The sequence below is a fragment of the Hyalella azteca genome, unplaced genomic scaffold (genome assembly GCF_000764305.2).
Source record: "Hyalella azteca isolate HAZT.00-mixed unplaced genomic scaffold, Hazt_2.0.2 contig6845, whole genome shotgun sequence".
Taxonomy (NCBI): domain Eukaryota; kingdom Metazoa; phylum Arthropoda; class Malacostraca; order Amphipoda; family Hyalellidae; genus Hyalella; species Hyalella azteca.
The window spans coordinates 1-117,643 of record NW_025936987.1 but is presented as its reverse complement, the minus strand read 5'-3'; the positions used below and the strand labels follow the sequence as shown (position 1 = coordinate 117,643).

The 117,643-nt window shown below is 38.0% G+C and overlaps 7 protein-coding genes and 2 long non-coding RNA genes across 17 annotated transcripts; 5 read left to right on the top strand and 4 right to left on the bottom strand.

The window, feature by feature from the left end:
• The first annotated feature begins 6,225 nt into the window (after positions 1–6,225).
• Positions 6,226–11,810, top strand: LOC108677768 (40S ribosomal protein S14). The gene is made up of 4 exons (XM_018166045.2): positions 6,226–6,306; positions 8,992–9,238; positions 10,447–10,599; positions 11,708–11,810. Exons 2-4 carry the CDS (start codon positions 9,002–9,004, stop codon positions 11,771–11,773), a joined length of 456 nt encoding a protein of 151 aa, XP_018021534.1. The 5' UTR covers positions 6,226–6,306; positions 8,992–9,001; the 3' UTR covers positions 11,774–11,810.
• On the top strand, positions 11,805–17,395 carry LOC108677766. Of its 2 annotated transcripts, XM_018166036.2 has the most exons (5): positions 11,809–13,936; positions 14,603–14,839; positions 15,339–15,491; positions 15,969–16,140; positions 16,475–17,391. In XM_018166036.2, the coding sequence occupies exons 1-5, from the start codon at positions 13,046–13,048 to the stop codon at positions 16,558–16,560; spliced, it is 1,539 nt and encodes a 512-aa protein (XP_018021525.1). In that variant the 5' UTR covers positions 11,809–13,045; the 3' UTR covers positions 16,561–17,391. The 2 variants fall into 2 exon arrangements, with proteins under 2 accessions (XP_018021526.1, XP_018021525.1); XM_018166037.2 differs by lacking the exon at positions 15,339–15,491 and having other exon boundaries at positions 11,805–13,936; positions 16,475–17,395.
• Positions 16,650–28,456, bottom strand: LOC108677767 (keratin, type I cytoskeletal 9). Of its 6 annotated transcripts, none has more exons than XM_018166041.2 (10): positions 28,334–28,456; positions 23,292–23,449; positions 22,655–22,709; positions 22,013–22,302; positions 21,542–21,659; positions 20,253–20,321; positions 19,580–19,698; positions 19,055–19,306; positions 18,549–18,732; positions 16,650–17,888 (listed from the first exon to the last, which is right to left on the bottom strand). In XM_018166041.2, coding segments are annotated over exons 2-10 (1,209 nt in total). In that variant the 5' UTR covers positions 23,294–23,449; positions 28,334–28,456; the 3' UTR covers positions 16,650–17,768. The 6 variants fall into 6 exon arrangements, with proteins under 6 accessions (XP_018021530.1, XP_018021531.1, XP_018021532.1 ...); XM_018166042.2 differs by having other exon boundaries at positions 16,650–17,891; positions 18,555–18,732; XM_018166043.2 differs by having other exon boundaries at positions 18,555–18,732.
• Positions 28,457–33,338: 4,882 nt separating this feature from the next.
• On the bottom strand, positions 33,339–48,950 carry LOC108677773 (probable hydroxyacid-oxoacid transhydrogenase, mitochondrial). Of its 2 annotated transcripts, none has more exons than XM_018166052.2 (10): positions 48,894–48,950; positions 43,064–43,151; positions 39,530–39,738; positions 38,750–38,946; positions 37,900–38,068; positions 37,349–37,516; positions 36,716–36,874; positions 35,701–35,796; positions 35,320–35,372; positions 33,339–34,008 (listed from the first exon to the last, which is right to left on the bottom strand). In XM_018166052.2, the coding sequence occupies exons 2-10, from the start codon at positions 43,121–43,123 to the stop codon at positions 33,803–33,805; spliced, it is 1,317 nt and encodes a 438-aa protein (XP_018021541.1). In that variant the 5' UTR covers positions 43,124–43,151; positions 48,894–48,950; the 3' UTR covers positions 33,339–33,802. The 2 variants fall into 2 exon arrangements, with proteins under 2 accessions (XP_018021541.1, XP_018021540.1); XM_018166051.2 differs by lacking the exon at positions 48,894–48,950 and adding an exon at positions 43,285–43,679.
• Positions 48,951–56,150: 7,200 nt separating this feature from the next.
• LOC108677769 lies at positions 56,151–60,502 on the top strand. The gene is made up of 2 exons (XR_001931281.1): positions 56,151–56,271; positions 56,669–60,502. It is a non-coding gene; the product is annotated as an uncharacterized LOC108677769 (long non-coding RNA).
• Positions 60,503–61,585: 1,083 nt separating this feature from the next.
• Positions 61,586–62,426, top strand: LOC108677763. Its single transcript, XR_001931280.1, has 2 exons — positions 61,586–62,095; positions 62,236–62,426. It is a non-coding gene; the product is annotated as an uncharacterized LOC108677763 (long non-coding RNA).
• Positions 62,427–65,129: 2,703 nt separating this feature from the next.
• On the top strand, positions 65,130–79,703 carry LOC108677764 (eukaryotic translation initiation factor 5). 2 transcript variants are annotated; one of them, XM_018166034.2, is made up of 14 exons: positions 65,130–65,246; positions 71,754–71,859; positions 72,395–72,504; positions 72,920–73,056; positions 73,756–73,867; positions 74,287–74,440; positions 75,449–75,552; positions 75,817–75,997; positions 76,208–76,309; positions 76,538–76,698; positions 76,902–77,051; positions 77,341–77,460; positions 77,690–77,902; positions 78,176–79,703. In XM_018166034.2, exons 6-14 carry the CDS (start codon positions 74,287–74,289, stop codon positions 78,329–78,331), a joined length of 1,341 nt encoding a protein of 446 aa, XP_018021523.1. In that variant the 5' UTR covers positions 65,130–65,246; positions 71,754–71,859; positions 72,395–72,504; positions 72,920–73,056; positions 73,756–73,867; the 3' UTR covers positions 78,332–79,703. The 2 variants fall into 2 exon arrangements, with proteins under 2 accessions (XP_018021523.1, XP_018021524.1); XM_018166035.2 differs by lacking the exon at positions 65,130–65,246 and adding an exon at positions 70,246–70,322.
• Positions 79,704–80,603: 900 nt separating this feature from the next.
• Positions 80,604–97,651, bottom strand: LOC108677760 (A disintegrin and metalloproteinase with thrombospondin motifs 14). Its single transcript, XM_018166031.2, has 18 exons — positions 97,018–97,651; positions 89,571–90,903; positions 89,352–89,453; positions 88,257–88,423; positions 87,821–87,913; positions 87,390–87,525; positions 86,463–86,568; positions 85,636–85,788; positions 85,006–85,119; positions 84,698–84,830; positions 84,203–84,435; positions 83,782–83,960; positions 83,270–83,394; positions 82,730–82,765; positions 82,451–82,572; positions 82,066–82,185; positions 81,772–81,862; positions 80,604–81,431 (listed from the first exon to the last, which is right to left on the bottom strand). Exons 1-18 carry the CDS (start codon positions 97,066–97,068, stop codon positions 80,823–80,825), a joined length of 3,903 nt encoding a protein of 1,300 aa, XP_018021520.2. The 5' UTR covers positions 97,069–97,651; the 3' UTR covers positions 80,604–80,822.
• A 7,621-nt stretch (positions 97,652–105,272) lies between these two features.
• On the bottom strand, positions 105,273–117,636 carry LOC108677759 (sodium/myo-inositol cotransporter-like; the record flags this gene model as incomplete). Its single annotated transcript, XM_018166030.2, has 14 exons — positions 105,273–108,478; positions 109,388–109,503; positions 109,974–110,313; positions 110,588–110,683; positions 111,036–111,178; positions 111,519–111,625; positions 112,068–112,243; positions 112,973–113,082; positions 113,479–113,587; positions 114,038–114,045; positions 114,113–114,302; positions 115,839–115,943; positions 116,400–116,459; positions 117,571–117,636. Coding segments are annotated over 14 exons (1,878 nt in total), but the record flags the coding sequence as incomplete, so codon positions are not given.
• Between the last annotated feature and the right edge of the window lie 7 nt (positions 117,637–117,643).

The window sequence follows — 117,643 nt, the reverse complement described above, 5'->3', positions numbered from 1 at the left end:
GCATCTTAGTTGAAAAGTGAGTCGAGCGAATTGATGGGAATTATATTATTATTATTATGCAACATAACTAGGCACGTTCAGGTGAGGAACTCAAGGATGCGAGATCAAGAATTGACGAAAATCTTTAACTGCTTAATGCACATCGTAAACCTGGCAGATGAGGAAATTCCGAATCATACAAACGCTGCCTTACGGCATACCATTTATTAGGTAGGTAGGTTGAGGGATTAGGCTCCTAAAGAAAATCTGTAGCTAGAGTCTTTTGTGCAATCTGACCTGAAACATCAACACTGGCTACTCATGCGGCACTGCGAAAGTCGAGCTGTATTAATAGCGGAATTTAGGCGTTAGCGTTGATTAGGAAATTAGACCTGTAGTTGATTCTGAACATCGCAGAATTTTCACAGCTAGTTGCACCCGTGAAAATGCAACTCAGTCCTCCAATTTTGCTGTGCTTAACCGCTCAGCTACCCTGCCCATTTTTACTACTGTGCTTAACCGCTCAGCTACCTTGCCCATTTTACCCGAACTATTGAAGATAGCTGAGATTGAACCCTTCTCGCTGCTCATTTCTTGGTACTTGAACTGTAACCACTGTGCCGCGATATGATTTTTTCAACCCCTTGAAGAGAAGGGGTCTGCTGCATAGGCAACAGCCAACCCTCCATCACATGTTGGCTCACCTGGCTGCCTGCAGGGCACAGTCATTATCGGTTGTGCAGATGGAGTTCAGGAGCCGAGGGTGCATGCCGCGGGAGCGCAGCCGTGGGTAACAAAATTGACTCGTAAACAGGCCCTGGGCCCAACGCCAACCATCAGCATGCAATATCTACACATAGCCTCAGACCAATGAGCTGTGGGTAACTCCGGCTAACAGTAAATCCACTTTGCACAACACAGCCACTGCTTCACAGCGCCGGGGCCAAACCGGCCGGAGCGCAACAGGCCCTACTGCAACAGGCGGCGCAGGTTAGGTTAGGTTAGGTAACGTTACGTTAGGAGTAGCTGTTGCGGTAGAGCCTGTTGCGCTCCGGCCAGTTGTGCTCCGGCCTGTGACTGAACTGCGCTGTTGTGGTGGGCAATTTGTGTCAAAAGCCGTGAAGATACCCGGCTGCGTTACGCTCGGGAAGGTATATGAATCGCACTGTGGACTTGGGCTATGCTGACCTCTAGCTATCCACCCCATGCCGGAAGCCAGCTTTACCAAATCGAACTTAGTTGATACTTCTTTCCGTAGGTCAGAACGATCATCAAAAATCTTTGATGATCGATCAATCTAAATCTTTTATTTAGAATACTAATATTTTTTGTCGCCTTGAGAGGAATGAAATTTTGAGAGATTTCAATTCAATTTTGTTACAGATATTTTATTACTGAGGCTTCGCATCTAGGAGACCATTTCTGTGTTTTGGCTCCAACTGGTGATGGTAATGGGGCTTGACTGATGAAATTGATGTAGCTGATCAAATTTTGCTGCCTAATAGCGTGACTGGAACCGATCATTTCGTGTTTGTGTTAGTTTTATTCATACGGCTTTGTGCAAAGGTTGGAAGTGTTCACTTTCCGATCAAAACATAAAGAGTGATAAGATTTTATAATTTTATAAAACAATTATTACGTATTTTTATTTTACGTGGACTCATTCTTCTTTGTGGTACACGAACTTAACCCTTTCGTGACTGACGGGACTGTGGGGTCCCGCTCTATGTTTTACCATATAACTTGCAAATAGCACAACATTAAAGGCGCAGCTAACCACAGGGACATATTAGAAACACTCATGCACCAAATATAGCGACATCTGGCATCTGGAGAGGTTAGCACCGCAACAAACATCATTGAGCATCGAGTGATTGCTGGATACGCTGAGTATGTTTTTTGCCCATTGTATTTTTCAGCCAATACGAAGAACTGGGGAGCGCAGCCGTGCACCACCAATTTTGTGCACCAATAAGCCCTGAATCGAACACCTTGGATCTCTCCGGACCTACACCAATAAGCCGTGCATCACTCTGCTTTGTCCTCTTCCGGCCTTGACCACCACCTGCCGAGCACCACCAGGCCGCGGATCGAATATGACTTCCAGGCATCGTTAAATTACGTAATTTTACGTTCACCGTATCTGAGGTTAGGTTTCAGATAGCATAGTTCTGTTCCAAAATTTATCGTCCTTCGACAAGTGGCCGTTCGACCGAGGGCTGGTTCGACCCACGGCCTAGATACGGACGGCTTGAAGTGTTGAAGGCTACGTTCCGGAAGGCAGGAATCATGATGGTCCATTACATCCAGGGCAGTGGTGGTCTTCGGCAGGCGACCCGAAGAACTGTGTGATGAACTGCTGCTATTTTTGGTAAGTTTACTACTAAAGTATTGGAAAGTGGATAGATGTGTGTTTTATCAAGTGTAATACGCCAATAATGATTATATATACATAAATGTGAGTGGGACTAATTTATCCCTCTGGTTGAGGCGGGACTGAAATGTCCCGGTGGTATGAGGTTGCAATGTTACGTGATGCTATAAAATCATTCATAATTATTCAATTTTGCTGTGTATTATATTGCTTTATCGACTGAGAATACTCGGTATATGTTTTTTAGTCATATATATTCCAAAAATTTTCCATGTTATTACATTTCATAATATTTATTGACCGATATATGGCAGTTTACGTATATCAATAACAAACTCATACAGAAAAATCTAATTTTCATGAATTTTATTTTATGATACAGCCCGACGCAAAAGGTTAGCCCGACCCCTTTAAAACATCATAACACATCGAGTTTTGCCAGTTTTAACGTGCAAATGGTGGCAAACGGTTTGTCTTGCGCTCTGTAATCTATAGCAGGTGAAATTTGGTGAAGAAGTTAATTACTGGCGGAAAAATCAAGCGGTCCGTGTTTTTGCACTGACGCAAAAGGTTAGCCCCACTTTGCAAGTTTGGCGCTCTTTCGGACAGGACGCAGCGTAGACTCGCTGCAAAGGGTGCGTTCATAGCGTAGTAGTTGTGCACGAATCTTATGCTCACCTAGGCAAGAAATAGGCGCGGGAAAGCCTCTAACTGAGTTTCAGAAAGGTGCCATTCAAGCCCTGATGGCGCTGCCTGAGGGCGAGGGTCCTAGCCTGCGTCAAATGGAGGCACAAGTGGGGTGTAGCCGCAAAGCCATCTCCAACTATCTCAAGGATCCGCGAACTACGGAAAGCGGCACTCCAAAGGCCGCCCCAAGAAGATGTCGGCCCGTGACACGCGTCGCCTCTTCCGAGTTGCGGTGCCCGGCGACTTGAGCGCCCCCAAACAAGTCCAAAAGTTGGAGCTCAATGTCTCCAAGTCCACAGTCTCTCGCACCCTCGCGTCCTCCGGCATCTTCCAATACGTGAAGATGAACAAGGCCCCCCAATTGACCGAGGCTCACAAGCATGCCAGGGTCGCCTGGGGCACTAAGCATGCAAGTACTAGTGATGACACCTGGGCCAAAACCATCTTCTCTGATTAGAAGAAATGGAATTTGGATGGCCCAGATGGTCTGAAGTACTACTGCGCATTGCCGCAGGAATGATCCAAAGGCAGCTTTTTGCCGCCAAAATGGCGGGGGCAGTGTAATGGTGTGGGGGGCCTTTCATGCAAACGGGACGTGCGAGCTCGTCTTCCTCGAAGGCAACCAGTGCGCGAACGACTATGTCCAAACGCTCGAGGACCATCTACTTCCCGTCATCCGCCACCAAATTCGCCGCGGCGCCATCTTCCAACAAGATAATGCCTCAATCCATACGGCGCGCACGACCAAGGTCTTCTTCAAGCGTGCCAAAATCCGGGTTATGGACTGGCCAGCCAAGTCCTCCGATCTGAATCCCATTGAGAACGTCTTGTGGTACATGGCTGGGATCGTCTAAGCCTGCACGAAGCAGCATGACGCGAAGAAAGAACTCGAGTTGGCCATTCAAGCCGCCTGGTCCAATCTGGACCCCAGCTACCTCCGTAGATTGTCTCAGGGCATGGAAAAGCGGTGCTTGGATGTCTACAAAGCCAACGGGGAGCATATCAGTAAATAACTTTTAGTTTTGCAGCTGTTTTGCCTAAAATGTCAAAGTGTACAAAGTGGGGCTAACCTTTTGCGTCGGTGCAAAAACATGTGTTTTTAATTTTCTCCGTTACTAATTACATTTTCACTACAGTCAATTGTATTTTAATTACTGAGACCAAGACGATTCGTTTGCCACCATTTGCACAATAAAACTCGCAAAACTCGATGTGTTATGATGTTTTAAAGGGGTGGGGCTAACCTTTTGCGTCGGGCTGTAACACTCAGTATATGTGCTTCAGTTATTAATTTTATACGGATGATTTTCATTTGGTTTAGTTTTATACCATGTCATAGTTTGAGAGCGATCTGTTTATTTGTTGTACTGATAAGTATTTTCGGTTTCAGGTAAATATGACGAGGAGGTACCTATAATGGACGAGGAGATTGCTGATTGCTCCAATCTTGGAGGAAATTGAAAGTAATTTTAGCTCTAATGCTGATGTTGAGAGTGACCATGAACCTGCAGAGAACATTACAGTGCTTTCTCACAATATAGCACCCTCGTCCGACGATGATGAACAATTTGTGATACAGATCACTTCTGAAGAAAATGCCACGGATCTCTTTTGATTGCTCGACATGGCCATAATCAATTCATTTATACTGTATAAAGATGCTGGACACCGAACGATTAGTCTCCTGGATTACTCGAAAGAACTGGGCACTGGACTCCTGACATTTTCAACAAAGCCAACAGCAAGCTGCAAAGGACCTAGAAAGAGTGACTTCTCTATTCCAGTTTCAGTGAGATTGTCTAATGTAGGAGAACTTTGGCCTCAGTTCAATGTGTCCAGGCCTCAGGAGCAGATGTCAAGTGTGCTCGAAGAAGGGAGAAGAAGCAAGACTTGCCATAGAATGTGAACACTCCAAACTGCATCTCTGCTGTAACTCTGCAAAAACTGCTTCATAGAGTTTCTTCAGTGAAAGACTTTCTGCATTGATAATAATCACTGATTGCATTTTTGCTTGCCTGTCGTACATCAATAAACGACCATAAATTGTAGTAGAGTGTAGCTACTTCTGTAGCTTCAGGTGTAGCTACTTCTGTAGCTTCACCTATGTTAACTCCAAAAGGAACATATTTTTACCTGGTTATTGTGATAAGTTAATTATTTTTAGCTGTTTAGTGTGATATGTCATTATAAGCTAGTGCACACGTCAGCCAAAGGAACCTTGTGACATGTCATTATAAGCTAGTGCACACGTCAGCCAAAGGAACTTTGTGACATGTCATTATAAGCTAGTACACACGTCAGCCAAAGGAACTTTGTGACATGTCATTATAAGCTAGTGCACACGTCAGCCAAAGGAACTTTGTGACATGTCATTATAAGCTAGTACACACGTCAGCCAAAGGAACTTTGTGACGTGTCACTATAAGCTAGTGTACACGTCAGCCAAAGGAACTTTGTGACATGTCATTATAAGCTAGTGCACACGTCAGCCACCGGAACTTTGTGATATGTCATTCAACAACTAAAGTATGTATAGTAGATTAATATTTTTTCGCAAAATTATTATTTATAACAATAAATATGTTGCCGATAATGCTGAATTTCTATTATCCGAACTTCAAATTTGCCTGTAGAGCCAAGCATTGCATGTAAAAGATACATTTCAGCAAATAACAACAGAAGTGCAGCTACACTGTTGCAGGCTAATGTCGCAAAATCTGTCACTTCAGTTGCAACCATTTACTACCGGGACTCTCAAGTCCCGCTTATAGAATTTTTACCATCAACATATATTTAATTATTTTTCCAACAGAAATGCATTATTTAGTCCTAATTTACTGCGATTCTGTAAAAAAAAATACAATAAAAGTTTGTAAAACGCATAGCCGTTACGAAAGGACCATTTCACACAAATTATTTAAATTAATTATTTGCATTTTATTACACTCAATAAAAGTTATTGCTTGTTGTGTAATCAAAGAACTGCCGCTAGATTCTTTGGTTGATTAGCGTATTTTTTTAATCTCTAATGAAATGTGTAGAAGCAATTAGACACTTTTTGCCAATTTAATTACAGTTTTGATGACATTCCAGCGAAAAAGGCGCAATTTGGCAAAAAATATCATTATATTGATATGTTATTCCTTTATCGAAAATTTGTTTTGAATTCATAAGGAACGATTTTGTGGCAACATTTCTTGTTTTCTTTCTTCAGTGTTTTTACAGGACGAGTGCGAGTGGGATTTATAAGTGTAAAGTAATTTCAGGTATGTGTGCAAGTGATTTTTGTAAATTTTATTATTCTCCTTGCATAGCTTCAATTCATTGCAAAATACCCTTGGTTCCTTCGACTATTTATCCTGGTGCTTGTAAAATTGGAACATTGTTATTTCGTCATGAGTCTAGTTGGGACCGTTCCTGGGAAATATATTTCTATAAAACCGGCCCGCTTCAATAATTCATTTGTAATCTCATAAAAATTTCAGCCTATGATATACGAAAATTTTTATCTGCTGTTAGCAATGATTGATAATGAACGGAAATCTCTAAAATGAAGAAATTTATTCTCCTGGAAAAAGTAATATTCAAACGGCAGTGGTAATTTTTATTAATGACAAATACTGAAATAGACAGCATTTAACCTAGCCACTCAGCTAATTCTGTAGCTTGGTAGAATTAATATCGGTAATAAAATGAGTACCTAGGTCAAGGCTAGGTGTATAATATTGGATGAAGACAAGACAAAAATTTTAACTACTTGGAAGTTGGATGATAGGCTAGATCATAGAAATAGCTAGGTAATCATTGAAGCAGCTTCAAGTTACCAAAAATTCAATTTGAATGGAATAAAAATGTGGAATAGGTAGGTAGTGGGCACTGGAAAGAATTTCCCAGAAATTCTAAATTAAAATCATTCCAGTGATGGTTACTTTCAAATTTCAATAGGGCTAGCTAGTTTCAAAAGCCATAGGCCTAGGTTAAAATGTGACTACTATTTCTTCTAACTTTTTAGATAGGGTAAACGTGGTATATTCCGACATTGTGGGGAATTTTGTCACCTCTCTAGTTTTTCCTTTATATTAAGCTTTGTTTTAGTTCCAAGCGTTCGTTGATGGTTGAAATGGTGACGTCATACATTTGCGCGTCAAACTACTGCCAAAACACTAGGTCTTGGCCATCTAGCGGGAAAATATTGAGATCCAAAGAGAGACAATGCACGCTACCCAGTGAGATCATCAAAAAATGTGTCAAATTTGACAGTTGACCTTGCTCTACCAAATAGGTAGTGAATAACTGTTTGTATAAGAAGAATATTATGGTTTGAGACTTTTAAATAGCCTATGTCTGTGATTTGTGAATATATTAGGAATCCTTTAAGTATACTTGTATTCACTGATTTCAAGTGGTAAATAAATTAATAGTAAATAGATGACTAAGTTGAGAAATGGATTTAGACACATGAAAACTAATTCCGTCACAACTTGAATTGGACACACACAGATTGTTCCAAGCTGTGTACTGTGTACAAAATTAAAATTTGCCTAATTAAAAGCTTAATAGTTGTTAATTAAAAGCGTAATTAAGTAGTGTTCAATATTCATTAGTGTTCTAATTCAAAGCTGTGTTGTATTCCAATACAGCTCACACAGCTTCGCTCAGCAAAAAAATTTCACTTATCGAAAAATTAGTGCATCATCAGTCATCACAAAATTGTGCATAGAATGTCATATATAGAATTGTGCACCAGGCATCATAGAATGAAAAGTAATTGACCTGAACTATGATTTATTTCTCCAAAACATATGATGGTTGTCACTAAACATTCCTTTCTGTAATTCTTTTTCAGGTATGTTTTTCACAATCTCTTTTTTTTATAGTAAATTCACTTAACCCAATTAAAATGGTGTGAAATTACAAGTCATCCTGTAAGCTTACAGAGTCAGAAAAAATGCTATAAGGCTGCTGATATGAAGCTTGCAGTGGACAAGGTTGTTGTAAATGCTCAATGGCATGTTCATGGATACGGTAATATCGCATCAATAATACGGTAATTAATGTATATGGTAATATATCGATAAAAGAAAAAGAAGTAAAAATCACAGAAAATGTCATTTATTCTACCTTTACATCATCTACAATGAAAGAGGACTTCAGAGTACTGTTAGTAATGGACAAGTACACTCTGCATGCTTCAAATGTTTTAAAGTGAAGTTTTATTCCAAGTGTCCCGAGTAGCCCCGTTTGACAGGGCTACTCGGTACACTCTTTTTTTGCTTCTGGCACCTTACAAATAGCATATGGAATTTTTTGGAGAAGCCATGTGATAGCCCTTGCAAAGAGCTTTAAAATGAGGCTAAACTTGTTTATGAAATGTTTCATGGTAAGAAGTTATGAATGGAAAACGTTTGAAATCTTCCCAAGTAGCCCTGGTTGACAGTAGATGTTTTTGGAATTTTGGCATTATTATAATTTACAAGCAGGAAGCTTATGGAATTCTTGATTAAAATCCCATATAGGTAAACTGTATTTAAAATTCATGATTGATAGATATATAATATTGATAATTTTTAAAATATGATGCAAAAATTATTAATCAGTTATGAATATCAGAAACATTATTTTAAAATGTTTCACAATTTATAAGAACAACTCAGCCTCCTATAGAGTAAACATGTCATTAGGTATTTGTAATTGTAATGCCCTTGTAGACTTTTTGATCATTTTTCAAAAATTGCAAATGGAATAAATTTTATGATGTTGTCAAGGAACTATTTCTTGATACCCCTGAATAATTTCAAAATAGACCAATGTTTTGTGATAGGGCAGTGACATGATAATATAGTCACACATACAAACAGAGCTTTGGGGCCTTATTGGGCTGAGCTTTTTAATTACCTTGTTGAATATTTCTACTTAAATGTTGAATAACTTGAGTTTTACTATTTTTGCAGATAGCACACGATGGCTCCTCGTAAGGGAAAAGTAGTTAAAGAAGAAGTCCAAGTTTCCCTCGGACCTCAAGTTCGTGAGGGCGAGAACGTTTTTGCCATCTGCCACATTTATGCCTCCTACAACGACACATTTGTGCACGTCACAGACTTGTCAGGGCGTGAGACCATTGTAAGAGTCACTGGTGGTATGAAAGTCAAGGCTGATCGTGATGAGTCCTCGCCTTATGCTGCTCTTCTTGCTGCTCAGGTGCGTTTTTATTAAATTACTTCCACCTTTTCTTGAAGCATCCATACCTGTTATGTAACAAATATAGTTTGATTGCTGGGTAATATTTTTGGTCTCTTATAACTTTGATTTTTATTGCATTTAATTGTTGAAGTTTTTTTAGATATTTTGACGATCTGGTTACTAACTGAACAGGAAGTTTTTATCTCACTGCCATAGTTTGTACACTGTACTTTGATGTAAAATTGCCTAGATGCTTTCAAATAAACTTTTCACCAGATTTGTTGACTAATTTGTTCATTGAATAGCATGTAATTTTTACCTAGAAAGATCTCCTTGTATCAAAGGGTGAAAGGTTTCAATTATTTTTTACAACACTTCTCTTTAACTTCACTTCTTGTTGTTTGTTTGTTTGTCTGCCCCCTCAGGGGGGACTTCTGACGCGTGTTTGTGCGCGTCAGAAGTCCTATGGGATTTCGCGCTCCTAGGTGGATTGTTCCTGAGCGCCCCACCGCTGAGCTCGCGGTGTCTGACTGCAGTAGCCAGCTTCAGCGGGCTGGACATCTGAGACCTTCCGCCCCTTGTGGGTGATGAATAATTGAGACCTTCCACCTCTATGGTGATGTTCATCTTGACTTTCGGTGCGAGATTGCTTAATAGCTGAAGCGCTAGTAAACATTTGGCCACTAAACTAACTAACTTGTTTGTCTGCCACAAATCTTATAATCGATATTTAACACACTTTTACCTGTCCAATCGATCTGAAATTTTGCACACTTGCGTAAAGTTGGAGACAGTGCATGAATCAGTTGACAGAATAAATAATTTTGAAAATTAAAATTTCTTTTTTTTTTTCAATATTAAAAAAATTGACAAAATAATTTTGTCAGCTACAAATGTTATACATGATATTTGACACACTTCCACCAGTCCAATTGATCTGAAATTTTGCGTACTTGTGTGAAGTCGGAGGCAATGCGTAAATCAATTGACAGAATGAATAATTTTGAAAAAATGTATATGTTAAAAAATTTTGAAAAATTATTTTTTTTTTAATTTTCGAAAATGAAATGAGAAATTCATTGTACATCTTTAACAGTGGAGACACTGGATTCTTTAGAAATGTTGTCTTTAAAAAGTAATTTTTTAAACGTAAATTTTTTTAAACTACCAATAATATTGAATTATTTTTTAAATGTTTTAGTTTCTAATTACTTTGGCCATTGCAGGACGTAGCTGACAAGTGCAAGACCCTAGGAATTAATGCCCTGCACATCCGTATCCGTGCTACTGGCGGCAACAAGACCAAGACCCCAGGACCTGGTGGCCAGTCAGCGTTGCGTTCCCTTGCACGTGCTGGTATGAAGATTGGCAGGATCGAGGTGGGTTCTGAGATATACTCGTAGAGTAGATATACTCGTGTTCTGAATTGTGTTTGGAAGCACAAGTTGCTTCCGACTCTGATATTCAACTGTAATTTTCAAATCCTTTATCCTAGCTGTGTGATCATGTATGATGTTTGATACTCAAGTTAACACGCTCTGGCACATGTTAAATTGTATCTTCAAGTGATATGTTGTACTTTGAAACTAATTAATTAATAAATTAATTTCAATTCTTCTATTACCATTATATTGAATCAGTTTATTAAGCATTTGATGACACTGGAGAATTTAGCCTCATGATATGTTGTAATCTGCTAGAAAATTAAAATTGTAAATAATTGAGTTGTAAATTGTGGGAGGAATACAATCAAATGAAAATTTTTGAATAGATTTTTTGTATTTTTCTCTATATTCAAGTCCCCTTTATCCCTTTATTTCAACGATTATATGCAACAGGAAGGAATCCTTAGAGCTTAGATAGAAATAGAATTGTTGAAATCGTTTTGTAGTCTTGCTGCCAACAAACCACAATAGTTGAAGATTGAGTATGATCATTTTGAGTAGGTCCTGCCTTGTGAGCCAGGATTGTCGGGGAACCTAGAAAGCAATTTTTTAGTGACCAGTTTTGAATTTAAGCAGCAGGTTTCCCCTAAGAGCATTGCATGAAAGGAGATATCACTTTGTAAGAAACAGTATTTTTGTTTTAGATTCAGTTGAGTCAACTATTTAGCAGACTTACAGTATTGTTGGAATAAAGTTATTAAAGTTGTTCGTATTCTGGTTGATTGCAATTGAAGAACTGGACCTCTGGCACCAAATAGATCAAGATTTTCCTAATCGCTAGAAAACTTGCTATTACTTGCACTTAGATTATTGTAACATAATTTAAATAAGCCGCCTAGCCTCTTTTCTTGTTGATAGTGATTTCTTAAAAATATAACTCTGTACTCACTGCAGCGAGTGACAGAGAGCGCATTTTCTCGTCGACGAAAACGTGGTCACGGACGGACATGACGAGCACAATAGCGCCTTTTTCCATAAAAGAGAAAATGCGCTAAAAATATCTTTCATGGATACCTTAGCTAATGATTACATTTATGTGCAGGATGTGACGCCAGTGCCCTCCGACTGCACCAGGAGGAAGGGTGGTCGTCGCGGTCGTCGTCTGTAGTGCATCTGTTGTCTGCAGTAAACCCTCGATCCAACAATGCCCTTATTTATCCCTCTAATACTAGTCCGTTGGTTCCTTGCTAGGTTCAGGAGAACTCTAAATTGTGGAATGCTCGTGTGGGACTAAACGATGTGAATGTGAGAAATATCAAGTATTTATATTCAAATTTTTACTTTAATCAGTATCGTGGTTGAATCTGAATGGCATTAGTTATCTACAGAGTATTGACAAGTACAATCAGAATCACTTGAAGTATATCAATGAGTAATATACATTTAGAACTGTATCATGATACGACCCCTCAAGGTAGTCTTCTGGCGCGCGTCTGTGCTCGTCAGAAGTCCAATGGGATTTCGCATTCCTAGGGGTGTTATTCCTGAGCGCACAACCGCTGAGCTCGCGGTGTTTGGCAGCGGGTCTCAGTTGTGGGGTCATGTTTGTTGAGTATCCAGGGGCCTCATGGCAGTTGTGGGGTTGAGTCATGTAGGTAGGATTCTTCAAATTTCACTTTCTGCCTCTCATTGGGGTGGACGACGTCTCGTGTAAGCGACCTATTGCAAGAGTGTCTTTGTTTCCGTTGTTTTTTACCGATTCGTCTTCGCCTCTGTGAGATGCAAACAATGCTTCTGTCTTGCTGGTTTCAGAAGACTGTTCACTTGATACTTTCCACGACTTGCGGGTAATGAATGAACCCAGTGTTATGTATTATTTTTTTTAATGCTACTAATGAATCTAGTATTATTGTATTTTAAATTCTGCGTTATTGACAGCGGCTAGGTGAAAACTGCTGACAAGTTTTGACCTCATTTACTGTATCCTCTAGTTCTTTGTAACATTCACGGGTTTTTAGTTGGGATTAAGGCGGCTAAGAGAAGTCATAAGGCGGCTATCGTAACCATTAATATTCTACTCAAGCCTAAGCATTGTCATGTAAGTACTGGAATGCACTGATGAAAGTTAAAGCAGTGGTTCGTGGGGTACGAATGTCGCCAGTGTTACGCTAGCCTCCACGAGTTATTGTGGGCGCCTCACTGTTGATATGCGAATATTTTTGGGTCTTGCACGATTTTTGTTATCCTATTGGCGGCTTGTAGCCATTCATTTGGTGCGCAGTGGCCGTAGCAAATAGTACTAGAGTAATGAAAGGTTAACAGCCACTCAGTTGAAGTATATAAACCTGAGCCTCGCTCTGGTGCATCGAAAACTCCTGCAGTATAAAAATTGCCTCAAATACAGGGCCGCGCCACCAACGGTCCCAGAGCTCATTCAAGTATGAGAATGTTAACAGAATCTATTCAATACCTGCTGAAACTTCGTGCCTTCAATTGGAAAATTCAAGAACGACTGAAAAAATCTAGCCCCGAAAAATTTTTTGAATGCAAAGAACAGCTGTGCTATCTCTACCCATGTGCATTCCAAATAATCATTCATGATACCTGTGTCTCATCAATTGTTCTCATCATAGTTCAGCGTTTGCGCTTTCAGCACTCGACAGTTAAACTTTTCTGCCAGAAGTTTACACTCCCAACCACTCAACACCACATGTTTGGTGAACGTGTCCGACAACAGGAAATCTTGAATATTCAAGACAACATGGATATAGAGGAGAATACTGACAAGAACCAAATTCCGGCGGCAGTCGAGATATCTGAAGTTGTGGCGACAATTGAAGGATCTGAAGTTCCGGCGACAGTTGAAGGATCTGAAGTTGCAACAACAGTTAGAGGATCTGAAGTTGCTGCGACAGTTGAAGGATCTGAAGTTGCTGCGACAGTTGAAGGATCTGCAGCTGCTGCGACAGTTGAAGGATATGAAGTTGCTGTGACTGTTGAAGGATCAGAAGATTCGGCGACAGTTGAAGGATCTGAAGTTGCTGCGACAGTTGAAGGGTCTGAGGTTGCTGCGACAGCTGAAGGATCTGAAGTTGCAGAGACAGTTTGTGCAGGACTAAGTAAGATTGCTGCCGCCAGCAGTGATGATTCTGCACACTCTGAGGACAGATTAGTATTGCCGTCCCTGATAGATGGGATACACAAAAGTGAAGGTGGAGCCATGACTGCTTTGTCAAAGTCTGAGGGTAAATACAAGCGTAAGCATGGCAAAAGTGGCTCGAGCTTCACCGAACCGAACTATTTTGTTGGTATCCCTGTCTCAAACCCGAAGGTGAGTTTTTCTTGGCAAAACAACTAATCAATCACTGAAGGTCCATGTTCCTCTAACGATTCTAAAAAATTGCTACTTGTTTAAAGCTACAGGTACTAAGAAACCCTGTTTTCGTGTTCACTAATCTTTCCCTGCTCCTAACCCGTGAGTTGAATTGTGTCAATGACGCGGTGGTTCATCTAACAAAACCCGATGTCTGATGATTGGTTTTTCCAAGGGTATCATTGCTCTGAACGACTATCACAAAAACTCATGCACCAGGCTGCAAGTCTTTTGTGGGGCCAAATTATGTAGGTAAGATTTCTTGCACTTCCTTTCTGCCCCCTTGCGTGAACGTACAAAATGCCGTATGATCGTCGCCTTGGACAAGTGCATTTGTTCGAGCTGCTGCTCACCTAACCTTTTAACGTCTTCCTGAAATGCAATGTAATGAGTTTCGATTTTCGGCAGAGAAAAACCTGCCATTTGTTGATTTTAATTTTTTTTATGAAATGAAAACATTTTATAGCCTATCTAATAACATATGTTCGAATACGACAGAGAAGTAAAGTTCTTTGTGCTGCAGGTAGGACCTCAGTAAACTTGACGAAGAAGCGACATGAAACATTTTGCGGCAGAACGAAGTCTCGGAGTTCAACGCAATCGTAATTATTTCTGTTCCTGCAGATACACGAAAGAGTTTTGGCATTGCAGCAGAAGATGTTGTCAACAGAACCGCTGCTCCAGTCATATCTGACTGACGTGGCAACCATGCACTTGACTTTATTCGTCTTCAATCTCGAGGATGAGCAATTGGACAGCGCGAGAATGTGCTTGACGCAGTTGGGAGATAAATTGAAGACCGACGAGGGCTGTCCCCACATTGTTCTAAACTTCAAGCATCTCGGAAATTTTCGCAACAGGGTTTGTCCACACTACTTTGAAAAAAATAAGTGTTACTGCAAATTGAACTAATAGGTCAATAGATTTTTAAACGTCAATGAATGATCCTTTTTAAATTTAACCACATGAGATTCAATCAATTAATCAACAGCAATTAATATTTCATAAGATTGAATTAATCTCACACTGATAGTATCTTTCTATGCTCAGGTGGCATGACTATTCTTTCATAACATAACATAGTGATCTCGGCGCTGAAATGTAGGCCTGATGTGGCCTGTGGCCGATTCTTTTCCTTTTCGTGCCTTGTTCACAGTAGATCTATAATCGTGTCATTTGACCGGATCTTTTCATGACTGGTGATAGTTTGAAGAAGCTACTAGACTTCCACCTGTATTAGACTGACTATTTCTATTGCATGTAGAGGGTTGGCATTGGCTTTTGGGCTGATTTAAGAGTCAAATTTTTGGGCTACGGCAGCGCTCCCTTTTTCTCTACTGATCTAGAAATTTGCCAATAGGTGGTGTTCGTTTCTGTAGCTGAAGACGCCGGCTTCAAGCAGCTGGAAGATTTACGTGATGTTGCAAGAAGATTGTTCACGGAAGCAGGCATTGAAGTGGAGGATAAGAAAAATAAATGGCACCCTCATCTAACAGCGGCTAAAATAGCCTACGTACGTTAAATACTTGAAGGTGCCTAGACTAACATGCGAAGAGGTGTTATCAACAATAACTTATTTATGCGGGTACGTCTCCTGGCTATTAGCCAAACACACTCGATGCTGGCGTTTCTGGCGGAGTCGAATGCACTTGAGTTGAATCACTCAGTTGATACCACATGCCATAATTGATTCGTACTTTAGGTATTCCACTCAGATGGACGCAAGGAAACTTTCCATTTAACGTCCATGATTTGTACGAAAATGACTCCGCTCGATTGAAATCCATGAAATATTTCTTGAACAGCAAAAACGAATAAAACACATGCCAGCATCGGAAGCCTGTCATATCATTTTCGTGTTCTCTGATGATTGAATTGGCACATGATAATCTCCGCCCAGTATTCTAATTTTTCTTTGCAGTTTCTAGTTTCCATATGATAACTTTACGTTCAGCATACCCATTGAGCTACATACAGCCTCAATTTCCAGAAACCCGGGAAGAAACACCTCCACAAAATACCAAGAGAATCGTATGCTGATTACATTGACGCGGAGTTTGGCGTCCAAACTGTGATGAAAGTACAGCTGCTTTCAATGAGGGCACCGAAGGATGCAAATCGATACTACAAGTGCGAGCAAACTCTGCATCTACTTCCCGACGGTCAGTCTATTAACATGATTATTATGACAATGGAAGTGTCGAGTACATATACTTAATTTTGCTTTCAGTCTGAGTAATTTTATGGACTATTATTTTTATCCTCAAAAATTTGTTACAGCTCAGTTCTGGAATACTAAATTTTTTACTGTTCTGTTGCAAAGGTAAATTTGGCATCGAGAAGGCATGCTTAAATTTGTGAATTTTATCTTATGTTCAGCAATTGATTTACAGTCAGGCAGCATACTATTTATTATGAAAAGCACTGCGTGCCACGGGCAGAGGCCTTACTTTAATTTCTAAAATATATACTCCTAAGCCCATACTTTCATCACAGAACAGGAAAACCATTCTGGGTGCTGCTTCCGACAAGATACAAACTTTTTGCCGGCTGAGTCAACTTCAACTGGACTAAGCACCTAATAATAAGTGAAGTCGATAGGAAAAGGAGGAGCATGTTTGATCTACACTATTTTAAATTAGTATTTCTGAACGGAGTATTGAATGAGGCAAAATTTGTAGGTTTTCTGTACTTTCGTTTACAATTATAGTTAAAAGCTTAATGATAGCAAAAATTAACGTGTACTATTAATGTTCACATAAATAAAAATTACCAGAAAAATTTGTCTTTCGAACGACCATATTACAATGATCGGTCATTACATCGTGACGTTTCGTTGTCGAGTTACCAGTCACTAATAATACTATCATCCAAAGCAGAGAGCAATGTAAAGAATGTTATACGTTTGAATCGATTCATAAAGATCCCCCAATAATTCCATACGCCGAATAAAGTTTTGTTAAGGATGAAAAGAAATGGACATTTCAATACTTCAAATTACTGCATAGGCAAATAATTGCAATTTTATAATGCATATTAATTCCTAATTAATTTTCTCATAGCCGATGGAATTTTAAAACACAAAATGTATGAATAAATAACACGCGAATAAGGTATTGAAACCTCCGGTAAAGTGAGATTGCCTCCACGATTACGTGGAGTCAACGGGTGTCGCTTATCATATGCAATTACTCTCTATACGACTGAATGTTCATTTACAAGATATTCCCCGGAGATGATCTTCAATACGAATGAGTTTAACGCACTATCTAATTCTAGTAAAATAAAAACATTCCAGACAACCGTTCACAATGTCAGGCAGCACACGCGCTAGGATGAGGACATCAGGACATACGACTATGTTACATTGCAGAATCAGATTCCACACCCTAACATTTATATTGATGACTCGTATGGTGCACAGATGATACGACAAGTTGGTAACACTGCTCAACAGTCACCAGGTCTGTACCTTGAATTGTCATTTCAATCAAGTTCTGGTTATCTAACGTCATATGCAGCACGCATGAATAGGTAAAACTACCGTAACATGCGTTTACCATAGAGACCAATGTCATTTATAGTAACATAAGAACAACACGAATCTTCTTGCATGCTCAGTTATTGATGATTGAAAGGTAGAACTTGGGTGCACGATATTTCAAACGATAGAGCCGTTCGCGCCTCATACCTGAAGATATATGATTGAGAGAGTTTGCAGGCAAAAATAAAGGATCTTCGGAAGGGAACACGCATTATTTTCGTAAAAAGAAGCAATTAAGTTTAGTAACTACTCTTCGGCGGCTTCTTCTTCCTCCGCTTCGTCACCACCATTTTCTTCTTCTTCCTCCTCTGCATCATGATGGACTTGGTCGTCTTCTCCGTTCTCGTTCTCTCCCGCCTCCACGTCCTTCTGTGGGAGTTGTATACATATTTTTCAATCGAACAACAAAGTTTCTAAACCGATTAACAGATGTAAGGAACTAATATAATATTTACTGTTAGTGAAAGTAATTATAATTTATTTTGTTGCATTATTTAAATACTGTAAGTGATTATGAACACAGTAAGGCTTAATTTCATTGATGTGCCAGCTCATCACCCACATCATCGTTTTTTCCTTGATATATATTAACTAACAATCACAATCTCACAATCCTTACTTCCTAGGCGAGGCCAATTCATATCAACAAATGGAACTACCATGATAGTTATGCTATAATCCCAACAAGCGTTATTGAAGAAACGCAACAAAGAAATGAGAATTTAATCCTTCCAAATGAATACATAGTGACTGGAAAAATTTGAATGTTAATTAAAAACATAAATTTCAAACAAAATATACATTAATTATGTTTCAATCTTGGTTGGCGAAAAAAAATCACAATAAATTTCGACTCTTTCGACATAGACCACCAAAAAAAAAAGAATAGTCTACTTAGCAATTTAGCATAGTATTTCTCATCTTGAAACCATAACGGCTAAAATTGCAATCCTGAACCATGGGGTAAACAAGCGAAATTAGTGGATTGAAAATCATGAGACAAGCACAAGGCCGCACTGTTCCCACCTTAACCTTCTTTGCAGCTGGCTGCTGTGTTGTGTCGTCCTCGCGCGGACGTTTTGTGAGATCAGCTTGGTTCTCCCTATGGAACATCACGTACGGCAACACGCCGTTTATTTCTTTTTGTTGGCCGCTTAAAATTGCCTCGCACGCTTCCTCTTCGTTCGCAAATAATAGCTCAATGAAGTTACTGCACACAAGATGTAATCACGTTAGCAGAAAACGATGCAAGCAAGCAGTAGCGTTAACATGAACTGCTACCAAGAGAAAATGACGATTTCAATTACTGTAAACAAAAACAAGTAACATTACTTACACATAAGTATCAAAATTATTGAGGCGTGATATCAATGCAGGAGTGAAACAATATTGATAATAATCAAGTGCTGCATCACTCCTAGAACGCTTTTTTTAAAAAATCATCGTGTATGCAAGGGATCAAATGAACCAATTGTTCAAGCAAAATTAAAATAACCAACTCAAAAATCATCCTTCATCTAGGATTGACTTACAATTTTTGGTTTTTCCATACAACCAAGGCGCTTGGGAAGGCTTCCTTGACCATATCAATGGTGGTTTTCTCTGGCAAATTCCTGACGTCAACTCTCCTCAAGTCACGAACACCTTCCTTGCCGTGATTTTTACTACGCCTGCCTGTCAAGTCTGCGTAGCACGGAATGCCGTTCTGAGTTATTTCTTCAGCTTCTTGGAACACTTGCAGCATTCTGTCCTCGTCTTCTTCCGGGTAGTCCGCCACCATGTGACTGTGCATGGTTGATTATTTATTAGTGTTAATTGGAGACTCATCCTACTCCAATTAGCCCAGTTGCCAACATATAAATGCGACAACATGAGTATTTTGCGCAACACTCCCGATCATTTATGATGGCTTTAAAGATAAGTATTTTGTTGCAATGTTTGAGGCTCATAAGCGATCTTAGGATTTTAAGTGGTCAAACTTTATGGAAGGCAGTTTTGATCACTCGAAGATTTCATAACAAAACCAAAAATCATTCAAACAAGATTTCATAACAAACCCATTCATGTGGAGATCAATGACTCCTTCCATCTGCATGAGCTCCTCAAAATCTTTTCTGGTTAATTTATTATCAAGGGTGAGCTTAACCATCCTTTTTCTTTGGTCCAAATCCAATGCCTGTAGAAAATTGATTATTGAGCAACACAATAGAAATAAAATTGAAATAAATATACAAATAAATAAAATACAATGATCTTGGTAGCTGCCGATAGCTTTAAAGATAGGAAGCTGGTAGCAGATGAAGAAATGAATCTCAAATGTTCAGACAACGAAGGATTGTTTAATACTAATTTACTAGAACTTTCAAAATAGGATTGCTACACAGCTTGTGCAGCATATGGAATTCGATTTAATTGAAGAACTAACTGACTTAACAAAGTTTGTTAGTAATATTGAGGGAATTAGCTAAGAGAACGAGGTAATTGCGGAATATTTCATTATTTGCTCAAAACAAATCTGGACAATTACTTTCTTAAATTCAAGATTTTTACATTCTACGACTAATTATAGGCCAAGAACAAAACTTATATATATATATATAAAAAAAAATTACAGAATAATTATAGAAAAATCATTTCACTCGAAAAAAATGTATGAATTCTGTATTAATTTTAAATCATCAATGCTCTTATTGCAAACACCCTAGCATTAAGAAATTTGCATTAACTGACCTCTTCAAATAATGTGATCTCCGATTTCCTATATGGTGCGCCAGAGCCTTGGCGATTTTGTGGGTGAAACTGAAAAAAGAAAATTGTGGAAATAAGAAAACTGAAATAAATTCTCCCTATCAGAAGAAATGAGAAGTACAAGCATGGAACAATGTACCTAATACAAAATAATAACATTAGAAATGGAACTAACACACAGGCTGAACTCGTCATAACGCAAATCTCATAAAAATCTCTGAAATAGAAATTTTAGTCACATAAACAAATGACTAAGCTTATCATTCCAATTTGATAATAGTAATCAAGTTTTAATAAATAGTATACAATTGTGCTGTGCAAGAGGTCAACACATAGGCTGAATCCGTCATATCACAATTCTTGTAAAAATCTCTGAAATAAAAATTTTACTTGTCACATAAACAATAGACTAAACTAATCATTTCAATTTGAAGATACCTAAGTTTTAATGATTAGTACATAATTGTGCTGTGCAAGAGGTATACTACTGAGCAGCCCACTCTCGACGGCAGTCAGTCCTGACCTCTTATATTAATCTACCCCCTTTGTATTGAGCTCAAATTACCTCAGTAGATGAGCTCTCGAGGTCATTTGAGACAAGCTTAGAAAGGGGGAGGGAAGTTTATTTATAAAATATCTTCAAAGTTTACCAACATTAATACCTACACGATTTAATGACACAACTGATAAAAATAGTAATTAGAATATTATTCTGAAATTTCAAGACTTGCAAGTCAGTGATATTAATGAATGGAGAAAAGGGCTACAACATCAAGGTTGCTTGCCGGTATAATACATGCAGATGCAAATCTAAAAAATATAACTCAGTACTCATTGCAGTGAGTGACAGAGAGCGCATTTTCTTGCCGACAAAAACATGAGGTCACGGACGTATGGACAGACAGACGGACATGGCGAGCACAATAGTGCATTTTTTCCATAAAAAAGAAAATGCGCTAAAAATTAGATCGGTACTCACTGCAGTGAGTCACAGAGAGAGAGTATTTTCTCGTCCGTCCGTGACGTGAAGTCACGGACGAACGGACATGACTAGCACAATAGCACCTTTTTAGCGCATTTTTGGAAAAAAGGCGTTATTGTGCTCGTCATGTCCGTCCGTCCGCCCGTCCGTGACCACATTTTCGTCGACGAGAATATGCGCTCTCTGTCACTCACTGCAGTGAGTACTGAGTTATGTTTTTTCCATAAATGAGAAAATGCACTAAAAATGCTTCTCCAAGGCCTGAGTAACAAACAGTCAACAAACTTACCTTATTCATCATGCCTCCTCGGCTGTGATCCATGCCTCCCCTGTAAGGCTGTCCTCTGTATCCACCACCCATTGAACCTCGCATGCCTCCACGCTGGTATCCTCCGCCACCATAATATCTGGAAATTATTACTCGTGTACATTGTCTTTGTTAAATAAATGCTAATTTATTGAAATAAACTCTTCAGAAAAGAAAGCTAGCCGGGATCATGGGGAGAAAAAAAAATTAGATCAGTATGCACTGCAGTGAGTGACAGAATGCATTTTCTTGTGTCTGTGATATGAAGTCACAGACGGACGGATGAGCACCATAGCGCCTTCTTTTCCATAAATGAGAAAATGAGCTAAAAATTGATTGTTTGTTGAATGAATAGTCAGCTTCACTCAAGGTTGATTATAGTTACAAATTAAGGAGCCAAAATCTAATTACACAAGTACGAGTACAAACTAGTATACAAGTAACAGGACTCACCCGCCTGCACCGCCACGAGGACTGTAACTGCTCTGCTGCATGCTGCCTCGGAAGCCACCTCTGTATCCACCAGTGGAGCCACCACGATATCCACCAGTGTCACTGGTACGGTAGCCGCTACTCATGCCACCCATACCTCCTCGGCTACCACGGTAGCCACCTCCACGACCTCCTCTGAAGGAGTCGATCTGGCCACCACTACCACTACCACTGTAGTAGCTACCGCCAGAGCCGCCCCAGCCACCACGGCCCCCACGAGCACCACCTCCACTACTGCCGCGAGGTGACCCCTGAAAACATGATTCATGTGCAAATTACTATCAGACAAACACAAGTTGATTTTGAGGAATTGCAGAGAATATAATTATTAATCATTATTATTATTATGTTATCCAAGACTATGTATGTTTCAACATAATGAGTTTTCTCAAGTGTCTCAAGTCTAAAACATCTCTAGAAGGAAAATTGTTAATTTTATAATATGCAGGCACTACCAATTTGGAAATAAAATATAAATAATCATTTTTGGATTGTTAAATTAAATGAATTGATGTCAGTACTCCATGTATGGATATGAACTCTTCATGGTATATAAATTCAGTGAAAAATGAAAATCTAAGCACAAATTGCTTGAGCACTCACTCTGTAGCCTCCTCGTGGCTTGTACCCTTGGTCATACATGGTGTTGTTGTAGTACCTGCAGAGATAAGCTGGTACTATAAAACAAGAAAATATTTCCTCATGAGACATGGAGCAATTTGAAAACAAAAATTCCTGGGAAAATCTTTCATAAAAGTTGAGCTAACAAGATGCTCAAACCACATCCAAACATTTCCAAGCACAACCACTCATTAATGCCATCACACCATAGTCATTATACTCTTTTTTACTATTACATGGAAGTTTCATTTCATGTTATGACAATAAAAAAAGTTCTCCAAGTTTATGGCGGATTGTAAAAATTACACATATTTGAATTTATATCCATCAGCCTTATCTATTTTAAACCTAGTTCACATTTGAAGTTTGCTTCAAACAACATTTCAGGAACAAGTCAACATTCCTGAGTGTATTATGGAACATCTAAATTAGGGTTTAAATAATTAAAATTTCCCAACAGTTACGAGCATACCACAATTCAGCAGCAATTCATTCACAATTCCAGCAGCAATGCAAACAACACTTATCATTCATTCATCCACAGTAGTAACACAATAATAAGGGTACTTTATTTTGTGATGAAGCAGTGGTAGTGGAATATGACTGCTATTTTACTTACATGATTGCAGTACTGTGATTAGTATCTGCTTTCTAACTAGTCCACTCTAGCAGGATAAATTGTTGAGGCTGCTTTGCCAATGACTTTTCTATGACCCTGCTTCGTATGAAGTTCAGGCACCTGCCACTTCTTATAGTCTCCTTAGATAAGAAAAATCTCTGAAATTCAGCAATTCATTGGTTTAATGCACATAATCATCTCTAACAGCCAAATGGCTGTTGCAGTAGTCTAAAATATGCTCAATTGGAGTTCAGAGCAGCTTGCTGCTGCAAAAATATGCATGGATCAAACAGGGTACCAGTATAAACATCAAAAATTCTTATCTAATAGGTGTGATTGATAGTAAATAAGATCCTTCAACAGTATCACTTCATAATGTTTCCTAATCATCTTAAATAAATCTTATTTGTAAACAGGTTTATAAGCCTCGGTACATTCTGTACTAGGTTAATCACCTAAAAATCAGGATGTAGCCATAGAACTTAAAATGCAAAGTGTCCCAAAATATGAAGAATAGATTGGGAACACATTAAAATTCAAAAATTAATTACAGGAATCATAAAATTCAGGAAAGAAGTGTTACCGTTGATATATTGTTTCGGCTCATTCACACATCACACTTATCCACCAAACTTGCACACCAGCAAGACAGTAAAGAATTTCAAACAATCAAGAAGATTCATTGTAAACAATAAATAATAATGTGGAAATAAGAATCAAGTGTGAAATACAACAGCATCACCAAACAAGCACAGAGGAAAGCAATGATGGCCTAAAATGACAATTCTTCATAGCACTAACAAGGTTACACTGAGGCAAATGAAAAAATATAAAAAATATTTTATAAATAAGTATAATTTATGCGAATGTAGGCAATAAGAATATTAGATGACTCAATGACACCTAATACTATTTTGAAACTGATATTTTCTCAAGATGAGCCAACAGAGAAAATTAAAATGATATAAATTATAATCATATTAAATACTGCTATAAAACCCACTGAATAAAGCTCATAATACAGAGACTTTTATCAAATCATGTGTTCAACATCAAGTCATGTGCTCTATTTTAAAAATAAAATATTAAAGGGACAGGATTACTGTAAGAAAATCAACATGGATGACAAATTTTCTACTTCATTGGCCTGTAGACAGAATGGTTGTAACCTTATACAAAACTAATCAATTCTATTAAATATATCCCAGATATTAGCCACTGGTATCATCTCCACCATTAGGTGGCAAATGAAAATAAAAAACAATGCAGTTTTTAATGCAGCACCAGCAGTAATATGTACAAGTTCCATCACATGATAGGCAAAACAATATAACTATCATGATTATCATGTCTAAACTTAGTAAGTTTGAAATGATCCCCAAAACTGCTCATTTACAGTCCACTAAGCCATCACATCTACGAAAGCACAAAGTTACCTAATACAAAATTTAATTTTTACAGCCTTCTCAGTGATATCCAACTGTTAACATTTAACAATACCCAAAATGAAAAGGGATAATTATTAAAATAGAGGAAAAGTTACTTTTAATAAAATTCAAAAGCTACTTGTACATAAAGTCAGCTTTAAAAATGTACAATGGAAAAAATTTCAGCATATACGGCCTTGAAAGATTTATGAAATGGCATGGATTCAAGACAAGCAGATTGGCAGAATTATTATTTATTATATATTATTATACAATTATTCCAAAACAGAAAAATTAAAACAATCATTTTGTGGTTTAGGAAAATTATGTATGGAAATATGTCATCATACTTATTTCTCAGTCCTTGCAGGTAAAATATGTGTATGTATATTAGTGCCAACATCACCAACAGGTTAGAGCCATTAGACTCTTCAAAGGCATAATTTGCATAATAATTTATGCCTGGTTTGATAATGAGGGAAAGCAGTTCATCAACAAACAACTCCCAGAACTAAATAAGTCAGGTTTGCACGACTCAAACATCAACGCTATAACCCAAAACAAAAGGTATTAAAAAATTTGTCTCCAGCACTACTAAATTACATAGTATATTTTATAGATTATAAGAATCTCATGGCACTGAGCTGTTATGAGAGAAAGAAATGAAAAGGGGACTAAGGAGAGAGATGAGTAGGGGAGGGGCTGAACTGTAAAAGCCCTTGGCCAAGTGAATAGGGGAGAGATGAGTAAGGGTTAAAGCCCTTAGCCAAGTGGAGCCACCAACATCTAATTAAAACCTCAAAGCACATTTTAAGTAAATGGTTGAGAAAAGTTGCTCATTTTTAAAAATGTTAACAAGTTTATTCCAAACTTTCACATAAAGATACTAAGATATTTAGGATACCATGATATGTGGTGGTTATAAGCCACTGAAATAGCTTAAATTTGGGTCTAATTAGTCTTAAAAATTTGATGGAGATGAAGTATTAGTGTCTTCATTTTTTTTATTCCATTACCGTAAAATGGGGTAACTTAGACCGGCGGGGTAACTTAGACCACTTTTCGTTTTTTAACAAAAACCCCCACAACTCAAAAACTATTTGACATAGAAAAATTTTGTCAATGGACATTAAAGGCCTAATACTGAGGCTACATAACACAATAGAAAGATTTGAAAAGTTTGCATATCTAATAGGTTATTAATTTCCAAGCCAGTCAATATTACCCCATCAGGGCTGCCATTAGGTAGTCACATTTCCCTCATTATGGGGCAGTGCTCCCCATTTGCAAACTATGACACTTTCCTCAAGTTTGTCATTTGCATATGTAACTAGAAGAGTTCTACTACAATGCACCAAAACCTGGAGTTATTTGGAGTTATTTTACCAAAAAATATAATTGATTTTACCACCCAGTCTAAGTTACCCCAAGAGCTGGGGTAACAAAGACCATCACTTTTTTTGAGATTACATAAAGACTATGAGAGGCAGGAGCCAGCAATTTATGGTGAGTGAAGCTAGAGTATAGACCTGTATTTTGCATGTTTCAATTCAAGTTTAATTTAGCTAGTAAAATAATGGCATCAATTATAAAAAAAAGTGGTCTAAGTTACCCCATTTTATGGTACAGCAATCCCTTGATTAGCACGGTTTTGAATACCGCGGTTTTGATTAACGCGGAAAAAAAATTTGCGACCTACCCTTAATCTACGCGGTGCCAGTTTTGATTAGCGCGCCTTTTTTTCACAATGCATCATTTTCTTGCCTCTAGCCAGAGGTGTTACGTTCGTAACAAAAGTGTTACTTTTTGCTTATTAGATCTTATGTTGTTACTTTTGTTACGACTTTTGGAAAAATTTGCCAAATGTTTTTACTTTATGAATTTCAGCCAATAATTCTTTAAATAAGGTCCCGTTCCGTAGGCACTTGTGCTGACTACAGAGTCGGTTTAACCGTGCCTTGTCTCATTCATAACTCGAATGATCGAGTTCAGCAACGTTCGCCGGTAAGTGCGCCATGCCGGTGCTCTAGCCCTTTAAGCCCTGGTGTGACGAATTCGTCACACAGAAAATAAAAGCTTCTACCGAGAGTAATTACATGTTTGGAGTCTAGCCGCGAGTGTGACGGTAGCGTCACATGTTGTGAACTCGTTCGAACGACGTTCGATGGAGTAGGCGCACCGCTACTGCCAGTACAACACAAAGACTGCGCGTGATCTGAGAAGTAATTCAGATTGTTTCTTCACTTTTGAAACATAATTCAGTGCGTAAAGGGCTAGTTACTCGTTAGCCTTCAACTGGTCAAGATCGCTGCCATATCTACTGCTCACTTTTATCAAACTACATAATTTTCCTTTCCTTTGCTATTTTTGAGGATTCATTATAATTATTCCCATATATTCTTAAGTTTGATTAGCGTGGTTTTGCTTAACACGGTAAAACTCGGGGATTTATTAACCACGTTAATCAAGGGATTGCTGTACATGTGATATCTAATTAATATTTTTATAATCTCATTATTCTTAGAAAAAAATTCATTTGTACAATCCAAATTGCCGCTTTTGCTTAGCATCAAGAAAATAAGAACCTAATTTATTAGCAATCATTTCACAAAAATAAATATATAAAAGTCAAAACTGTCAAATTTTCAAAATGAATAGAAGATTCCAAATTCAAATAAAACTTCCTACTGAAGTTAATAACAGCAGCATAAAAATAAAATTTTTCTAATTTTTAGGCAGCATAGCAATGAAGTTTTATTTGCTACCATTAGGTTTTATGGAACAGATTAAATTTAAAAATTCATAAAGCATTCAAGTGATTCATAGTAATTTGATTCCTCAAACAATGAAACAGTCAAGGAGAATAAAAATTCAACTCTTCAATCTACCTAGCCCTACTCTTGAATAGCTAGCCTAGCTAAGCTAACCTGTTACCTGAAACTGCATAGGCCTAGCCTACCTAGTGACAAAGCAGAGTTTTTTTGGACTCTTCCTGGTCTTCCGCATGTTCATTTACAAGTCCTATAAGTAGAAATGTAGAATAGTTAAGTATCATGGATACCAGCATTATAATACATACGAAATTGGTTAAAATCTTGACTAGATGAAGAAAATAGTTGAACAGATTCTAAAGAGTCTGTGTTTTGCTTCTGTCAGACTGTCACTATCTCCGAAAGTTATCACTCATAGCAGCTAAACAAACGCAGAAAAATAAAACAGAATTTCGGATAAGCAAGTTCAAATGGCAGCAGAACAGATACTATTCTCCTATTATCGTGTGATTTCTAGACTAGCTCGGCCGATCGGTCTTTCGCTATCTCTCAGTCTCGCGTTCGGAGATGAGAAATCAGCTCAATAAACCACCAAAGAAGAACATTTATCCTGCAAAATATTACAACTTTAATCAATATAAAATAATGGACAAATTTCAGGTATTATTTTTTCGATTCGAGCTTTTCAGTCCCCAGGGTGTTCGAATTACTTTAAATTTAATGGAAGTACGGTAAGATGAAAAAAGCCGCCATTAATATCCACTAGGCGCATCATCGGTCCGTTTTCATTTACGCAAATAAGACAGTCAGATAAATTCGTATAATTCACTTGAAACATACTTACCTATATGGCAAGTCGGCAAGCTTATGACTCCACCATAATTTCACCGAACTTTATTTTTCACCGACACACGCAAACTCTCACACAACCCCCCGGCCATTTTTGTTATACTACTGGACTTATGGGAGCGTCAGAGTGTTGCCACATTTGAGATAGAAATTCAAACATCTCATCGGTTTTAGGGACAAAAATATTTACTGGAGCCCGTATCTTAGGTATAACTGTCTCAACCATGAACTTTAATTAATTGTTGAACTTGAATTTGGCTTCATGGCTTTTCTAAACAATTTATAGGAGCACATTGCGCAAATCAATTTGCAACGATATGTGATGCTAACTTACAAAGTTTCATCGAGCTACGTTCATTATTTTGAGAGATTTACCTTGTCCACTGCATTGTGAGACCAGCTGCATATCCGGCCGTAAATTTGTCCGAGACGTCGAAAGAATGACTAAAAATATGACAAAATAATATTGAGATTCAGTAAGGCTTCGTAATTATGTGCCGCATAACCTATCACCAGTCACTTGTTTTCGAATTATATGTGTTTTCTTGCTCATACTTACTGGATCTCGGTTTCTTTTTTAAACGGTGGGAAAATTATTCGAGAGGTGAGACCAGTCACTTTCTCGCGCAGAAAGACAGCATAGAGCATGGTTGAACCAGTAGAATAGTTCAACCATGGCATAGAGAGACAGCGTCTTGAGCGTACACAGCCAATAAATGATGTATTGGTATAATGTTAGTCAGAAGTTTACTTCACATAAGGTAAAATCGACCTTATATGTCGATTTGACCTTAAGGTCAAATCGACAGCTAATTTTGAGGCACGGAATAGTGTCTATGATATACTACACAGGAAATGGGTAAAGGGAGCGCAGCCGTGCACCACCAATTTTGTGCACCAATAAGCCCTGAATCGAACGCCTTGGATCTCTCCGGATATCCACCAATCAGCCGTGCACCACTCGGCTTTGTCCTCCTCCGGCCTTGACCACCACCTGCCGTGCACCACCAGGCCGCGGATCTAATCTGACTTCCGGGCATCGTTAAATTACGTAATTTTACGTTCACCACATCTGAGGTCAGGTTTCACATAGGTTAGGTTCTGTTCCAAAATTTATCGTCCTTCGATAAGTGGCCGTTCGACCAAGGGCTGGTTCGACCCACGGCCTAGATACGGACGGCTTGAAGTGTTGAAGGCTACGTTTCGGAAGGCAGAAATCATGATGGTCCATTACATCCACGGCAGTTGTGGTCTTCGGCAGGCGACCCGTGGGTAAAACATCAGAGTGAAGTACGGAGAAATCACTGAAAGTACCCGCCAGTAAAAATCACTGAAATCACCGACAGTAAAATGCTGTTTTCGTTAGTGGTTTTAAGCGATAGTTTGCAATTTAAAAGCTAGAAATTTGTTCCAGTCCCACAAAACATGCCTATTCTATAGATATTGTGGATACGTACTTGAAGAGCTCTTATAGATTTGAGCCTAGCGTCCAACATGCAAACCAAAGTGTAATTTATTCATTAGATTGGAGATTACCATCCAAAAAAAATTTGTTCACGTCCGGCTTAAAGTTTTATCCTCTTTGGGGTATAAAGATCAGCCTGGAATATATTTTTCATAATGCTCGTACGATGCAATCAATTTCATATAGTAAGAAATTCAGCAGTACCTACGACTAATCTTTTACAGCTCATTGAATTGGTCTAACAGGTGAAGGCAGGAGCTACGATTTAAATATTAAATAACGTTTAATTCAGCTGCAAGCAAAAAACACCCATAAATAGAGCCAAATATTTCAAACAGTCGCATCATACAATATATCGCTGAAGGCTTTCGGTTTAAGTAGAAAATATTATCATCAAATTGTAGGTCTCGAATAGTCAGCTTCCAGAAGCTGGTGAATAATATAACTGGGAGATGGAGAAGAGGACCGCAGATTTTGGCTGGGATTATATATACCGCTGACATTCACGACACGATAAAATAGATGGCGTGCCCAAAAATGTTTATTGACAATTTGCCTTGAAGTCTGTGATAACACCTGGGACGGATGTTGTCTCGCTGCAGAAAAAGCGACAGTTCCCAATCGATCTAAAATACTCATTTTAATGTAATGAACTGAAGGAATTATTTAGTATGAATCAACGCTGACATCAAAATAATATTCACAAGGGATCAGTAATAAATTTCAGTCGATTACTTAAAATTACATGTCTGAAATTTCTGAAGTGTAAGCAATTTTTGGTGCTACCTTAGTCACAGAAGTACATTTAAGGTGAGCAAATCATTTCTGTGAGTCTTGATACACAAGAAGCTAAAATTAAAGCACATACACTTTTTTTCAGCCGCGTTCCTTCACGACCTGTGATCAATGTTCTTGGTCCTTACACGAGCTGATATTTTTTTTTTTTTGCCTTTTCTCCACTAAAGATTGTAGTAAGTAACAACATTAATAAAACACTTTAAAAAACTTTAAAAAAACACGTTTTTCTTGTGGACTAAAAAGTAGAAAATAAATTATTGTTCGCCCCAAAAAAACGTGTGTCGGGCAGTTTTATGAATAAAGCGAAAAGAACACAACACTTAAATTTTGGAAATTTGATGGTGAACGTACAGCCCGACCCACGTTTTTTTGGGGCGAACAACAATTTATTTTCTACTTTTTAGTCCACAAGAAAAACGTGTTTTTTAAAAGTTTTTTAAAGTATTTTATTTTCTACTTTTTAGTCCACAAGAAAAACGATTAAGACTTGATTAAGTATGACTTGACGTACGTATCGATGATACGCAGCGTCAGCGCCTGCTCGTCTATAACGTGAGCGCCCGCACGTCATACCATATATATACTATATATATATACTTTACTCAATTAAGCTAATTTAGGTCTCTAATTGCTAGTTTTTATGATTGTATCTGAAATTGTTAGGCGAAAATAGCCTGCATGCCGAATTTCAGAGCGCTAGAGCAATCAGAAGTGGGTTAATTTTCGTTGTCAATGTTAACAACAAACAAACAAACAAACAAACAAACGCGAAGCTAAACTAAGAAAAACGTTTTAAAAACTACTAAAGTAACTTCCTTTGTAAATGATACGAGTGTTAAAACTTCGTGTAGATCCAGAAATTATCATGGAACGATAATTTTAGCATTGAAATACTCTGAACATTACAGCTTAGACAATGTAAGATTTAATTAATTTAATGACATCAACGTGCTGAAATCTAAAATGACCGATGGGTCGATATATCATGTATTTCTGAACAAGCATTCATTTTTACATTGCATCGCATGCATTCCACAATAATAATTTATTTATCATGAGTTGGTCGTCTACAAAGACTCCAATTCCACGATTTTATAACGAATATCGCACGCGGTCGTTAACAATGCAACTAAATCTCATTTGCGACTGAAAGGCGACTTGTGCATACGACACCACCCATGCTGTCAGTAGTATCCAGAGGTTGGCAGTAGCGCGCTACATGTAGCGGCCGCTACATTTTCAGTAGCGGTAACGGTAGCGGCGCTACATTTAAGCAATTGTAGCGGTAGCGCCCGCTACACATTTAAGTAGCGATACGGGGGTTTGCCGCTACAGCTACATTTATAGATAAAGCTTTTAGATTTTACATAATAGTATTAAATATTATTTAAAAACCAGCATGATACATACATAATATAAATCACAGAATAAAACTGTACGAAAGATTTTGGTGTAATGTTGTCAACCTCAGCCTGTTACTAAGTGTTAACATGTTAGTTCTTACCAGAGGTGAGCAGTAGCGCGCTACATGTAGCGGCCACTACATTTTCAGTAGCGGTAGCGGCGCTACATTTAAGCGATTGTAGCGGTAGCGGCCGCTAAATTTAGAGCATGTAGCGGTAGCGGCCGCTACATTTCAAAGTAGCGCTGCCCAGCTCTGCCTATATCTAGATTTTTTCATTTAATTCTATTTTTTCGGAGGCATAATCTAGGTTTTTCTATAAATAGTCGCTGACAGCTCTGCATCAGTCAGTCATGAACATGAAACAGGAGTCTTGGCTGAAGTCATACGCAACTGAACAAAGACGCGTCCAATACGTCTAGACTCCGGCACACGCTACCAACTCGCCAGTGTCGTTAACCACTAGTAGTCAGTTATGGAAAGATAGGGTTCCAAAGGCCGGATCCCTTGTGAATCAAGTCATGAAAAATTCAAGAATCGGCAACAGGCCCTGGGCCTATTTCTTCAATGCCGACACTTCTATTCTATTCTATAAAACATTCTTAGCGCCTTATCCTGTAATCCTACCTAGTGTTTAATAATTATCACTAAGCAAGTACACGTCTCATCATTAACCCACGTGAAAAGGTTATTAGGACAACTACAGAGACCCAGACCATCAAGAAAGAACTGTATTAATTAGATGATCTGAACTGATTAATCTATCAAACCTTATAATCAGGTCGTCACTGAACCGACAACCTGATATGACTGAGCTCTAAACTAAGCGTTTTTTCCAACCATAGAAGAGGCAGAGCTTTGGTAAGATATTAACAAGTAGATAATCATCCCACGAAGGAAACAAGTCGTTTATGTAAGAAACCTGCAATAAACTTTGAAGCAACTGTACATCAAGAGGAAATTAGGAAAAACGAGTTACAATTGCTCGAGTAATTTTTCGCATATATTCCAGAAATAACATTTTCCAACATTTAAAAACAGCTATAGGTAATAAAAATAACACTTTAATTCTACAAAAGACTATTGAACATAAAAATAAAAAAAATAAAATTATATTCCTTTCTGAGAGAAGAGCATTCGTCAAAGTAGCTTCCGAGGAAACAATAGTTAATAGATTTGAGGAGAATGGCATACAGCTTGCTCTGAAAAAGCTGTCGAGTTGAGAACTGCTCGCTAAATTCGAACGTTTCAAGGCAACTAAACGAAATGACAAAAAAAGTAACTCAGTACTCACTGCAGCGAGCGACAGAGAGCGCATTTTCTCAAAATCGACGCAAACGTGAAGTCACAGACAAACGGACGGACGGACATGATGAGCACAATAGCGACAAATGAGAACATTCGCTAAAAACACAGTCAGGGAAGCCGTCTGAGTAAACACCGCTGTAGTTCCACGTGTTTAGTTGGAATATTTGATTTCCCAGAACAATCACAAATTTTGACGATAGTCATGCAGTAAATACAATTGTTTTCAGTCGACAGTCATGCAGTAAATACAAATGTTTTCAGTCGACAGTCATGCAGTAAATACAATTATTTTCAGTCGACAGTGACGAACATTCAACAATTGGTTTCGGTCGTCATGAAGCAGCATCTCAGTAGACAGTCATGGTGTGTAGACCATCCATCTCAGTAGAGGTAGACAGTCATGGTATGTAGACCATCCAGCTCAGTAGACGAGCTAGCAACTAAGGCCACTAACATTTCAGTAAACAGTAAGTATGTGTAGTCAATTAATTTCAGTAAACAGTCATGGAGTTATGCAGTATATCGCCGAGTTGTTCATGAGTTTGTTGGCGGGGTGCCAGCTTGGTGACTCTGTGTTGAGGCAACGTGCCCTCCACGAGACGCGGAACATCACTTGAGCCGAAGCCCAGCGCAGTGAGACCATCCTCGATGCCCAGGGCTTGCATGTAAGTCCTCAGCACATCAGCCAGCGCCAGCCCTGATAAATATACCATCATACAGAGTGTCCGTAAAGTCTGGACACATATAGTAACCCTAACAAAATTCGGGGACAGCCTAGAGTTCGGCCGAATAGTTGTTACACTCGGCGTAGAGTCATTCAGGGTCTGCTTGGCCATCCGATCGAAATCAGTTTCTAATCAGAATCTCCTTTCCGACTTTATAGTCGCCTAAGAGTATGAAAAGAGTCGGCCGAGCCGAGGCATACCGAGCTAGCAAGCTGCCCAGAGGCTGCCCTTCGAACCCTGAGCCGAGGCGGACATAGAGAAGCTAATTTACGTGCGGTCCGAGTTCTAGGCGGCTCCTAATTCAGGGTCACCACCAACTCAAAATTTTGATAGGGAAAGTAATCATGCAATCGAGTGATTAATCGAGTTAATGTAAATTTTGTGAAACGCATTGCGATTGGCAGGCCAAATGATGGCGCTCATATTGAATATGTTATTTGAATAAAATAAGTAGTGAAAATAAAACTTAATTTTAATTATATAGGTACCAAAAATATTCAAATTCAACTATCCTGTGTGTCCAGGCTTTATGGACATCCTGTAAAATGATGATAGAATACTATATACAAGTACCGTAATGATAATACTCGAGCATGGTAAAAATGATTTAGAACACCTAGCATTCAATGGTGAATATGCTGGAGTGTAGGCGCGTAGAATGTGTTTTACAAAGCATTATAATATAATTATAATATAATGATTCAGGGGTGCAGTGCTTGTGATGTCCATCACAATTAAGTTGTAAAAACATGCAAAGATACTGTGTTGAGATAATTGGTATCAGAATTAGAGTAAAAAAATGTTCAGAGTCCCAGAATTAAATGGTAAATACGCAGGTGTGAGGTGTCGAGATAAGGCATCAGGATAAAATATTAGATGAGCAGAGGAGTGGTGCAGACGTGCTGTAATGGACATCATAACACGACTGTGATTTCGGGAGAGTGTGGTTGAATGTTGATCTGCTGCTCAGTATTTTAAACCCCCTTTAACTAGTATGGAGGTTACATCACATTCATCAACCCTTAGAACGTGTCAATATATTAAATCTAATGTAAAACACCGACGTTGGTTAAACACATTAATTAGCCTGTCAATTCAAGTAAATTAAAGTAAAATTTTTATTTGATGCTTCTTACACACATATTTAGTTATCATCCTTCCTTTCCTGAAGTTAGAGTTAATGTTTCATACTGGATGAAAATTTTAGAATAGGACGGATTTTCTACAGATGAAAAGGATATACTGCATCCTTTTCCCGTAATAATAACAATAATAACTTTTACCTGCATCTTCGTCTTTGACGTCAGCCTTTCCTCCGAGTAGAACAGCAGCTTCTCTGTAAATGAAAATACTATTCAATTTCTATGTAAAAAACATATAAGATTATACAAAGCTTAAATGCGCTCAATGTATTTTTAGAATAAAATCTTATGATTTAAAGCTCGATCATGTAAAGGTACTCAATTGATAATTTTGATTTAGTCAAAAATGCTTCAGTTAATAGAGTAATGAGAAATAAATTGATGATTATGATGATACTTATTTTGCATAGACCCAAATTCCCCACCACTTGACCCACATTCCCCACCACTTGACCCACATTCCCCACCACTTGACCCACATTCCCCACCACTTGACCCACATTTCCCCACCACTTGACCCACTTGTGTCGGGCAGGACAGGCTGGGGCGGTGAACTGGAAGACAGCGGGTGCGGTGATGACCACTGACAGTCCGTGGGGGATCAGCGGGTGAGATGAACTTTAACATCAAAATATAATAGCGTGTAAATAAAAAATAAGCGCAAAAATAGAAATAAAATGCATAAAAAAACAATAAATGCGCATAAAAAATTAAAAACGTGCAAAAAATTTAAGAAGCACAAAAAATATCAAACACGGGAAAAAATAAAAAACTTGACAAAATGTAATGTCCTGAATAAATTTAAAGACGTGAAAAACATGTAAATACACAAGAAATTATACACACTATCTAAAGCATGATTATATGAAAGACCGTATACGTATTTTAATACATATGATATGATATGATGTATATGATATTATGTATATGATATTACATATGAATTGAAAAGAACAGATAATATTTACCAGGAGATAAAAGTAGTGGGGGCCGCTATCCTAATGTATGCACGCATGAAATGAATGAATTTATGAATGTATATAAGTATACAAAAAACAATCATGGGTAATACAAGGCAAGGGATTGCGATCCGCTGCAAACAGAGGATGAATCAACATTTAATTTAGAACTGCAAATTTAGCTCAAATAAAGTGAAGTGATTATGTCCAAGTATTCAAAACTACTTAAATTAAATTTCTCAATTAAATAAAATTCAACAAATGTTTCGAATAACATAATTATCACGACGAGGAAAGCTTATAGGGCTTTTAAACTGAAAATTACGTAGTTTATGTAGGAAATCTTTTAAAAATATTCTGTCGTCAAAAGCACAATTGTACCTACACTCCGTGCGATTATGACTTCATAAAATTATGCAGTCAGATTATACTCTGATAAGGATTAAAAAAAGTGCCTAAGGCTGTCACAGTTAAGGTTTACTTGTTTTAACGATCCGCCTAAACTTTTCAGTAAAGGAAATCTTATATACGTATGTTTGAAGGTGACCAAAGATGTAAATTCTTAAAGGAAGTCTCACTTGTACAGCTCAGGCTTATATGTTTTAACATTGCCAGCGATGGCATAGGAGAGGCCGTGGCATAGGTGCACGCCAGCGTTGCCGAAGCCGATGCCCGCCACAGCGCTTGCCAGGTGCATGTGAGAGCGCGCCTCTACGTCTTCTGGGTCCTCCACTGACCTGCAAAAGCTCTCATTAATGTCTAATAAATTACACATGCACAGTTCCTTGTCCTCCACTGACCTGTAAATATCTAATTAATGTCTAATAAATTACACATGCACAGTTCTTTGTCCTCCACTGACCTGTAAATATCTAATTAATGTCTAATAAATTATACATGCACAGTTCTTTGTCCTCCACTGACCTGTAGATATCTAATTAATGTCTAATTAATTATACATTTCTTTGTCCTCCACTGACCTGTAAATATCCCTTTAATGTTTAAGAAATTATGCATATACTGTTCTTGGTTCTCTAATGACCTGCAAAATATTCCATTAATCTCGAACAAATTGAGTATATTTATTTCGGGATCCTGTATTGACCTGCAAAAGCTCTCATCGCGTACTCAGCAGCACCTGATGAAGTATTTACTGATAATGTACATGCTACAGCTTCAAGAGTATTGAACATTTGGCAAGTTGACAGCACCTGATGAAGTATTTACTGATGGTTTTGAGAGCATCTCTGGCCCAGACATCAGATATAGGGTTGGAGCCCTGGTAGGCGGGCCGTAGCTGCGGATGAGGCGGACGAGGCTGACGTTCCGTATATGGCAGGGCAGTGTATGACTCCAGTGCATGGCACAACACGTCAAATCTGTTCAAAAATGTATGTTTTTAGGACCAACATATAAGTGATGACAAGATAACGTCATAACAACCAAAATATAAGTGATGACAAGATAACGCCATTACGACCAAAATATAAGAAATGACAAGATAATGTCATTACGACCAAAATATAAGAAATGACAAGATATGTCATTACGACCAAAATATAAGAAATGACAAGATAATGTCAATACGACCAACATATAAGTGATGACAAGATAAAAAGGTGTGTAAAGGGTATGTGGGGTGAGTCTGGTCCATGCCATGCATTAAGCGGTGTCATACCCACTGTACACTGCGACAGTGCGGGGCATGTAAAGGGTATGTGGAGTGAGTCTGGTCCATGCCATGCATTAAGCGGTGTCATACCCACTGTACGTTGCGACAGTGCGGGGCATGGACAACGTATGCAAGGGGTCCACGAGACCAAGCAGAGGTCGCAGGGCACGGTGGGCTATGCCAGTCTTGGCACTCAGCGGTATGTGGTCAAATATGGCAACGCCTGTCGTCTCACTGCCTGTGCCGGCTGTTGTAGGAACTGCAAAACTATTGAACATAAACATCTTTGTTTCAGCCTTAGTTGGCAGTGACAAGGAATAATTGCTATGCATTACCAACCAATATTATTGCTTCATCAAAAATCTACATGCAAAGAAAATAGCCAGAAAATTCACCATTTATTGAAAAGGAAAATGCAATTATGCTTCAATGTGAATTTATTGCTAATTTTTGTACCTGTGTTTTAGGTTTTGAGTTGATAATGGAGCTGGTATCCAAAAGTTTTCCTTTTTGATAAATGGTGAATTTCTGGCTATTTTTTTACATATAAATTTTGATAAACTTGCGATTTAAGCAGTCAAGAGATTTTAATACTTATTTTATTAGTTCATTAAACATGGGTGAAACTTCTGGACAGAAAATCAGCTTCATTTATGGTAATGTATCTCCTAATTTCTATGGTAATAACTTGAATTAATTATAAACTAGTTAATGTACAGAATAACAAATCGAATTAAACATCGAACACTTAACAGAATTTATGAGGAACATTTTAGTTGTCACTGGTAAAAAAAAGTTCCAATGCAAAACCACATTAAAAGTTTGCTGTTTAATGACAATAAAAATATATTATAAATCCACGAAACTAACTGAAAAGTGCAAGCACTTGCAGTGCACAAAAACTAAATGAATTTGATATAAATCAAAACTATTTGCTCACCAGCAATAAGAGGGGCCAATTTGACTGTGACTGGCTTGCCTTTGCCAATGGGTGCATTGACATAGTCAAGGAATTCTGCATCTCTGTCAGCAGCGTACAAGTTTGCTGCCTTGCAAGTGTCCATCACTGAGCCCCCACCAACAGCCACAAACGCGTCATAATTGCCAGCACGAGCAAATGAAATTGCGGCCTCAAAACTATGGAGAAAAATTTTGATGATTGACTTTTATATTTGGCATCAGAAGGTTAAGTTAGTATTTTAACAATTGAAATTATAATTCTAATAAAATTCTGATCCAAACAACCATGAATAAAATTGCGGCCTCAAAACTACGGAGAAAAAAAAAACTTTGTAACTGACTATTATATTCACCATCAAAAAGGTTAAGTTAGTATTTAGCAATTGTAATTAATCTTAATCAAATTCTGATCCAAACAACCATAAATTAAATTGCGATTTTAAAACTACGACAAAAAACTTGGTGATTGACTTTTATATTCGCCATCAAAGGGTTAAGTTGGTATTTTAGCAATTGAAATTAATCTTAATCAAATTCTGATACAAACAACCATAACTATTCAGTAGACAACAATAAATGGTTGAGAGGATGAGAATATGAAACAGAGGCCATACTTTCAAAACATGCTAAGTGAGCTTAACTACTTATGCTCTATTTTCTTGTCTATGATTGGTGGATTCTGCTTGAAAGGCCGTCAATGATTGGCTGATGAACTTACGATCTCTTAACTTTTTTGTAAGTATGGGCCCAGATCTCTCACCTTTCATTGGTCGGCTCTACTCTGACATCATCAAACACGCTGAAGTTGATCTTGCGGCTGGTGAGGCTGTCAACAACTTTGGTCATGGGGGGCAGATTTGCTATGTTTTTATCAGTCATGACCAAGACATTTTTTGCACCAAGAGACTCCACATCCATGCCCAATTCTGCAGTGACTCCAGGACCATATCGAATGTTAGAGCAAGCCATCTGCAGTCAAATTAAAATGTTTAGTGAAATTCAAGCCAGATCATTCAATTCAAACCAGATTCCATCCATCACAGGCCATGGGCCTATTTCTTCAATGCTGACACTTCTATTCTATTCTATCATCATGACACTTAAAGCAAATATGAAAAATTGAATCTTTCAACATAGTTTCCAGCATTGTAATGAGTGATCCACAGAGGTAGGATGCAAATATTTTTGACATTTTGCTTTAAATTTGCATAAATTGCACATAAAATGAGAGCAGTTGCAAGAGCAGTAAACATTGAGGATCAAAGTTCTTGCAAAGAGAAGGAGGTACAGATCAAGATTGACATGGGGCTTTTGTTTCCTTAACCCTTTGTGACCTGACAGAATTTAATAAAATCTCAATTATTATCCTGAACTGAGAAAATATGATCAATTCTGCAATATATAAACTTGCATATATTCTTTAAAATTTGGCCTATTGGGAATCAAAATTTTTGTCAATTGATTTGTCCAAGGTATTCTGTATAATTTAATAATAATTAAATATAGTAACTAACTTTCATTTTATGAACTACTGGCATCAATCAAAGGATATAGCTGTTTGTCTGCCTTATAAGAACAGAATGCATGTTAATTGTTCCTATACTTTCCTATATACTATAACAATATACTTTCACATGAATCTTGTGTCATTTATGACATGTGGGACAGAGTGATTTCAGGTCCAAAAAGTTCAAGTGATGATTGTTAGTCTGTTAGACATGGCAACTTTATCACAGACACAATCCAGGGGATGCAGGCTTCTTGTTCAAAGCATAAATTTTAAGAAGCATAAATGGTAAAGTGATGGTAAAGGGTTAAAGATATAGGTAAGTACGGTACTAACTAAAATAAACCTTGCAGCCCAGGAAAAAATTTGTAAAAGTTCTGATTATTTTGCATCACTTGCAAGAAAAGATTTTCTATGCTTATAGATCAATTAGAAAACAGCAACTCGATCATAGACTCCTGCGTTTGGTATTTTTTTATCCGAGACGAGACGAGACAACAGGCTCTGTCCCGGTTCGCAATAAAAACCGGGACAATTTTCAGCCCTACGTAGGAATTCCGGTACGATACCGAGACGAGACGAGACATCCCGGTTAAAATAGGTACCTTAAAATTTCCTGGAATTTATAGCCATTTTAACGAGACATAGCGAAACGAATCAATTATTGATGTGGTGTAAGCTTTGGCTTACCATCATACATTTATACAGAGCTGGGCAGCGCTACTTTGAAATGTAGCGGCCGCTACCGCTACATGCTCCAAATGTAGCGGGCGCTACCGCTACAATTGCTTAAATGTAGCGCCGCTACCGCTACTGAAAATGTAGCGTGCTACTGCCCACCTCTGGTAACAACTAACATGTTGACACTGGTAACAGGCTGAGGTTGACAACATTACACGAAAATCTTTCGTACAGTTTTGTTCTCTAATTTATGTTATGTATGTATCATGCTGGTTTTAAAAAAATATTCAATACTATTAAGTAAAATCTAAAAGCTTTATCTATAAATGTAGCGGTAGCGGTAAAACCTCGTATCGCTACTTAAATATGTAGCGGGTGCTACCGCTAGAATTGCTTACATGTAGCGCGCTACTGCCTACCTTTGCATTTATATAATAACTTGAGACGTATCCTTTTACTATTCTGATTGGAGCTCGGCAATTGAAATGATTCTTGCTACGAATACATGCTGTGGTTTAATATGGTACTTAATCTTGACAGGCAAATAAAAATGGAATAACACGTTTTTTCAAAAATTGTGTTCTATGATGGTTTGGAGAAGACCATACTAGCTGTAGCTGGTGACATCGGCTGACTGGACAGACTTTGATTTGCTTCCAGCTCAATCACAGAAATCGATTTTGCCTTAAGCAATCTCCTTCAACAAAAAGTTTGGAAAGAAATATCAAAAACATTTTAAAATACAACAAAATTTACGTTGGAAAAAATATAATAGTTTGATCTTTGAAAAAGAACTTGAAAAATCCATGTGTATCCCTTCTGAGTAACGTTCAACAAGCCCAAGTGTTTGATAACAATTCAGGAAACTGCGCAATTGTGAAGATTTCCTGGAGGCGTAGCACAAAATTTTACCAAAGGCAGAGATAATCTAATACTAGCTTTAGTATTATTAGGAATATCTTACCAGGACTCCACTCCACTGTCTACAAATTGGCCGACTAATCTAGACACTGCGTCCCTACTCCCTATGCGCTCCACGGCGCCTGAACTCGTTCCGAACGCGTAATAAACTCGACTCATATTCGTACGGTTCCCATAAGTGCCTTCGAAGCCTTAGTTAAGACTTAAGAGTAACATTTTTGACTCAATACTCAGCCATGCATACATTGATAGGTTTGCGGTGTTTGGTCGGACCACTAATTAACTGCCATGTCAGTTAGTCAGACAAATTTGGCTAAATCTGCAATTAACTTAATTTAACTGGTAACTAACTATGGCCATTTTAGCAATAAAGGGCAAACTTGTCATTCTTCAACCCATGTTTTTGAAATGATTCGTATCGTAATCGAAAAACTTGTTTTGTCTTAAATAATTAAGACAAATCTCGTCTTGTCTTGTTACAGTGGGGGGAAATAAATATTTGTACACTTGAAAAATCGTATTTTAATGTATGTAAGTACACAAACTTAACAGGAAAAGTGATTTAAATTATGTATAGAGACGCATAGTATTTCACCCGAAAAGTGAACATGTTGCATTGTTTTTTGTTGCATTGAGATTTTATTTCTTTTGATAGTATTTTTGAATACTATGCGTCTCTATACATAATTTAAATCACTTTTCCTGTTAAGTTTGTGTACTTACATACATTAAAATACGATTTTTCAAGAGTATGAATATTTATTTCCCCCCAACTGTATGTCTTGTTTCAAATCTGTCTGTCTCGTCCTGGTTCATAATTTACCAAGACACAAGTTTTAAAGTCCGGGACAGAAGTCTTGTCTCGGTTCATACGTTTATTCCGGGACAAGTTTTACCCTCTGTCCCATTATTTTTTTCCCGGAATTTTCTCATCTCGTTACGTCTGTCCCGGTTTATTTCGAGAAAATCATTTCGAGACGCAGGAGTCTACTTGATCGATTCACCTTTAGTCAGTGAAAATAATTCTTATAAAACTTTAATTATTCAAAATAGATTCAAACCCCTTCCAGAAGGAAGTGGTCAAGTCCTATTGTTACAAATTTTCATTAAATGTTCCTATTATCAAAAACGATGGGTCCATAAAAAATATATAACATTTAAATAGAAAAAATTCAGAATTTATACCTCAAATGCATATTCTTTATCTTCCTTGGAGGTGGTCGAGTGCGGATGCCCAACCAGCATCCCACTTGAATGAGCAGGACATTGACATCTGAAAAAGTAAGTCATGAATAAAAACAGCATTCAATATTAAGCCTGGCACATTCAAATTACAATTCAGACCAAAATGTAAGCACATAGAACAACAAAAAAGACAAACATCAAACACTGGTCTTAGAACTTACGAAGAAGCAGATAACGTGCGCAGCAGTGTAAGAACTTTCAAACGTCCAGCCATTTTGTACAACACTAATGTCTCTAAAAAAATCTTAGTACAAAATATATTGCTGTTTCACAAACTTTACATTAAATAGTTCAATTGGTGATTCTCCTTAGATTTGAGAAAACTGAAAGGAAACAAATGCATTTATTACAAATAAGTTCTTAACAGCTTGAAAATGTAAGGAGAATAAAGCTTAGTTCGAGGCAAATGTAAATACTTGAAATTTTAAATGCAATTGAAATTTAGAATGCTTTTTTGAGAGGTTGAGTGTGTGTGATGTAGGCTAAAGGACATTCAGCATGACTGAAATCTTACAGCTACAAATTTGGTATTTTTTGTTTAACTTTAAAATCTGAGGAATCTAGAACATTTTAGCCCACTACAATGAAAAATTTCATAGTTTGGTCATGTATTAATAAATTGACTGCTTGAAAAAAAGGGAATCACTCATTTCATTGACATCAATGTGCTGGCAAGATGCAGGAGACCTTATCATCTGCTCCACAATATTTTATTCCAATTCTCCACTGTTAGGTCTTAGGGGCACTCCTAACCTCCAAGCTACAAAGGCCCAGTACGGCCAATATAATATTGGCTCTTGTCACTCACAAAAATAACACCAGAAGAAATGGAACACAATATCAATCCAAGTGAATGATCTAAAAAAAATGATGAAATATGGTATTTACATTGAAATGGAATACATGTATGATGGTGAGGGGTTTGTTAGGTTAATGGATGGGACATAAACAGAAATGAAAATGGATGAAAAATTAATAATTACATTGTAAGAACCCTGAAGCTATAAAGTAACTTTGTGATCAGTAAAGCATGGTGATGATGTGTTCTGTTATAATATGTTGTGGTAAAATGTGTTGAGTAATAATAATAATAGTGGTTTCAGCGTTTATTAGGCCATAGGCCTGTCGCCGATTCTTAACATTGCAGAACATCCACAGCTTGTTGCGGTCTCGAACTCGCAACTCACTGATTCAAATTCTGCTGTGCCTAACTGCCTTCCCTCCTTGCCGATTCTGACCAGAAACTGGTGCACAGAGATGGGATTAAACCTGCACCTCTCTGCGTCAATCTTGGTACTCTGAACTTTAACCACTGGGCCACCCTGTGTTATAGTAAATAGGAATCATTTTCATTGCGACGTGTTGTGTTATAATGTGATATCAGGTTATGTTGTGTTATAATGTGTCATGTTATTATGTGTTATGGTGTTATGTTGTGTGTTATGCCACATTGATTGTAAAGGGTATGGGTCAGTGTTCATCATCAGGCATCAGTCACATTGATCGTGAAGCGCATGCATCAGTGTTGATCATTGGGCATTGACCACATAGATTATAAAGTGAGTGTGTTTGTGTCAGTCATCAGTCATCGGCCACATCAGTCATAAAGAGCATGCATCAGCATTGATTAACGGGAATGGGCCAAATCAATCGTCAAGCACGTGCATCTGTGTCGGTCATCGGGAATTGGCCAAATCGATTGTAAAGCGCGTGTTCCTGTGTCGGTCATCAAACATCGGCCACATTGATGATTTGATCATAAAGCGCATGCATCTGTGTCAATCATTGGGCATCGGTCAGAGTTGCACTTTCATTTTTTTAGCAAGAATACTGGCAACTTACTTCCCTGGTGTACTGGCATACATTCCAAAATAAACCTCTGGTGCACAAGTGCACATGCTGCACCTTCCAGACCATGGACAGTCAATTTTGACAACCTTGCCCTCAAGTTGCTGCAAACCTTGTGTCCACCATCCATTTAGACAATGCATTAATGTCTTTTAGGCAGAATAATGGCATCCTTGACCCATGTTGTGCCTATGTGCCATACTTTACAGACAGGCAATTACTAATTATGTGAGAATGTACATGGATGATGATTGATGAATGCTTCATATATTATTTCAGCCTAAATTAGACACAATTATTGCGTTGTAATTCTAAATTAGCAATAAAAATTTATATACAAGTCCAGGCTGTCCAGCCACTTAAAGCCAATATTCAACACAAACTTTGCCACTTCTCCCAAAATCTTATGAACGTAATTTGACACTTGACAAGTAGATAGGTATATAATAGATTATTAACCATATTCAAATACGATTAAGATCAGGAGGACAAGCAAATCAACCAATACTCAAACTCTGCAACTGTAAAGTCTGTACCTAGGATAGTAATTACTAAGCATGTATTATATAGTCTAAACTCTAAGTCCATGACTGGTGACTGCATGCTCCATCATCCGTCGGTTTGGTATGCCACACACCGTACGGCCATATTAGGCCGTAGCAACGTACTTAGGGTAGGGTAGAGTGTAGTTATCCTACTCCTACTCCACTGTGCAGAGAGTGGATGAATATTGCAAGATCACCGACAACGCTTCAGTAGCAAAATTTACGCCTTTGGAAGATCTTGCCAACACATTTAGATTGAAATTTTTGCATTTAATATATTTGTCAGTCTTTGGCCAACTAGGGTAAATGCGGTATATTCCAACATTGTGGGTTATTCCGACACTTCTCGATTTTTTTCCTTTATATTATGCTTTTCCTTAGTTCCCCACTTTCATTGTTGGTTGAAATAGTGATGTGACTGATGTCATACTCTTGCGCGCCATACTATTGCCAAAACACTAGATCCGGGCCGTCTGGCAGGAAAATGTTGAGATCCAAAGAGAGACAGTGCGCATCACCCAGCAAGAACATCGAAAAATGTCAAAGTTGATAGTTGACCTTGCTCTACCAAATAGTGATAAACTGTTTGTGTAGAAAAAATAATATGGTCTGAGACTTTTAAATAAGTCTGTGAATATATTAGGAATCCTTCAAGTATACTTGTATTTGCTGATTTCAAGTCGTAAATAAATTAATAGATGATTAAGTTAAGAGACGGTTATAGACATATAAAAACTAATTCCAATACAGCTTGGAATTAGACACACACAGCTCATTCCAAGCTGTGTGCAAAAATTAAAATTTTCTTAAAAGCTTAATAGCTTTTAATTAAAAGCCTAAACGAGTAGTGTTAAATATTCAATAGTGTTTTAATTCCAAGCTGTGTCGTATTCCAATACAGCTCACACAACAATCGGAATTTAAACACAAGAGTGTTGGAATTACGAATTAGTAGAGTTTGTCTCACAAAATGCCGAATTTAGTCACACACAGTGCCGCACTGTGTTGGAATATATGGATTTGGTAGGTTTGCATTCTAAAGGCTTTCAAGTAAATATGGCAACATTTTGTGAGGTTTCATTGTTGCTGGCGCGTAGTGCAGTGTTAGGAGAGTGACGTAAAGCAAACAGAACTTGAGTTGCGCGTACGATGATATTTTTATAGCCATTCATTTTTTGCTACGTCCTCAAAGTGTCGGAATATACCGCATTTACCCTATTTAGAAAAAAGTAAGGTTTCCGGTACGTTGGATGGATCAGGATGCAGTGAAGCTTGTCCAGAAATCAGTTCCGAAGAGTTCCCGTCAAAATATCCTATGCAAATGTAAACAACAAGTTAACAATCATAGTGGCAGAGCAGAGAGTTTTTTAGACTCTTCCTCAAGTTCATTTCTGAGTCCTATAAGTATACCAGTAGAGAGTAGAGTATCTTGGATACCAGAATTATCATACATAAGAAATCTGTTAAAATCTTGAGTAAATGAGGAAATTAAAAATGAACTGATTCTAAAAAATCACTGGTTTGCCACTATAACAATTGCGTAGTTGCGGTCACATTAGAGCCGTCAGACTGCATTTTTACATGTTCAGTTGACACTTGCTGTACAATTGGACTGTTTTTAGGGTAAAATTAGTTATTTGGGGTAACACATGCAAGTGACCTTGTAAATAAGTTTGTGGCTTTTAAATAGTTTTTTATTACTCAGCGTAAATGGCTTTTCATTAAAAATTACCAAGCAGCGCATCTTGAAAATGGTTGGCGATGCTTTGGGCTTAAAAACCCATATATTGGCTACGCTGCTTGCTGCTTCCACCCTCTCCCTCTGCACCCTGACTGAGGCTGGCTCCTAGTGGACAATATAATTGAATTTGATGTCAAATAGCTATGTTCTAACCCACTGTGCAGAGAGTGGATGAATATTGCAAGATCTTTGGCGACGCTTCAGTAGCCAAATTTTTGCCTTCAGAAGATCTTGCCGACACATTTAGATTGAAATTCTTGCATTTAATATATTTCTCAGTCTTCGGCCAACTATTTAGAAAAAAAGTAAGGTTTCTGGTACGTTGGATGGATTACGATGCAGCAAAGCTTGTCCGGAAATCAGTTACGATGAGTTCCCGCAAAAAATGTAAACAACGTTTTTTCGATTGCGTAGTTTCGGTCACATTAGAGCGGTCAGACTGCTTTATTACATGTTCAGTTGACACTTGCTGTACAATCGGACTGTTTTTAGGGTAAAATTAGTTATTTGGGGTAACATGTGCATGCAACCTTGTAAATAAGTTTGTGGCTTTTAAATAGTTTTTTATTACTCAGCGTAAATGGCTTTTCATTAAAAATTACCGGGCGACGCATCTTTAAAATGGCCAGCGACGCTTTGGGCCATAGTGGCAAAGCAGAGTTTTTTAGACTCTGCCTCAAGTTCATTTTTGAGTCCCATAAGTAGACCAGTAAAGTATCCTGGATACCAGCCTTATCATACATAAGAGATTGGTTTAAATCTTAGGTAAATGAGGAAGTTAAAAATGAACTGATTCTAAAAAATCTCTGGTTTGTCACTATGCTTTGGGCTTAAAAATCCATATATTGGCGACGCTGCATCCACCCTCGGCATAGTGGGTTCTAACTATAAACTAGTACCTACTACATAGGCTAGGCTATGGCCTAAGCGGAGGCTAAGCGCCAAAGCCTAAGCCATAGTGACAAAGCAGAGAATTTTTTAGACTCTCCCTCAAGTTCATTTTTGAGTTCTATAAGTAGACCAGTAAAGTATCATGGATACCAGCATTATCATACTTAAGAAATTGGTTTAAATCTTGAGTAAATGGAGAAATTAAAAATGAACTGATTCTAAAAAATCTCTGGTTTGCCACTATGGCCTAAGCGCTAAGCAGCCTAAGCCCTAAGGCACATGCCCATGGCTTTAATGATGGCTATGGGGTCATTGGGGTGCTAATGCCAGCTATGGTTTGAACCTACATCCTACAAATTACAATACATTTAACATTCTCATCAAATCAATGCTAAAATACAGCCAAACACATGACATTACAATTAAATCAAGATGAAAGATGGCGGATGCTGGCCGCTGGAGCAGGTGCAAATACTGCAAAGTATTTCTCCAGATTCCAGAAGTAAAACTGGGCTACAGGCCATGGGCATGGGCCTATTTCTTCAACGCCGACACTTCTATTGAAGAAAGCACCTCGTTAGCAATGGTGGTAAAATTGTATTTTGTTTTGAATTAGTTAGGCAGTGTTTTTACTAAACATGTTAAATTTTTTGCATAATACCAGAATCCTTAAAAAAATTATAACTACTCTAAATTTAACCTAAAACGAAATTAAACACGTAGAAATTGAGCGTGATGAGCTTACATTCTTGATCGAACCTCTCCACACTCACAGAGTCACAGTCAGCTGTCTCGCTCTCGCACATAAGTGCCGGACTGCCGGAGTGTTGCCAGGTTTTTTCTTAGTGAGAATACCAGATTGCCTAGCTCAAAATACCAGAAATTCTATCGTTCATAAACAGACTAATACCTCCAAATTTATTAAAACTATTCGTCAGAAACGTTGGTTAGAAAAAAATTATCTTATGTACTGTGCAGTTATCTGGCTTGACGATAATTAGCCAAATTGAACACGTTATATTTTTTCCCCTCTGTTTGGTACAATTTGACACTTTTCTTTCCCTGTGTTTGATTAAATTGACACTTTTTCCTTTTTTATCAGTGTCATTGTGGCACTTTTTGCTCTTCGCTCAACATGAGCAAGCCACGGTAACAGGTCATTTTCATTTTGCTTATTTTCGTACATGCTTGCATATTGCATTAATCTAACATTTCGTGTGTGATCACTTATTGCGGTTGAGCAGATAGCTTTTGGTCCGAATAACGGACTCCAGTACCTTAGTTAAAATATTATTTCGTTGCTTGTTTTTCACATAGGTGACTTGTGAAAACACTTGCATCACGAATGCTTTGGAGACAGGTCAAAGTAGACAAGTGATGCAGTAGGCAGCCTGTTCCCTGAATGGATCATAATTGTCAAGATCAGTGAAATATTGAATGGCACCCCAGAATTCAAGTGGCACTCCAATAAGTGGCACTCTAGAATTTAAAACCACCAAACAAAAATGGTGGAGCAGTGGAGCTTGCGTCGCAGAGATCGGTTCGACAACCTCACTCGTCCTATGCCATATTATCAGTTCATCACTGAACAGTAATCAATCGAGGATCATCACTCTCATGCTCATATTGCACTAAGCACTTTTGTTAAATGTTAACAATTAAATTGGGGTCATTTTATCAAGTGGTAAACTTGCGGTTCCAAAAATGGCGGGAAACCTCTAGTCGTGCCACTCTGATGGTAATCTTAGTCTCGGACAAAAACGCGGCCTCTCTCACGGCCGGTCTCGCGGCCGTGATTCCAAATTCAGTGAGCGTGGAATATCTCGCAAAATACTGAACGTAGCTCGATGAAACTTGGTACACATAATCACTAGAGCCTAACGGTGATGTTTAGCTCGTGACAATTTTTCAAAATTCGCCTTCATTCCTGAGTTATATGAATATACGTGGTGAAAATTGCAGTGAGCGTGACATTTCTTCTAAAGTACTGTACAGATTTGAATTAAATTTTGAATATAAATTTCTCAATACCCGACGGTGATGTTTAGCTCATGATATTTTTTTCACTTTTGCCTTCGTTCGCGAGTATTTTTCACTTTTGTCTCATTCGTGATTTTAACAGCGATATGTGTTGAAATTCACAGTGAGCGTACGATTTCTTCTAAAATACTAAACAAATTCGAACGAAACTTCGTATATTGATACCTTACCTCTCAACGGTGATGTTTAGCTCGGGACAATTTTTTCGAATTGGCCTTCGTTCGTGAGTTATATGGCAATACAGAGAAAACTGCTTACATTTAAACAGCTAAACGTGCATAAATTCGCAGTGAGCGCGAAATTTCTTCGAAAATACTGAACAGATTTAATTCAAATCTGTACAGTACTTTAGAAGAAATGTCACGCTCACTGCAATTTTCACCACGTATATTCATATAACTCAGGAATGAAGGCGAATTTTGAAAAATTGTCACGAGCTAAACATCACCGTTAGGCTCTAGTGATTATGTGTACCAAGTTTCATCGAGCTACGTTCAGTATTTCGCGAGATATTCCACGCTCACTGAATTTGGAATCACGGCCGCGAGACCGGCCGTGAGAGAGGCCGCGTTTTTGTCCGAGACGTACTTTTTGACCACCGAATGTTTTGAGGCCCATACCACCATACCAGCTGTTGTATTATTTTTTTCACTATCAAATATCTCTTCTCAGCGATACAAAATGATAACCCCAAAAAAATACTGAAAAAATTTTCAACGCGGTCGTTTGATAATATATTCCAAGAAATAGTATCAAAATACTAATAGAAGTTAAAAATTTGACATATTATTAGGACATTCGTCAACATATATTCGGCGATATATATTATTATTCGTCGAGTTTATTATTATATATTGCCTGCGGTGAAATTATTTGACCTTAAGTTACTTAAAACATTGCCCAATGTTTCGTAATGCTCACAGTAAGCAAACACAGCGTTCAATTAAATTTTTGGAAATACCGCATATGATGTTTTAGACGATAATGCCGTATTGCGTTTTCGGAGGGTGGCCAGCTAATGACATGAGAGAAAAAGGCCAATTTGGCTCACAAAAAAAGGCAAAAAAGGCCACATTTGAAATTAATAAGTGAATTTTTAGAATTATGGTAGTTCTATTAATTTGCAGTGCATGCATTTACTCTCAAGGCCAGACAGCAAAAAGTACACCAATTTTACCAAGTGTACGCGCTGAATTACCGCCAATCCTACATAAGCCGCCAGGCGCAAGCCTGCAGCGAATTGCGCGTTACTCGCACTGAATCGACACTTTTGCGGACCCGCCTGCGAACTCGCCTGCGGACTCAGCTCAACCGAAGGACTCATAACTCCTACAATACTGAACGGATTTGCTTGAATTTTGGATTATAAGTAGTTATTATCGATATGCTGCGGCAGGAATTATTGCAGATTTTTACATAAATTAGTTTTTAATTAAAAGTAATAAACGTATTTTTTAATCAACCGAAGGACACATATAACATCTACAATACTGAACTGATTTACTTGAATTTTGAAATATAACTAGTTATAATTGATACGCTGCGGCAGGAATTATTTCAGATTTTTAGATTAATTAGTTTTCAATTAAAACTAATAAACATATTTTTTAATCAACCGAAGGACTCATAACTCCTACAATACTGAACGGATTTGCTTGAATTTTGGAATATAAGTAGTTATTATCGATACGCTGCGGCAGGAATTATTACAGATTTTTACATAAATCAGTTTTCAATTAAAATTAATAAACGTGTTATTTAATCAAACGAAGGACTCATAACTCCTACAATACTGAACTGATTTCATTGAATTTTGAAATATAACTAGTTATAATCGATACGCTGCGGCAGGAATTATTTCAGATTTTACATAAATTAATTTTTATTAAAACTAATAAACATATTTTTTGATCGACCGAAACACTCATAACTCCTTCAATACGTAACGGATCTGCTTGCAATTTGGAACATAAGTATTTGCTGTAAATTCGCTAGTTTATGAATATTCAAAATTAATAAATATCCAAAATTTTGGATTAAGATGCGAAAACTTGAACATTGACGAAATAGTTTCGAAGAAGCGCACGGTGTTCACTCATTGGGAAACCGACGTTATATAATGTTAGTCATGTGTGTTTGCCTAGTCTCGAGTTGCGATAGCTCCTCAAAAGTTGTTTATATTGTTAAATGGGCCTTGCATGACCGATAATTTCCAAACAAACCAAATACCATCTAATTCTCCGGATGCCGTTAGAAGAATTGTAGGATTATCTCATAGAAATTAGTTTCCTACTGTCTGATCAACCAACTGGGCATTGTTCCATATATTTTTACATATCCAAGTCTTGAATTTAAAATACTCAATGCTGTTTATTGCCATTAATGCCATCTTGCCATTTCAATGACATGAAAATAAAGGCCGCGAATACACAATATTACAGTAAAAAATGTAATATACATTATTTCACACGCGATATCTCATTTTTACCAAACCAAAGCCTAACACTCATTTTTTTAGGTTTAATACACTATTAATTAAAAGTTTGAATCCCTTTCTTCACTCATCAAGTTTGTTCGCCGTAAAATAATAGCATTTCATTCATATTTCTACTACCTACTTATTATCTCATCTACACGATCTGTATAAACACTCACATAATCGTCCATATTTAAGCGGACTTTTACAAAAAGATTTGTATCGCTATTTTTACAGTAAACTGTAAAATGGGTCGGGCTGTACGTTCATCATCAAATTTCCAAAATTTAAGTCTTGTGTGCTTTTCGCTTTAATCATGAATCTGCCCGACACACGTTTTTTTGGGGTGAACCATAATTTATTTTCTACTTTTAAGTCCACAAGAAAAACGTGTTTTTTTAAAGTTTTTTTAAGTATTTTATTTTATAGCCATTCATTTTTTGCTATGTCCTTAATGTGTCAGAATATACCGCGTTTACCCTAACTTACATAAAGGTATTCTTTTGAAAACAAAAAATTAAAAATTGAAGATTGAAATTGCAAAAAAAAATAATAATAATTTTTTCTGAAAATTTTTACTCATGAGTATTGTTATGTAAATTTGGAATAATGTTACCTAGCTTTTGTATATTATTCTTTATTTTTGTCACAAAAGAGAGAAGAGATTATTCTTTTCTTGGTTCATTTTGTAGCTGAAAAAGCACATCTAAACTCTAAAGCAGCTAGCCCTAACTGCATGTCTGTGTGTGCTCTAGTAAGTTTTTGTGTAAAGCAATTTCACAAATATATAAAATGAATATTTTTTAACAATATGTAGGTACAGGGTGCGGCGCGGGAACTTACTTATTTGAATTGCGCGCCACGTGGCGGCCATTAGTCCTAGGAAGGTGGCGCCATGCGCAATATGGTGCGCGNTGGGGTAACTTAGACCGGGTGGTAAAATCAATTATTTTTTTTGGTAAAATAACTCCAAATAACTCCAGGTTTTGGTGCATTGTAGTAGAACTCTTCTAGTTACATATGCAAATGACAAACTTGAGGAAAGTGTCATAGTTTGCAAATGGGGGCACCGCCCCATAATGTGGAAATGTGACTACCAAATGGCAGCCCTGACAGGGTAATATTGACTGGCTTGGAAATTAAGCTAAAATTACCATATATAAGACTCTGATGAGTCTGAAACATAAAGAAAAAACATAGATAGGTTGTCAAACATGAAATATGTTATATATGGTAATTTTATATTAACTTCCAAGCCAGTCTATGTTACCCCGTTAGGGCTGACATTAGGTGACATTTAGGACATTCCTAAAATTTGTCATTTGCACATGTAACTAGAAGAGTTCTACTACAATGCATCAAAACATGGAGTTATTTAACCAAAAAATACAAAAATTGGAGGGGGTACTCTGACAGGCTTTAAATAATAGCTTTTTTTCGTGGGTCACATTTTTAATTTTTTAACCTATTAGATATGCATACTTTTTAAATCTTTCTATTGTGTTATGTAGCCTAAGTATTAGGCCTTTAATGCCCATTGACAAAATTTTTCTATGTCAAATAGTTTTTGAGTTTTGGGGGTTTTTGTTAAAAAAACGAAATGTGGTCTAAGTTACCCCGCCGGTCTAAGTTACCCCATTTTACGGTACCTCGTTTACCCTACAAACAAGACGCGTTTAACAAGGCTACTACCATGGATGTACATGCAATAGTTTTAGAGTAATGCAGTTTTAAACTTCTATAAAATGAATATTTTATATATACCATCAAACAGAGTAATGAGGGACAGTTTTGAGTATTTTTTAAAATAACTTTTTACGATGAAACATTTCATATACAAAATTGAGCTCATTTTGAAATTCTTTGCAAGGGCTATGGAATGGCATTTCCAAAAAAAATCCATATACTATTGGTTAGGTGCACAAAATTGGTGGACACAAAATAAGTGTCCCAAATTACTCATGGGAGTGGGGTAATTCAGGACACTTGAAATAAAATTCAATTTTAAAACGTTTGAAGCATGCAAAGTGTACTCATCCAATACTAACAGTACTCTGAAGTCATCCTCTTCCCTTTTAGATGATGTAGATGTAGAATAAATGACATTCTGTGATTTTTACTTGTTTTTGCTTTATTTATATATTACCATATCCACACATTATCATATTATTGATAATTGATGTGACATTAACATAGCCATGGACATGCCATTGAGCATTTACAACAACCTTGCCCACTGCATGCTTTATATCAGCAGCCATGTAGCATTTCTTCTGTATTTGTAAGCTTACAGCATGGCTTGTAATTTCACACCATTTTAATTGGGTCAAGTGAATTTACTATAACAAAAAATATAACTCAGTACTCACTGCATTTTCCTGTCGACAAAAACGTGTAGTCACGGACGGATGGACCGACATGACAAGCACAATAGTGCCTTTTTTTCCATAAATTAGAAAATTTGCTGAAAATATCATGAAAACATACATGAAAGAGAAATAAATTTTTTTGTGACAACCATCAAATTTTTTGGAGAAGTAAATTGTAGTTTAGGTTAATTATTTTTCATTTTATGCTGCCCGGTGCACAATTCTATCTATGACATTCTATGCATTTATTTGTGATGACTGAAATGCATTAATTTTTTGTTGAGTGAAATTTTTTTTCCTGAGGAAGGTAAATGTAATCAAAACAGTAAAAATCATGTCAGCTTACTAATAAAACTTTGAAGTTTTTTTTATAGTGCTTGGACAACAAGATGAAAGCTTACCTCAGCCTATTCTATTCTAAATGAAATTCACTGAAAAAAAGTACTTTACTATAATGTATGTTAATTATAGAGACTGGATTTTATTTTAAAGAATATGTAAAACTTGGTTTGAATTATGTTTTATTTGGCTGCATCATTGTGTGCTTCAGTATTAGGCCTTTAATGCCCATTGACAAAATTTTTCTATGTCAAATAGTTTTTGAGTTGTGGGGGTTTTTGCTAAAAAAACGAAAAGTGGTCCAAGTTACCCCGCCGGTCTAAGTTACCCCATTTTACGGTACTTTTATTATCTGATTATTCGAATTATTAACAAAGGGCAGGAATTACCTATGTGTGGATCTTATGTTGGAAGTTAGTTAATTAGGAGTATTTGCATCAACTTTGCATTTGCTCAATATTATGTGGGAGTTTGTAACTTGAATGATTGAATAATTTTGGCTGTTATTTTTATTCCTCTTCTATTGATTTAGTCATGGACCATCTATATTGCTGTATAATGGTGGCCTTACTTAATGGTCTAAGCAACATTTATGAGCCACCCAAAAAATCTTGATCTTATCAATTATTATTAATTACTTATTATTAATTGATTATTTGATGTAATTTCATTATGAGTAAAATTAGGGTGTTGCTGGGACTGACACTTAACCTTAGACTTCCTTAGTAATGCTTAATATTTGAAAATTGATTTTTTCTGCTCTTTATTTTCAGACTAACTTTGAAAACCGCATGTACTCTTTGAGAATAGAATGTGGCGAGATGTATCCAGACGAGCCTCCCTCCATCTTCTTCGTCAACAGGATCAATTTGCAGGGTGTCAACCAACAGACTGGAGCTGTGAGTTTGCTTTTGGACTCTTATTTAATCCATCTGTATGATCATTAGGTACATCTGACCTCTATTACTTTTGTTGTCAGGTTGCTATCCATGTTCACCTCACATAACAGTAAATAACAAATATCCCAATGCTTCCAGCCCAATATCTACTACCTGTATTTAAATATTTGTAGAATTATTTCCTTTTAATTTCCTAATTGAGCCATGTCACATTTTTCAGTGTATCTTCTGAATATATTAGTATCATTGCAATTATATTTGTGGTTAGTCAAATTTTCTTTATAGCTGAGATGTATTTCACATACAAAATAATTGCATTTTTTTTTGTTTTGAAAGACAATGTCATCAACATTTTTGTTATTTAGTGCCAAAGAATAATTTCAAGCATATTTTGTAGGTCGACCCTCGTCACATAGGCGCTCTGAGCCAGTGGCAGCGTGTGTACACCATCAAGACAGTTCTCCAGGAGCTAAGACGGCAAATGACGCAGAAGGAGAACATGAGACTTGCTCAGCCCCCTGAGGGTACCTCCTACTAGCGTTCCCAAAACAGACAGTCTCCCTCCACGTCCCATTTGCGATTCAATGACCCCTCAAATGTTCCTTTAAGTGCTTCTGCTCTTCGACAAAACCGTAGACACTTGCAGCGCTGCCCTAACGTCTCAGACTCGCAGGAGTCTCAGCTGGAGTCTATTGGCAGTTCTGGTGGCAGTCCTGCGCACGGCAACCGCTTGGGTGCCCAGCAAGGGTCGCGAGAGAGCGCGGTGCTCAGCCGCGACGAGGATGGCAATTTACTAGACGTCGCACCCTCTCGCTCTTCTCGGTGCTTCAACTTGCCTGGCATGTGCTGCTTTGCGGGATCATCCGTGCATCCCATTGACTAGCTGCTTAGTCCTCTTACCTAACCAAATTAGATCGTTGTCGAGGATTGAAACATCTCAATGTTAAGTGACCAGCATTATTTAGACTGTGGGTTAGATGATTCTGAAATTTAAGGTATAATTCTCAGGGCAATGAATGACAGCATCGGGTATCATGTACCATTTTCTAGAAAATAATGCATAAATATAGGCTATTATAGGTAGAAAAATGCTTCATATTACTTAGGATGATAGTAATGACCCTGTCCAAGACTGTCTGTTGAAGTTTTCCCGTTCTCTCCAGTAACTGGTGTATGGTTGAAGCTGTGGCCGGGAGCTATACGTCATTAACTATTCTCTCGTTCATGTATGTTATGCATTTTGCAAGTCAAGGGCGCCACGCTACTGTTTTCTTACAGCAGCAACACTAAAGTTACTTGTAAATGAAACAACTCGTTCAATTTTTATTCTATGATTTAACTCATTCGGTGGATAGATTTCATTTTGCATGCGTAATTCTTCATATGAATCGGAGGGCATATATGATGTTTGAGTTCATATTAACATTTTGATCATCACGATTTGAGGCTGTGGTCAACATAATATTGTGACAAATTCTACCTTTTGTGCGTTCAGAACATGATAATAGATTAAAACATTTAATTTCAAGTTGATTTTAACCCATTTTCTAATCTGTAGACCATAGTTACATAGTCATGTGTAAAATGAAAATCAGCTAACTTTGCTCCACTTAATCTTAATCCCCACAAATGCCTGTACTAGTGAAATTTTCCTAAGAGCTCCTATCTCCTCCAGTTTTTCAACTTGTTAAGTGTTCTTCAAACTGGTGGTTGTTACCTAACACTTGATATAAGTTTTCTCGTGAGTCAATCTTATACGTTTGCTTCCCGCATTCCCCCTAAACACTGCACCTTATTTGTGATCATCATCTCACACTCTTCTATATAACTGAATGTAGTCGCGGATTATCTTATATGATGTCATTAGTGTTGTTTTCATCATATGATTCACTCGGTGTGCCGAGCGGCATATAGGGTATGCCTACTTGTGCTTTAATTGTCATTCTTTACAATGGTTTATTAATTTTGGTTCAATTTCTTGAGTGTGATATTTCTGTAGTCACGTAAATATTTCTCTTCACAATCTATCCGTCGCCGTGATGAATTTTTGTTTTTACCATCTATTAATGACCAAATTCATGGATGGTTTTCTCAAAAATATTCCCTCCGTCATTCTCCTTCCTAGATTGATATCAAGTGAATTTCTGCTTCTGCTCTGTGATTGGATACCAACCAAACAAAACATGAACATTTTCAACACTTTGCACGACATTAAATTCTTTTAATACCAGAAAATTGTGAGGCTCAAATCAATGTCATTCGTCACGCAATTCTTTATTTACAAATTATATAAAGTTTTTTTTTTTACTGACATCTCCAAAAATTTCACTGACAAAAATTTTTGGCTGAGAAGAATGAATTAATGCAACCCGGTGTATGTATTATTATTTGTTTGATGTCTCAATGCGCGCGGTTTTTTTTCCTCTTGATGTGTTATTTTTTTTCTTCTTCATCTTGTATCTAAAAGCAAACTTTTATATTTTCTGCAGTTCGGCTTGAAGGATTTGGAGGCATCCCCTGCATGTTGCTCTCAACTTTTTCCTCTTAAGCGTCCGGCTAGCTGCCCTTGACGTCTATAGTAGCGTCTTACAATCGTCAGCTGCTGGGTGAAAATTTCCTTGGCTTCTGGTTACTTCAAATGCTAAGGCATGATTTCATTGCATTGAAGACATTTTGTCTTCGAGCTTGAGTTCAACTATGCGCCGCTTGCGGGGGTCTCCTGAAAAAGGGAGACCGGGGAACCCCAACAACATCAAAACTTTGCCGCTTGTAGAAAAGTTGCTCTAAAGCACATCGAAAGCTCTTGTCGGAAACACGTGTTTCTGTATTGGGTCTGCTACAATATGTTTAGCTTGTATTTTGAACTTTGAAGATAACTGGGGTTTGTTTATACGATCTTTCACTCGCTGATCGTTTCTAAATCCAGCCATTACTTATTATTCATCCGTATTTCTATCGTGCATTTGTAGATCACAATCTGGGAATATTCAGTCGATTTTTCGGAATGTTTGAGTGTCTTGCGTTGTCTTTTTTTCTTTTTGGTTTAATAAAGCGTCAACGGAACGTTAGACCTAAATCCTTTGCATGAATTTTAATTTCAACATCTGCATTATGCTCAGTCCGAGTTTAATTTGTAATTCTCATATTAAACTGAGTTACAAATTATACAAATTTCTTGGCTTCTATAATATCCTGCTCACCACAATTATTTTTCAGTTACTCATAAGAACAGTGAGTCAAGCCAATATATATTAGTGATCAGATTTTATTTGAATTCTTATTTTGTGGGGCAGTTAAAATTTCCGCTGGTGTTTGCGCGTTGCGGGCTTCGAAACAAGACTCGTTCTTCAGTGCACTTGTACTGTTCTCTCAAATAGTTCACAAAATAACCCTCGTCTTGTCATTACTCACCTTCATGACTTTTTCTGGTGTCCTTCCAGAGCCTGATTTTCCTCTCAACAGGTATACTTCGTAATGGTCATCTGATCATTAAACTTTCTCAGTAAGACTTCCCTCTGTGTTCCGGATTTTTGTGTCGCTTTATTGCCTCGTATACTTGCTATTAAATTATGCCGTGAATCGATCGGCTATCAATATTTAAAGCTAAATTTACCAAAACTTGATTCGGTCTCAAGGCATATTGTCGTCTGATTTATTTTGATAGCAGCATCAACAATCAAGTTAACCCTTGTTGATTGCATTGGTACAATTTTACCTCAACTCAATACGATACGAACGTAAACTTGTGCAGTATGAAATGCTTGAATTACGAGCCCGTACAAAAGTTGCAGCATCGATGATTAGATGATAGCTTCTTGTCACCAAAAAGCATCTCGTGGTTAGTATTGCTTGTTTTTTTTTCCTTCAACGTTGATTTAGTGCATGGCTCAAGACACGTATGAGTTAGCTACAGATCGTTAACCGAGTCAACGTCTGTCATGGAGGTGATTAACTATACGTTGCAGAGCCTTTTTACATGGCAGACCATGGAAACTCTATGCTGTCCTGCCCTGTTTAGTTCGGTCGGTCATGATACCCTTCATATTCGTCGTCATCGACTGTGTGGACGAGCGGATGTGTTCACGATTGAAGTTCAAGGGTTAGTAGCCTTTGACTTGTCAGTTCCCGGCTTAGTTTTAGAGCATTGTTAACGTGGAACCTCGCACTAACTTTGTCAGCTCTCATAACTTCTAGGCAATATTTCAAATGAATATATGAAGACGAGCAGAAATGTCGTTTTAATTCCCTATTCTGTGATGGTACTTGCCATTACAGAGAAATACGTTCCATTCAAGTTAGCACAGTTTCCATTCAAGCTCTGCTTACCAAACCCCGGGGTGGTGAGATCAGTCTGGTCTATGACCTGATTTTATTCACCTAAGAGATATTCTGCCATCTCTGGGTCCCCTGCAGCTTCTCTTTCTAATTTTTTTCGGTCTTGTGAAAATTTATCCCAACGGTATTAACGAGACGTTGATCGACTAAGACTTCCCTCTTCTAATACATTTATTTATCTAACACGACTACTTTTTTCGTAAGAACTTTGCCTTGCTCTTACTTGACATTCAGCTCATCGTTGAGCCTTGCATATTTTATATTTACATCGGTAGAGTTCATCGTCACCGCATAGACTTCACGGACCAACATCGAATTTTTCCAGTGTGCCAGTTATTCATCTGATGATTTATCGCACGGGAAATGTGCTGGAAGATGGTACCGTATGCTGACGCTTTTCCATTGTCACCAGTTTATGCTAGCCGCACTAAAAGTAACACTTAAAAATTTCTGTAACTTGACATCGGCACACTCTTCATCCAGATTGCCTGAGAATTATCGGTTTTTCTACGAGTCTTCGTTTCCCGTGATCCTAAGGGCATAGATTTTTATATGGCATGCACGCGCGTACTTCATTTCTTCATCGTATTCATCGATGCACTGAGACTTGGCGAAGAGAATGATATGCCTAACCTTGGCTGAGGGCGACAGATTACAAAGGCGGTGCCCCAACGTGGCCTGGGACTGCTACGTAAAAAATATGTAACAAGGACAGACGATCTCGAGCATGCCTGTCTTAGGGTACGCACACAGTGAAAGCAGGTTGCCAGCGTGCTGGTTACATGCTCAAGCTGGCGCCTGAAACCATTGAATACAGAATTCTATTCGTACAGGTTTTCACTGTGAACACTTACATTATTATCCTATGTTCATTCTTGTGGCAGGTTGCCCGCGCGGGCAAACCTGCTTTCACTGTGTGCGTACCCTTAGGGTGTATTTCTGTCTACTACCTTCTTCCAGTTTTCAGCGCTCGGTAAAATTGTTTTCACATCACTTGTGACTGATGTATGAGAGTTCAGATTTTCAGTCCGAAACAATACAATACAAACACAGTAACACTTGATTAAACTTTTTGCCTTTCTATTAAACTTAAGAATCGACGTTAAAATTATCCAATTTCTGTGACTACATCAGCCTTGTTAACCATTTGTGCAACAGCTATCACTCGTGAAACCTAGTTGTGAATTAGGTCTAATTAAAATTCAATGAGAATCTGTCGCTGATTTCTTTTCAGGGCTAAATATCGCTAAAAACAAACATCGTGTTGATAACACTCCTCATAACCTTCAGATTTAGTGTAAGCTCTTTGCGCTCGGCCACTCCTCCAATCTGGCCGAAGAAGTGGGCAGCAACGACGGCGTCCCTCCCGACTGCCTGGGATGCCGGCTAGTCGGTGGTGGCGGTTGCCTCGCTGCTGCAGCTTACCTCGCGTACATCACACGACCGCAGCGCAGGGCTACCAGAGTCGTCTCGCTGGTAGCTTCCACAGGTCTGTGTTATCAACACTCTTTCTTATGGCCATGTTAGTTTATACATAAATTAGTGTCATATTGCCTCATTATTGACCATTTAATATTTCCGGTTAACTTATTTGGATAAATGAATCGATAACCTATTTTCTCTCCGAAGGTATGGCCACCATTGGAATTGCAAGACTTCTCGGCTACAAATCAAATTCCCGACACAAGAGATAGCTGAACTGGATGGATATATACCCTGTAGTGATATTCTCAATTCTGTTGCTCCTGTATGTATTAGGACTTATTAGTTGGATCAATTTCGATGTGCCTATGAAATTTTAATAATATATTCTACATGCTTGTCGCGTTTTATTTAACTCTAAACTTTTTCATTGAAGCTCAAGCTCCTCTTTCTTGTGTGCAAATGCTAATCTGTACCACTGCAAAGTGCAAGTCCGTAGACAATTCTACCTTCTTGGCCTTGTGCNGTGCTTGTTGATTTAGTGGGGGCTACTATGAGTCTGTTGTGTGCTAGCAGCCCTCTAGTAGTGTGATGTAGGATAGTTGTACTTGTGTGAAGCACGTGTTTGCATTGGCATATGTTGATGTAATTGTGATTTTGTCTGTATAAGATGAAATATGAATGTTATCTTTTGGGGCTGTTGGTGATAGGACTGATCCTTGGGGTACTCTGTTTGGTGTGTTCTTGGTAGGGATGACTTGCCATTGTAGTGAATGAATGACTGTCTTCCTGTTAAATGGTTGGCAAGCCAACGTTTGGTGTTGTTATGTAGTGTTGTATAGATTTTGTCTGTGAGTAGGAGGTGTGGGATGACATCAAAGGCTTTGCTAATGTTGATTGTAATCAGGAGTGTATAATATGCCTGTCTCTTATACACATTTAGATGTGTATAAGAGACAGCTTTATATCAGCAGCCATGTAGCATTTCTTCTGTATTTGTAAGCTTACAGCATGGCTTGTAATTTCACACCATTTTAATTGGGTCAAGTGAATTTACTATAACAAAAAATATAACTCAGTACTCACTGCATTTTCCTGTCGACAAAAACGTGTAGTCACGGACGGATGGAGCGACATGACAAGCACATTAGTGCCTTTTTTTCCATAAATTAGAAAATTTGCTGAAAATATCATGAAAACATACATGAAAGAGAAATAAATTTTTTTGTGACAACCATCAAATTTTTTGGAGAAGTAAATTGTAGTTTAGGTTAATTACTTTTCATTTTATGCTGCCCGGTGCACAATTCTATCTAGGACATTCTATGCATTTATTTGTGATGACTGACGATGCATTAATTTTTTGTTAAGTGGAATTTTTTTTCCTGAGGGAGGTAAATGTAATCAAAATTTTTTGTTGGTAATTGAATTTTTTTGTTAACTGGACCCTCTGCTGACCGAGGTTCTGCTGCAAATGCATTTTTAGGGGTGTCCCTTATTACCCTGGGGGGTGTCCCTTATCACCCATCATGCAGAAATGGCCACCATTTTTTTAATGAGATGTGCAAATTCAGTCAGTCACGCATTCACGCTTTAAGCCAACACCTGTGTGCAACTTTTATGTAAGTATAAATTTTTTAAATGGCAGATATTTTTTTTGCTACAGACCTCAACAGAGGTACTTTTCCAAAATCTCACTTTTCATACTTTTTGGGTGATTTGTTAGAGGTTTTAAATGTATGATTTCTTAATTTGCTTTATGCTACATTGATAGTAAAAGTGTTGAACTGTACCTACACCACTATTTTTAGTTTTGCAATATTTTGATTAGTTTAGCTGCTACAACATTTCCACGAAATGTGGGATGACTGTTCCAATTTACCCTGCCCATCCCTTATTACCCTGTTTGACAGTACACAAAATATTGACAGATAATTTGTTTGTTTCAGTAAAAATCATGTCAGCTTACTTATAAAACTTTGAAGTTTTTTTATAGTGCTTGGACAACAAGATGAAAGCTTTCCTCAGCCTATTCTATTCTAAATGAAATTCACTGAAAAAAAGTACTTTACTCTAATGTATGTTAATTATAGAGACTGGATTTTCTTTTAAAGAATATGTAAAACTTGGTTTGATTTATGTTTTATTTGGCTGCATCATTGTGTGCGTTTATTTGCATTCAATTGTCCATTTCAGCTGTTGTGCCAAGGAATTTTCGGTTGTTGGAGGAACTGGAAGCTGGACAGAAAGGTGTGGGTGATGGAACCATCAGCTGGGGTCTAGAGAATGACTCAGACATGATGCTGTCCCACTGGACTGGCATGATCATTGGGCCTCCAAGGGTGAGATGAACAAACAATTTTAATTTTGCACTAATTGCTGTCTTCACACACATCATGATTATTAATTTTCTTCAACTGTGACAAAAGTTCGATACGTGAAATTCATCTGATGAATAGTTCTTTTTTTCGTGGAAATCAATCCAATGATTTTTGGCATTATTTGCATAAAGCAAATAATGTCCGGAGACTCGCTCTCCATCACATATGATATAATCAGCGTTTATTGGGCTGTATCGCCGTAGGTTGTATTATTATTATTTATTAGGCTGTATCGCCTGTATATCAGGCCGTAGGCCTGTCGCCGATTCCTAACATCGAAGAACATTCACAGCATTTTGCGGTCTCAAACTCGCAACTCACTGCTACAATTCTGCTTTGCTTAATTAACCGCCCGGCCTATTTGCCGATTCTGACCAGAAACTTCTCGTTTTTCATATTCTAGGTAGTTAGCAGGTATTATTAGAGTGCCAGTCAATCGAAATAAAGTATATCACATCTGGTTAGATAACTTAATTTTTAAATTATGTTTTTTAAATTGCATTTCGTGACTTAGATTGGTTTTTTAAAATATTTAATTATTGCTTTTTACCGAATGTTTCTAGTAGTTTCGGTGTCCTCATACACTTAAAAATAAAAATTCGATTTGACCTTTTATAACAGGTTACAAGTTTTTGATCATAAATTGTGAAAATAATTGATCATATAAATTAATATTCATCTTTGTATGATAAACATGATGCAGCTAAACTGTGTTGGAGCCATGTGAACTAATCTGTTAATTCCGCCATTGCTGCGTATTTTGACGGTGTAGTGCCGTGAGTCTCCGCTTAATTTGTGAATTTACCAAGTTTTTCATGATTTTAAACAACTTACAAAGTAAGTATATGAATTTGTACTTACTACTTTTTCTATTGCATTTCATTTGAAGCGTTTTTTTGGGTTTATAAGCTTAATGATGACTTGATTTACTCCATGCTGCTTGCACGGATTAGCTCGGCGATTGCTGTAAGCTCGAGGTCGAGATTGAAGTCTAGTTTCCCTGTTGTGGGACACATTTTTGAAGCTATGAACTTGCTAACAATACCACGGATATGATTACTGTATAACATAGTTTGCAATTTTGTTTTGAAAATGTTAAATTTGTAAAAAATTTTATTAGTTCATGAAATTATATACATAATGATCTGCTAATTTTTAAGCTATCAGTCCTAAGATGAGATTTGAAAAGACAATAATATTTAAGAAATGGACATGGTCCTATGCAAATATTTCTTCCGTTATTTATTCTTTCATTTTTCTCTCATTGACTCTCTAAAATTCTTGTCATCCTCATCCTCCTCTCTTCTTGACTTAGCTTCAATTAACTCTAAATATACAGAGATATTTTTTCATCTCTCAATCACAACAACAGTTCATGTTTCTGACAAACCTGCAATCTGATCTTTGTCCTCTGGTACCTCATGCCTTTACTGTCATGTCATCCTCTTAACTCATGATCATCTCCATCATAACTCTTCTTGCTGTCTCATTCATAACATTTTATTATCAGATGCTACAGTTTCCTTTGCACTCATCATCACATAAGTAGCACTCCTCATCACATTCCACATGACATTACTACACAGCACCTCTGTCCTCTAGGTCTCCATCTCTGCCATCATCATTCATACTTAAGCATTGTCTTGTCTAGCAGGATACTGCAATATGGCACTGGCAGTATTCCTGATTATTGAGGGTGGATGCAAAAGCAAGTTTAAATCTAAAACGCAATTATACTGCATTCATGCAGCACTATTTTATCTTGTACAATGGCCAAGAGAAGAAGAATTGCAGTTGAGATGCATATGGGCTAAATGGTAAATTGTGTGTAGATTAATTCCCATTTTAATTGTCTTCAATATACTATCTATAATGTCAATTTTGAACAAAAATGAAACTTCAATGAGATGTTATAAAATTTTGCTGGAAAATCATGTCTCAAATAAAAAATTTATCTGATTAAAAGCAAAATTTTCGGTAGGTGAATAGTGCACAAATGAATGAAATTATGAATCTAAAAAAACGACGGAAACAGAATCGAGCATTGAACTGCAAAAATTGCTTTACACTAGAAAGTCTTAAGTGTGAATATTACAAGTAGTGTAGGAAAAATATGACATGGTTAATATTCTTCATATTGTATTATTGTATTGTATGGCAGATATAATAAATAAAATGTATGTAAATATTACCTAAAGCAAGATTATGAGATCACCTAAGTCAATCATAATGAACAACAATATTATTGCCACTATAAAAATGTAAGCCTCCGGAGTCCTGCACATAACGTAATAGAATCAACTGGAAAAATGTGTCCTTGGTGCTGAATGTGATGCATAGCTATGACTTGACTATGTTGTGCATGTTAAAAACTTTTTCTCAAGGCTGCTCCATTATGAAATCATATAAGCAGATAACCGCATCAGGATTTGGAGAACAAAGAAGTTCAGTTCAGAACAAAAGCAAAAGCTTATGAATGAATTAGGGACTTGAACCTTGGTCTGTTAAGGTGTTAGTTATTTATTAATAAGAATGCCCAGAATGCATGCTAGAATATGTTGTAAATTCTTTTGGTCCTTCAAAACAAGGGGGAACTCTTTGAAAAAAAAAAATTAAAATGTACATAAAATTTCAAATAGGTGATGAAAAAAATTTTTATATGCTCATGGTAATGTTTTTGTTGCTTCAACAAACAGGGCATCATTTAAACATACCTACATTTCCATCTTTTGGTGTTGCGAATATTAACTTGTACCGGATTGGTTCCTTTATTGTCATTCTTTGAAATGACATTAAAGTGCAACAAAATGGGGCAGTGGTAGAGTCTGAGGACATGAAATTTCTTGAAATACTTTTATAATGCTTACCATAAAAGAATGATACTTAGATGGATGATACTAAAAGCTGGAAGTTTGCACATTTTTTTAACTATTTTAGGTCACATGCTGCTTCCTTATCACAAAGAGATGTTGTTCTGTCAAGTACGTATTTATTATGATGATTATGACCTGGAGTGCACCAACCTCTATAATTACATGAAAATTTTTGGCTCTATTACTGCAGCTGGCTATAATGTATCTCTTGGCTGCATTGTTGTGTCTTTTGGCTGCATAGTTGTCTCTTGGCTGCACAGTTGAGTCTCTTGGCTGCACAGTCGAGTCTCTTGGCTGCACAGTCGAGTCTCTTGGCTGCATTGGCGTTTCTCTTGGCTGTATTGACGTGTATCTTGGCTGCGTTTATGTGTCTCTTGGCTGCATTGACTTGTCCCTTGGCTGCATTGACGTGTCTCTTGGCTGCTTTGGCGTGTCTCTTCGCTGCTTTGGCGTGTTTCTTGGCTGTATTGGCGTGTCTCTTGGCTGTATTGACGCGTCTCTTGGCTGAGTTGACGTATTTCTTGGCTGCATTGGCGTGTCTCTAGGCTGCAGTGACGTTTGTCTAGGCTGCAGTGACGTTTGTCAAGACTGCAGTGACGTTTGTCTAGGCTGCGGTGACGTTTGTTAAGACTGCAGTGACGTTTGTCAAGACTGCAGTGACGTTTGTCAAGACTGCAGTGACGTTTGTCTAGGCTGCGGTGACGTTTGTCTAGGCTGCGGTGACGTTTGTCAAGGCTGCAGTGACGTTTGTCTAGGCTGCGGTGACGTTTGTCAAGCCTTGTTATGTGGGAGGCAGAGGCGCGGTTCTCCCCTGATCAATACTGTGCCTTGCCTCCTCCCACGAGCGTCGCAATACCCGTCTGCCATGCCTCCTTACCCAAGATAATTTTCTTGTTGTCACCCCCGTAGCATATTTCTGGCCCTAATTCTTCTTTTGGATGGATGCCGAAGTTTGCGAATGATTCGAGTTACGCAAGGTTTTCAAATCTGGGGGCAGCTCGAAGCGATGGTGCGTTAGACAGATTGTGGTGGTGTACGTCATACATGACGTGACGTCGTGTAGTGCATGAGTGATGTTGCGCCATACCGGACTGCCGGTTGCCTATAATCTATCTTGTTCCTAATCTATCCTTGTTTCTTGAACCAAGTGAATGTGTGTCAGCAGATAACTGATTTTCTGCCTGCCTGCTGTAAAAGATTCGCTGCGTTGCTAATGCTTATTTATCAAGAAAAGAGAAGCTATGACATTTCCGATTTTGTCATTTTTTTTTTTTTTTGTAGTTTTTATTCCAAATTCACGTCGGTTATTTTTGAGTGCGACAAAAGCCAGCAGTTCTCGGAACTTGAAACTCGTATAATACAATTTTTTATGGAAAAGAAGTTACGGATAATGAAAAAGTGTTACGTTTACCTGCATGGAGTAAATGTGTAATGGAGGTAAACGCGTGACTCGTGATCTCATGCTGTGGTAGTGACGCGTGACCACCTGGCCTAGGGAGTGGTGTCTGCGTGAGCTTTCAAAGGTCATCTTTTAAAGAGGCTGTAGCCTTAGCCTCCTCGCCTGCCGGCGTCGCGCTGCTCTTGTGCAACTGACACCTACAGAAATTTGTTTTGCATACCTCGCTTTGATAATAATAATAATCGCTTTCACATGCATTAGTCTGAACAATTATAAAGAATTTTTCGTTCGGTGTGTGGAATGAAATATTTCTTACGTTCGACAAATGTTCGTTAGGATGTTCTTTCAGTATTTACTGACATGCATACCTTTCACCTCCCGTCTAATCCTTCTTTGTTAAGAAGATACGAGATATGTGCGGTAAATGAGCACGTGAATTGCGTCAGCTAATGAGGGTCGATCTTTTTGCAGAAACTTGATTACTGAATATCATCCTAGCGATAGGCATATTGCAAGCCCTCATAGTAAATTTGTGTCATCAGTTCTAAACTTTATTTTTTGCCCAGTCATTGAGTTGCTTAATTTTCATAAATTGTTTATTCTTCAATGTCGCATAGATACGGTATTTTGATATTTTGTTCGCCCTTTGAAGATGAAAAAAATGTATTGTAAAGCCTTCCTTGTAGTCCGTCGTTTCCTTCGCAGTTTTATGAAGCAGTTACTACTACTATTATCACAATCCAGCTGTATAGTCTTCATTTTTTTGTGCTGGACAAATGAAGCTGCTAAAAAGGAACGAGTTCATGAAGTGTAATTATGTACTAGGAAACTTTTTTCAATATATAGAGGAATATTTTTACGTTTTAAGAGGAATATTTTTACGTTTTAAAAATGCTCTTCATTTCCGAAGCACCCCGTAAACTTCCACGGTATCTTGACAATGCGATATGTTTATTGGTTGATTGTATCCATAAATATTCTGCACTGTTTTAAAAGTCTTTTTAATAACTCAACGCTCTTTCGGTATCTGTAATACTGTATTCCTGACATTTACATAACAAAGATGCATTTTTAAAGCTTCATCTTATTCTGAATTTGAAGTCGCTCATCTCAAATTTTAGAGCTCTCTGCCTCGGCATTAAAATCTTAGCAGAAGCCAACCGTAAGACGTCCTTGAGTAGCGTGGGAGTTTCCTGTGATAGAGCCGCGCTCTCTGGATAGCCGAGTGCATGGGTGCATGAGGTGGGCAGAGATTCCTTTCATGCCGCCCGCCGACATGTAGACTGAGAGGTCTTGACTCCTATATTGCTGGTCTTACGTTGGTCTGCTGCGTGGCGTGGCATTATTTTCTACATCTGGTGGATTGCGCACATTACAAACGCGGGGTATGAAGTATCAGACATACGTAAATCGGGCGGCGAAGAGAGCCGTCATATGTTTGCATTCTGGAAAAGAGCTGGCTGTAGGAGCAGCGCATGCGCCACAGCTCGGAAGAGAGGGAATAAAAGAGGGCTGCCTGAATAGGACGGCCAGTGATCGGGATGTTAGTTGCTGTGGTCGTGAGAGTTGGTTTGTTCGTGGACTGTTGAGGTGCGTTCAGCTTTGCTGCGTTAGCCTGTCACCTGCTCTCCATGATACCAGGTAGATGGAACATTCACTTCTGCATTCTAGTCAATTTAGGTAACTATCACTGCATGAATTGTGATATCATGTGCATTTTTTCGTGTATTGTCGACTTGACGCAGCGGATCAATCGCGAAATGCGTTAAGCAATTGGATTGCGGCCTTAAGTAATACCTATGTTGGTCGCCATCCTGATCGCTCTCTAGGTTGAACTGCTGAAATTAATGCAGAAACGCAAAATATAGGGACTTGTTTTGCCGCGTTACTATATTTAACCACTTATCTGAGTGATCGAGGCTTTTTTCCCGTGTTTAAATTGTATATAACTCATTGGAGCTAATTTCATTTGTCTGTCGAAAATATGGACTTGAATCATGTTTTAAACTAAGCTTTTATGTACTTGGTTATTGATAATTTAACCCAAGCGACTAGGTCGTTATAGCCTGGATGTTCTTAGCGAGGCCGACGTTTGTATAACCTTATAAATCCTAAATGGCATTCAACCCTTCCATATGCATGGAACCCGCTGCAATCACTTTTTAACATTCCCGTAACCTTGCACATTCTCAACTGTTCTCGTGCGTATGGTTGCTGCCAATAATTGCGGCACACAACATGCTTCGCAATTATTTAAATACTGTTTTCCGTGTGCCTGAGATGTACAACACCTCAAGTACTTCACGTGCCTCACGTACAACACCATGAACAGAACGAGCCTACAGTTATATGAGCGTGTAGCTAAATGAACTGCAGTGATGATTTAATCGATTGGATGGACGCGGTCATGCGAAAAATGCCGCTGGTTCATGTTGCCCTGCATTGACACTCGGCTAACAGGTTTAGCAAGAGGGCTCTGTCACTAGTTGGTCGTAGCACGCATCGTTTTTAAACTAGCGTGCCCGCCACCCTTTCCTGGGCTTGTTGTCTCAAAATACACGTGTCATTATTTCTTGGTTACACATTTCGAAACTTCTTATCTTCTTGAAAATGATTATTTGTTGTTAACAGCTGTATTGTTATCGATCGCTCTTATCCATACGTTATTGGAATTTTCGATCTTTTCTCTTGCATTTACTCCTAGTTCAATAACACAATCCTCTTAATGTGGACTTTTGAATTCCGTACTCCGATCTTTTTTATGTTATTCTGTCCAGCCAGATGTTGAAACGATTACCTTCAGTAAAGACACTTATCTTCTTGGTGCTATTTATGGTTTGCCTCAAAGTAAAGATATCGAGCATATATCATTAAGATAAGACAATCTACACATTCTCCGTCGTTTTTAAGACTGCGTACTTACTTTGTTTATAAGGAGTCGGCTGGCTGATGTAATTGATTGAATTATTGCAGTATTGAAGGAGGACAAAGCAATAAGAGAGCGTTGAGTTCAAATTTTTTATTAATGTTTATTATTAATTAATTATTAACGATTATTATGTTTGTGTGCAGAGGGACAGTTCTCCCGTGTTGTGTACGATTATCCACGCGCCTGCGTCTCACCTACGCCGCTGCACCGCATGTGTGCCCACAACAACGACTCCCCCATAAACATTAGGTTCGTAATTATGTGAAGTTTATTTAAGTTTATTATATTAAATTATTATTTGTGAGGTAAGTTTATTCTCTTATTCAAGTTGTCGCTTCTTATTGAGCTTATTTTCCCAGCATTTGAACGATTTACTGCAGCTAGAGTTCTAGAGAAGGGAAACGATAATTTGTGATGCAGTTAGTTTTCTAGGTTCGAGATGATACAAAGGACTTTTCCAGTGTCTATAGGATAAGTGATGCACGCATCGCTTAGTTAACTAGGCTTGATAATCAAACTTATAATATTACGGATGACTGTAATAATTTTATATTTGTGTGTTACACATTGTTTGTACCTGGAAGTACTGCAGCATTACATTTCTCTCGTCTGTATTATAATTCGTCTGATGAGCAGTTTGCTGATCATATAACCAATTTCTCCTAATTTACCTTCTCGTCCATTCAGTATTTCTGTCTAAGCCTCGCGTTTATAATTTTTACAACTCGATTAACAGGGTTATTTCTCCAGTACGCGTTTTTAATTTAATTTAATCTTTTTACAGAAATAGGCAGTTTTCGAGCAATCGACACCGTAAACTACAACCATTTAGGACCTCGTGACTCTCGTGCTGCTGCTCTAGTTTGTCCCGCCGCCCTCTCACCGACATCTGCCGTGAGTAGAACGCTTTTTTTTTCAACGTAACGTTGAAAACGTTACGTTAAGTAACGTTCATCTTCCGTTCCAAATTGTTTCGTCTATATGTTCTGTTTTAGTATCAACTTCAATGGTAATTTTATTAATGCTTCAAATATAGGCCTTTCACTTTAAATCGTTTTCAGCTGACTTTAATTTTTTTTAATGCTTCATTAAATCATTGCACCTCTGCAAATCTACAAAAAAAAAAACAGGATTACTTCCCTTATTCTTGCATCAAGAATTCTATTGATTAAAAAATCTTTATTACTGCATCAGGTGCAAGCCCAGTTCTCTGAAAATTAAATGCTTCCTAAACAATTTCCAACCTTGGAGATTTATTCAGTATTGTGCAATTTTTGTATTTTCTGAATATTTCTGTGTTTTGTTACAGCCCCGACGAGCCTCTATGCTCATTCAGTCAAAGTCACTCCAGCTGCTGCTCAGCTGTCACCTTCCTCGACGCCTCTCTCCAGCCTCATGCTAGGACCGTCTCATCTCTGCCTCACTCTATCAACTTAACATCACGGGGTAACTAGACCTTCTACTTATAATTTGAAGCTAGGGAAAAATTGAGTACGGTATATTCTTGATATATTCATTACAAAAAATCCTGATTTCTTTCCTATACAAAAAATTTAGAGCACTCTAGTACTGTAGATAAAGATTTCCTCTACAAAAGAAGCTAGAGAATACGAGTACTGTCTATAAAGAAGAACTTGTACCTCTTCTTGTGGTCCATAAAAGTTAAAAAGGTTTTATCGATGGTAAATTTTTTTCCAGTCATGCTCCTTGGTTAAGCAATCCCAGTTAGTCGTTATTAAATTTTTAGTATACACAATATCATCACGCATTGTTCAATTCAGTCAACGTCAGTGGTATTCAATTTATTAATGAAGCTTTTATCTCCGGGATCATAGCGAAACCTACAGCTTTCCCTTCTTGTTGTGAGAATTTTCTGTGTTGGGTATAACATTGATGTAAATCACAGAAAAATTGAGCGACTGGTATTTGGCACGTGGCCTATTTTGGTTGTTTGTATTTTTGCACTTGCGAATAAAGCTAAACTCGATACTACTTATAGCCAAAGAACATTAAGTCTTGTTACATAAATAATAATAAAAAGTTATGAAATTACCACACACGGCATCGTCTTCTCGCTTCAAGACGACGGCTGTATGTGGACTGAAGGAATCCATTACTCACTAATTATTATTTTATTCGTTGCAGATCACTTCACTTGATGATCTCGTAGTCGCGCTTTTTTTTCCCTCCGCCCTCCTGTATGTGCGCCTAGAATATCTTCAACTTGTGGACGACCTGATCATTTCCAAAAGCCAAGGTAAATGAAGGCGGTTTTGAAGAACAATCTCTACCAAACTTCTTTGGTAGGAGTGTCACGTGACTCGACCTTTCACTTCTATTTAAGTTTTAGATAGAAATCATTATGGGCAAGCGCAAGTGTAATTTGCATATTTTCTCATGAAAATACTAGTTTTTTCTTGGTCCAAAGCTTTCAAATATCTTATTGAATATAATAATTAGCGATCATGTTGAAATAATCGAAATTTGTTTTGAAATGTTTAAATCTCAAAAATTTGTATTAAGTTGAACTTATTACTTACGTTGCATCGAAGAAACGTTAATCTTGAATATTTTACCTTGCCATCATCATATAATTTTAAAAGTAAAATGAAAATGTCTTAACACTGCTGAGGTAATTCTTAATTTAACCCCTGTAATTATTGACGTCTCCCTCAGATGAGTTACAACGTGAACCGCAGCGTCACGGACGCGTTCTACCGTTACAAGATGCCTAAGCTGATGGCTAAGGTGGAAGGCAAGGGTAACGGCATCAAGACGGTCATCGTCAACATGGTGGACGTTGCCAAGGCGGTCGGCTGCCCGCCTACCTGTGAGTCTAATTTCTAGTTGTCCTCCTTGTGAGCGCTAAGAGTAGACAAGTTAAGTAGTATGACTACCAGCGTTATGATACATAAGAGAATTTAATTTTGAGGTTTATCAGAATAAAATAAATGAACGGGCTACAAATAAGTCCAATATGCCACTATATTTACTGTGAGACCTGGAGATATCTTCAAACAGATGGTCAATTTGCACTGATACAATGCTGGCGTGTGATATTGAACTGCAGGTCAACCTGTAAATTGTATCTTTGTGTGCCTCCCATTTACGTATATGGCTGTTTAGCCAGCTCACTCGTTCAGTAGGGTTCGATGTATCAGTATGACCCTCAGGGGATCTTCTGACGCGTGTCTGTGCTCGTGAGAAGTCCTATGGCATTTCGCGCTTCTAGGGGGGATCGTTCCTGAGCGCCCCACCGCTGAGCTCGCGGTGTCTGACCGTTGGTCTCGGTTGTGGGGTTAAGTTATTATGTAGGTAGGATTCCTTAAATTTCCATTCTCTGTCTCTCTTGAGTGGGCGGCCGACGTCCCGTGTAAGCGACCGCTTGTTAAAGTGTCTTAGTTTCTGTTGCTTTTCACCTGTCCCTCCTCGTTACTTCGTCTCTTCTCACCACGCTGCTTCTTTCGAGTCAGCTTCAGCGGGCTGGACAATTGAGATCTTCCGCTCCCTTGTGGGGGATAAATGATTTTTTGATTTAAGAAACTTTCGATAACTGAGACCTTCCACCTCTTTGATGATGTTCATCTTGACTTCTGGTGCAAGATAGCTAAATAGCTAAAGTGCTTGTAAACACTTGGCCACTGAACTACCCAAATAACTTTCGGTATGGATCACCTATTCCATAATAGTTATGACCTACACCTATCCCATAATCGTTATAAGAATAAATATCTAGTACGTATTCTTCTTACCCGCATGTAGAGCAGTATAAACTGCTCTAAACGTGAATAATCATTTCTTTTATCCTAAATTCCATCTTGTATTCATTGCGGCACAGACCCGTGCAAGTTCTTTGGGTGCGAGTTGGGCGCCCAGACATTCTTCGACTTCAAGAACGACCGCTACATCGTGAACGGCTCGCACGACGCTACCAAGTTGCAGGTAACGTTGCTCATTTGTTGGCTTAGCATTGGGTATATCCTTCCAATGTTCCTGAATTTCAACTTGCCTTGCATCCAGAGTCTTGATATTATAACGCAAGATGTAAGCTGCTCGCTCGTTCTTTATTTATCTACTTATGTTCATAATATCAAAAATATGATTTGAATCATGACAGTTACATGAGCGATGCTCACAGCTACCTCATTGGCTTCAATTGGCTGCCGGGGCCCTGACATTCATTGTTCCTTCTCTCACCACCTACAGCAACTGCTGGACGTTTTCATCAAGAAGTTTGTGTTGTGCCCATCGTGCGATAACCCTGAGACGACGCTCTTCCCCAACGAAAAGAAGGGAATAATAAAGCAGACGTGCAAAGCCTGCGGCCATCAGTGCCAGCTCGACATGCGCCACAAGCTCACTACTTTCATCCTCAAGAATCCACCGGGTAACGTAATCTTGTGTTTCTTACGATTGCTCTCTAACAGTATTCCCGGAATACTAATAAAGAAAAGCTAAGCCCTATTAGTAGAATCTTGAATGAAATTTCTACATCAGAATTTTTTTAACAATTCGTATTCTCCCTTAATGATGGTAATTGATTTTTGACTTTTCGTTAATGAACTTGAAAACTCTATAAATAAATAATTTATTTCAGATGTCAAGCCTGACCAGCTGGGAAATTCCAAGACCCAAAAGAAAACTAGGACCAAAAACTTGCAGCCAGACTCTCCTAACGGCGGCACCAACAGCGCTTCGGGTGAGACTATCTTAAATAGTTTCTAATGTGTTTACGGTCATCGCGTCAATTGGTGCCCATTGCACCAACTTTGGAGGTTTTGTCTCATTTCCATTGCTGCAAAGAACATTATAATAATTGGATAACTCGGATTGAGCTTTTAACTTTATGATTGTGATTTGATTTATATTTTTGATTCGTTGTTCCCAATGGTTATCATGTATAATTTACTTGTTCTTCACCTGTCAGATGACCAGAAGAGCGATGACGACGACTGGGCCATGCAGAGTGACGTGGCAGCGTCAGAGCGCATGCGCGACCTCAGCGCAAACGTGAAGCGCCTCACTGTGTCCACGCACGCTGACCGTTCGCAGTCGGAGAGGCTTGAGCTCTTCTATGATTATTGCAAGGTCAGGCTTTCGGGAACTTGTATATGAAAGAGTAAAAGTTCTCATTATTTCAGCTAGATCATGTCAAGTAGAATAATAATAGTAATCTAGACAATTGAAGTGAATGATCTAATGAAGCGGGAAAGATAAATGATGGGTCAATGGAATTGTTTTAAAAAGTTATGTATCGAGTCGTCGTGTGGAATAACAAATTGATGGCACAGGGCAAGAAGAACAAGGGTATTCTTGTGCCCGGAGCGGACGTGGCCGTCTACAAAGACATCGCTGCTGAGGCTGACACGCTCGAAGTCAGGGAGAACAAGGGCGTGATGGTTCTTATAGAGCTGCTCTTCGATGAGAACTGCGTCAAGCAAGTGTGTTTCATTTTTTTAAGTCGTTTCTATGCTGCATATCAAATGAGTCCTAAATGAAATTATTCAATACTCTTACGTGTAAAGTAGAGCAATGAAATAACCTGTTAGAAATCGGTAATTCCATTCAAGTTGCTAACGCAAGGGTTACTGTGATGTGCTCTAAAGTTAACACTTTCAGGTTGTAGATTCCTGTCGTGTTTATTTTCATCACCTGATAACAATCAATGAATAAGTTTTTCATCGCCTAGAGCCCTAAATGTTATTACTAAGTGAACGATTGTTTCAATAGCTGACGCAGTACCGCATCTTGCTGTTGCTCTTCACTCACGGCAACGACAAGAGCCAGAAATATCTGCTGGGTGCTCTCGAGAAACTCGTTGAGATGAAGAAAGAAGCTCTGCTGCCCAAGGTATTAACAAGGATGAAACTATTTTGTAAATTTGATTTCCCTATAATCCCATAGTGTTCATCATTTGTGATAGTAGGTAGATAAAGACCAATATATTGTACATTTTCTTTGAACTAAAATTCTTGGATGTTTTTAAGTTATCTCGATGTTCGAAAAGCCAAGATTGTTAAGTAATAAATCGCTTTTGCTCCTTCTGCCATGAATTTAAATAGTCATGTGGTATTTTCAGGTGCCTCACATTCTGAAGACGCTGTACGATCACGACATCGTGGATGAAGAAGTGATTGTTGAGTGGAGCAAGAAGGCGTCGAAGAAATACGTCAGCAAGGAAATGGCTCAGGAAATCCACAAGAAAGCGGCGCCTTTCCTCAAGTGGCTTCAGGAGGCAGAGGAAGAGGACAGTTCGGAGGAGGAAGACGAATCGGATGAGGATGATCTACGTGTTAGTCTTTGTTAATTTACAATTGTTTCATTGGTAAATTTACAAATATAGAGGTTGGATAAGGACAGTTTCAGCATAGGAAGACGTTGTCATCCAGCCGCCACTTGATCGGAATTAATGATATTAAGAGTTATAAATCTCCTGATCGTAGTCGAAGATGAACGAACTTTCAATCGTTGATTGAACCGAGCTCTAGAACTTTTACTGGAGTTCACAGTAGGGAGGAGTGACGGAGCAATATCTTGTTATATTCAATTCTTGTTATTTGTGCAGATTGAGTACGACGACAAGGCGCTGAGCATGACTCTGAAGGAACAGGAAGCTAAGGCTGCGGGCCCCAAGAAACCTGCCGTGGCTGAGATAGCTCCTACGCAGGCAGCCAAGGACGCGGAGGATGATGGCAGTGACATCGACATTGACGATCTCTAGAGTCTTCTCTTCTGGCTTGACGACCGGCTGCTCATGCGCGTGTGTTTTAACTTCGTGGGAAACAGAGACGTGTGTTCTTGTCGGTCTTATCAATCAATACGACTGTTCTCTCTTCTAATGAAGTTTTAGCTATCCGATTGATCGTGGATAAAGTATGTGAATTTAGACTTCTCAATGAGGTTTTTTTTTTCGAAATAGCTGTTCATGATCATCGGCACGTTGATGCTGCAGTTCCGGACAGGTTGTTGCTCCACTGGCGCTCGGCAGCGCTGCCTCCAACCCGTGTCTTCGAGACGTACTGTACCGTTCGTTATTCGAAGAAAAGATCACCGTTTACGGCCACATGTTTATGTGAATCCACCGTCGCCGATTTACGTCTTTGAAATATCTTGCTTTGGTCACAGTTCGGTTTTGAAATTATGCCTAAATTCACATTATACTCTCCATCATGTTTTTTGTAGTTCACTGTTCAATTTCTGCGCGATTTTCTGTTACATCTCTCATGCAGTGGGTGGAGGGAACATACGACAGTGCGAGAGGGGAGGATTTTTTTCGATTGTTTGCGAATCTGCTGCCTGAAAGTTACCGATGCTAGCGATTGTTGTCGTAATCAAATGAGGTTTTTGGAAACGAAGTTGACCTGCATGACTGAGGATAGATCATTAAAGATGTAAAATGTATTACAAATACTTATTGGTCATTGAATTCTTCAGGACGTTTCAATGTTCAATCGCCTCTTCGCAGTGCGTGGATAAACAATAGCATGCTGTATGGTATTTCATATCAAATCAATATGCTCTCAGTGATCCGGCTATATTATCGCTAGTGTCGTGTCTCTTTCTTAAATAAATTAACTCTTATTTCTGATCTGAATGTCCCCGGTTTATTATTTTCTATTAGTCTTGCCATGAGTGATTTCCATTGATTTCTCAAGCATATTTTTGCACATACTTTAATTTCTATCGTGAGGCGGTTGGACAAAGTAGAGTAGTATTTCTTTTGTATACTCAGCTTCCTTTTAGCGTTACTGTAGGCTTTTTGGCGTTTCGGTGTTCTTCCTAATACGCGTGCGATGGATGGTCGTGAACCTTGTAAATAAAATTATGGTGCGGCACATCGGTTCTGTGAAAGGACCGGGCCTTATTCGACGTAGATTGCAAGAACAATTGGTTAGTTCTTAGCGTGTGACTAGCTTGTTGGGGTGTTGTTTTATTCTGCAGCTGACTATCGCTCCGTACTTTGTGGTAAATTTTCTCACAAAGCTTATCAAGAACTCAAAATCTGCATTGCTTAGTCTTGTAGCCTCGTATGCTAACGAGCTTCTCTTTCGTGTAACTGTTCTTTTGCTTATCAATTAAAAGCTGTTGCAAAAATTCCCGAGTTTGTATATCATGAATTTGATCCAGTCTCCCTCAGCCTCGTAATCACTTGGATTACCAGGGTTGCCGTCCACCACTTTCGTTCATTCGCGGCAATTTACTCGTATTATTAACCGACGGCTCCAATCGCAAAGGTTAGGGATATGTGACTTTTTTCATGCTAGTCCTGCTGTTTATTTTCAATCTGGACACGTTGGAACAAAATGTTGTAAATTGATGAACTAATAATTGTCTCGACGGAAGTTGATTCAAGATGATTTTAAAGAAATTAATACTTATTTTTGCACATTCCTGGTGACGTATCGTGTGCATTTCGTGCACTTTTCGACGTCGCCTTTTTATTGAAAAAAATTCTCAGTTGATCGTTATTCCTGCTTGACCATATCGTCCTCAATGGCACAAATATCTCCGATTAATTAACAATAACCGAATCATCCTAGTGGGGAGTGCTAACTCCATATGACTCGCGATGGCTAATGTCTGATGTGAAGTCGCTCATGAATCAAGCTCGAGGTGACAGAAGTGTTGCTCGCGCGGTTCTGAAACTAGCGCGGTCGACCGGCGCCAGTAGTATATTGGATCTTCCCAAAAGCTGGTCATTCATCTGTCACCTGAAAGCTACTTGTTGATAAGAGTGGTAAAAACGCGTAGAGGTAGATACCGAGAGGTGGCGATATCGGGAGTAGACGATGAAGCCGAGACGTTCGTTTGATCCAACGGCTTTGTGCCGCTCGGGGCCTCTCACGGTCCACTGAGGAAACTCTTAAGTCATGGCAGTCTAGAGGAGCAGTGAATCTCTTGGTGAAATTTCTAGTTCCATGAAGACTACGGCTTAATTTCAATTGGAGCTCCCCTCGCTGATGCAATTTTTGGGAGAAAAATACTGGGTGTTCTTGTTTACTTCGTTATGAATATTTTAAACATAATTTAAGTCTTCTATCTAATTGTTGGTTCAGAGCCAACAAGATACACAACAATTAAGACAATGATAATTATACAATTTAAGCACCTGGTGAAACATTTAAGGGCGAAATGATGTTTTCCCCACAAGAGTTGGATGACATTTCTTAGTTGCGCTAAAATTCCTAAAAACTTTAACCGTCTATTTCAAATCAATTTACCTCGGCACAGGTCGCACAACACAATTTTTTATACCCTCTTAGCATACAGTATTTTCTTAATGAAGGTAAATCGCATAAAGGGGACACATCTTTTTTACATGTAAGTGACGGGAAATCATTAACTGCAGGATGCGAGTACCTCGTAGAATTTTTCGAATCAAACGGAAATTGTTTGCGACGAACCAAAAATGAATTGCGCGACCACGGATCTTTTGCTGTAGATTCAAAACCATTTTCTGCGTTAGGCTTACCAGCTTCCAAATCACCGTCAAACTTTTCGGTATTGCAACGGGAAAATTTGAGGCGCCCACTCTCTCTGTGATCCAAAGTATTACTTGACAAACTGAGAAGCAGAGTTTCGTCGCCTTCTTGCACGTCCATAATTTCACTATCCTCGCATTCTGAAGTGGAGTTCTCACATTGCACTATGCATGCCGAAGTTTCTTTGGGTGGGTAAGGCCCGCAATTTATGCGGTCGTCGATGCTTAAGGACTTCGGTTGAGTCTCGGCTACGTCGATTTCATTCTCTGACTCGTGCGTATCCCGCGAGCATCGCCACAGCGCCTCTTGTATACCTTCTGATCCACAGATACCTTCACACTGGAAATGCAAGAAAAATCATACTTCAGTGAGTCCAACAGGCAATTATCCGAACAGTAAATCTGGTCAATTTATTTTTATATGCCATGAAATACTTCAGAGCCATAAATAAATAAAATACTCACTGTATTTTTATACTCACACCCAGTACTCACTGCAGTGGGTGACAGAGAGCGCATTTTCTCAAAATCGACGAAAACGTGAAGTCACGGACAGACGGATGGACATGACGAGCACAATAGGCATTTTTCCATAAATTACAAAATGCGCTAAAAAGAGACTTATTACGGTAATTGTGCCGTTGACCAAATCCTTGTCAAGCATTTGCTGTAGCGCGTACCTTGGACCACCCGTCGAAGTTCCAGTTCGCGGAGTAGCGCTGATGCCAAAAATGAAATAAAATAGTTGCAATAATTCCATTCCAATACATGCTACTTATTACAATGAAATCATATATACTGTACGTCTTACAGTATGTATATTATTTGGTTTTTATGAGAATCGGATTCAGGATTATAGTTCATAACAAATATTGAAATCCGGAGAATAACATTATTCCTCCGTAATTTAACCTTTCAACCCGAGTTTGAATAATCTGTCATAGATGCTACTTATATTTTAAGGAAGCGTTCACCTGAATATGTTGCAAGGTAAGGCCTGCACGAGAGGAGCAGGCAGATGCTCACAGCGGTCATGTGACGCCAGGGCTCCCGTGGCAGCATTCACACACTCCAACGTCGGCCGTTGCACACCTCTGCTCATCACAGGCGGAAATTAGTTTTGTTTCTTGGCTATACAAATACATATAATACCTCTTTTTATAACAGAGACAGGGAAAAACTTGAAACCTTCATCTGAATTGTTTACAAAGTTAAATATTTTGTTAGTTAATTTCTAGTACGTGTTTCGTTTCAGACACAGCTCCATATTCTAGCAATTTTTAGATCCAATTGAAGGAATAAAATTAAGATTGATGCAGAACTTTGGTTCAGCCCTTCTCTGAAGAGGGAATAATTTACCCTCCACAGGTGGTTGAACAAGCGCTTAAAGGTCCCGCCACCCAGCGGTAGTTGTTTGGGGGGTCAGGGCTGTAGTACGATGACGTCACGTGGACCGGCATTTGCACGTCTCCTCCGTGGATCTGGAAAACAAAGGGCCAATAAATCATTAACATCAACTTTTGAACAGTAACGGTCCTTCTAAAAAAAGGCAGGAATTGATTTGTTCGATCAGAAATAATATCAGAACCGATGAGTGCATTTATACAGTGATTTTAACGTTAACATCGTTCTATGCACGTTNTGCAAGTCGCAGCCCAATTCCACACATTTACCCTGGAACAACACGTTCATATTCAAAATTTTCCTTACTGTCAAATAATGTAGCAGTTAATATTAGTTAATATTAATATGTAGCAGTTTCAGCGATAATTAGGCCGTAGGCCTGTCGCCGATTCTTAACATTGCAGATCATCCAGTTAGTTTAACATTTCATATTTAGCACATAAAATGCTTTTAACTACTCAAGTTTTTACAAACCTACGCAGCAAAAACAAGTTTAGATTCACGGTTTGATTTCTATTATTAACTGACAGACTATAATTGTTTATTTTAGGCACTAGAATTCAATAACGACTAAAATTCTCACAGTCCTGCAGTATTTGGACAACTTTGAACTGATGCATGAGGAATATTTGACTCACCTCAAATTTAAAGCAATAACTCTGCGTTTAATGCACTGAATAGGGGTTGAATATTAAACAGGACAATAATAAGACTATAATCATAATAAGAACAAACTAAAAATAATGATATTAGTTACTCAACTTGAGGGCTAACCTGAACACAAATATGATGGCGAGGAGAGTCATAGGAACAAGGCGCACCGTCCCTGAGGCTCTCGTGGCCGAGGTACATTTCGTTGGTTGCGCGACTGTAGCACGACACGCGGCACTTCAGACGCTCTGAACGCATCGAGGTGATGCGTAAATTACATAGTATTTTAATCGTACGCAACTATTATTATTTTATAGTAGCTACATGGGCTTACGTATTTTGCAAACAACCCGGTTGGTACTAAGGAATCGTTCTTTCTTTTTAATAATCAACTAATCTTCTTTTACTTACTTTTAAATTTATTTGTCAAATATAATATTGTTCATTGATACAAAAATAAAACTTAGATGGTTACGGCCATTACCAACTCGATTATTTAGTTCTCTCATAGCCTGGAAATAATTGAGTCAGAACAACATGACAAATTCGAATAATCGTAAATTTCAACCCACAAATTTGTACCGCGGTACGACACGCTGAATGTTCTGACGTGTGTGTTTGGCAACAGGACTCACTGCTTTTAGGCTCGTATGGCAGCCAGTGCAGCAGAGACATCCGCTGATCAAGTTCTACCAAGTTTGAGAGCTGAGAGCAGTGGTCGGCTCTGACGTCGCTGAGGTCGGAGCAGGCACGTGAACCGCACACTTTCCATTCCTCCTTCTTACCACGACAGCTCCTACCACCCCACTGAGGGCTATAAAGTTTGCAAAATCAAATTTCGTATTAAAAATTTCGTACAAGACCTAAATATAAACATTACATTATTAAATAATTTGATAATTTTCAACCACACGCAATGAAATCAACAGGTAAAGAGAGAACAGCTTTGATCACTCTAGTAATCGCGGGTACAGCCACTTGACTGACGTATATTGAGTACTAGAATACTCATCACAGTTTCGTATCGATACTTCTCGTGTCCAGGACAATACTAACGTTGGTCTATCACAAGTGCGGCTTCTAAAGGACACCCCGGGTCCACAAGTAACAGAACACGGGCCCCAGTCACTCCAGGGGCTCCACCCCCCATGCTGGGGGTTGTGCCGGACGGGTGTGGACGCTGAACTGTCGGGGACCTCGCCGCCTGTTATGGAGCTAGAAACTCCTAAAGCAGAATCTCGAGCATCAATGTTCGTGCTACGAGATGAGCACACGCCGAAACGACACCACTGAAACCAGGAAATTATCGCCAGGAGTCAACTTCATCCGAAATATTTTTTGTGGTTAACATTCATAAATTTCTCTTTCGTGTATTTTCATACAATAATGATGAGAATTTTTTTGTCCAGTTCTTGTTAACGGGAATTCTGAGTTTTGCACAGTTTCATGTTACTATCGAATGAGCTAGAAAAATAGAAATAAAATAATGTATGTGAATTTCAAGCATCAAGGTTTCGACGTTTACGAAATTCAAATGCCGAGTTCCCTCACTTTGCCTTCACCGCATACAGTGCCCTCCAGCGGCGGTCCCTTCTTAGTCTTACAGAAGTGAGGCGTTGAAGAGTTGGCACACCAAAGATGAGTGCACGAATCTGACAGGCCATAGCTGCGACAGAGTTCGTACCTGGAAGACCCATGCGTCACATGAAAACTAGATAGTCTGGACCTGAATCCTGACCAAAGAAAATGCCAATATTTGGATTTATCAAGGAGAAATTGGAGGAAATGTCAAATGATCACTGGAGTAGACCTTCATAAAAACTCATCGAAGATATATCTGATTTATCTTAGAGACTCACCCTTCGCCGAACTCCATACGGCATTGGTCATCCAGGGAATAGTGATAGGAGATCACGGAGCTCACCGTCGTCGCGTTCACCCACGACGGGGGCGTCTTCAGACATTCCCAAGAACTGGGCGATATTGATAACGAATAAAAATTTACCAATGTTACACAAATTTACTGATGATATTTTAAGGGATTCTTTAGTAGTAAAAAAGATTCATTAAATAAGATTCCAATACGGCTAAAAATCCAGAAGCTGTAAATGGTGTATCGTAGTTAAAAGGACAACGGCTTTGCAGTACCAGGTCAACTTTGAGGCTTATGAACTCGAGTAAAGTGCAAATAATTGCAATAAATTTAAGTTCAAACTCCGACTTAAACTCACAAAAGCGCCACTAGACGTCTAAACTATAATCGCGACATATAACTTCTGATAAAGTGGGGTAAGTAGTGAAGTTTTCTTCAAGTTCAAAGTTATCCCTGTAATGCACGATAACTTTTTAAGAAGAGTCGGGCAAGAACGAGGTATTATTTAAACAAACATCTATAGCTGCTTAGAAATCGAAGTGATTGCAATAAAAATACACCGAAACAAATACATTATTCGCATACATGGTAAATTTAAATATATAAAATGGCTGACTTGACGAGGTCGAGGTACTCAGTCCTGGAGCAGCGGGACCAGTGGAAGTTGGTGAAGGTGGCAGCCACGAGGGGCGCCATCACGGAGCCCATGACGCCCTCAGACACGCACGCGTTGCTGCTGCTCGAGTCGCCGTCGTGACTCAGACCGAGGCTTGAGTAAACGAACACAAATCAACATATTTTTCCATAACTTAGAACTTTATGGTGGATTTACAAGAATTCCACCATTGTGGTGGATTTACAAAAATTCCACCATTATGGTAGATTTGTAAAAAAATTCACCATTAGGGTCTAGGGAGAATTTTCAAAAATTCAAATTTACAAAATTTCCACCATTATGGTGGATTTACTAAAATTCCACTATTACGGTGGTTTTACTAAAATTCCTTCATAGTAAGTGGTCTATAGATGAACTAAGTTGAAGTAATAGCAGCATGCAATGGGCAAGATTTGTAGGAGCAAAAAAAGTGTATTCTTGGGTAATATCCTGAAACGATAAGTATTGTGTACACGCCCGCAAACAATTCCTCTATATTTTTTATTTCCAAGCTTCAAGCACACCTACACACACTCACAAGCAAACAAACAACACACTATTTTCTACAAATATAATAAAACAAGCTGAAGTCTTTCGCATGCCTACCAGTATTTTGAGTTCTAGCACAATCGAGCCAAAAGTTCTAATAATATTTTACGGGAAGACACGTGTCAACTTTCCATTATTATCAATCATACTTAAAACATTTTAAGGTATTGAGACACATGAAAAATTTCAGCTTTGGATACTCAGTCACGTGTCCACGATACTCAGTCACGTCAGCTCACACGTGTCCCATCTCATGGGCAATGATGAAGGCTGACGTGAGTCCTTCATCCCTGTTGAGGGTGCAGCTCCTGGAAGGATGACACACGCCTCCTACAGGAGCGTATCCTGTAACGATTAAAAAATGGATTCTTAATCTCTTATCAAGAGTTAAAGACATACAGAAATACATCTAAGTTATTTATATTTATTTTATCAACTTCTGCAAAGATCTGTAGTGGATAGCCTTCGCAGTTTTCAGCTGGCATCATGAAGATAAATTATTCCGCGAGTTCTGTTCAAGCAGCAAATTACTTCAAGTAAACAAACATAAATTGTAGATTTTTAGTAAAGTAATTGATTATAAATAACAAAAACGCCCCCAAAGAGCTGAAGACGGCTGAGCTTTCAATATTCGTTATTAATCAATAGAATTTAAACCTATAAAATCTAAATAGTGGGTTCCCAGGTGAACAATTGATTTATTTTTTAAGTTGCGCACATTATTATTTGATCACCTGAATCAAATAAAATGATTAAACATGAGTAATTGATGGGATTAAACATGAATAGTAGCGAGTTACTCATAACTTAACTATATTTTATTTATTATGCTCTAGCATCATTCAAATTATATTACAATATAAGCAAAATTGAAGATGGGTACTTTGTGAATTACTATGGGTACTATGCGAATTACGAATGCTTGGTATGTAAGTAAATAAGATAATTTCAAATTATGACTGTGGTGATTCGGAAACCTTCAATATCCCGTCTTAACATATCGTAATTTCATGACAATTCTCCAAATTATACATACAATGATACAAATATTAAAATACAAATCATCCCGGACCGAATTACTGGGTTTCACACTTGATTTTTCCTATTTAAAAATTTAAAACTCAACTGACAACAAATTTTTGAGCATAAATTAAACATAAAGTTACCAGAAGGTCCACCGAGCGGCAGTCTTGTGAGCCACACAGCGAGGTCGTGGCGCAGCGGCGGCTGCGACGCGTGGTGCAGGCGCGAGGCCCAACGGTTTACGGCCTCTAGCGATGACTTCGCTTCGCCTGCCCGTACCTGAACCGCGGGCAACACACACGATTAGTCAGTCTAAAATGAATGTATTTTGCTAGTCGTATTATATAATTATATTTTGATCACTTACTAAAACTATGTATAACAGTTTGACAAATAACGCTTCTTGCAACCCATATCAACAAACTCTAAAGCCAGTTGTCGATTATAACGACCATACAACTTTAATTATATAAAAATTCAATAATCGCAGTTTTATACTGTTCATATGATTCTTTCATATCTTATGAGAGAAATATTACTAAGATATTTGCTAGCAAATCTAGAAGACACAAACCTGAGACTGCTTTGGATCTGTGTAGCAGATGAGCCTGAGTAACACCAGCTCAAGCTTGGCTCCTAACGAAGGGTCTTGGTAGATGGCGCTAACCTGAATAGCAAAAATGTCGATCATGAGCTAATTTCAAATTGAATATTTCTCCGTCAATTCCAATTAAACTAATAACCAACAACTATTAATTTAACTTCGTTATCTTCCTGAAAATAAACTAAGAACGAATGGTTGAATAATCATTTCGGGAAAAGCGCTCATCGATTACAACACCTCTATGTCCACCATCATTTCCCTCGAACACACGATCTTCATTGTTTGATTAACGCAAAAATCATCCCCAAGAAATTAGCCTTTTTTCACAGAACTTCAATATAAAATGCTTTCTGCACTGTGAATAATTGCCTGAGAGGTAATGACAGGCTCAACTTATTCAACTCACGATGTTGAAGAGCGTGAAGACGTATTGTTCGGTGCGGTCTTCGCCGTGGAAGTCTATGATGGAGCTGTCCACGGCGACGGTGATCTCGAGCCAGCGCTTGGGGGACAATAGCGCCGGTGATGTGTCTAACGAGCGCAAGTCTTCCTCCACGACACTGGGCGAGTGTCCTGAAATTTTATAATCAAAATTATTATGAACATTGTAAGTTGCATACAGATAAAATTCTTAACTTTTGAAAAATATTAGCGTTTGCCTGGTCTGTATAGAAATATTAATTTCTCCCCTGAATTTTTGGCGAGAAGTTTGAGTCACGAAAATTTGTAGACTTTTACGTTAAGTGATGTTTCGCGATCTTCATGCAAGACATCAAGCAGAAAAAAAAATTCAATAAGAAACTGATGATTTTTAAAGTAAGAGATGCAATTGCGTACCAATATGATATTAATCAAGCACCCAGCAGAAAACATAATTACTTTCACAATGGATATTTCCTTTAAATTAATTCTTAAACACGAAAATCATATAATTCTAGCAAAAATTTTCGCATCGAGGCGTTAAAGCTATATATTTTCCATACAAATTATTGCCAGAAAATGTAATAAATGTAGAAAATACGGACAAAAAGCAAATCCGCCATTTATACCCGTGGAATCCAAGCGGCCAGCAAGCCAAAAAAATAATGCGCTCTCGGATTACCTGCCAGTCAGGTAGATCATAAAAAGTGATCGAGGAGGCGGCGTGATCAAACTGGGGAGCGGAAATTCTGATAAAATCCACGAATAAGAGCCCTTTTCTATTATTTTTTTAACAGATTTTTCGTGGCATGGGCCGGAATGGAAAATATAAATCAACGGACCGTGTGTTTTGCTGGAGCAAGTGAAAGATATTTTAAAATTCAGACTTATTCAAAATACGGGAAATTTTTGTAGCATTCCATATATTTCTGAATTATTATCAGTTAATTCACGCTGTACGCAATCGTATTATCTAAATTTTGTTAACTATAACGTACATAAAGAATTATTAAATAGAAATAAAATATTACAGTTTTTATCGAAATATATTACAGAATGAAATTAAGGATTGATTATGAACCTGGCAGAGCGACCTCCCAGGGCAGGTCAGGAGAGTACCCGCCATGCCACTCAGAGCCATTCAGAGACGACCAGGGACCCAACGCTGATCCTGAGAACAGGTCTGAAAATTTACGGAAAATTTTTATAAGTAAATGTGGCCATAACACAGTACATTAAGTTGAATGGAACACAATACAAAAATTCAGTTGAAACACAGAGCAAGCAGTCAAGCACCCACCCTGTTCAAATGGAAGAGCTTGCTGCTCTTTCTTTCTGGTCTTCCGTTCTTGCCTCAGTCGCTTTCGTTCTTCTCTCGCTTGCTTTTTCATCTCCCTTTCTTTCAGTTTGATTTCTCTGGCAATTTTCCTTTCCTCTTTTTGCTGTCGTTTCTTAGCTCTTCTCTCCTCTTCTAACGCACACCAAACTTCAAGGTTTTCCGTATTTAATTCAAGTTCAATCATATCTGTGTCTTCGTCTTCGTTGTCGGTGCCATTTTTTATGAATAAGTCGGCGACTGTCATGTTTCCATTTTTTTCGTCGGGAAAAATACCAGCTTTTAGTTCACGGCATCGTTGTCGCATTTCACGGGTTCTTTTGTTATGCCGGCGGTTCCTCTTTTTACGTCTCTTATTACGATCTGTTTTCTTCTCGGAAGCTTTACCTTTATGGGCAGCGGCTGTGGCCTTACGTACAAAGCCTTTCTCCTTTTTTGGTTTAATTGCACCACTGAGGGTGGCCCGCGACGAACGCGGAGATCTCTTGTGACGTCGACGGCCTCCTTTTTTCAATGGATCCCAACCGAATTTTTGATCTTCCTGTAAAGAAATATTCAGGTGTTTCAGAACACTATTTACATTGTACATGACATGAGGCTCAGGCAGTGTAATCGTGCTTATATCGCCGCTTTGTTCCTGGATTCTTCCATGATCATCGTCGTTGCTCATCTCATCAAAAGGATCTGACGCATTAAACCGAGACTGTGGATGCATAGGTTGTCTTCGATTTCCTGATGAATGCGAATTAGTTTGTGGCTGATATTTTGGGTGCTTATGACGGGAGTATAAGGGTTCGATGAAGTAGCTGTTTTGACCAGATTGGATAAGTCCAGTGAAGCCTGAACAGCTGCTCACGGCAACAAGGCTTCGTTCTTTTCCAACAGTTGTGCCAACTAAAAAGCAATTCTCTGGAGCTGTTTTGAGTATAGTTGCACCACTCGGCAGCACCCACTCCACCACGGTGCCCTGCAGTCGAAGATTGCTATTAGGTCGCAATTGGAGCAACAGTTCATCTCCATCATTATCAATCTTTACAAATATTTCTTTTCCCTCTTCGGTGTCTTCTGTGTCGGAAGAAATATTCTCTGAGGGTAGTTCGGAAGAAAAATGGTCATCGATCTCATCACGGTCTAGTTCTTCATAGTCATAAGACTCGATTAAAGTCTCACGCTTCCTTCGTGCATTCAAGGTTCGATGAGCTGAGCTTGATTTGTCCAGTTGCCTTCCAAGTTTATCAACACGTACAGGATAAACGATCGTATGCGGCGTGTCAGGATCCACAAATTCCGAAGAAATCTAAAAATAAAAACAACGTTTGGTTAAGAGTTGCACTAAACAGAAGCTCGATACTACAGTTACACGCTAAGTAGTCTAACCTATAGGAGAGTTCATGATCCGTATTGAAAATGAAAACCACATCATTATAAAGAGCGCCAAACGTGGAATTTTGACGCATCGTGTTTGTACGTTTCTGACATGTAGTGCACGAGTTCCCTCGGAATAGGAATGGACAACCTAACGGAGCTCTAATCAATATAAATATCCCAATCATATTCACATTTACATGAAACGACTGAATATATTACTACCCGATCGATGGGTGCTCTGATCGTTGAAACTCGCTGTTGCTGAAGTTTATTAGTTTGTGGGCATGTTAACAAAATTGGACCGGTAATAACGTTAATATAGTTGATTATATAGGGCGAGTGATTGCTGGAGGTGTGAAGTATAAGGCAATGCGAGCAGTTGACAGTTTGACGTGACAAGCCCCACCCGTGCCAAATGCTGCACCGTTTTTGTACGTGAGTGCCATGTTGTGCAAGCAATATATGGATCAGCACCAGTGAATACCATTACAGATATAACCCAGGGCAGTCCATGACGAAGACTAACCACGTACAGCTTGAGATTCCAACATAAGGCCTTTGACCCAAACTGTCTCGTTTGGTTTTAATTTCTCTCCACAAAAATAACTGATCGGGTCTATACTACTACTATACGGTATATGTCTTAAAAAATAAAAATATTACTCATTCTTTTTATAGAATTTAATTTTACATTTCAAATGAGTTCCGAAACAAAACAAAACACTGTCAGGATATTTTCTTTCAGTAATTTAACAAAATATTCGCAGAAATATCCAAGTAAACATACTTGGTGTAATATTTTAATCGCTTTGAGTTTGTTCCGAATGATAAACCAATAGGCGATCAACGATGGTAAATGGAAAAGACCATTTCTATCTGAGTGAGGCATGCGTTTGATGACATTTTTGAGCAAAATTTGTCGTTTAAAATATTTAGGTTCTTATACATTAATACTGCTCATTCTTCTATACCTATAGCTTTCTACACACAAATGCAACTATTTTACCAATTTCTAATTCATGTATTCAATCTGATGTTGATGATAAATGCAATTTGCATTTTTAAGTAAAGGAAAAGTGGATTTGTATTGAATTTCTCTGATCATTATCGTAAAATATTAAATACGCGAGAGAGATGTAAAGAGACAAAGAAGCTCTGAGAAATCGCGGAAATCAGATAAAGATCAATTAGAATATAATCTAATTTACATGATATAATCTAATCTGCAGTGTCATAAACATTGAAGATCGCCCTCACCATTACGGAGTTATGAACCGAAGTAAGGAATTATCGTCGGTAATCTATTTGCAAGAGTAATGACATCGCAGAAATGTAATTAAATATCGATTCGAACAAGTAGAAACTAAGTATGCATTCTTTTTGTGCTAAAAAAAAGAAAGTTGTTATATACACATTTTTCGGCTCTAAAAAACATATTTTATTTGGAAGACGTCGTTTTAGACTGATTCACATACAATTAAATTCAAGTCTCGCTATTTTATAATAAAGGCTGATCATAATTGTCTCAGGTTTCAGTGCAAAAATTTGTTTAACTTTCTTCCAAAAAGTTATTTGAATATTAATTCTTTCCATTTGTAGTGTGATAGATATTTTGGTTTGCTTTAAATCAATCGACAACCCTAAAAAGTCATGTTAATACGAAGAGTCCCTTAACCAGATCTAACATGCACATTACAGAAGAGCCTAACTTGTACACTGTACAGGGAAAAAAGTCTATTTGAGTGCCGAAGCACTGATAACAAATACGGACTACGAGTGAGTTGATTACTGCACGCATTCGTTAACTCACTGATGAGGAGGTTATAGAAGAAAACAAACATGCGTTGGACACGACGTCCCTTGCATAAGAGCGTTCAGCCAAGCATGTGACATGTTCCTCAGTTAGAAATTAAGAGAACACGAGTATTAAATAATAAAATATGCACTTGGGGACCAAAACAGGCGGTGGCAGCAGCGACGTGTCGTGTCGCTGTCGTGTTGATGACCCGCAGCACATGACGCATACTCAGTAAAGCAGTAGAAGTATGCGACGAGAAAGTGTCACTATAACTTTGCCGTCAAGAGTTGAACTGACGTATGGCATTTAATTAATCATGTAAGGCTTCAAACTTGTTCAAGAAATAGAACAACATATTGAGGGAGCCAGCGATTGATGTTATGTTTTTATTACAAGAATAATGGCTAATCAAATTAATGCATTTAGGTTGAACGCTTTTTGCATTTTAGGTCATACATGCTTTGGAATAAATCGGCAGTAATACTGCAAAAAATTCTAACTCTCTGGAGATAAATATGAAATTTAATTGCCACTTGGTTTGCACCAATGAAAAAATGATTGCACAAAAAGACCACAGTAAGAGTTTTGAAATGCACTGAAATTAGCGCGACAAAAAAAAAAACTTTGCCAACATAGACGAAACTTGATATTGCTCGTTTGTCCTAGCTCACTTCACGCAACAACGCATGAGGCGTCACGTCTGGCCATACGTCTGGCAACATACAAGGACAATTATCATACCAAGCGAAATCGTGTGCCCACAAAAATGTTAACAAATTTTTCTTGAACGTACCAGCAGAAACAAAAATTATAAATTGTAAAAATCTTTTATGCTTTATTGTACTTACATTCGAGTTTAGCAAAGCTGAAGATGATTGTCTCAGTGTATTTTAAATGTGACTTGCAATTCAAACAAACGCTTGTCACTTATCGCTCTTAGTTAATCAACACTAGTTTATCTACTTTGTGTTATTTCATTATACTAAGAAAAATATTTGCTATTCTCGACGGTCGATTAAAAAATTCGTCCTACTCTACCACATCTTAAAAATTCAAGCTAACACCACAATGAAATTAAAATACCCTGTTATTCGATTACATACACATAGCTTCGGTCTTCTTAATACCCAGCGGATCGACGTTACTTTGACAAGGAATTGTGCATTCTTCTCTTAACATAATTTTGATATGGGTTTAGCTCAAGGAGTATGCAAATTATGACCTTGATGATATTACGCGCCCGTAATTGTAAGAATGACCACATTTAATCATTCACTCGCACGCTAGTACCCAGTTGTTGTGCGAAAGCCAAACGAGTATAATAAACTCTAGCGAACACTTAAATTTAACATGACGGCAATATTCGTTCAATGATCGTGCATACCAATGACCAAATAATAATATTATATTATTATTTATTATTGATAATAATAATTCTATTATCATGCAAGTAAGCTCCATCAAACGGGATATTCTGGTCGTCAAAATCATTAGAGACGGCAATAATCGTCACAAAATGTAACATATGAAGATTGCACTCGGGTTACACTTGACCATGACCTAAAACAGACCACACACGAAATACAAATTCAGTGTTTTTCCCAATCACCGTTCGAATTTACCATGAAATAAAAAAAAGAGTTCAGCAGTCTTTCTCGTATATTATCTTATTCAGAATAAATTTTTTTGTAGTATCAGTATGCGAAACAAACAATGAAACAAGAGAGAGTAGGCATATACATAAATACGAAAGGCTAAATATGACAACATTTTTCTGCGAGAAATGAAGAAAATAACCCAGAGTTTGGTACTGACCTGCCCCCCAACCTTGTGTAATAGAATGTACATGAAATGGTGCTAGATTGACGACGTAGCTTGGGCCAGGGAAGGCGAGATCGAGGCCTCATCTATTGCAGAATTACAGCAACCATAAATAGTGGTAAACACCTGAGCTCAGGGCGAGCGGTCGGGCGCATACAGGCGAGACGGTCGAACAAAGGAATGGGAATCATGGGTGGCGCATCAACAAATGTGGCAAACGCTATGCGGTAGGTAACACGGAAATTCAATCCCATCTGTTCTCTTATTAGTATAATTCATAAGAAACCCGTGCAAGAATATAAATTGTAACACTATAGGCGGGCTGACCTGTAGCCGTAAAGATCGGGCGACAATAGAATTGTAAACCGTGCAGAATGGTAAACTTGTGCACTGCAAAGGCTGCTCCCTCGTTTACATCACTACAGTATACATATGTACGGCCGAAAGGAGTGATCCAGCGGTAAGATATCCAGTGCAAAATATGTCTCCATTCAGAGCAGCAAACATTCCTTAAGGAGAATTAACAAGTCACAGGACAGGAGAGAGGGCGGATCGAATGCGCACAAGCTGCGGCCGACACAAATGTATTGAAACGTAGCTGAGAGCAAAGGTCTACATGGTCTCGATTACAATTCAAACTCTGTGATTTGGCTCAGTCAAGAAAAAAATTGAAGGAATCGAATTACCTTTATGCTCGTAAATTCGCGCTTGATTTTGGCTAAAAATTCCATGCCAACAGTTTACATCAAATCTACTGATGGGAAACAGAAAATCGCAAGCATTATTCTTCGCCCAAGGTCACTCTCCAAAAATTTGTTTTTAGTTTGCATTTTCGCTGCCGCTTGAATGCAAATTAGCAACAGCAATCAAAGGAATTACCAACGCGCACAATTGTGGGCTCCGCAGACACATATAATTACTTCTCGGCACAAATCACGGCATGCGAGAAGAAAACATTGCCAAGCGATGCCTACAGGCGTTTGTGTCCTAAGAACAAAAAGCATAAAAATTTACCCACCATAAACTTTGCATAGGAAGGCACGCAAGTCCTATCACAAAAATACCTCTTGACCTCGGTCGTAATTTCATGTTCCAAGGACAAGCGAGTTTTCTCGCATAGTATATGGATATGCATACACGGTATGGAATTTGGATGATGGAATATTCCGGAGCGTTTATCTTTTAATGATAAATAACTGAGACCGGAATCCGGATGAATAGTGTTGAAAATATTTATTTTAGATAACTGCTTACCTTAATTTCGTGTTGAATTGCAACTCCTGGCGTGAAAGTTACTTAGAAGACACACAACTTAAAAAATAAGCGAATGTTCGAATACAATACCTAGTCGTGGCTCTACGTAGATCGTAGATTCCATTGTACTATCCAAGTAGTAAAGCTATACAATTGGTTAACCGGACAAACCTTATGGCACTTTTCCAGCATGATAAACATCTCACATAGCTATAAAAACTTCAGCCCGAATTTTTAAGGCTGCCGAAGTTATGAAGATGAAGCTGCAGGAAGGTATGAACAGAAAAACCCGAGGCATATAATAGTTCTGAATGGAAAACCTGGAGGGAAGTACACCTGCATATGAGAAGGATCGTGCAATCAAGGATTTAGGAATATGTGTGCGTGTGTGAGTGAGACTATATACTGTATGTAGGATGAAATACGAAATGAGTTATGTGTGGATAAACTCATCATTTAGCTCATGAAATCCAGATTGCTGAACTGGAAGGTCTGAAATAAAATAGTTACTGCTTTTGCATAAGTATTCCTGTTAAGCATCACTGCTGCAACTACGTATCTAAATGTTATTCTATGATTTAACCATAATTTTACTGACAACGAACTCACTTTACAAAATATCTATCTGATGCAAACCTGCATAAACAAAACATATTACAGACAATTTGCGTTTAATATGACTGCACGAAAAGGGCCCCTTTCTCATGGCACTTGCAGATAAGTGCTTTACGGCTTCCGGTGCTCTTAGGTCCAACTGGCCAGTCTGGCCACTTTTGGGAGCTCAACAAACACGTTGAGGGCGCTTATAGGTGTGTGAGCTCAAGGCAACTTTTGGAACTTGAGAGCATTTCACTAACATAAATTAGTTTGAAGAGCATGGTACTAATAGATAATTGTTCTTTAATTATTTATTACATTCGCGTAAATATTTTAGAAAAGTGAGACACATTATTCATTAGGCCCAAGAAGAAAATTCATGTGTTGGATTTAAACGGATGAAAACAAAGAGTAGGAGCTACTGATAAGCCTGGGTATAGCCTGAGCTTTATGACCTAAGCTGAAAAGAAGTATGCGGGCTCTAGGCTACGTAAAAAAGTTAAATATGTTAATTTATAGATTGAGTAAAGATTAAGCTATACGTCTGGAGAAAAATAATTACGGAATACTTACGGAAGCCGAAGCCGATGCCCCAAGTAAGACGAGGCAGAGGAGTATCAGCATCGCAGCAACAACTTCAGCAGCAGCAGCAGGTGAGGCAGTTTGATGGGTTGAAATGAGTTACTGAGCAGAACTGGGTCGATGGCTAAATTGGTGGCTATAACTTAGATAGCTGTAGCGATGTTTGGTGTCGAAGAATGTCCTTGAGGTGAATTGGACACTCGAAACACTTGACAAGTCTACCTGTACACAATGACTTGGAGATTCGTGGCTATGTTGTCAAACATGGTAAATCAAGTGCAAACAAAAACTGAAACCACTTGGGCACGTTGTTTGTCTCTCATCAATAATAGTTTGTTGCCGATGCATTCTCTATGAAACAAGTTTTATGCAGGGAACGGCTTTCCGATAGTATTATGTTGTCAAGAAGTTCATAGTAATTTTCCAAGAAAACTGGCAAGGATTTTGTTACTTAATTGCACCAAGGAAAAAATAAAACAGTGAATTAATAACCATCAGGAGAAGATGCGCAGCTTAAGTCGTAAATATATCCCCATAAAAGTTTTTGTTTGAGTCTGGCTCATTGCGTTCGCTTTAAACCAATAGTAATAAACCTTGATCTGTCTTCAAACTAGAAAAGTACACTGAAAAAAGAACAAAGCTTTGAATATTTTGCCAAAATCTCAAAAATTTCGAAAATTTATGCGCTACATAGACGCTAATTTCCTCTTATGAGCCAAAAGTTAGCAAAAAAATTAAACCCGTGCACCATCCAGATCTATTCAGCCTCGTTTCGTCAAGAGTTCCAAATCAGACCACAAAAATAAGTACACGTTGAGATCATCGCATTTCTTGACGGCTGGGCAAGCGTACATCACTGCGCTAAAAGCCTAACATGTTGATCTCTGGACTTCCTTAACTGATGTTGCACTTATCTCAAAAAGCTTGCAAAAAAACGTCCATGAAGTTGAGACGTCTCGAGGCTTGGAGCTTGAATTGGTTCATGACATCACTTGAGCGTTCAATAGAGCCATCGAACGGCAAGATAAGCCCAATAGAAGGCGTCGAGGTTATCATTTGCGCACCAGAAAAATGTCTCGATCGTCAAGCATGTCGTGCGAAGTGGCAGTAGAGACGAAGCCCGTGGGATCAAAGAAGAAACGCCTGTGTCATAATCTCTGTTATTTCTTTCTTATGTCAAAGATAGTTAGCCATTATCAATACTGAAAAGCAAGCATCTGCGCGTGGGAAGAATAGTTGTTTTGTCTCTATTTTTATCAAGCTAACTTCATGGTGGTTGGTTGGAAAAACAAGTTCCATGATTTCTTGAGCTGATCAATTTATTTTTGTTTACACAAAAAATTATTTAAGGCAAATAAAGTACGGCACATTTCATTGATTTGGTACCTCATTATTACAAACTTTAGGAAATGTACTCGTACAGTAATTGGTACCAATTTTACATAAAATGGAGTGATAGAACATCGAACTAAAGTGGCGTTTCATTTTCACTTCCCACTTTGCAATAACTTCCAATTAAAATACCGCAATTCTAACACCTTCATTTTTTTATTGTAATGAACTAAACTGGATCATTAGCGGCGACTTATGATCCACAGGACAAGTCCATGACTCAGCAGAATCTTCTGAGCAAAAAGTTAGCGATTTATCACTGACTCTGCAGGGAGAGTCATAAGTGAGATACCTGCGAATAATTACAGCAATTAAACTTGAAACAGTAAAGAAATTCAGCATAAAGAGATGAGTGTAATAAAAAGAGATGAGTGTAAAATAAAGAGATAAGTGTAAAATAAAGAGATGAGTTTAAAATAAAGAGATAAGTGTAAAACAAAGAGATGAGTTTAAAATAAAGAGATAAGTGTTAAATAAAGAGATGAGTGTAAAATAAAGAGATGAGTTTAAAATAAAGAAACGAGTGTAATATAAAGTGATGTGCATGAAATAAAGTGATGTGCGTGAAATAAAGTGATGAGTGTAAAGTAAAATGATGAGTGTAAAATATAGTGAAGAGTGCAAAATAAAGAAATTAGTAAAATAAAGCGATGTGCGTGAAATAAAGTGATGATCGAGTGTAAAATATAGTGATGGGTGCAAAATAAAGAGATGAGTGTATATAAAGTGAAAGGCGTGAAATAAAGTGATGTGCGTGAAATGAATTTATGTGCGTGAAATATAGCGATGATTGTAAAGTAAAGTGATGACCGTGAAATGAAGTGATGTGCGTGAAATATAGTGATGAGTGCAAAATAAAATGATGTGCGTGAAAGAAAGTTATGTGCGTGAAATGAAGTGATGTGCGTGACTTGAAGTTATGTGCGTGAAATAAAGTGATGAGTTTGAAATAGAGTGATGTGTGTGAATCAAAGTGATGTGCGTGAAATAAGGCGATGTGCGTGAAATAAAGTCATGTACAGCCTCGACCAAAAATATGAGACAAAAAGTATGGTAGGAATAGCATTGAATCATCGGAGATAATTGATATCAATTAGTATCCAAGCCTACGTAATAAATTGCTGAAACGAGAAGTAGATCGAGCTCAGGTTTGATAGCAAATTTTCCTACATACCACCTTATTGCGATATTTTAAAGTCTATTAAAACAAAAACCTAATATTTCTGAGGAGGATATCTAAGGGAATATTGCAGTTCAAAAAGTTATGGTTATGCAGGAGGAATTTTTCAGGTTCAATCATAGTCATCATTTTGAAACGTGCAGCAGATGGTGCGCGAGATTACGAGATGCTTCATGCAAAGTGCAGCTATTCTCATAGTCATAAAATAAAAATTATAAATCCCATAGGTTAGCAAGAATATTAAACAAATAAAGAAACATGGAAGGTTTGTTTTTCACTTGCGCCTGATCACAGACACACAGAATGAAAAAATTCTTGGACGTTGCTGGAAGAAAATATAAATGATAAATTCCGTAGATTAGCAGGGATATTGAACAAATAATAATGAAATAAATATGGAAAGTTAGTTTTTCACATGCGCCTGATCACACTCACTCAAAATGAAATAATTCTTGGACGTTGCGAGAAGGAAGAATGCATGTGCAACGTCTCGGCATGCACGCGTCATGCTGCGATCCTAACCGTAGATCTGGACAAAGCTTGATAACGACGCCGTAAAATTACGGGCGAAACTTGATGCTGCGTGTATAAATTCAGCTTGGATGCTCACGCCTTTTCGAGCATTGGTAATTAATTATTAATTAGTTCATAACGTTGCGAGGAGCAAAATTATACGCGGAAGAATTTTGTAATAATTAACATTCCTTAAAGGGTAATAATAATAAATACTACTAATAATAACGATAATAATAATATCAGTAATAATAATAACAATATTAATATCAATACTAATAATAATAATAAAATAATAACAAATTGCATCTTGCAGGAAAAGTTTGTAATCCTGTATGTTTGTTAGTTTAGAATCAACGAGCCAGTTATCGTTTTAAACAATAGTGCGCACACAAAACAGGTCCGACGTAGGCAAATCAAACTTCATTATCATATAATAAGGTAACAATTGCATGAAATCGAAGCCAGACTGCATTTTTTACATCGATGCCAAATCGTTTGACTGACTGAAGCTAATCATGAGCTGTAAGCTTAGGTAAAAAAAGACGCAGTTCGCACCGATAAAAACCCAAACAAGGCGATCTGATCTGAGCACTTGAGCGGGTGCACAATATATTTAAGGCTTGGATAATTAAACTGATCGGCCATTTAATTTGCATTGCAGTTACTCGACCATAGCAGCGGATGAGCCTCACGCAATGATTGCAGTGCAGACACTTGGGTCTGAGGAATGTTTAAACCTAAAAAATAGCAAACATTTAATTTCATGGGCAGAGATTAGAACCCCCCATGGATTTAACTGCTAGAAATTATCTATGCAGACAGACGACTGGTTACATCAAAAGGTATAGATAGTTTCGGCTCCAGGCAACTAATAACATTGAAGTCTGAATAGTTAGTACACAATGCAGTGATAGTTTAACATGATCTAATGATCTCATGATATTCAAGAATGATCTAATGTTTATAAACATTGATAGATTATACAATATCATTTTGTACTTGAAGCGGCTGGAATCTTCTATTTGCAGAAGAACATTTACAAGTGATCGAGAAAAGTGCTGATGTATCAAAAGTACACTTATCTAAGAAAGAATTATGTGCGCCTGTTTCAACAAACGAGTTTGAGATTTTACAAGCACTTAAGAACATGATTCAATAATTACAAGTCATCGACCGATTGAGGAACACTACGACAACAGTCAGGTCCTTGAAGAACACTTTGATCAGACGTGCAGGTTGATTAATCCCATAGATGGGAAGGCGAGACTTGTTTGACATTCTGCTGCTACTCCGATGATTTCTAAAGCAAAGGCACCCTAATTTAGCACATATCTGGCCTTGCGAGAGTGTCTCGATAATTACAGGCTAGACGAAACGATCAAGCTACCTCACAAGAAACACTGAACATCAACTAACTTTAACGGATCGTCCTCATGCAAAAATCCAAAATAAATTGGAAGTAATCGCTGTTAAATAGGCACTCGCAAGTCATTATTATTTGTCGATGCATGCAAAACCTCAACGCGTAATACAGCGAGAAAGTCAGAGCATGTAGCTTAATGATCAGTTGAGTAATCGTAAATTTTTCCTACATTTAGGTTTGACTTATAAATTGCCAACAGTCATAATTAGTTACACCGTCTTCTGCGGAGATCTCGAGCCTGCAATGTAACCGAGAAAAGTGCGAATTGAATTAACATTCTACCGACAAATCCGTCTAACTGAAAATAATTTTAAATTAAGTGATTAAAATTTCTCTACAATAATAGATGCTTAAGCTATCAAAACGGCTTATAAGCCATATACAAACACGCTGTACTATTCAACATCATTTAAATTTAATCGGCTACAATTAAGGTACGTTCATCCTTGAAAACCAGTTCGGAACAAACTCGGCTGAACGCTCAATAGCACCAGAGGTGGCCTACTCAGACTCAATATTACTTTGAAGCTAACTATATCTGTTCAGGATTAGTGAATAGCAACCGTTGATATTTTAATTCAATGGACAATGTTGATCATTGCGTGGCCGCGCTTCGTATTGAGCTGAGAATAAAATTTTGTCTTCAACGCCAATAATTTTCTTGAAGAAACGAAGCAAGTGGGCACGCGTAAGAATGAAGTGAACAAGGTCTATTATTACAGCTGTTATAAGCCTTGATGCTTCAAAGGACTCCACTTGAAGGCAAGCTTAGACGAGCGGGTGATACTGACATACTACACGCGTCTTGTTAAACTTATTTATTGCAAACAACCTCGGCTTTTTCGCTTAAAACTTCGTATAATTGCACTGCATTAGTAGGGTACGTTAATTACGTTACTTACGTCCGTCACCTTACTTTAGCTGAACATATAATAGTTACAGCGAAATTATAGTAATGCAAAATCACAATTATTATGATGAAACTATTGATATATGTAATTCCATCGCATGGTCTCAAGACTTGAATCATGCGCTAGAATTCCCATCTAACATACGCATCCTACTTGAAAAAATTCGGCAAGGGTACAGCGTATTACGATGAAAATCGTAAGGATGCCTTCACATCCCACATGAAATAACTTGGTCATTTTACTATGCATTGTGATGGAAATCGTGATCATACCTTCACATCCCACGTGAAATAATTCGGGCAGGGCAATGCTTTGTGATGAAAATCGTGATGACGCCTTCATACTCGGCACAATTTCTTCTTTATCGGTCGTGAAGCGACAGCGCTCTTAGTAACCTAATCTTGGCCGTCATTCATCGAAACGTGAGAACATTTTAGCAGCCTCCCTCAATTAAGTACTTGGACTTCACATTCATTACTCACCTGAGCGTAGATCGTGAATTTTAGACGCACAGAAAAGAGAGAAAAAGTGAAAAATGCATCGATATAATTGAAAACGAGTTTATTTAGTTGTCAAATGCCCAAGATTAACTAGAGTTCATAACTATTCTTTATCTTTCTAAGCTTGGATCTTATATAAATAAAAATAATATAAGCTTGATTCCCATTGAGGCACTAGATTCATTCTCTTAACTTTTAATTGTTTTGGTCAAATAACTTTTGGTTGAAGGTATATATATCATGCAATAAATTTTATTTACAATAAATAAAATATCAGGTAATGACAGCACACGACAACTAGGCTTAAACATTAGCCTTTAAACGCTTAACGAAAGCTGAACACGCCTCTAGTAAATTGAGTGATCCATCAACTCTGTTTTAGAAGTTCGATGGATTGACGTTCCCGCTGATCAAGTGAAGATCTGTCTAGAATAAGTGGTCGTTGCAATGAACAACGTTAGAGAGACATAAGATAGTTGCATGACGGTGACATCGATAACTGAAAAAATATCATGTGAACATGAAAGATCATCAATTTATACGCACATTTGTTCATAATACGCACGATCCACAAAATTTTGCGTTTATACGGGCATTCGGTTATACGCGCAAAAAATTCTTAATTTATACGCACATTGCGTATAAATTGCGTATGATTGTGCTCCATAATGAGCACAATCCACAAAATTCTGCGTGAAAAGTTTATCGAAAATTTTAATTGGATTAAAAAATAATTTAACTTATTGTAAAGTAACATTGCGAGACGTTTAATCTGTAAATTATTCTATAGAATTATTAGTAAAATTAATGAAGTTTATACCTTGCAATCACGGTAGTTGTAACTAAAAATCATCATGTGTATAGCAAGACGATATGCTGAAAAATCTGTCACCAGTCACAGCTCGTGAACGGCACTGCACCTACACACACATCCATCCACCGCGAGGGTCGCTGCCATACTACCTCGCAATGCTGTAATCAGGGTTGCCAGATGGTTCATGGTGGCAAGGTAAAACGGTCAAATCAGAAACGACAGGGTCATTATTCAATATTGATTAATGAATTGAAAATATCCGGTAATTAGATCGTTTGATGGTCATCAATTGACTTGCTTATTTTTAGTTTCCAAATTACCTAATTCCAAATTATTTTTAGTTTCCAAATTACCTAATGATACCCTCACAAGCATGGTTGAACCATGGTTGAACTATAAAGTTCAACCATGCTCACAAGTACCCAAATTACCTAATGTTTCGGGTACTCGTGAGAATAAGTACGGCTCGTGTTATTTATATTATACGGATCGTGTTAGCGGATATTTCATTCAAGAAACACTGGAGGATTTAAAAAAAAAACGCTATAATAACGGAAAATACTGCACAAATTTTACAGAGACAAATGAGTAGCTATATATCCTGGACATTTCTGTGGAAAAGGATCGAAATCCGTGTTTTATGGCACTCGAAATGCAGCCTCGACATGTTTTTGCTGTCACTTGTCGATGTTTTACTTGATTGATCTCAAATATTTATAAAATTTTGATTCCTGTCTGAATAATACCATAGTAAAGACTGAATTGTCGTTAAAACTGAAGGCCCATGTTGCAAACCTGGCTGAAACGACCGTCTCTACACTGACTGAATGTTGCAAACCTCGCCGAAACGACTGACTCTATCTACACTGACTGACTCGTAGCGTATAAGATCGTTTGCTCAGTTATTTCGATAATAAAATCATTCGAAGCGATTTTTCAATACATGCTATTGAAATTTAGAATATTTATTCATGATATGACGGAATTTAGGAGACATGACTAACGTGGGTGGAGATAAAAGTCCATAGGCAAGTTTGATTGATACATTTTAATATGCTTAAAATGTAAATTTTTTACGAGGTGATAATATAAGTAAAAGTACTGCAGATGTTTCTTTAATTCAGTTTCCAGGCTAAAAACAGGTTTCTGAGCACTGATACTGTTTTTCATTATATTCAATAAACTTTTGGAATATACTCACGGGAAGTAGTACCGTTGGCCCAAATCTGGTGAGCGCGACTGCCTAGAATTTTTTTTTTTTCATTTCTATGGAGAGCTCGACTGTCTAGAAAAATTTTCTCATTTCTAAAACAGGCCTATATGTCCCCACGGCAAACGTGCAATGCTCTCTCCTGTTAACTGCAAGATCTTGACTGTCAGTGGCGGGAGAGAAACATTTCAGACCCAACCTATAGGACGCATATCACCTATCCGCTACTCCTTATCTGTATACGAGGGATAAATAAAATACAATATGACTCGGACCAGAGGGATGAATGAAAACAACGTGTTCAAGATAATATACTATCGAAAATAAGTTAGATTAAATGTTTTTATGTATTTGTTCTAGCAAGTCATTACAGGAAAGCACACGCGACTTGTTCAGCACCCAAAATATACTATCGAAAATAAGTTAGATTAAATGTTTTTATGTATTACAGGAAAGCACACGCGACTTGTTCAGCACCCAAAAAAAAAAAAAACACTATAATATTGTACACGATAAACTAATGCCCCAAAATGCCACAGATAATGCAAGAGTGTGTTAGGGTTCGACAGGAACATTAATAACGTCCAAAAATGGATGCCACTGAGATACATGATTGGGAGATTCGTTCTCTCATAACACAAGCATATTGCAACAACAAACAAACTGGCACGTCTCGATCAAATAGAAGTTTAAAAAGAGAGTTGAAACTCGGCGGGTAACTTTAATTTAGGATAACAAATTCACGAACAAAATAACAGAAAAAATAACATCACAAAACCCGAAAACAGAATGGCTGTAGCGTAAAAATGTCTCACTGTAGAATCACCTCCACTTATTTCAATCGAGACGAGTGAATTTAAACTTAAATTAAGGAAGATTTTGCACGTGATTTCACAAATCATGCATATGTGAAGGCAATTTCTGAACAAACATGTAATTATCATATTTCACACAGCACTGTTTCAATTCACAGCAACATAAAAACAGAAGGATGGCATCACATCTAAAATCTCACAAATATGTCGGCTATGATCACACGGAAAAGTTTTTTAGAAATTAGGCGCAAACTTCTTCATCCTTATCAAATAGAAACTAATATTAAGGAATGTTGCTTTAGATCCCATATTTTAGTTAAAAAAACATTAGATCTTGCATTTTCTATTTTTTAGCAATTGCACACTTTGGCTAAAACACAAAAGTCTAGCAGTTGATTCGAACCCTGGACCCTTTAAATAGTGACAAACCAATTAATTTATACTAGCTTGATCATATAAGTGATGATGATATGACCCTTTCCAGAACCTATTTTCGTATACATTAACAGTTAGCAATGCCATTCGTACCTAAATGCCTTGTATAGAATTACCGTCAGTTAAAAAATAAATTCGTTTTCAAACGTTTCAATGAGAAATTTCATATTGAAATGATACGTGACATGTCGCATGGAACTTATAATCGAGGCCGAATGAGAAGGCGAGGTACGATTATTCTGACAGTCGAAACGCAACATTTTAGATGACAGAATTTATGGTCTCATGAAATACGAAGCAATTGGATTTTATGAAAAACAGAATTTCAACCGAGATCAAAGGATAGATCAAATGCCGGGCAGATATTTTACAACCCGTTAAAATACAGAAATTTACCGCAACCCGTTCCGGGAGTTGTCGAGAACCGAAAAAATATATCCAACAAAGACTAAAATAAATTAGATTAATTCTTCAAGCCTAAGAACTGTATATTTGTAATGCGTCCACACAAATAAATGCTTCGACGATCCTTCCTCTTGTTAACAGTTTCTTTTAGGGCTTTCCTTCATTAATTAACGCCCTTACTTACTCAGCATTCCTCTTTTCACAACCACGGCAACATTTATAAAAATCTCTGTTATTAGGAAAAGTATAAATATTTTACTTTTTCAGTACCTAATGATAGAGAAATTGATTATATGAGTGTCTTTTTCATGGTTACAATTCGCCTTTTCCCCGCGTTGAATAGTTTCTCCCATGTTTTCCTCATTACCACTCTATCGGTGGTAATGAGGAAATAATCCATCTTTTATAGACATAATCCATCTTTTATAGACACACGTCTATTTATTAAGGTGAGAAAAATACGTACTGCCCAGCACAAAGGCGAATAATTATCAAAACCCCACATGCACGAATCTTCATCGGATCGTTAATTGTTAATTGACTTGAATTGACGTGCGAGATGCTTGCAGGGCCGAAATTAATAACTTAGACTTCCAAAATGATTGCGTGGTTTCATTTTTTTACGCATTTCTTGGCATAGTACCGATTTGGTCAAACTTCCCATTGAACTTCACAAGGTCTTCCTTTCGAATCCAAAAGGTCGAACTTCCCATCGAACAGATTATCCCAATAAAATTATTTCTACATTGCAGTAATACTCTGCAGATTGAAATTAGCCCGTAGAGATTCAGAGCGCATAGATTGTAATCGTTTGGGCCTCGAACTCACTCCAGAAAGCGAGAAGAGTTAAAACGATCAAAATAAAATGGAAACAATAAATATTTTCGAATGAATACTCTCCATCTAAAATAATTTTAGCATTACATTATAAATACAATTTTCATAGTAATAGTATCAACCTCTAACATGAGTACATTATACATCAAATTCTTGGCTAGCATCAATCGAAGTATTTCTTAAGATCAATCACAACGCAATTTCTCTAACAAACTTCCAGGAATAAATTTCATCCTTATTGGAGTGTAAATTAAACCTAGATAATATACGTCAGATTCTCACGAGCAAGACGGCATGAATTTTCCCCGAAAAAGGTATTTTCTGAAGAAATATTTGCGGAGCATGAAAACCAAAATTCCGCATTAAAAAATCTCTCTGAAACAAAGCGAAAAAAATTTGCAATAAATACCTAGACTGGACCTTGACCGCCTGGTCAAAATGCAATGTTTATTTTGCAATGAATCGACTATTGAGCGAAAAAAATATCATAAATATTCAGGAAATTGTATCACTTACCGTATTATCACAGCATTCAAGTGCCAAGGCAACACGGCAAAAACAACAGCGCACTGTATGACCTGGGCGGCGAATAACTGCACTTGAACATGTCACGATTAGCACATATAAAAAATTTGCCACCGCGCCAATTATTCATATTTTAGGGTAAACTCTCTATATGAGAGCGCCTTTTCCAAACTTGCTCTTCATCACTCGCCACTTGAAGATAAAACAAAATTCAATAAGTACATTTCTGATAGAAAATCAGACCAAGACAGCAACATTGGACCCCAAAGCCAACGTGGTGTGGTTGATGTAACCCATTTGATGTAACCGCTGAAGTTGAAGTTTGTAGACTTCAGACAGAGTGAAAGGGTTGATGGAGAAGAAGATGTAGAGCGAGACGCACAACACACACATCAGCACCAGCAGGCAGTTCAGAAGACGTTCCTCCCAGGGCTCCTGGTGGAGGGAGGTCAGCAGAGTGCTGGGTTCTCCACAGTCTGCTGCTACATCCTGCAATACGCAAAGTACCTCCATAAAAACAAAAGTTTGACTAACGCTTTCAGACTTCTTTCCTTTCCATCAAAACACGCGGGCAATGATTTCACTAATATTAGGATTAGATTAATTTATCGATACTAGACAAATATTAGCTATCAGGAAAACCATGATCAGTCCTTGGAACGTCATTGTTAAGCTCTGGTCTAATAAATATTTCAAGATAGAACCTCTTACTTTGATCTACATTAATTGGTCAAGAAGCTCATGAATTTCAAATTAACTTCATGCACACAGTGAATGGCACGCAACATTTTATACGTTAAATAATAGTCAATAGCTGCACCGATAAGAACTACGTAATAATATCTAATCGTGAACAGACAATTTAATTGCGTCTGCTGCGGTAAGCAGAACCAAGATCTCGGTCTAGAACCTACGCAACGAAGCCTCACGATCATGATCTATAATATCATCGTCATCATTTGGATTGTCATCGTCATAATTAATACTCATAATCGTGTCTAGGAGCTTTTAGATCTTGACCTGGAGACTTAAGATCTAGCAAGCCGGGAGACTCAAGATCGTAACCTGGAGACTCAAGATCGTAACTTGGAGACTGGAGTACGTGAAATGGAGACTCAAGATCGTAACCTGGAGACTCAAGATCGTAACTTGGAGACTGGAGTACGTGAAATGGAGACTCAAGATCGTTACCTGGAGACTAGAGCAAGTGACCTGGAGCCTCAAGATCGTGGCCTGCAGACTCAGGATCGTTAACTAGCAACTCAATCTCACTATAAGAGACAACCATCGAAGGCTCGAACAAAACTATAAACTTATCCAGCTTTGAGATAAAATTCTTTATACAGCAACGTAATAAAAATAAAAATCATCATGGAAATAAAAAACTGTATGACTCGCCTGATATTCAGAAGCAGAAAGCCGTCCAATAGCCCGGCTGCCCAGTAGTCTGGTCATCAGCCTCTTGCACGTCCCAGTTTGTTTACAGCAGGAAGCGCGACGAGCCATGCCGTTACCTGGAACAACAGAAGTCTTTTGATTCTTTGTTCAAAACAAAGTCAAATAGAGTAACAAGTGAACTTCTTCAAATAAACGTAATTTGCATGAATCGTTGAGGAGAGATAATCAAGAAATGCGCAAAACCCATGACTAAAAAAAGACTTACAGAAATGGTGATCGACTTTATAAATCTTTTTGCAACTTTATAATCTCTTCGCACTTCAAAACATAAAGAATAGCATGAATTTGATCACAGATTTTTAACGATCAACTTAGAAATAAAGGTTGACATGATCTATCACAATATTTTAACCAATAATCAAAGTATTCGATGAAATATTTTACATGAGAATCAATGCAGCCTATGAGCTATTTTACTTCAAAATCAACGTGGCCGCTTAACTATTTTACCTCATAAACAGTGAGGCAGATAAATTGTTTTACCTCAGAACCGATACAGTTGATGCTTTATAGTCAAATCACTCACCAAGTTTACTAGTATCGACGACATCGCTTTTCCCTCGCGGCACTTCTCCCTGATCACTCGAGGAGCGGTGGCAGGCGAGGGGAACATTTACCTCAGTTCCCTCACATCCATCAGCATAATTCTTATCCCACGTTAATGTGACGTCTGCATTTGTTGCTTCATAAGTTGTTTCGACGTTAACGTCTAAGCTATGGTTCAAGTCCGCGTCACCGTGGACCGCAGAAGAGCACGGGACTCGGCCGTTCTCCTGCAGGGGCAGGAGGGCGTTGGCGACCGCAAGCTTGACTTCGTCGAGCCGCACTGTCTTGTCGTAGCGAGTCCAGTACGTGGTGCGTATAAGCTGCTCAATTAAACAGAAAACAATTAATACTGTGAATCATAACAAAATTTACAGCAACAAAAGAAACAACAAATTTTATACGAATTTAAAAGTTCGAATATTCGGGACCTCAAAAAATGGTCTTCTTATAGTATTACTATTTAAAATGATTTAATCAATAAGGTCAGCAAATTGCAAATCATCAGCAAGCAAAAATCAAGCTGATACACAATTTCAAAACGAATTATAGATTTAATTGAATCAGAGAACCTCGAGTATGTAAAATTTGTCTCACCCTCCATCGTTCGACGGGCGGGGAGGCCAGCGACACCAAAAAGCACATGAAGAGCGTGAACCAGAAGAGAAGCATGGCGAAGTACAGGTAGTGAATCTGCAAGACAAATAGAGTCAATTGAAGAGTTAAAATTAGGACATAAATGTAACATATGAAATTCAATTTTCGATTGAACTCGAATACGATTAGACATGAAAAAAATTCCATGACTTTTCAATGACTCTCCATGACCATCAATATAATTGATGGTCATGGAGACTATGATTTGATGATCATTTGATGGTCATTTCCAAGACTATGAATTGAACGTTATGTTCTCGAAGTATTCAAAGTCAAGTTCAAGAAATTAACGGCTAGATTCTTGATGAGAATAACCGAAATAATCTGAGAATACAGTTATATGAAAAGATTGATATTTTAGAAGGAAAGAGCTACATGCCACTCAAACCTTAAGTACAGCAGGCCGTAGATCTTCTTCGTAGCAGAGAGGCTCGCCGTAGTAGAAGTCCATAGCCATCCTCACACCCCCCACCACGAAGCCTGAGATCAGACCCCAGAACGCCCCCTGTTCACATAAAATATAACTCAGTACTCACTGCAGTGAGTGACAGAGAGCTCATTTTCTCGTCGACAAAAACGTGAAGTCACGGACAGACGGACGGACAGACAGAAAAACGTACATGACGAGCAAAATAGTGCATTTTTTCAATAAATGAGAAAATGAGCTAAAAATGGAAAAGTTTGTCAAGTTTGGTGTCATTAAGGCCATGCCTTGATTGACGTGATGAATATATCTATTAATAACTGCAACTTCATTTGTATACATTTGTATGATAATTTAAAATAAACTTTGAATTAAAGTTAAAATCTTGAATAAATCTTACTCAAGTTAGGTCAATTTTTCCGTTCATTAATCTTTTCATTCATAAACATTTCATCCAAACAGACTGGATGTAGCTGTACATTTCACCGCCCTGAGTGGACTCGATCACCGGCACCCAAGCTACCGACACCACCAGCAGGAACAGGATGAACACTCTGACGAAAATGATTCATGTGAAGAACGCTGCTAACAGACACATTTTCAGGTGCATGGAATAATACAACGAGTGTACGCGAGGTTCTAAAGAAGAACTGATGCAACTGATGAGCTCCGTGTCATTGAAACTGAACATAATTTGATTTTTCACTTGAATCTTCGTAGAACCAAAAAAATTTAAGAAGAAAATGAACACACCTACTGCAACTTGTCAAAAGTTCACAAAATATTCAATAAAACTTTTTTTTAACACACTTAAAATACCTCTCAAAAAGCTAACCACGTGCCGGGCTTGTATGTAAGGCCACAACATGACGCCTTAATTACCCCATCACCAATCGTCCTATTTGTATAATAGGTTCACCCTCAAATATACTTATACATAAAAAATATAAATAAATAATGATATAATACAAATAATTCTAAGAAGCCCTCGGTCACCTGGCGCAGAGCAGCAGCTCCCTGGTGCTGGCGAGGGGTCGGAAGTATTTCCAGACATCGATGGTGAAGAGGGTCGCCGCTGAGTTGAAGATGGAGGTGAGGTCTGAGATGAGGGCGCTCAACATCACCGCCAGCATCACTCCGCGCAAACCGCCGGGCAGCAGCTCCAGCACAAGCTTCAGTCAGTGAACGTTATGTGTTATGTAAACAACACGTTATATGTTATATAAATAACACGTGACATTTTATATGAATAACACGTCACGTGTTATATAAACAACACGTCACATGTTACCTATATAAACAACACGTTACGTGTTATATAAATAATACGTTACGTGTTATATAAATAACACGTTACTTGTTAAATAAATAACACGTCAAGTGTTATATAAATAACACGTTACGTGTAGTATAAAATAAATACCACGTCACGTGTAAATTAAATAACACGTCAAGTGTTAAATAAATAACACGATACGAGTTTTATAAACAAAACGTTACGTGTTATATAAATAAGACGTTACCTTAAATACTTTACGTTAGATAACACGTTACGTGTTAGATAAATAAATAAGATTAGAATAATAAATTTGTAAACGGTTTGACTTTTGACGCCAACTATGAATAAAAAAGGATATAACAGTTACCGATGCTAAGAAATAATTAGGAATTATATAATTATTAGCTTTATGGTCTAGTGGAAGTCATGACAAATGAGTTTGTGGCGTTATGGAAAGATTTTCAGGTTTAAATTTCAAAGCAAGTATCAAGGATTTTCAGTAATATCAGTAAAAAAAGTATCAAAGATTTTTAAGCATACCGTAACACCCATAGATAATGTTTTTTATTACATGAATGAACTGATAAAAGAAGAACAAATTTTTAATCTTCCGTGTTATAACCTTCGGGTAGGCGGAGTTGGAGCAAGACACGCGTGATCCGCAGAACTCGAAGCACGCGTCCGGGTCCACGCACGCCACCTCGTTAGTGAAGAGCACGCGCGAGACCATGCCTAGTGAACGCAATGCACGTTAGTTTAACGCACGAGTTAACAAGGGTGGGAAACTAGTACAAATTCAACGAAATATATCTGGCACTACTACGTAGTAGATACTAGCCGAAAGGTAGCTAACTAAATGTTATTTTACAGAGACCCACAACCGAGGTACTACCAAGAGAGAGCTACAAACCGGAGGCAACCAACCAAGAGCTATCAACTGAGAGCAAGTATGCGTAAATATTATAATCATTACAGAGTTTTATGGTACAAACAAAGTCATTTCACCCAAGGTTTCTCAACGTCTTAAATTATGCATTTAGATCTCTTGCATATATGAGTAGATATAACAAAAACGATAACACTCCTGCTCTTTCCTTGACGTTGATTATAACAACTTTTTATCCTCACCGGGAATGATGATCAGGAAGAGCGGGAGGAGCTTGAAGATGCCAGCGAATATGGTGGCTCCCTTTGCGTGGGACAAGCTCTTGGAAGCCATGGCCCGCTGCACCATCATCTGGTGGAGTGTGTGTGTGGTTTGAGATGGTGCACACAGAGGTATACAGGACACACATCACACACATCCTACCAGGTGCAATGACAGGTATGTGTCTGCTATCCTTGTAAAACCGTTGGTTCTTTTGGACCAATCAGACAAGCAATATTTTAACTAGTAACTAATATTACCGTCATCATATATTGACCTGACACACGCAGCACTGCTAACCTGGTCAGCACACCAGCACAGCTAACCTGGTCAGCACACCAGCACTGCTAACCTGGTCAGCTCACCAGCACTGCTAACCTGGTCAGCACACCAGCACTGCTAACCTGGTCAGCACACCAGCACTGCTAACCCTGTCTCTTATACACATCTAGATGTGTATAAGAGACAGGTGCATGACATCGATGAAGTATGGCAGNAATTTCATGGACAAAGAACTACACGGCCAACATTAAGTCTCACATATGATGCTGATTGCAATTATAACACCAAAAACAGACATATAATGCTGAGTGTGAATATAACACAAAGTCTCACATATAATGCATAGTGCCATGGAGCCGCCTATCATGACGAAGAATTGTAAAGTATCTGTGTAGATAACAGCAGCCAGGCCGCCCACCGCAGTGCACAACGCCGTCAGCAGCAGCAGAATCACGATGCAGATGTAGATGTTTCGCCATCGCAACGCTTGTTGCAAGAATACTGCACCAGAATATAAATTGACCTGCAACGAAGAAATGTAAATTTTAAGTTAACCCATGCAAATTTAGCAAGGTATTACCCGTTTTCTGTAATGCGCCAAAAGGATGACGTCTGCGTGGGTAATTTGTTCTTTGTTTTGCTTGCCGTAGCTACGATACTAACAATTTACACCGATAGCAACGAAATCAATGAGAACAGAACAATTAAAGTTCCACTCAAACGGCGCAGCAATAGCAACGATTCAACAAACTTGAGCTGACATTGGAACGAGGAACGGCGAGTCACTTCTGACAAACCAAGACCATAAAATATTTCAGTGTTTTGGACACTGCAACCAAATGGCGCCCATGCATAATCATGAGCATTAATCATTGCATAACAACATCGACAACTATTTTAAGAAAAAGGCGAATCCCATAAAGAACATAAAACGGACGATTTGTGATTATGTTTGTAAGTATTGCATAACAACTACGGCAAAATAATCAGATAGACGTTCTGGTGACACTGCACCATGGTCACTAGGTAATGTCTTGTGGTCGGCAGTACTTGAACATAGATGCACGAAACCTGTACTTGACTACGAATTTATACGAATAAATTAGAGAACCATTGACTAAATCTAAGCAGCCGGTTGTTATAACTGCATCGTTCAAGAATTGGACAGAAAATAACCATCTAACCAGCCTGACTAATAACTAGCGGTAGCCTTTACAGCAAGTGAGATAAGGCGATAACGAGGCACGCGATCGCTCGCAGCGGCAAAATATCGCAGACGGAAAAAAGCTCTTAGGCATTGATGGCACAGATGCCGCTCCCAATTCCTTAGAAACGACCCCTTCCTAGAAACTAGGCAAGTGAGAACATCGCGCGCATGCGCTGTAAACATATAAAAGCGTAGGGGCACCACAGATGTTAATGTATACATAGTCTGTAAGAACATGTCAATGACATAGTCTGTAAGAACATATCTGTTCAATTCACAGTAGAAAATCTTTTCGCCTTTTAATTTTTTTCGTAAATAATTGTGAATAATAAAATGGATTTTTAATGGAGTTCCTTATAGAACTAGCAAATTGGAAGTTAAAACGGATACGTCGGAATGCAGCTGAATCGTCACAATTAAGCTGCTTTGCAAGAGTTCAGTTCTTCATTCGGCGGAATTCAGTTCTTATCTGTTCAGTCGGCGGAACATCGAGTTATGCCAAAACACTAAGTTATGCGTCGCAAACACTAAGAACGCTTGCACGGAAGCAGCCAAAACTATACATCATACTATTTTTCATTTTACTTATTGAATTAATGAGATAAATTAATTGAAACCAAATTATCTCAGTTAGAGATAAGCCAATTAATTAGAGATGCCCAGAAGTTGTCCTCCTGAGTTACATTGTTTTAGCCTCTTGTTGAATAACATAAATAACAATTATTATGAATAACAAAACATAAATAACAATCAATTTATAAATAACAATAAATTTACAAAAACAGAGAAGTTTAAAAGTTTAAGTAGGAGTATATCTTATAGCGAAGGAGATATTTCCTAACATTTACTTACCGATATTTTAGTGAAAATATAAAGAAGCATGGAGAGCACAGTGAGCCAGCTCCTGATGCGCCTCCCGCCGAAGCGTTTGCTCATGTATTCCGGCAACGTCGTGACCTGCGAATTAATAAAATTTAATCGAAATTTTTGAATAACTTCTCAATAATTAATGTATTACGATGCCAGGTAATTTTTTTTACAAAGAACGGAACTGATAAAAATCTGCACTATGATGGTTCAGCGGTATTGGCACCATCGACAACAGGCATGTAAGCTAAAATTTGAAAATGTATTTTAAAATAAATGATCAGTAATTTCTTCTATTGTGAGTAATACCTCAATTCGATGAATTAAAGGAAGATATCGATGAAAAAATTTCTGAAATTATGTGATAAAAATAAACCCAGGGATGTGTCAGTCTCACTCACTTCTTAAAAAAATGGACTGTAATGAAACTTTCGACCGATATTAGAGACCTTATTCGGCAATTATCAAACTATTTAAAGAAAAATTTTCGATGAAGACTTTCTGATGCTTTACTTTACTTTACTGACTTTTAAAATTTATTCTTACCTTGCTGGCAATGAAGACTGGCAGGAAGACCCAGCCCAGCAGTTGAAGGAGTAACAGCGCCTGTTTCATATACAAATAAACTCACTCAACTGAAAGAACTAAAATCATGCGTTGAAAGTCAACACAATTCTGAGATTGTATCAACATCTTATTAAATTTTAATTTCATAAGACTGAATATGTATGAGTTTGAAATTGAAAGGGGGCTTGATGGAATAATTTCAATATTCGATTGATGGTACAGTGGCACCTAGACTATAAAAAATATAACTCAGTACTCACTGCAGTGAGTGACAAAGAGCGCATTTTCTCGTCGACGAAAACGTGGTCACGGACAGACAGACAGACAAACGGACGGACATGACGAGCACGATAGCGCCTTTTTTCCATAAATGATAAATACGCTAAAAAGCTTTGGCAGACCACCAATTCCGTTATCGATCAAAATTTCAGAACAATTTTTAGCTAAAAATCCTCCGATTATAAATTTGAAAATGGAATAACCGTTCGATAAGAACACCTTCATTTGTTGTTTTTAGCGCGTGTCTACGAGATCAGTACGAGTGATCTACGATCGGAATACCATTCACGCTCATTGCTTTGAAATTCTTACTTCGCGTTTGAAGTTATTCTTACTTAAATTCTAGGCATGAAATTTAAAAGCCAGCAGTAATAGTGACGATTCCAGTGAAAAAAAACTAACAAGTACCAGTGGAACATGTAATTCACGGTGAGAAAAACAAATATCCGATTCCGGTGCTTAATTAGGAACGAATAATTCTAGTTCATTTCACTTTGTAAAAATATATTTATTTAGTGCTCAGCCTGCACAATTTCTCGGTTATATTTCCAGAACATATTGTAAAACCTAATTTGTCAAATGCTGTCAAATATTGAATATTATTCATCGTGCCGAACAAAATATGCACTCAATATCCAAAAGATAAAAGTAATGAACATATGACGCTATCAGGCTATGATGCAAACAGATTATTTTCGAATAGATGTCTTGCAAACCAAAAAATTAGTTTTGTTTTAACCCTAAATATATTCGTGAAAGCGCTATTGTCAATGCTGCTCCGTACCATTACACAAAATTTTCCAGCAATATTTATCTCCAAACCAAGAGCACAATAAGTAAAAATTATATTGCTATTTGAAGGCACACTCACATTGAGTTCAAATGCTCCAACGGCGATACCAGCAGCAGATCCAGAGCCTGCTAGCCCAATGAAGTGTTCCGAG

Excerpts from the sequence above, each read along its gene's own strand:
- LOC108677768 (XM_018166045.2), top strand. The coding sequence starts at position 9,002 with ATGGCTCCTCGTAAGGGAAAAGTAGTTAAAGAAGAAGTCCAAGTTTCC. Across the intron at positions 9,239-10,446 it reads CTGCTCTTCTTGCTGCTCAG|GACGTAGCTGACAAGTGCAA; the intron begins GTGCGTTTTTAT and ends TGGCCATTGCAG. Across the intron at positions 10,600-11,707 it reads TGAAGATTGGCAGGATCGAG|GATGTGACGCCAGTGCCCTC; the intron begins GTGGGTTCTGAG and ends ATTTATGTGCAG.
- LOC108677766 (XM_018166036.2), top strand. The coding sequence starts at position 13,046 with ATGAGAATGTTAACAGAATCTATTCAATACCTGCTGAAACTTCGTGCC. Across the intron at positions 15,492-15,968 it reads CAGCGGCTAAAATAGCCTAC|AAACCCGGGAAGAAACACCT; the intron begins GTACGTTAAATA and ends CTCAATTTCCAG. Across the intron at positions 16,141-16,474 it reads TCTGCATCTACTTCCCGACG|AACAGGAAAACCATTCTGGG; the intron begins GTCAGTCTATTA and ends CTTTCATCACAG.
- LOC108677767 (XM_018166038.2), bottom strand. Across the intron at positions 22,303-22,654 it reads AGCCACGAGGAGGCTACAGA|GGGTCACCTCGCGGCAGTAG; the intron begins GTGAGTGCTCAA and ends TCATGTTTTCAG. Across the intron at positions 19,699-20,252 it reads AGATCACATTATTTGAAGAG|GCATTGGATTTGGACCAAAG; the intron begins GTCAGTTAATGC and ends AATTTTCTACAG.
- LOC108677773 (XM_018166051.2), bottom strand. The coding sequence starts at position 43,337 with ATGGCTGGACGTTTGAAAGTTCTTACACTGCTGCGCACGTTATCTGCT. Across the intron at positions 43,152-43,284 it reads CGCACGTTATCTGCTTCTTC|ATGTCAATGTCCTGCTCATT; the intron begins GTAAGTTCTAAG and ends TTACTTTTTCAG. Across the intron at positions 36,875-37,348 it reads ATCAGTAAATACTTCATCAG|GTCAGTGGAGGACCCAGAAG; the intron begins GTGCTGTCAACT and ends GAGCTTTTGCAG.
- LOC108677764 (XM_018166034.2), top strand. The coding sequence starts at position 74,287 with ATGAGTTACAACGTGAACCGCAGCGTCACGGACGCGTTCTACCGTTAC. Across the intron at positions 74,441-75,448 it reads GGTCGGCTGCCCGCCTACCT|ACCCGTGCAAGTTCTTTGGG; the intron begins GTGAGTCTAATT and ends ATTGCGGCACAG. Across the intron at positions 76,699-76,901 it reads TCTTCTATGATTATTGCAAG|GGCAAGAAGAACAAGGGTAT; the intron begins GTCAGGCTTTCG and ends TTGATGGCACAG.